The 109,961-nt window shown below is 43.1% G+C and overlaps 5 protein-coding genes across 10 annotated transcripts; 1 reads left to right on the top strand and 4 right to left on the bottom strand.

Moving 5' to 3' along the window:
• The first annotated feature begins 21,906 nt into the window (after nucleotides 1-21,906).
• Nucleotides 21,907-32,896, top strand: LOC124042062 (ras-related protein Rab-6B-like). The gene is made up of 8 exons (XM_046360378.1): nucleotides 21,907-22,106; nucleotides 25,858-25,916; nucleotides 26,295-26,348; nucleotides 26,673-26,778; nucleotides 27,018-27,129; nucleotides 29,698-29,791; nucleotides 30,470-30,536; nucleotides 31,919-32,896. The coding sequence occupies exons 1-8, from the start codon at nucleotides 22,037-22,039 to the stop codon at nucleotides 31,981-31,983; spliced, it is 627 nt and encodes a 208-aa protein (XP_046216334.1). The 5' UTR covers nucleotides 21,907-22,036; the 3' UTR covers nucleotides 31,984-32,896.
• LOC124042061 (CMRF35-like molecule 5) lies at nucleotides 32,876-43,276 on the bottom strand. 4 transcript variants are annotated; one of them, XM_046360373.1, is made up of 7 exons: nucleotides 43,204-43,276; nucleotides 42,952-43,047; nucleotides 42,333-42,674; nucleotides 37,481-37,600; nucleotides 36,764-36,862; nucleotides 34,808-34,851; nucleotides 32,876-33,857 (listed from the first exon to the last, which is right to left on the bottom strand). In XM_046360373.1, the coding sequence occupies exons 2-7, from the start codon at nucleotides 42,995-42,997 to the stop codon at nucleotides 33,738-33,740; spliced, it is 771 nt and encodes a 256-aa protein (XP_046216329.1). In that variant the 5' UTR covers nucleotides 42,998-43,047; nucleotides 43,204-43,276; the 3' UTR covers nucleotides 32,876-33,737. The 4 variants fall into 4 exon arrangements, with proteins under 4 accessions (XP_046216329.1, XP_046216330.1, XP_046216328.1 ...); XM_046360374.1 differs by having other exon boundaries at nucleotides 37,481-37,597; nucleotides 42,952-43,257; XM_046360372.1 differs by having other exon boundaries at nucleotides 42,952-43,256.
• Nucleotides 43,277-59,455: 16,179 nt separating this feature from the next.
• LOC124042063 (CMRF35-like molecule 8) lies at nucleotides 59,456-65,309 on the bottom strand. Its single transcript, XM_046360379.1, is given in 9 exon segments — nucleotides 59,456-60,116; nucleotides 60,420-60,469; nucleotides 60,926-61,030; nucleotides 61,590-61,712; nucleotides 62,656-62,932; nucleotides 62,935-62,972; nucleotides 64,489-64,789; nucleotides 64,825-64,871; nucleotides 65,170-65,309. Coding segments are annotated over 9 exon segments (1,308 nt in total). The 5' UTR covers nucleotides 65,216-65,309; the 3' UTR covers nucleotides 59,456-59,795.
• Nucleotides 65,310-73,076: 7,767 nt separating this feature from the next.
• On the bottom strand, nucleotides 73,077-79,507 carry LOC124042064 (polymeric immunoglobulin receptor-like). 2 transcript variants are annotated; one of them, XM_046360381.1, is made up of 5 exons: nucleotides 78,717-79,507; nucleotides 78,198-78,539; nucleotides 77,545-77,883; nucleotides 74,510-74,559; nucleotides 73,077-74,223 (listed from the first exon to the last, which is right to left on the bottom strand). In XM_046360381.1, the coding sequence occupies exons 1-5, from the start codon at nucleotides 78,760-78,762 to the stop codon at nucleotides 73,930-73,932; spliced, it is 1,071 nt and encodes a 356-aa protein (XP_046216337.1). In that variant the 5' UTR covers nucleotides 78,763-79,507; the 3' UTR covers nucleotides 73,077-73,929. The 2 variants fall into 2 exon arrangements, with proteins under 2 accessions (XP_046216337.1, XP_046216336.1); XM_046360380.1 differs by lacking the exon at nucleotides 74,510-74,559 and adding an exon at nucleotides 74,761-74,810 and having other exon boundaries at nucleotides 78,717-79,506.
• A 3,042-nt stretch (nucleotides 79,508-82,549) lies between these two features.
• On the bottom strand, nucleotides 82,550-96,259 carry LOC124040999 (CMRF35-like molecule 7). Of its 2 annotated transcripts, XM_046358147.1 has the most exons (7): nucleotides 96,134-96,259; nucleotides 95,664-95,993; nucleotides 94,888-95,208; nucleotides 86,552-86,668; nucleotides 85,959-86,063; nucleotides 85,668-85,717; nucleotides 82,552-83,477 (listed from the first exon to the last, which is right to left on the bottom strand). In XM_046358147.1, exons 1-7 carry the CDS (start codon nucleotides 96,177-96,179, stop codon nucleotides 83,151-83,153), a joined length of 1,296 nt encoding a protein of 431 aa, XP_046214103.1. In that variant the 5' UTR covers nucleotides 96,180-96,259; the 3' UTR covers nucleotides 82,552-83,150. The 2 variants fall into 2 exon arrangements, with proteins under 2 accessions (XP_046214104.1, XP_046214103.1); XM_046358148.1 differs by lacking the exon at nucleotides 94,888-95,208 and having other exon boundaries at nucleotides 82,550-83,477.
• Between the last annotated feature and the right edge of the window lie 13,702 nt (nucleotides 96,260-109,961).

The raw sequence follows: 109,961 nt of genomic DNA on the forward strand, positions 1-109,961 counted from the left end.
GTTCACAATGACGCCCACACAACGCCATACACGTAGGTCTGGGGTTGTGAGTCCGGTTGGACATACTGCCAAATTCTCTAAAACGACGTTGGACGATGTTGGAGGCAGCTTATGGTAGAGAAATTAATATTACATTCTCTGTCAACAGCTCTGGTAAACATTTCCTGCAGTCAGTATGCCAATTGCACGCTCCCTCAAAACTTGAGACATCTGTGGCATTGTGTTTTGTGACAAAACTGCATATTTTCGAGTGACCTTTTATTATCCCCAGCACAAGATGCACCTTTTGTAAATATCATGCTGTTTAATCAGATTCTTGATATGCCACACCTGCCAGGTGGATGGATTATCTTGACAAAGGAGAAATGCTCACTAACAAGGATGTAAAGAAATGTGCTCACAAAATTTGAGGGAAATAAGCCTTCTGTGCGTTTGGAACATTTCTGGGATCTTTTATTTTAGCTCAAGAAACATGGGACCAACACTTTACATGTTGCGTTTATATTTTTGTTCTGTGTACTTAACGATTAGTTGTTTGGTTGACCGCTGCGACAGTGTGACCCTAAAGATACAGCCCAATTCAGGGACTAAAGGGCCTTTGTAATGTGTGACATATTGGGGAAGATGGCCTGTTTATATGTGGAATTATTATTATTGTTATTATTGTATTGTGTGTGTGTTTGGCTTTAGTGCTATGCCTTTTCACACATGTTCTCCCTATAGACTCACTTATTCTGTTTTGGCCCCATCACTGCAAAGCCAAATCTCTATCAATCAACAGCTTGATGCCAATGAATGCCTACTATGCTATAACAGAATGATGAACCAGTCAGCCAATAAATGTCTCCGATGCTCCAACATAAAGGCTACCCAATGAGCCAAGAAGTATTCAATGCCTTTGTTCTGGTTGGTCTGACAGGCCTTCCATTGTTGTAGGTCATTTCTTTCCCCTGCCCAAGTATTTGGTTCTCTCACAGACATACATCCATAGCTATAGAACACTGCTTTATATCTATGCATACATGTTACATCTGCCCCTGCCACGCCCACTACTTCTCATCCTGTGTCTCCCTATACTGCCGCCACTCTCCCAGTGCTCGCTCTCTCCCAGTGCTCGCTCTCTCTCTCTCTCTCCCAGTGCTCGCTCTCTCTCTCTCTCTCCCAGTGCTCGCTCTCTCTCTCTCTCTCTCTCTCCCAGTGCTCGCTCTCTCTCTCTCTCTCGCTCCCAGTGCTCGCTCTCTCTCTCGCTCGCTCGCTCCCAGTGCTCGCTCTCTCTCTCGCTCGCTCGCTCCCAGTGCTCGCTCTCTCTCTCGCTCGCTCGCTCCCAGTGCTCGCTCTCTCTCTCGCTCGCTCGCTCCCAGTGCTCGCTCTCTCTCTCGCTCGCTCGCTCGCTCCCAGTGCTCGCTCTCTCTCTCCCAGTGCTCGCTCTCTCGCTCCCAGTGCTCTCTCTCTCGCTCCCAGTGCTCTCTCTCTCTGTGGGTGTATCTGATTGTGTGAGTGGAGACAGGCGTGCTGGAGTCAGAGCAGATCCCCACCAGCTGCAACCTGTTCCATAATCAAGACCTCTACAAATACTCAGCCCTGCCACTTCCGTGCTGCCAGATCGTAGCCTCTGCTCAGTCTGCATTTCTAGCTGTTTGCGCCTGCATAGAGCTTGTTATCCTGTGGTGCCTGTTTTCCTTAGCCTGATGCTGCTTTTCTCTCCGCTACAGTTTTGTCCACTCTGACTCTGGTCCCTGGTCTCGTCAGTCCGGACCTGCTTACCCTGCCCCTACTTCTCTTGCTCCAGTGTCAGTTCCTGGTTCCCTGCTACCCGCCTGAGCTCCCCCTGGCTTGCACCCCCCCCCCTCCACACACACTTTTCAATAAATACCTTGGTAACCTTGTCCCAGTCTCCTCATCTCCTCCTCATCATCCACCCTGCGTAACAATATAGTTGAAGTTGACATTCAATTAGGTTGGAGTCATTCAACCACTCCACAAATTTCTTGTTAACAAATTATAATTTTGGCAAGTCGGTTAGGACATCTACTTTGCATGACACAAATAATTGTTCCAACAATTGTTTAGACAGATTTATTTCACTGTATCACAATTCCAGTGGGTCAGAAGTTTACATACACTAAGTTGCCGTTAAACAGCTTGGAAAATTTCAGAAAATGATGTCACGACTTTAGGACAACAAAGTCAAGGTATTGGATTGACCATCACAAAGCCCTGACCTCAACCCTATAGAAAATTTGTGGGCAGAACTGAAAAAGCGTGTGCGAGCAAGGAGGCCTACAAACCTGACTCAGTTACACCATCTCTGTCAGGAGGAATGGGCCAAAATTCACCCAACTTATTGTGGGAAGCTTGTGGAAGGCTACCCGAAACGTTTGACCCAAGTTAAAACAATTTAAAGGCAATGCTACCAAATACTAATTCAGTGACCCACTGAATGTGATGAAAGAAATAGAATTTGAAATAAATAATTCTCTCTACTATTATTCTGACATTTCACATTCTTAAAATAAAGTGGTGATCCTAACTGACCTAAGGCAGGGAATTTGTACTAGGATTAAATGTCAGGATTTGTGAAAACTGAGTTTAAATGTATTTGGCTAAGGTGTATGTAAACTTCCGATTTCAACTGTACATCCACATAGCCATTGGTCTACTCAGCAGAGGCTGGTGGGAGGGGCTATAAGAGGATTGGCTCCTTATGGCTGAAATGGAACAGAGTCAAACATGGTTTACATATATTTATTTACCATTACAACGTGCCCATCCTCCTATTGCTCCTCCCACCAGCCTCCTTTGATTTACTGTACTTCCTCATCCCTGGACATCCAATCCCACCATTGAATAATTAACACTCAGAAGGTGCCCTATCTGAGTTGTGATTATGGGCTGCTATTGCTGTTGTTTCTCTTTGTTTATTTGAGCTGTTCTTGCCATAATATGGACATGGTCTTTTACCAAATAGGGCTATCTTCTGTATACCTCCCCTACCTTGTCACAACACAACTGATTGGCTCAAACGCATTAAGAAGGAAAGAAATTCCAGAAATTAATTTTTAAGAAGGCACACCTGTTAATTGGAATGCATTCCAGGTGACTACCTCATGACGCTAGTTGTGAGAATGCCAAGATTGTGCAAAGCTGTCATCAAGGCAGAAGGTGGCTACTTTGAAGAATATTTTTGGGTTACTACATAATTGAGAGAATAGTCTGAGTGGAGAGGGACAAATTTGAAATCGCTGTTATTGGCAGAGGTTTGGAATTGGTCTACTAACCAATTTACCTTATGGTGATGTCACCATGGAAAGCCCATGCAAGCCTGCTGATTAGAAAGTCCTTTCTAGATTGTATTTTCAACCTGGGACTATCAGCACCCCCCTTTGCCCTCAGAACAAACTCAATTGGTCTGAGCATGGAATCTGCAAGGTGTCGAACGCTTTCTCCAGGGATGCTGGCCTGTGTTGACTCCAATGCTTCCCACAGTTGTGTCAAGTCGGCTGGATGTCCTTTGGGTGGTGGTACTTTCTTTATACATTCGGGAAACTGTTGAGGGTTAAAAAAACAGCAGCGTTGCAGTTCTTGACATACTCAAACCAGTGTGTCTGGCACCTACTACCATATCCTGTTCAAAGGCACTTATATACTGTATTTTGTCTTGCCCTTTCACCCTCTGATTGGCACACATACACAATCCACAATCTATCTCATGGAAAGTCTGTTTTACATCAATAGTTTTATGTGTTTTAAAATCAGCAATAACATAAGCCCCTATAACATAACCTGATGTCTGCCCAAGTACAAATTACAAACTGTTTTTGCATTGACTCATTACAACAGTGACACTGACCCAACTCCAGCCATTTTAATAATGGGAATTGATGGGAAATGATGTAAATATATCACTAGCCACTTTAAACAATGCTACCTTATATAATGTTACTTACCCTACATTATTCATCTCATATACATATGTATATACTGTACTCTACAACATCGACTGCATCCTTATGTAACACATGTATCACTAGCCACTTTAACTATGCCACTTTGTTTACTTTGTCTACATACTCATCTCATATGTATATACTGTACTCGATACCATCTACTGTATGCTGCTCTGTACCATCACTCATTCATATATCCTTATGTACATGTTCCTTATCCCCTTACACTGTGTATAAGACAGTAGTTTTGGAATTGTTAGTTAGATTACTTGTTGGTTATCACTGCATTGTCGGAACTAGAAGCACAAGCATTTCGCTACACTCGCATTAACATCTGCTAACCATGTGTATGTGACAAATAAAATTTGATTTTGATTTTGCCTAATGTTATACTGAACAAAAATATAAATGCAACATGCAACAATTTCAAAGATTTTACTGAGTTACAGTTGTCGTGTCTTTGGCTATGCCGAATTAAGTGATATGACACGCTATTCTATAAAATAATTTATCCGTAATTAATATCACCTGATTGAGCTAATCATGTAAATGTAATTAACTAGAGAGTCGGGCACCACAAAATAATATTTATAGAGCTGTTATCTTCCGAATAAACTCTTAAAGACCTGGTAATATTTTACATCAATAGCAGTCAATGTCAATCGTCATCTTAATTCAGTCTCATCTGAAAGTTGTACATTCTTGGTTATCTGCACGAACCCTGGCTAACAATTTGAATCAGCAATACAAAATTGGGTTTAATTATTTATTTACTAAATACCTAACTAATCACACAGAATTACACATACACATAATTAAATCATAACTTGATTACAAATTACGTCATACAGGAAAACGTCCCTAGCGGGCGGAACCGATATGACAGCTTGTTACAAAGGAAAAGGGCTTGGTTTGAGTGAACGAGCGGGAAGACTGAGGGACACAGGGAGAAGCTGTGCTATCGTAAATACAGTATCTGATGCATTCTAAATGACCGCCCATTTGGAAAAGGAAAATGCAATAAATATGTACTCTGAGCTGCGCTTCGGTAGGTTGGTGGTAGATGGAAGGCCGTGTTGCCAAACCGAGTCCTTTGAAGAATGTCTCTGGTTGTCAATTGGATACATTGTAGTAACGTCGTTGGGTGATAGACGGGATACTCTGTCTGTTTCTTCCTAACCCTCGTAGCATCTGCTGTTGCTAACTCAACGGCTAGGAGGTATCACTTCTGTAGTGAATAAGATTTCAAAGTTCATACCATTCGCAACCAAAGCTCACGCTGATGTTGGCTTCGTTCTGTAGTTATTTTCTGAACCATTCTGACATCGGACCGTCGTCCTACATCCTCGGAACAGGATGTTATATTGTCGTCAAGGGCTTATATAGGAAGGGAGAGGAGGGCGTGTTTGAAAAGTTTTATAGCCCATGTCCCTTCACAGGGGCAGGCCACTGATTGAGCAGAGCCCTGTCTTATGAAAATCCAAATCTCACATTTTAGAAGCTAAAATCACGTTTTATCCCATCATGAATAATTTCATATTCAAGCATTTAAATTGAACAACAATTCCATGTGAATCTGATAACTCTGATGTGTAGACTTTCCACTGTAGAGTTTATGTCATCTTATCATTGATGAGAATGTCTCAGATGACAACTGAACTGACATCATATTCATTAAGTACCACCGCATATGTTCAATTGTTCGGATTACCAGAATATAGTTCATTTCCCCCCACCTACTGATGTTCCCAGAATCTCTATGTTAACCAAGGGTTTTGCAAATGTAACCTCAGTAGGGTAGAGAGAGGAAGAAGGGGGGGAAGAGGTATTTATGACTGTCATTAACCTACCCCCCCAGGCCAACGTCATGACACAGTTCATATAAAGAAATCAGTCACTTTCTGGTCTGAGTCTAGACTTCTTCAGTTCCACGTGTTGCACGGACTGCAAAATGTCTATATTCATGCTCAAAGTAAAGATCAAAAACAGTTTGCCCTCATTCTGTAGCCACAGCAAATGTAGACAAATGTCTACCAGAGATAAAACGGCCAAGAATCTTCTTCTCTCTTCATCTCTCTTTCTCTCTCTCTGTCTCTCTCTCTCTTCGCCTCTCTCTCCCTCTCTCTTCGTCTCTCTTTCTCTCCCTCTGTCTCTCTCTCTCTTTGCCTCTCTTTCTCTCTCTCTGCCTCTCTCTTCGTCTCTCTTTCTTTCTTTCTCTGTCTCTCTCTCTTCATCTCTCTTTGTTTCTCTCTCTGTCTCTCTGTCTCTCTTTGTCTCTCTCTCTGTCTCTCTCTTCGCCTCTCTTTCTCTCTCTGTCTTGCTCGTTGTCTCTCTTTCTGTCTCTGTCTCTGTCTTTCTTTCTGTCTCTCTCTCTTAGTTTCTCTCTTCATCTCTCTGTCTCTGTCTCTCTCTTTTTGTCTCTCTTAGTTTCTCTCTTCGTCTCTCTTTCTGTCTCTCTCTGTTTGTCTCTGTTTCTGTCTCTCTCTTTCTCTCTCTCTTCCTGTCTCTCTCTCTTCGTCTCTCTTTCTGCATGTCTCCTTTCTTCTTTATCTCTCTACCCCCTCTCTACACCCCTCTCTCCATTCTCTTCCTCCCTCACTGTCCCCCCAAGCTATTTGTGCTGTGTCACAGTTAGCTCCAGCTCATCTAGCTGCTGCAAAGTGCCTACGTCAAGAGCTGCATCACCACCATAGAGCACCCCTCCGGTTTCAACAGCACATCTACAGTATGGGCACCATCTCCTCCCTGCATGAGGTACAGCACCTCTTCTGTTCTCAACTGGGATAGCACAAAGTAATATGGAACTGCAAAATCTCTCCAGCACTAGCTGAAGGGAATGTTATGAATATTTGTCATAATTTCATAATTAATACACTTTTTTTAAACAGCTGAAAAGACTGTGTATCTATGACGATCATTTTTGTTATATTTCAGTCTTTATGGATGTACAGAGCATTTGGAAAGTATTCAGGCCGCTTGACTTTTTCCACATTTGGATACAGCCTTTTTCTAAAAATGGATTAAATATTTTTTTTCCCCCTCATCAAGTTGCACACAATACCCAATAATGTCAAAGCAAAAACAGTTTTAATAAACTTTAACAAATATATAAAAAATATTAAAACAGAATTATCACATTTACACAAGTATTCAGACCCTTTACTCAGTACATTGTTGAAGCATCTTTGGCAGCGATTACAGCCTCGAGTCTTCTTGGGTATGACACTACAAGCTTGGCACAACTGTATTTGGGGAGTTTCCACCATTCTTCTCTGCAGATCCCCTAAAGCTCTGTCAGGTTGAATGGAGAGTGTCACTACACAGCTATTTTCAGGTCTCTCCAGAGATGTTTGATCGGGTTCAAGTTTGGGCTCTGGCTGGGCCACTCAAGGACATTCAGAGACTTGTTCCGAAGCCACTCCTGCATTGTCTTGGCTGTGTGCTTAGAGTTGTTGTTCTGTTGGAAGGAGAACCTTTGGCCCAGTCTGAGGTCCTGACCGCCCTGGAGTAGGTTTTCATCAAGGATCTCTCTGCACTTTGCTCCGTTCATCTTTTTCTCAATCTTGACTCATCTCCCAGTCCCTGCCGCTGAAAAACATGCTTCACCGTAGGGATGGTGCCAGGTTTCCTCAAGATGTGACACTTGGCATTTCGGCCAAAGAGTTCAATCTTGGTTTCATTAGACAAGAGAATCTTGTTTCTCATGGTCAGAGTCCTTTATGTGCCTTTTGACAAACTGCAAGCGGGCTGTCGTGCCTTTTACTGCGGAGTGGCTTCCGTCTGGTCCCTCTACCATTAATGCCTGATTGGTGGAGTGCTGCAGAGATGGTTGTCCTTCTGAAAGGTTCTCCCATCTCCACAGACGAACTCTGGAGCTCTGCCAGAGTGACCATTGGGTTCTTTGTTGCCTCCCTGACCAAGGCCATTCTCCCCCGATTGTTGAATTTGGCCAGGTGGCCAGCTCTAGGAAGAGTCTTGGTGGTTCCAAACTTGTTCCATTTAAGAGTGATGGAGGCCACTGTGTTCTTGGGGACCTTCAATGCTGCAGAAATGTTTTGGTACCCTTCCCCAGATCTGTGCCTCGACACAATCCTGTCTCGGAGCTCTACAAACAATTTGTTCGACCTAAAAAAACAACATCCCGTTTTTGCTTTGTCATTATGGGTGTGTACATTGATGAGGAAAAACTCGTATTTAACCCATTTTAGAATAAGGCTGTAACTTAACAAAATGTGGAAAAAGTCAAGGGATCTGAATACTTTCCGAATGCACTGCATATTTGAATTGTAATATTGGGATGCAAACTCTTTCAAATCTATATCTGACATGGTATAGGTGTTATTTTCTGTAAGCCCATAACCATACGTGTGAGGTGTATACTTTTGTTTCAAAGTAGATGTGTTTTAAGATGACTAAGAAACACTCTAATTTAGCCCACTGTAGTAAGCCCACTGAGCTGTGACTGCATGTGTGTGTCCTGCAGATGGGGAACATGGTGCTAGTGGTGTTTGTCAGTCACTTTAGGAGCCGGGTCCAACAGCCTCGTTTCAATGGCCTGGGAGGGCTGTTCATGTCCTGTGCTGCTGCCACCCTGATCTTACCTCACTTCCTGTCCAAGCCCTACCAGTACCACTCTATGTTAGCTGGTAAGAAGACAAACCCAAATATTTTACTCAATATATTACAGTGCATTTTTGCCAAAATTCAAAGCATTACAGTGCAGGAAGTCCATGACACTAGTTTAGTTATATTTCAACAGGTTATCAAGCGATTATTTTGTAAATCCTCAGTCACTGAATACAGTATATACAGTGCCTTGTGAAAGTATTCGGCCCCCTTGAACTTTGCGACCTTTTGCCACATTTCATGCTTCAAACATAAAGATATAAAACTGTATTTTTTTGTGAAGAATCAACAACAAGTGGGACACAATCATGAAGTGGAACGACATTTATTGGATATTTCAAACTCTTTTAACAAATCAACAACTGACAAATTGGGCGTGCAAAATTATTCAGCCCCTTTACTTTCAGTGCAGCAAACTCTCAGAGGTCCGTTAAAAGTGCAGAGAGCATCATGAAGAACAAGGAACACACCAAGCAGATCCGAGATAATGTTGTGAAGAAGTTTAAAGCTGGATTTGGATACAAAAAGATTTCCCAAGCTTTAAAAATCCCAAGGAGCACTGTGCAAGCGATAATATTGAAATGGAAGGAGTATCAGACTACTGCAAATCTACCAAGACCTGGCCGTCCCTCTAAACTTTCAGCTCATACAAGGAGAAGACTGATCAGAGATGCAGCCAAGAGGCCCATGATCACTCTGGATGAACTGCAGAGATCTACAGCTGAGGTGGGAGACTCTGTCCATAGTACAACAATCAGTCGTATATTGCATAAATCTGGCCTTTATGGTAGTGGCAAGAAGAAAGCCATTTCTTAAAGATATCCATAAAAAGTGTCATTTAAAGTTTGCCACAAGCCACCTGGGAGACACACCAAACATGTGGAAGAAGGTGCTCTGGTCAGATGAAACCAAAATTGAACTTTTTGGCAACAATGCAAAACGTTATGTTTGGCGTAAAAGCAACACAGCTCATCACCCTGAACATACCATCCCCACTGTCAAACATGGTGGTGGCAGCATCATGGTTTGGGCCTGCTTTTCTTCAGCATGGACAGGGAAGATGGTTAAAATTGATGGGAAGATGGATGGAGCCAAATACAGGACCATTCTGGAAGAAAACCTGATGGAGTCTGCAAAAGACCTGAGACTGGGATGGAGATTTGTCTTCCAACAAGAAAATGATCCAAAACATAAAGCAAAATCTACAATGGAATGGTTCAAAAATAAACATATCCAGGTGTTAGAATGGCCAAGTCAAAGTCCAGACCTGAATCCAATCGAGAATCTGTGGAAAGAACTGAAAACTGCTGTTCACAAATGCTCTCCATCCAACCTCATTGAGCTCGAGCTGTTTTGCAAGGAGAATGGGGAAACATTTCAGTCTCTCGATGTGCAAAACTGATAGAGACATAACCCAAGCGACTTACAGCTGTAATCGCAGCAAAAGGTGGCGCTACAAAGTATTAACTTAAGGGGGCTGAATAATTTGACACGCCCAATTTTTCTGTTTTTGATTTGTTAAAAAGTTTGAAATATCCAATAAATGTCGTTCCACTTGTTGATTGTGTCCCACTTGTTGTTGATTCTTCACAAAAAAATACAGTTTTATATCTTTATGTTTGAAGCCTGAAATGTGGCAAAAGGTCGCAAAGTTCAAGGGGGCCGAATACTTTCGCAAGGCACTTGTCACGTGCGCCAAATACAACAGGTGTAGACCTTACAGTGCAATGCTTACTTACAGGCTCTAACCAATAGCGTGGAGAAAAAAACACACAAAAAACAAGTATGTGTGTGTGTGTGTGTGTGTAGGTAAGTAAAGAAATAAAGTAAAGAAATAAAACAACAGTAAAAAGACATTTGAAAAAGAGTAGCAAGGCTATATACAGACACCTGTTAGTCAGGCTTATTGAGGTAGTATGTACATGTGGGTATGGTTAAAGTGACTATACATATATGATGAACAGAGTGTAGCAGTAGCGTAAAAAGAGGGGTTGGCGGGTGGTGGGACACAATGCAGATAGCCCGGTTAGCCAGTGTGCGGGAGCACTGGTTGGTCGGGCCAATTGATGTAGTGTGTACATGAATGTATAGCTAAAGTGACTATGCATATAAGATAAAGAGAGAGTAGCAGCAGCGTAAAAGAGGGGTTGGGGGGGGCACACAATGCAAATAGTCCGGGTAACCATTTTGTTACCTGTTCAGGAGTCTATGGCTTGGGGGTAAAAACTGTTGAGAAGCCTTTTTGTCCTAGACTTGGCACTCCGGTACCACTTGCCATGCGGTAGTAGAGAGAACAGTCTATGACTGGGGGTGGCTGGGGTCTTTGACAATTTTTAGGGCCTTTCTCTGACACCGCCTGGTGTAGAGGTCCTGGATGGCAGGGCTGGACGCACTACCCTCTGAAGTTCCTTGCGGTCGGAGGCCAAGCAATTGCTGTACCAGGCAGTGATGCAACCGGTCAGGATGCTCTCGATGTTGCAACTGCAGATGCTTTTGGGGATCTCAGGACCCATGCCAAATCTTTTTAGTTTCCTGAGGGGGATTAGGCTTTGTCGTGCCCTCTTCACGACTGTCTTGGTGTGTTTGGACCATTCTAGTTTGTTGTTGATGTGGACACCAAGGAATTTGAAGCTCTCAACTAGAGGTCGACCGATGAATCGGAATGGCCGATTAATTAGGGCCGATTTCAAGTTTTCATAACAATCGTAAATCGGTATTTTTGAACACAGATTTGGCCGATATTTTTTTATATCTTTAACAAAAAACGTTACACTTTTATTTAACTAGGCAAGTCAGTTAAGAATGTTCTTATTTTCAATGACGGCCTAGGAACGGTGGGTTATCTGCCTTGTTCAGGGGCAGAGCGACAGATTTTTAGCTTGTCAGCTCGGGGATTCAATCTTGCAACCTTTCAGTTAACTAGTCCAACTCTCTAACCGCTTGCCTCACGAGGAGCCTGCCTGTTACTCGAATGCAGTAAGAAGCCAAGGTAAGTTGCTCGATAGCATTAAACTTATCTTATAAAAAACAATCAATCAATAAATCAATCATAATCACAAGTTAACTACACATGGTTGATGATAATTACTAGTTTATCTAGCGTGTCCTGCGTTGCATATAATCGATGCAGTGCGCATTCGCGGAAAAAGGACTGTCGTTGCTCCAACGTGTACCTAACCATAAACATCAATGCCTTTCTTAAAATCAATACACAGAAGTATGTATTTTTAAACCTGCATATTTAGCTAAAAGAAATCCAGGTTAGCAGGCAATATTAACCAGGTGTAATTGTGTCACCTCTTTTGCGTTCATTGCACGCAGAGTCACGGAATATGCGATAATAAACATTTTGTTCTCGAAATGATAGTTTCCGGATTTGACCATATTAATGACCTAAGGCTCGTATTTCTGTGTGTTATTATGTTATAATTAAGTCTATGATTTGATATTTTGGTCCTTCTGTAGCTCAGTTGGTAGAGCATGGCGCTTGTAACGCCAGGGTAGTGGGTTCGATCCCCGGGACCACCCATACGTAGAATGTATGCACACATGACTGTAAGTCGCTTTGGATAAAAGCGTCTGCTAAATGGCATATATTATTATTATTATTATAGAGCAGCCTGGCTGAGCGATGGTAGGCGGCAGCAGGCTCGTAAGCATTCATTCAAACAGCACTTTAGTGCGTTTTGCCAGCAGCTCTTCACTGTGCTTCAAGCATTGCGCTGTTTATGACTTCAAGCATATCAACTCCCGAAATGAGGCTTGGTGTAACCGAAGTGAAATGGCTAGCTAGTTAGCGCGCGCTAATAGTGTTTCAAACATCACTCGCTCTGAGACTTGGAGTAGTTGTTCCCCTTGCTCTGCATGGGTAACGCTGCTTCGAGGGTGGCTGTTGTCGATGTGTTCCTGGTTTGAGCCCAGGTTGGAGCGAGGATAGGGACGGAATCTATACTGTTACATTGGCAATACTAAAGTGTCTATAAGAACATCCAATAGTCAAAGGTATATGGAATACAAATGGTATAGAGAGAAATAGTCCTACAAATACTATATTAACTACAACCTAAATCCTCTTACCTTGGAATATTGAAGTCTCATGTTAAAAGCAACCACCAGCTTTCATATGTTCTCATGTTCTAAGCAAGGAACTTAAACATTAGCTTTTTTACATGGCACATATTGCACTTTTACTTTCTTCTCCAACACTTTGTTTTTGCATTATTTAAACCAAATTGAACATGTTTCATTATTTATTTGAGGCTAAATTGATTTTATTGATGTATTATATTAAGTTAAAATAAGTGTTCATTCAGTATTGTTGTAATTGTCATTATTACAAATAAAAAATATAAAAAATTGTCCAATTAATCGGTATCGGCTTTTTTGGTCCCCCTAAAATCGGTATCGGCGTCGAAAAATCATAGTCGGTCGACCTCTACTCTCAACCTGCTCCACTACAGCACCGTCGATGAGAATGGGGACGTGCTCGGTGCTCCTTTTCCTGTAGTCCACAATCATTTCTTTAGTCTTGGTTACGTTGAGGGATAGGTTGTTATTCTGGCACCACCCGGCCAGGTCTCTGACCTCCCTATAGGCTGTCTCGTCATTGTTGGTAATCAGGCCTACTACTGTTGTGTCGTCAGCAAACTTAATGATGGTGTTGGAGTCGTGCCTGGCCATGCAGTCGTGGGTGAACAGGGAGTACAGGAGGGGACTGAGCACGCACCCCTGTGGAGCTCCAGTGTCTTCATCGGAAGAATCCCGGAACATGTTCCAGTCTGTGATAGCAAAACAGCCCTGTAGTTTAGCATCTGCTTCATCTGATCATTTTTTTATAGACCGAATCACTGGTGCTTCCTGCTTTAATTTTTGCTCGTAATCAGGAATCAGGAGGATAGAGTTGTGGTCGGATTTACCAAATAGAGGGTGAGGGAGAGCTCTGTATGCATTTCTGTGTGTGGAGTACAGATGATCTAGACATATTTTCCCTCAGGTTGCACATTTAACATGTTGATAGAGATTTGGTAGAACTGATTTAAGTTTCCCTGCAATAAAGTCTGCTGCCACTAGGAGCGCCGCCCCTGGGTAAGTGGTTTCCTGTTTGCTTATTTCCTTATACAGCGTATACTAAAACCGGTCAAAGGTCTTAGAACACCTACTGTACTCATTCAAGGGTTTTTCTTAGTTTTACTATTTTCTACATTGTAGAATAATAGTGAAGACATGAAAACTATGAATCAAAACATATGGAATTATGTAGTAACCAAAAAAGTGTTAAACAAATCAGAATATATTTTATAATTGAGTTTCTTCAAATAGCCACCTTGATGACATGCACTATTGACATTCTCTCAACCAGCTTCATGAGGTAGTCATCTGGAATGCAGTTAAATTAGCAGGTGTTCATCTCTTAAAAGTGAATTTGTGGAATTTCTTTCCTTCTTGATGCATTTGAGCCAATCAGTTGTGTTGTGACAAGGTTGTGGGGGTATACAGAAGATAGCCCTATATGGTAAAAGACCAATTCCATAATATGGCAAGAACAGCTTGCCATAATAAGCAAAGAGAAACGACAGTCCATCATTACTTTAAGACATGAAGGGCAGTCAATCAAGAAAATTTAAAGAACTTTGATCGTTTCTTCAAGTGCAGTCGCAAAAACCATCAAGAATTTAACGATTGTTGTCCTCTTCGGATGAGGAATAGGAAGGATCAGACCAAAACGCAGCGTGGTAAGTGTCCAAGTTAATTTTAATAAATAAACTGAACACTGCAATAACCAAAAAACAACATAGAGAGAGAGTGAACGAAACTAAACAGTTCTGTAAGGTGAAAACACACAAAACAGAAAACAACTACCCACAAACACAGGTGGGAACAGGCTACCTAAGTATTGTTCTCAATCAGAGACAACAATAGACAGCTGCCTCTGATTGGGAACCATACCAGGCCAAACACAGAATTACAAAACATATAACGAAAACATAGAATGCCCACCCCAACTCACGCCCTGACCAAACCAAAAATAGAGACATAAAAAATAACTAAGGTCAGGACGTGACAAAGTGGTATGATGAAACTGGCTCTCATGAGGACCGCCACAGGAATAGAAGACCCAGAGTTACCTCTGCGGCAGAGGATAAGTTCATTAGAGTTACAAGCCTCAGAAAGTGCAACCCAAATAAATGCTTCACAGAGTTAAAGTAACAGACACATCTAAACATCAACTGATCAGAGGAGACTGTGTGAATTAGTCCTTCATGGTCGAGTTGCTGTAAAGAAACCACTAATAAAATGCACCAATAAGAAGAATAGACTTGGCAATGGACATTTGACCGGTGGAAATTTGTCCTTTGGTCTGGAGTCGAAATTGGAGATTTTTGGTTCCAACCGCCATGTCTTTGTGAGACGTGGTGTGGGTGAAAGAATGATCTCCACATGTGTATTTCCCTCCGTAAAGCATGGAGGAGGAGGTGTTATGGTGTGGGGTGCTTTGTTGTTGACACTGTCTGTGATTTATTTAGAATTCAAGGCACACTTAACCAGCATGGCTACCACAGCATTCTGCAGCGATACGCCATCTCATCTGGTTTGTGCTTAGTGGGACTATAATTTGTTTTTCAACAGGACAATGACCCAACACACCTCCAGGCTGTGTAAGGGCTATTTGACCAAGAAGGAGAGTGATGGAGTGCTGTGTCAGATGACCTGGCCTCCACAATCCCCTGACCTCAACCAAATTGAGATGGTTTGGGATGAGTCGGACCGCAGAGTGAAGGAAAAGCAGCCAACAAGTGCTCAGCTGATGTGGGAACTCTTGGTAAAGCATTCCAGGTGAAGCTGGTTGAGAGAATGCCAAGAGTGTGCAAAGCTGTCATCAAGACAAAGGGTGGCTATTTGACAAATCTCAAATATATAAAATATATTTTGATTTCTTTAAAACTTTTTTGGTTACTACATGATTCCATATGTTCTATTTCATAGTTTTGATGTCTTCACTACTATTCTACAATGTAGATAAAATAAAGAAAAACCCTTGAATGAGTAGGTTTTCTAAAATTTTTGTGTAGTGTAAATACATATATATTTAAATGTTTTCGTACTTCCTGTGATTGGGTTGGCACAAACAATAATAACGCTCACTGCATGTTTCTCAAAAATACTGAACAGATTATAGAGAAATATATGCATGTGTTGTTGTTTTTAGCCGAAGGGTTGTGGGACGTGTGTGTTCCCAGGGAGAACTCTTCTGCCCCTGAGGTGTGCAGACAGGGGGGCAGCGGACACCCCTCTGAGGAGCGGACACAGTGGCTGACCCTAGCTGCTTCCCAGGTGCTGTTTGGCATCTCCTATGTGGAGGTTGGTAAGCCACTGCAACAGTACTGCCTGAATCTAAAATGAAGTTTCTAATAGGAGAACCAGACAAAATGTTCATTGACACATTCTTTAGTTAAAAAAATAATAATTGTCACATGCTTCGTAAAACAACAGGAGTAGACTAACAGTGAAATGTTTTGTTGTAAAATGTTTTGTTGAGGATATCGATTTGATCTGAGCGTTTTATCAATTAAATCATTTCTAGGGGTTCATTGAATCTGGCCCTGGTGATGAGTTATATTTTAAGTATCACCTGGTTGATATTTGATTCACAATTCATTTATTGTGTCTTCCAGCCACCCCACTCGCCATCTCTGTTTTTGGGCCAGCCTTCTGGTACCTCCTGGGTTTCATGATGCTCTGAATCTATGTAGACATGGACAAGATAGGTTTAAGTATGTCACTGCTCCACTGTTAGTAATAAGAAGAGCACATACAGCCAGAAAAATATGAAGCAATGACTTTCAAATTCAATGGAATTTTCCCCTACCATTCTCTCTCTGCTCCTGTCCCGATAACCCCCTTATTCTCCCCCATCCTCTCCATCCATTAATCTTCTTCCCTACCCTTCTTCCCCATCCCCTCTTACCTCTACTCCTCAATCCCTCTCTCCCCCATCCCTCTTCCTCCATCCCTCTCTCCCCCATCCCTATTCCTCCCTCCCTCTCTCCCCATTCCTCTTCCTCCCTCCCTCTCCCCCATCCCTATTCCTCCATCCCTCTCTCCCCCATCCCTCTTCCTCCATCCCTCTCTCCCCATCCCTTCCTCCATCCCCTCTCCCCCATCCCTCTTCCTCCATCCCTCTCTCCCCATCCCTCTTCCTCCATCCCTCTCTCCCCATCCCTCTTCCCCATCTTCCTCCATCCCTCTCTCCCCATCCCTCTTCCCCTCCATCCCTCTCTCCCCATCCCTCTTCCTCCATCCCTCTCTCCCCATCCCTCTTTCTCCATCCCTCTCTCCCCATCCCTCTTCCTCCATCCCTCTACCCCATCCCTCTCTCCCCATCCCTCTTCCTCCATCCCTCTCCCCCATCCCTCTCTCCCCCATCCCTCCCTCTTCCTCCATCCCTCTCTCCCCATCCCTCTTCCTCCATCCCTCTCTCCCCCATCCCTCTCTCCCCATCCCTCTCTCCCCATCCCTCTTCCCCATCCCTCCCCCCATCCCTCTCCCCCATCCCTCTTGCCCATCCCTCCCTCTCTCCCCATCCCTCTTCCTCCATCCCTCTCTCCCCATCCCTCTTCCTCCCTCCCCCATCCCTCTTGCTCCATCCCTCTCTCCCCATCCCTCTTCCTCCATCCCTCTCTCCTCCATCCCTCTCTCCCCATCCCTCTTCCCCATCCCTCTCTCCCCCATCCCTCTCTCCCCATCCCTCTCTCCCCATCCCTCTCTCCCCATCCCTCTCTCCCCATCCCTCTCTCCCCATCCCTCTCTCCCCATCCCTCTCTCCCCATCCCTCTCTCCCCATCCCTCTCTCCCCATCTCTCTTCCTCCATCCCTCTCTCCCCATCCCTCTTCCTCCCTCCCCCATCCCTCTTGCTCCATCCCTATCTCCCCATCCCTCTTCCTCCATCCCTCTCTCCCCATCCCTCTTCCTCCATCCCTCCCCCATCCCTCTTCCTCCCTCCCCCATCCCTCTCTCCCATCCCTCTTCCTCCATCCCTCTCTCCCCATCCCTCTCCTCCCCATCCCTCTTCCTCCCTCCCTCTCTCCCCATCCCTCCCTTCCCCATCCCTCTCTCCTCCATCCCTCTTCCTCCATCCCTCTTCCTCCATCCCTCTTCCTCCCTCCCTCTTTCCCCCATCCCTCTTCCTCCATCCCTCTCTCCCCATCCCTCTCTCTCCATCCCTCTCTCCCCATCCCTCTCTCCCCATCCCTCTCTCCCCATCCCTCTCTCCCCATCCATCTTCCTCCATCCCTCTCTCCCCATCCCTCTCTCCCCATCCCTCTCTCCCTCCTCCTCCTTTGCTGGCCTCACCACCTTCTTCAGCTAGTTCCTGGAGCACCAGTATGGCACCACCGCCGCCTACGGCAGCTTGCTCATGGATGATGTGCTACGTACGCTACACACTTACTGTACACACACAAACATAAACATATACGCACTCCAAAACGCACACATATACGCACACACATACACAAACTCTAAATGTATAATTTGAAACATTTAATTATTTTGACCCTAAACCCAACTGTGACCTCCACCCTGTTGGTTCTCTCCAGGGGCATCAACCTGCCCACTGTTGCTGTAGGGCTGCTGCTGGGCGGGGTGGTGATGAAGCTGTGTTTCTCTCTATCCTGCTCTGTGTACCTCTCGTCTTCATGGGCTGTTCCACTCAGAGAGTGGCAGGGGTCAACGTGGGCTACAGTGACACACTGGCCCAGTGGACTGTATGAAAATACCCCTCATTACTGTGTGGCACTTTACTGTTTGACATTTGTTTCCTTTGGCGGTACAAATCCTAACTCAATTATTAATGTTCAGTCTCCCTATGCTGTCTCTACGTCACTCACTTTATATAGACCACTGACTGCATTGTGTACTCAACATGTTGCACCGTTGTAGCCAAAGCAACCATCACTGATAGGTTGGCAAATATTCTAGTCTGTTCTATTCTGTTATTATTTTACCAGGTTTCTCCCTCTCTGTAACTCCAACTGTTCCTGTCTGAATTATGTCTTTAACCCTGTGTGTGGAGTGAACAGCACAGAGTACATCTCTCTCTGTCACACTGGCTGCACTAATGTCACTACCGACCCACTAAACTCTCACAGAGTCCAGGTACTGAATAGTTCATCCTTGAGTTATATCACTATATCAAATTCCATGTCAAATACTGTATATCAAATCAATATATCAAATTCCCTGTCAAATCTTCATTGTTCCACCTCCACATGATTTCCAAAGTCAGATTCTCCCTCTCCAGTCCTGCCGTTGAAACCCTCAGACATGCATCAATCTCCTACTCTACCGGCATCAACGCAAGCTCCCTCTATAAGCTCCAGATGGTTCAGAACTCTGTAGCCCGACTCCTCCAGCCCAAAGTCCTGGCAGCACATCACCCCCATCCTCCATAAACTCCACTGGCTCCCTGTCTCTCAACGCATTAACTACAAGATCCTCCTTCTGACGTACAAAGCTCTTCTCCACACTGCCCCCCCCACCCTTACCTCTCCAACCTTCTTCTCCCTTACCAACCCACATGCTCACTCTGTTCCACCACAGCAGGCCACCTTGCCGTTCCCAAGTCCAAGCTCCATGGCTCTGGAACTCCCTCCCTCCAGCCATCTGTGACTCTAAGCCCATCACCATCGTTCAGTCCCTCCTAAAGCTTTTCCCTGCTTAAACACCTCCCCCTTCTCTTTGTTTCATGTTTCTGTTTCTCCCTGCTGCTAGTCTGGTGTTGCCTTGTTTGATCTGTTAAGTTTCTACAATTATAAAGCGATTTTGGGTCCTTGAAAAGTGCTACAAAAGTCCCATGGATTATTATTATTAGAGATTATTATTATTAGAGATTATTATTATTAGAGATTATTACTATTAGAGATTATTATTATTAGAGATTATTATTATTAGAGATTATTATTATTAGAGATTATTATTATAAGATATTATTATATTAGATATTATTACTATTAGAGATTATTATTATTAGAGATTATTATTATTATTATTAGATATTATTATTAGAGATTATTGTTGTATATTATTATTAGAGATTGTTATTATTATTATAGATTATTATTATAGATTATTATTATTATAGATTGTTATTATAGATTATTGTTATTATGATAGATTATTATTAGAGATGGTTATTACTGTATATTATTATTATATATTATTAATATATATTATTATTTTAGATTATTATTATATATTATTATTATTATTATTATTATAGGTAATTTTTTATTATTATAGATTATTATTAGAGATGATTTTTTATAGATTATTATTAGAGAATATTATTATTATTATTATATATTATAATATAATGACAGCATCCCCATATAATGCTGTCATGGGTATGGGCACTGCCCAACCAGGTTCCTCTGCCACACAACCCCATCTACAACAGAACAAAAATATAAACAAAACATGTCAAGTGTTGGTCCCATGTTTCATGAGCTGAGAAAAAAATCCCAGATTACCATAACGCACAATGCGCAAAAATATTCCTAAAATATTTAACCCTCCACACATTAACAAGTAAAAATTAAATGAAAGATAAGTTGTTTATCTATATTTTTGTCAAACCACCACCGCAGACATAGCTTTAGCATATATGCAACCCCCATCTCCTGCCCTCCATGATCCTCATGGTCTTCACTGGATTCATCCCACAACCCCATCTACACAGAACAAAAATATAAACAAAACATGTCAAGTGTTGGTCCCATGTTTCATGAGCTGAGAAAAAAAAATCCCAGAAATGTTCCATACATTATTTCTCTCAAATGTTGTTCACACATTTGTTTAGATCCCTGTTAATGAGCATTTCTTCTTTGCCAAGATGATCCATCCACCTGACAGGTGGGGAGTATTTCCGTCTGTAATAAAGCCTTTTTGTGGGGAAAGAATCATTAGATTTGGCTGGACCTGGCTCCCAAGTGGGTGGACCTATGCCCTCCAAGGCCCACCCATTGCTGCACCCCTGCCCAGTCATGTGAAAACCATAGATTAGGGCATAATGAATTGATTTTAAATTGACCCATTTCCTTATATTAACTGTAACTTTGTAAAATCTTTGAAATTGTTGCATGTTGCATTTATATTTTTGTTCAGTATAGATTCCAAATATGTTTCAACCCATACATTTCATATATACTTCAGCCTGGCTGCCAGCCCTTGCTGTGTTTAAGCTGGCCATTGACTACTCCTGTGTCTGGTGGAAGCAGGCCTGTGGGAATAAACTGAGCGCCTGCGGTTACTACTACAACAAACAACATCCTTCGGATCAGGTGCAGATGCACTTGATGTGCTTGTAAATTAGTGGTCACCACGAACAAAGTCTTGTTGTCCTTGTTTTTTGTGAACGTTTTATTTACACATTTTAGCAATTTAGCAGATGCTCGTATCCAGAGCAATTTACAGGAGCGGTTCGGGTTAAGTGCCTTGTTAAAGGTCCCATCGGCAGATGTTTATCATAGTCAGTTTTGGGGATTCGAACCAGCAACCTTTCGGGTTATTGGGCTACAGGTGGGTTATAAGTGCCTTGGGTCAGTGCTCTTATTCCTGGCTGGCTGGAGATTACAGCCATCACAGGCCTGGCCTGAGTATTGAGAAGGAGCCTGGGAGGCCGGAGTAAGAGGAAGGCACTGAACCTGAGAGGGTCAAGGCCATTGGTTCCTTCAGCTCAAGTTAGATCACAATACTGAAAACACTATGGTTGCAGGTTCAATTCCCGCATTGGCCAATTAAGCTGAATATGTGCCACTGTCAATGGCAGCTCTGTTAGTCACTTTGGATAAAAGTGCCTGCTAAATGACCATATTATTTATTATATTACGTAGTATCAACATTGAATATTTTATTTTGAACTATAACACAAATGAACATAGCAGTTTCTTCCATTTTGAAGGGACTTTTGATAACTTCATATGGTTTTGATAAAGGGATGTTTTCGGTTTGTTTATCATGAAAAACGGTATATGCTACGGGTTTATTGTACGGTATTCTCATGTTTTTAATTTTATGAGGATTTGTATCAATGACACTATTTGTGAATGAATGTGAATGTCATATTACTATAACAAATGTTTTATAACACAATGTGTTTGGAAATAAAAACTAACCCGAAAACACAGCTATTGCATTACGTTACTTGCTTTTCTGAAAATGCATACACTGTGTAAATGTAAGGAATAACGGTAGAAAATGCCATAATATTTCAGAAGGTGAGAGAACGAATAAGGTGAGGTCGCGCACAGGCGCACACGCATCCTAAATTGACAGGACGATGCTAAGCTGCATTCCCATCATCATATGAGCAGAGGAGGATCCCAGCACACCGATAGTGAAAGAAACAACGCCTCTGGATCAGAAAACCTGTATTATAATCCGATAGAGCTTTATCGCTGTAACCATGTCCGCCGGAGGAGACTTGGGGAACCCTCTGAGGAAATTTAAACTCGTCTTTTTAGGAGAACAGAGCGGTGAGTCGAGCATTTTGGAGAGCCTTGGCTTGGAGGCTTGCTTGGTTATCAGTTGCCAAACACGCTAATGCATCCTGAAGGCCATAACTGTGTTATTTGGTCTATTTGAAAGTTTTCACTGTTTTGTAAATGTTTTGAGAGGTTGTGTAATATGTTAGCTCAATCAACCAATTCACTGGTTCCTGTCACGATTTTGTTTTTGTAGAAAATTTGATTAGTCATCCATTGTGATCTAAAACGTCATGAAATAAATATGTCTTCCAGGTTTTCCATATGTTCATTTTAATTTAAACCAATTTCTCTATTTAAACATGTTTTATTTTAATGTATCATTGGTATTAGAGAAAGAATACAGTAGACGACGTGAAATACGAATGTGGATGTTTTGATGTGGTGCAGTGACCGGCAGAAAGATTCGTTCTGTTCCAAGATTATAATAACATGTTATCACAGTTCCATCGTTGATTATAGGCGTAAATGTAACATTAAAATATATAACATGACAAGCTATAATTTTTTGTTAGGTTTAAAAGGGATAAATAGATAAACAGTTCCCATGTGTCAGTTCGGGACACACCCAGGTTGGCGATGTCTGTAGAATGTATAAACCTCGCAGTCACTGTCTCCAATCTCCATCACTTGACTCACAGTTCCGTAACATAATGATAGTCACGAATGGTTTTTCCGTTTCGTAACATGATGCTGTATTCAATAATTCAATCATTTAGGGAACAATGACTGTTTACGTGGTTGATATGGCACAGATTCAAGAGTCTAGATCGATCATGGTTTAGCGCTATAAACCTCTTGGAATATGTGGTCACTGGTCAGACATCATACAGTCGGAATGGCTATACACATTTCGGTACAATCATGGAAGTGAAAAATACTAGTGGTTCATTTGTAATAGAATGGGTGCTGTGTGTGTGTGCGTGTGTATACTGTGTGTGTGTATGTACTGTGTGTGTGTGTGTGCGTGTGCGTGTGTACTGTATGTACGTGTACGTGTGTGTGTGTGTGTGTGTGTGTGTGTGTGTGTGTGTGTGTGTGTGTGTGTGTGTGTGTGTGTGTGTGTGTGTGTGTGTGTGTGTGTGTGTGTGTGTGTGTGTGTGTGTGTGTGTGTGTGTGTGTGTGTGTGTGCATGTGCGTGTGTATGTACTGTGTGTGTGTGTGCGTGCGTGTGCGTGTGTACGTGTGTGTGTGTGTGTGTTTGTGTTATTGCATTTGTATTTAGCTAACACCCTAATGGTTTTCTGTAAGGTATGTTGTAATGTAGCGGTGTGGTGCTGATTTCAAGCCTGTAATGGCCACTGCCCATAGCCTTCTGTAGGTCACTAACTGTGATGTACTTAGCTACAAGGAGCCTAAGACACCTAGACAAAGCGAGTGCAACATTGTCCATAGGCTAGTTATTGATTTTGTAACATTGTTTATTTACTGTATTTACTGTATTTACTGTATGTATGTATGTATGTATGTATGTATGTATGTATGTATGTATGTATGTATGTATGTATGTATGTATGTATGTATGTATGTATGTATGTATGTATGTATGTATGTATGTATGTATGTATGTGTAGACAATGTGGACAATGTATGTCCTGCACGGTATGTACAGGTAACTGCCAAAATAAAGGAAACATTAACATAACATGTGTTAATAGGGTGTGTCAGAACAGCTTCAATGCACCCTGGTATAGATTCCACAAGTGTCTGGAACTCTATTGGAGGGATGCGATGATTTGGAAAGGCACGCACCTGTTCATATAAGGTCCCACAGTTGACAGTGCATTTCAGAGCAAAAACCAAGCCATGAGGTCAAAGGAATTTTCTGTATAGCTCCGAGACAGGATTGTGTCAAGGCACAGATCTGGGGAAGTGTAGCAAAACATTTCTGCAGCATTGAAGGTCCACAAGAACACAGTGGCCTCCATCATTCTTAAATGGAAGAAGTTTGAAACCATACTCTTCCTAGAGCTGGCCGCCCGGCCAAACTGAGCAATCGGGGGAGAAGGGCCTTGGTCAGGGAGGTGACCAAGAACCCAATGGTCACTCTGACTGAGCTCCAGAGTTCGTCTGTGGAGATGGGAGAATCTTCCAGAAGGACAACCATCTCTGCAGCACTCCACCAATCAGGCCTTTATCGTAGAGTGTCCAGACGGAAGCCACTCATCAGTAAAAGGCACATGACAGTCCGCTTGGAATTTGCCAAAAGGCACCTAAAGGACTCTCAGACCATGAGAAACAAGATTCTCTGGTCTGATGAAACCAAGATTGAATGAACTCTTTGTTCTGAATGCCAAGTGTCACGTCTGGAAGAAACTGGTACCATCCCTTAGGGGAAGCATGGAGGTGGCAGCATCATGCTGTGGGGATTTTTTTCAACGGCAGGGACTGGGAGAAGAGTCAGGATCGAGAGAAAGATGAACGGAGCAAAGTACAGAGAGCTCCTTGATGAAAACCTGCTCCAGTGCGCTTCAGTTTTTTATCTTGTATACATTTGCAAAAATGTATAAACCTGTTTTTGCTTTGTCGTTATGGGGTATTGTGTGTAGATTGATGAGAAAATCCCCCCAATTTAATACGTTTAAAAATGAGTCCGTAACATAACAAAATGTGGAAAAAGTCCATGAGTATGAATACTTTCTGAATGCACTGTATGTATGTATGTATGTATGTATGTATGTATGTATGTATGTATGTATGTATGTATGTATGTATGTATGTATGTATGTGTGTGTGTGTGTGTGTGTGTGTGTGTGTGTGTGTGTGTGTGTGTGTGTGTGTGTGTGTGTGTGTGTGTGTGTGTGTGTGTGTGTGTATGTATGTATGTATGTATGTATGTATGTATGTATGTATGTATGTATGTATGTATGTATGTATGTATGTATGTATGTATGTATCTACTGTATGTACTGTAACTATGTATGTATGTATGTATGTATGTATGTATGTATCTATGTATGTATGTATGTATCTACTGTATGTATGTATGTATGTATGTATGTATGTATGTATGCATGTATGTATGTATGTATGTATGTATGTATGTATGTATGTATGTATGTATGTATGTATGTATGTATGTATGTATGTATGTATCTACTGTATCTACTGTATATACTGTATCTAATGTATGTATGTATGCATGTATCTACTGTATCTACTGTATCTACTGTATGTATCTACTGTATGTATGTATGTATGTATGTATGTATGTATGTATGTATGTATGTATGTATGTATGTATGTATGTATGTATGTATGTATGTATGTATGTATGTACATACTGTATCTATGTATGTATGTATGCATGCATGTATGTATGTATATACTGTATCTACTGTATGTATGTATCTACTGTATGTACTGTAACTACTGTATGTATGTATGTATGAATGTATGTATGTATGTATGTATGTATGTATGTATGTATGTATGTATGTATGTATGTATGTATGTATGTATGTATGTATGTATGTATGTATGTATGTATGTATGTATGTATGTATGTATGTATGTATGTATGTATGTATGTATGTATGTATGTATGTATGTATGTATGTATGTATGTATGTATGTATGTATGTATCTACTGTATGTATGTATGTATGTATGTATGTATGTATGTATGTATGTATGTATGTATGTATGTATGTATGTATGTATGTATGTATGTATGTATGTATGTATGTATGTATGTATGTATCTACTGTATGTTCACCCTTGTGTTCTGTTCATCTTCCAGTGGGGAAAACATCACTGATCACCAGGTTCATGTACGACAGCTTCGACAACACATATCAGGTAAAACTTGTCTCCTTTATTTAATGTTCAGGTACAAACAAATTACAGGACATAAATTACAAACAAATTACAGGATATCAATTAGAGTACAAAGTACAAAGGGCAATACAAATCTAATTACCATAGATTTGATTAGATGTCAGTGCTTGGCCTACACACTGAATAGCTTTTTATGTTTCCTATCTATCACAATACATATTTTCTTTTGTGAATAACAAACTATAGAGGGTGAAACACTGTACCCTGTGGGATACACATGACTGTAAGTCGCTTTGGATAAAAGCGTCTGCTAAATGGCATATATTATTATTATTATTATTCTACATTTTTATTGTTCTATTATTGCTAATATCACTTTCCTGTTGTTTTCTTTGACAGGCAACCATTGGGATTGACTTCTTATCAAAGACCATGTACCTGGAGGACCGAACAGTAAGAAACGTTGTCAGTTTCCTGAAAGGAACACACAGATCAACACAGACTACATGATTTCTACACTTTTAGTGGCCTGGCACGCTAACTAGTACAATAGCATTCCAGCCATTACAATGAGCCCATCCTCCTACAGCTCCTTCCACCAGCCTCCACTGAACTATACATACTTGTACATACTACATACTAATTACATCGACGAGGCATTCCTAAATGAGAATGTATTCTCATTTAACTTACCTGGTGAAATGAACTGAAGTAAATGTCTTAATACAGAGTTGTTATTTAGCCAGTACTGTATCTCTGTGTATGCTATCTATCTAGGTGAGGCTGCAGCTGTGGGATACAGCTGGCCAGGAGCGCTTCAGGAGTCTGATTCCTAGCTACATACGGGACTCTACTGTCGCTGTGGTGGTATATGACATCACAAGTGAGCATTACAACTCACACACACACACACACACACACACACACACACACACACACACACACACACACACACACACACACACACACACACACACACACACACACACACACACACACACACACACACACACACACACACACACACACACACACACACACACACTGTGTACTATAGGGGCTTGTCATTTTGGTGTACACAGTAAAATACAGTAAAAAGGTTGTAAATAATGTATTCTACAGACATGAACTCGTTCCAGCAGACCTGTAAGTGGATTGATGACGTTCGAACAGAGAGGGGCAGTGATGTCATCATCATGTTAGTGGGCAACAAGACAGACCTGGAGGAGAAGAGGTAGGTCTAGTTCAGGGTTCCCCAACTGGCAGCCTGCAGGCCGAATTTGGCCCACGGGTGGTAATATTTGGCCCCCCAAGTTGTTGGACATAATTTTTATTCATTTAATCTTTATTTAACTAGGCGAGTCAGTTAAGAACAAATTCTTATTTACAATGACGTCCTAGGAACAGTGGGTTAACTGCCTTGTTCAGGGGCAGAACAACATATTTTTACCTTGTCAGCTCAGGGATTCAATCTAGCAACATTTTGGTTACTGGCCTAATGTTCTAATCACTTGGCCACCTGCCACCCTAGGACTGTACGACTGTAAAAACCCTAGGAAATCAGCTCCAAGTTATTTTCATGTAAGAAATCTGTTCCCAAGTGTTCCCATGCATACTAGAAAGAGACATGATTGTATACAAATGTAAGCAAGGTTTGTAATGATTATGTTTTAGTCAAACATTATATCTGTGTGGGCTTCTTGCGGTCAATTTGTACAAATTTGAGTAATTATGTTCCGGCCCCCCGACCATCCTCAAAAAAAATGTGTTTCGTGGCTGAAACTAGTTGATGATCCCTGTCTGAAACTAGTTGATGATCCCTGTCTGAAACTAGTTGATTATCCCTGTCTGAAAGTAGTTGATGATCCCTGTCTGAAACTAGTTGATGATCCATGTCTGAAACTAGTTGATGATCCCTGTCTGAAAGTAGTTGATGATCCCTGTCTGAAAGTAGTTGATTATCCCTGTCTGAAACTAGTTGATGATCCCTGTCTGAAACTAGTTGATGATCCCTGTCTGAAACTAGTTGATGATCCCTGTCTGAAACTAGTTGATGATCCCTGTCTGAAACTAGTTGATGATCCATGTCTGAAACTAGTTGATGATCCCTGTCTGAAACTAGTTGATTATCCCTGTCTGAAACTAGTTGATGATCCCTGTCTGAAACTAGTTGATGATCCCTGTCTGAAACTAGTTGATGATCCATGTCTGAAACTAGTTGATGATCCATGTCTGAAACTAGTTGATGATCCCCGTCTGAAACTAGTTGATGATCCCTGTCTGAAACTAGTTGATGATCCATGTCTGAAACTAGTTGATGATCCCTGTCTGAAACTAGTTGATGATCCCTGTATGAAACTAGTTGATGATCCCTGTATGAAACTAGTTGATGATCCCTGTATGAAACTAGTTGATGATCCCTGTCTGAAACTAGTTGATGATCCATGTCTGAAACTAGTTGATGATCTTTGACTGAAACTAGTTGATGATCCCTGTCTGAAACTAGTTGATGATCCCTGTCTGAAACTAGTTGATGATCCCTGTCTGAAACTAGTTGATGATCCCTGTCTGAAACTAGTTGATGATCCCTGTCTGAAACTAGTTGATGATCCGTGTCTGAAACTAGTTGATGATCTTTGACTGAAACTAGTTGATTATCCCTGTCTGAAACTAGTTGATGATCCCTGTCTGAAACTAGTTGATGATCTTTGGCTGAAACTAGTTGATGATCCCTGTCTGAAACTAGTTGATGATCCCTGTCTGAAACTAGTTGATGATCTGTGGCTGAAACTAGTTGATGATCCATGTCTGAAACTAGTTGATGATCCCTGTCGGAAACTAGTTGATGATCTTTGTCTGAAACTAGTTGATGATCCCTGTCGGAAACTAGTTGATGATCCCTGTCGGAAACTAGTTGATGATCTTTGTCTGAAACTAGTTGATGATCCCTGTCGGAAACTAGTTGATGATCTTTGTCTGAAACTAGTTGATGATCCCTGTCTGAAACGAGTTGATGATATTTTGCTGAAACTAGTTGATGATCCCTGTCTGAAACTAGTTGATGATCCCTGTCTGAAACTAGTTGATGATCCCTGTCTGAAACTAGTTGATGATCCCTACGCTAGTTTATATCTGATAAATGTATTACATTTACACTGACTGTACAAAACATTAGGAACCCATGCTCTTAGGATGACATAGACCGACCAGGTGAATCCAGATGAAAGCAATGATCCTTTATTTATATCACTTTCTAAATCCTCTTCAATCAGTGTAGATGAAGGGAGGGAGACAGGTTAAATGATGATTTTAATTCCTCGAGACAATTGACACATGGATTGTGTAAGCGTGCAATTCAGAGGGTGAATGGGCAAGATAAAATATTTAAGTGCCTTTGAATGTTGTATGGTAGTAGGTGACAAACACACCTGTTTTATGTGTCAATAACTGCAACGGTGCTGGGTTTTTCGCGTTCAACAGTTTCCTTTGTGTATCAAGAATGGTCCACCACCCAAAGGACTTTCAGCCAATTTGACACAAGTGTAGGAAGCATTGGAGTCAACACGGGCCAGCATCCCTGTATAAGCTTTCCGGAGGGGTAGTTTGTCTGCCTTAATGCTACTTTTTCAATCCCTTTAAATTGATTATATATTCATTTACAGCGTGAACATGAGTCACCTGATTTGATTCAATTATGCATCAATTGTTCAACGTCATTGGTTCTACATAAACCGTTTAAGATGTCTAACAAGTATTTCCCTTGAAACATTTGAATGCATGCTATGGTCTGATTCTCCCACAGGCAAATCACTATTGAGGCGGGAGAGCAGAGAGCCAAAGAACTGAACGTGATGTTCATCGAAACTAGTGCCAAGACAGGCACCAATGTCAAACAGGTGATTCTTGCTATATAAATTTAGCATTTCTTAATTATGTCAATCATGTCACTCACTCAAACATAAGATTTAGATTGTGGAAATTCTTTCTAGTATGTCGTTTTATTATGTTAGTTTGATTCTATTCTTTCAAACTATTTCCCCTCCTCTCTCGCTCTCTCTCTTCCTCCCTCTCTCTTTCACTTCCTCCCTCTTCCTCCCTCCCTCCCTCCCTCTCTCTCTCTCTCTCTCTCTCTCTCTCTCTCTCTCTCTCTCTCTCTCTCTCTCTCTCTCTCTCTCTCTCTCTTTCTCTCACTCTTTCTTTCTTTATTTTCCTCTCTCCCTCCCTCCCTCTCTCTCTCTTTCTCTCTCTCTCTTTCTTTCTTTATTTTCTTTATTTCTTTTCCTCCCTCCCTCCCTCCCCCTCCCTCCCCCTCCCTCCCTCCCTCTCCCTCCCTCTCTCCCTCCCTCCCTCTCCCTCTCTCTCTCTCTCTCTCTCTCTCTCTCTCTCTCTCTCTCTTTCTCTCACTCTTTCTTTATTTCTTTTCCTCCCTCCCTCCCTCCCTCCCTCCCTCCCTCCCTCCCTCCCTCCCTCCCTCCCTCCCTCCCTCCCTCCCTCCCTCCCTCCCTCCCTCCCTCCCTCCCTCCCTCCCTCCTCTCTCTCTCTCTCTCTCTCTCTCTCTCTCCCTCCCTCTCCAGCTGTTTCGGCGTGTTGCAGCAACCTTACCTGGGATGGAGAGTTTGGACGATGTGAACCCTGAAGGCAGTATCCTTTAGAACAGAGAGTGAGTGACTCAACACCGTTAATCAAGGCTCAGAACAACGAAGAGAAACTCAGTAGAGGGAACAAATTCTTTAACTCATCGTGGTTGCTGGCAGAAATCGGCTGCCATCTCCATTGCAGTGAACCAGTAATACGATCGGTTTGTATGGAATCTATACTGCCCTACAAAGTTCACTAACTACGTTATGGTACTTCATGATGTATTTTGATCGATTGGCTTGTTCTTGTTTCAGGTAACTAAATACCACATTAATCAGATAACATATCTGGCCTTTACAAGAGATGAAAGGTTTTGTAGGGCAGTATAGGACAAGGGGAAAGGATCCCCCCTAATGATGCTATAGCAGGATAGCAGCCTAGTGACGGTATAGTAGGGTAGGCCCCTGTACCTAGGGAGTAGAGCCCTGCACAGGCATGACATTTCTAATACCCACAACATTCAGGCCCTACCGTTCCCTGGCCCGTACAGTTAGCTGCTCCTCACTGTCTGTCCCCCGCTCCATCCCTGCACTGCTGCGTCTATCTGCTCCAATACGCTCTCTACATGTGTGAGTATCCATAACAATGGCTCCGCTTGGCTGCTCACCAGACGAGAGGGACTGACAGAGTTGGCTGCTCACCAGACGAGAGAGGGACTGACTGAGTTAGCTGCTCACCAGACGAGAGAGGGACTGACTGAGTTGGCTGCTCACCAGACGAGAGAGGGACTGACTGAGTTGGCTGCTCACCAGACGAGAGAGGGACTGACTGAGTTGGCTGCTCACCAGACGAGAGAGGGACTGACTGAGTTGGCTGCTCACCAGACGAGAGAGGGACTGACTGAGTTGTTAAGTAGCTTCTTTAGATCACTCTAAACTCTGTCAAAAGTGTGAAATAATCTCTCCAGTTGAAGCACTTCTGACACCGTGTTATAGTGTTAAGAGATGATTGTACAGAGACACTGTGAATAAGAGCAGGAGGGTGTGAATGGCTCAGCTTCAAAATGTTATTGATCAATTGAATAATTCTTGAAAATGATACCCAAGCCTGGCCAATACCCTAGTTATTGATTTAAAAAACAGTCCCTTCCTAACTCAATGTATAATGTCGGGGCCCTTAGGGCTCGAGTTGTGTAGCAGAGCTGTACTAGGAAGACATGATGAATACACTATTGTGGTTGGAAGGAGGGCGTACTGTAGTTCCATATAGTGTGGAATTGTGTGATCGTGAGTGTGAGAGAGAAAGAAAGAGTGTCTATTATATTGCATTAAAGTCATTTTTGTTGATGTTATGTTACAGTTTTGTTACTTAGAATGGAATATGCAGATAATGTTTAACCATTTTCTATGTATTCCCCAAGGTTTCCTTAATTGTACACTTTCCAGTGATTGACATAAAGCTGGACAAACCAGCAGAACCCACTGTCCCAGAGGGCGGATGCTCGTGTTAATGCAGAGCTGTCAGATATCTTTCTTCACACCATAGGCTTGTTGTGTTGCTTCCTACTGGTTAGCTTCCAGTTGGCTTTTCTGATTGGATATGGGCCTTACACCATATATATCCGATTAGACGAATCAAGTGTTATTTCAGTCTTCAGTTGTAAAATATTGTATACTTTGTCAATATGTAGCTAAGTGCCGGACAAGAAAAAAACAAAAAACAAAAAAACAAAAGGGAAAATGGAATGAAACTTGAATTATTTTCGCCGTTATGTTTTGTATTTTTTTATATAAAAGGGAAAGCACCAAAAATGAGGCTTAAATGGGGAGAAGTGGGCCAGTCCATTTTCAAGATGGCTGCCCTGTCTGAATGTCTGCAGCACGCATGCACGCTGATCTCATGCCTCTCCTCTGGCTCTCGAACCCCGGAGCTGCTCGACTAACTTAGAATGTTTTATAGCGTAATAATAGCATACTCATATCAACAATGTGTCCCAATTCATATTCCCCACAGGAGTTGCTTTACCCTAGATTCACCCTAGTTTCACCATAGTTACTGTAGCTGTGAAAATGTGTAACTCAATGGGCAACTTTTATAGAACAACTGTGCTGTGGTACAAGAAGAAGAAACCAATGGAATTTCACATTCCCTCCCCGTTCCCCCGGCAACACATAACGATCCACTGTATATAATAATGTAATATGTATGTCGTGAACGTCCCTTAGTAAAAGTGGTCATTGTTCACCGGTATGAATAATCTAACAATGTTTAATGATTAATAAATAAAAGATTAAAAGGGCTTCACTCTAACCATCCACACTTACCCATTTCACAAGTGTCTCTTCTGCTTTACTCGTCGTTATATTTATAATCCTTTCAAATACACTGTATATCAGACTAAGTCAGAATGTAACATGTTTTAATTCTACATAACATGATCCTCTCATTTACAGTTCAAATCAACTTGTATTTGTCACATGCTCTGAATACAACAGGTGTAGTAGACCTTATCATGAAATGCTTACTTTAAATCCTTTAACCAACAATGCAGTTCAAAAATAGTAAAATAAAAAAATAACGAGGCTATATACAGGGGTACCGGTATCAAATCAATAACTATTAAATGATGTTGGGCATAGTGGGCACATGGTCTGGGGGGGGGGGGGGGGGGGGCGAGTGTTATAGCAGAAAGTGTTATAGCTGTGGTATAAGCGGAATAGTCAACTCAGGGCTCTATGCGTTTCCTGGTAAATAATGCAACTCCGTGGAAGGTTAGTGCCACGGCGCTGTGCGTGGTGGCACAACTTCCAAATCGTGCATTATTTTCCACAGAAAGCATAGTCCTTCATTGATTATCCCTTAATTATGTGTTAAAAACCATTAGACAATTATAATGCATATAGTGAGCCAATATTTACTTAGATATTAACATGCAAATTAGGCCTAAGTGACCTAAACATTAAGACAAGGTGAGCAGAGACATGAGTCCCAAGTCAAAGTAGCACATCTGATTGAGGACATGAAGCAGATTATGCAGATGTTTGCTCAAATTAAATCTCAACGCTCAAGAGGTGGCACACATAGTTAATAACAGGTCACTGTGACTGGTTGCCAGTGTGTGTATGTCCCTTCTGATTGGTTGACAGTGACTCAGGTGTTTCTGGGTTTGCTGACTGGAGTAGATGGGAGGAGTAGGCAGGGTTGAGACCAACGTTGACAGTGGCATCACCAGAAGAAGTGCCCTCTTAAATGACAGCACTGGCTTCATTGGGGCAGCTGGGGTCCTTGTGGAAGTTGAGATTCAGAGGGGCACGTGGGTAAGTTGGCGTAGATGTTGGAATGTAGGGGTTGGTCATTTATTTCCTCATAGTCACCATCACAACCCTGGAAAGGAGGAAAACGAGGAGAGGGATGGGAGGACTTACGAGAGGGAAGAACATACACTTAACAAAAACACATGTCAAGTGTTGGTCCCATGTTTCATGAGCTGAAATGAAAGACCCCAGAAATGTTCCGTACGCACAAAACTCTACATTTTGTACACAAATTTGTTTACATCTGTTAGTGAGCATTTCTACTTGGCCAAAATAATCCATCCACCTGACAGGTGATTAAGCTGATTAAACAGCATGATCTCACACTCAATGACTGCTACATTAGGCAGATATTTTGTAGGAAACAATCAAAATTGTCAAATTTACTTTAGACAGATGCCAATGTTGTCATTAGCTAGCAAAGTTTGTCAAATCCCTAGCAATGCTAATTAGATAGAATTCGGTGTGCTCCCCTCACTCTTATCTAGCTAGCTAACATTATACTAGATGTTTGTAAATTCCCTCTGGGCATTCGTAAATTCAGAACGTTGTCAGATTGTCATAGTAAATTCAGAGCATTTCACTCCTGGAACGTTCAGAGAGAACACTGGACGCTCTGGCCGAGGAGTAGGGTTGATCCGAGCATTCTGATTTCACAACAGCAGTCAAGCACCCAAGCGAACTGGCTAAAGTTGGCTAGCTTGCTAGATACTTCTGACAAATGAGGGAACTTCTCACTGTCAAGGCACAGGAGAAGACCCAGATGCAGACAGTTTCAAAGCAACAAAAATGTTTATGGGCTGAAATAAGATCCCAGAAATGTTCCATATGAACAAAAGTTTCTCTAATTTTGTATATCCGTTAGTGAGCATTTAAACTTTGCCAAAAAAAGCCATCTACCTGACAGGTGTGGCATATCAAGAAGCTACACTGTTATACATAGCTCAGTATTGGGTATCCAGTAATCTGTTCAGGTGGGTTTGAGAGCTGCATTTCCACCAACAGGGCACACACACTGACCTCTCTGTTGATCCCAGTGTTCACCGTCGATGCAGAGGAGACAGCTGTAGAACAGACAAAACACAGCTCACTATTTGGCTCCAGCATTCTGTTCAGGTGGATTTGAGAGCTGCATTTCCAAGAACAGGGAGCCGAGGGCACACTGTTCACAATGAGACCTCTATTGTTCAATCAGGGCCAAAGGATGATTTGTACCTCTGTCACTCAGCTGTGATATGCCATGTTCATCAACATTCTCATGACGCTCAGCCATACTGATGTCCACAATTCAAGTGGTGCCCAGTCATTCTTAAGAGGGGCTATGAGTGTTGTCTAAATTACACTATAGTAGCTTGGAAATGAATGACAATGCCATTATGCAGTTATTTTGTAGGAAACAATTGTCATCAATATGTAATTTACTTTAGACAGATGGAAATGTCATCATTAGCTAGCAAAGTTCTTCAAAACTATCTAGCAATGCTCATGTTAATTAGCTATAATTCAGTGTGCTCCCCTCCCTCTTATCTAGCTAGCTAACATGATACTACGGGGGTGTTCGTAAATTCACTCTGGAGTGTCAGAGTGCGCTCAGTGTTTTCTGGGCGTTTGTAAATTCAGAACATTGTCAGATTGTCATAGTAAATTTAGAGCGTTTCTCTCTCAGAGTTCAGAGAGAAGACTGGATCCTCTGCCCGAGGAGTAGGGTTGATCCAAGCATTCTGATTTCACAACAGCAGTCAAGCGGCCAAGCTAACTGGCCAACTTGCTAGATACTGCCGACACAAATGAGAGAATTTCTCACTCTGTCAAGGCTCAGGAGAAGACCCAGATGCAGACAGTTTCAAAGTAACAAAAGTTTCACAAAAACAGGGGGGCAGGTAGAGGACAGTAATCCAGAGCAGAGTCTGAAAGGTACAGAACGATAGGCAGGCTCAGGCAGGTAGAGGACAGTAATCCAGAACAGAGTCTGAAAGGTACAGAACGATAGGCAGGCTCAGGCAGGTAGAGGACAGTAATCCAGAACAGAGTCTGAAAGGTACAGAACGATAGGCAGGGTCAGGCAGGTAGAGGACAGTAATCCAGAGCAGAGTCTGAAAGGTACAGAACGATAGGCAGGCTCAGGCAGGTAGAGGACAGTAATCCAGAGCAGAGTCTGAAAGGTACAGAACGATAGGCAGGCTCAGGCAGGTAGAGGACAGTAATCCAGAACAGAGTCTGAAAGGTACAGAAGGATAGGCAGGCTCAGGCAGGTAGAGGACAGTAATCCAGAGCAGAGTCTGAAAGGTACAGAACGATAGGCAGGCTCAGGCAGGTAGAGGACAGTAATCCAGAACAGAGTCTGAAAGGTACAGAACGATAGGCAGGCTCAGACAGGTAGAGGACAGTAATCCAGAACAGAGTCTGAAAGGTACAGAACGATAGGCAGGCTCAGGCAGGTAGAGGACAGTAATCCAGGGTGGTGTGACAAGGTACAGAAGAGTTAGGCTCTTTATGTTATCTAGAGCTTTGGATACTATAACTGCTGCCTGCAACAATTTAATGGAGTTTCTTTGCCAACATTTACTGACACCGGTCATATTCAACAGGTGTTGCAGTTCGTAAATTCAGTTATTCTGCACTCCTGTCACAGAAGAGTGCTCTAAAATCAGAGTAGATGGCCAGAGTGAATTTACTAACGCTCTTAGCTAGCTATCGTTATACTACACCTAAAGTCAATTGGATGACATCACAATGATAACAGAAGGTTCTCCACCTAATTATTTGTTTCCAAATCACTATAACGCACTTTAGACTAAATCTTAATCAGTTCTAGTTGAGAATGCACTAGTCAGTTGAGAATGCACTAGTCAGTGTTCAAGAGAACACTCAAAACAATAGTGACGAAATGTGCTATCATGAATATGTTAATTATTTATTTGAAATTAAGTGTGAAAAGGAGCATTTACATGTTTTGACAGCTTGTGCATTTCTCACCTGTTTCCTTGTTGCATTTCCATCTGTAGACTATAAGCAGACCGACTACAAGCAGCAATGTAACCAGACTCATAGATACTATGATGATCACTGATGCTCCTGGAACACAGACACACAAGTAGTGCCAATACTTCACAATCAGCTATTTAACTTACACAAGGCCTTTTTACACTAATATGTAATACAAGATCTGCCTCTGATAAAATGTTACATTTTATGTGCATCTTTTTCTGTTTACATCCTATTCTTACATTAGCCTTGGATGTGGTGGCCAACAGCAGCTATTAGCATACACCATAGTATATAGACTACCAAAAGGCTAGCTGTTCAACTATACAGGAGCTCCTCATCTAAACCATAATGCAAACTTAAGTAATGCATCAAATCACAGGTGTGGACATTTTCCCCCAGTTGGTTGAGGCAGCCCAATTCTGATCTTTTTTTCACTAATATTTTGACCAATCAGATCAGCTCTGAAAAATATCTAATGGGTTGTCCGAGAGTGGGTTGTCTTGATTTGGCTCCAAATCAGTAACTTAGACTACAAAAGTATGTGTTGTGAAACCAGTTTCAAAAAGAAACCAGCATACAGTAGTGTTAAGGCTCATAGGCTGTGTTCACGCAACTTTTAAACAATCACAGATATTTTCAAATAATCTTTTTCAGAGCTTATCTGATTGAATTAGTAAAAAAACACAGCCATAAGAGCTTATTTACCAGATCCATTGTGTGTTGATGAGATGGATGATGGTGAGATGGCTAAGGATGATGAAGTTGGTGAACCAGGGTTTGATGCGGTTGTAGTAGGTTCTGTTTTGGTGGTGATTGTTGGTGCTGCTAAAAAGGACCACAAAACAAAGTGACAATTATCCACTCGGCTTTTCCATTTTCTGCTTGGCTAACAACAAAAATGCTGTCTACTGGTATTAAAGTAGTTCTTGCAGGGGGATGTTGTAGAAAAGGATTGGAAACAGGAATACGTAATAGGGGGTTTTAACTCCACCTAAAAATACAACATGCCATGTAAAGGCACAGGGACGAAGTCCAAAACAAACACATGTACAAAAACACAGGGATGTAACCCAAACAAGAGGTTAAACCTCTAATAAACACCACACCACATGAACAAAAACACAGGGATGTAACCCAAACAAGAGGTTAAACCTCTAATAAACACCACACCACGTGTACAAAAACACAGGGATTTAACCCAAACAAGAGGTTAAACCTCTAATAAATACCCAGGACGAGACCCATAATAACGAGGACACAATACACCACCGCACATGTACTCACAAGATCAACGGTCATGGGACCAATAACCAACCACACAATGGTGAGCAGAGGGCACATATATACAATTACTAATCAGAGGGAATGGGAACCAGGTGTGCGTAATAGGACAGTTCAGTGCCGCCTAGAGGCCGGTGACGTAGACCCCCGGAACTGGTGCACGGAGTGAGCAGGAGTACGGGGAATCGGTGACAGAAGTGTTGTCAGGGAGAGACATTGTTTGTACACTATACCACTCAGAGGCGGGAATCAGATTTGACACCAGATCTGTCTCTTTACAGTACAAAAATATGTTTACAAACTAGCGTGGTGTAAAAAGGATCCATTGTGTGTTGATAGTGTTATGATATGGAGGGAAGGTTAGAGTTAGGACATTGACAAACAACACACTACCATGATACACTTTCACACTACATCCTCAGGTGGCAGCACCAACCGAGTCTAGATGCGGAGCCAAGTTTCTAGTTGCACACAGGTGCTGCCAATTAAGGTGTGTCCCAGCTGGCAGAGCCATGAGGCTGCTGGTTTTTGTTTGGCCATGATGCCTTTCCTTTGTTTGTGAGTCTTTAGTTTGGGCATGCTTTTTTTCTACTTTTCATTTTTTTATATATTTATTTTTCCGTCACCATCTGAACAAAATAATAATCCACTTGGACTGGCTGACCAAGAGGTCAAGAAGGAGCTGGCCCTGGACCTAAGATAAGTTGGCTGGGTTCACACACTCAAACACATAGATCCCCTGAACGCAGCTCACTCTCCAGATCCCAATCACCTGAATTCTGATCACCTGTTGACACCTGTATGTCATTATCACACACTATTTAGTTCAGTTCTTTGCACCCCATCATTGTGAGGTATTGTTTGTTTTGTGACACACTTCTATTCGGTGCTCTGTTTTTCCCGTAATTTAATCCTCCTGTGTATGATAGGCTATTGAGGTAGGCAAAAACGGATTTCCTGTTATCAACCTATTGCCTGATCTCCCGGGCGACATTACTAGCCTTTCCCTTCCTGTACTGTTATCTTGTTGTCCCCCTTTGTATGACCTTCTGCCTGCCCCTGGACCCAGCTACCTGCCTCCTCCTATGGTCCTTTACAATAAAGTTGGAACCAGGTGATAATTGGAACCAGGTGTGATGGAAGACAAGACAAAACCAATGGAAAATGAAAAGTGGATCGGCGATGGCTAGAAGGCCAGTGACGTCGATCGCCGAACGCCGCCCGAACAAGGAGAGGGACCGATTTCGGCGGAAGTCGTGACAGTACCCCCCCCCCCCGAGACACCGGCCTCGGGGATGACCCGGAGGGCAAGTCGCAGGGCGATCCAGACGAAGACGGTGGAACTCCTGCAGCATAGAAGGGTCCAACACATCCTCGGCTGGAACGCAGCACCTCTACTCTGGACCGTACCCCTCCCACTCCACAAGATACTGAAGGCCCCTCGCCGATGCCTCGAATCCAGTATGGAGCAAACGGAGTAGGCCGGGGCCCCCCCGATGTCCAAAGGGGGCAGAGGAACCTCTCGCACCTCAGACTCTTGGAGTGGGCCAGCCACCACTGGCCTGAGGTGAGACACATGGAACGAGGGGTTAATACAGTAATTGGGTGGAAGCTGTAACCTATAACAAACCTTGTTCACACTCCTCAGGACTTTAAATGGCCCCACAAACCGCGGGCCCAGCTTCCGGCAGGGCAGGCGGAGGGCAGGTTTCGGGTCGAGAGCCAGACCCGGTCCCCTGGTGCGAACACCGTGGTCTCACTGCGCGTCACTGGGGTCTCACTGCGCGTCACGGCCTGCTGAAGGGAGACACAAACAGCTTCCCATGTCTCCTCCGCGTGCATAAACAAGTCCTCCACCGCAGGAACCTCGGTCTGACCCTGATGCCAAGGTGCCAGAACCGGCTGGTACTCCAGTATGCATTGGAAGGGAGAGAGGTTAGTGGAAGAGTGGCGGAGTGAGTTCTGTGTCATCTCGGCCCAGGGCACGTACGCCGCCCACTCCCCGGCCGTGCCTGGCAATAGGACTGCAGAAACCTACCAACATCCTGGTTCACTCTCTCCACCTGCCCATTAATCTTGGGGTGAAAACCTGAAGTAAGGCTGATCGAGACCCCCAGACGCTCCATGAATGCCTTCCAGACCCTAGACGTGAACTGGGGACCCCGATCAGACACTGTATCTTCAGGCACCCCGTAGTGCCGGAAGACGTGTGTAAACAGGTCTTCCACAGTCTGTAGTGCCGTCGGGAGACCGAGCAGAGGAATGAGACGACAGGACTTAGAGAAACGATCCACAACAACCAGGATCGTGTTACCCTGTGAGAGTGGAAGATCAGTTAGAAAATCCACCGACAGGTGCGACCAAGGCCGCTGTGGAATGGATAAGGGGTGTAACTTACCTCTGGACAGGTGCCTAGGAGCCTTACACTGGGCGCACACCGAGCAGGAGGAAGCATAAACCCTCACGTCCTTAGACAAGGTAGGCCACCAGTACCTCCCACTCAAACAGCGCACTCTCTGACCGATCCCAGAATGACCAGAAGAGAGTGACGTGTGGGCCCAATCGATCAACAGGTCAGGAACAGCAGACGGGACATACAGATGTCCAGCGACACACTGGACGGGAGCAGGCTCTGCACGTAACGCCTGCTCAATGTCCGTGTCCAGCTCCCACACTACCGACGCCACCAGGCAGGAGGTGGGGATCCATGGGCTTCCCCTCTGTGTCATACAGCTGGGACAATGCGTCTGCCTTCACATTCTGGGAGCCTGGTCTGTAGGACAGGGTAAACCCAAAACTGGTGAAAACATGGCCCACCTTGCCTGGCGAGGGTTCAGTCTCCTCGCTGCCCAGATGTACTCCAGATTGCGGTGGTCAGTCCAGATGAGAAAAGGGTGTCTAGCCCCCTCAAGCCAGTGTCTCCAAGCCTTCAAGGCCTTGATGACAGCCAACAGCTCCCAGTCCCCCACTTAATAGTTTCGCTCCGCCGGGATGAGCTTCTTCGAGAAGAAGGCACAGGGGCGGAGCTTCGGTGGGCATACCCGAGCGCTGAGAGAGCATGGCTCCTATCCCAGCCTCGGACGCGTCCACCTCCACTATGAATGCCAAAGAGAGATCCGGATGGACCTGACCAAAACCTTGGATAAACCTCCGGTAGTAGATGGCAAACCCTAAGAACCGCTGCATCTCCTTTAACTTGGTGGGAGTCAGCCAATTACGCACGGCTGAAAAAGAGAAACAACAGTCATCATTACTTTAAGACATGAATCCGGAAAATGTTAAGAATGATGAAAGTTTCTTCAAGTGCAGTCGCAAAAAACCATCAATGATGAAGACTACCACAAGAAAATAAGACCCAGAGTTACCTCTGCTGCAGAGGATCACTTCCATCTACCCCAGGTGTACTGGAAATGCGATATCCACGGAAGGAGATGGATTGCTAGATAATAGTCCAAATTTGAGATTTTGGGTTCCAACCTTTGTGTCTTTGTGAGACGCTGAGTAGGTGAACGGATGATCGCCGCATTTGTAGTTCCAACCGTGAAGCATGGAGGAGGAGGGGTGATGGTGTGGGGGTGCTTTACTGGTGACACTGTCAGTGATTTATTTAGAATTCAAGCCACACTTAACCAGCATGGCTACCACAGCATTCTACAAATAGGGCTATCTTGTGTATACCACCCCTACCTTGTCACAACACAACTGATTGGCTCAACTGCATTAAGAAGGAAAGAAACACCTGTTAATTGAAATGCATTCCAGGTGACTACCTCATGAAGCTGGTTGAGAGAATGCCAAGAGTGTGCAAAGCTGTCATCAAGGAAAAAGGTGGCTACTTGGAAGAATCTCAAATCTCAAATATATCTTGATTTGTTTAACAGTTTTTTGGTTACTACATGATTCAATATGTGTTATTTAATAGTGTTGATGTCTTCACTATTATTTTACAATGTAGAAAATAGTAAAAATAAAGAAAAACCCTTGATTAAGTGTAAGTGTGTCCAAACTTTTGACTGGTACTTTATGTAGCAATTGCAGATTGCCCCTGCAATTGTTACATGTGCATAACAGAACAATACACCTGCATTGCTTGCTGTTTGGGGTTTTAGGCTGGGTTTCTGTACAGCACTTTGAGATATCAGCTGATGTACGAAGGGCTATATAAATAAATTTGATTTGATTTGAACAATGCATTCATAAGCTTGATTAGGAATGTATGTTATAATATGTTTAGTTTGGAAGTGACAAAGTTTTGAGGATCCAATGTTTACACTACCTTCAGAGACTTCAAGGTTCACTTTAATGTAGTTATCTTGTCCCCATGTGTCCACTCCACACCAGTATCTCCCAGCATCATTTAACGTCAGGTTGGTGATGGTCACAATGAAGACACTTTCCTCTCTGTTGTCCTTCAGCGAGTATCTCCCGTTAGAAGCACTGTTTTCCCCTGCCTCAGTCTTAATAACTTTGTCTTTATTAAAAACAGGACAATCCCCTTTACAGAGGTACTTCTGGTGGCTCCTCCACTCCTCTCTATAGGGGCATCTGATCTCTGCCTTGCCCCCCTCATATCCTTCCACTGTGATCAACTCTGCTGAACACACACTCCACACAGCAGCTGCAGGACACACCAACAGTCTCATTACAAACAGTACAAACACCCCAGCTTCCATTTCACATACTGTAAGAGGGGATTCTGGTCTGGTACACAACTGGTGATCACCATCACATCCATCAGTACATACTGGACCTTGTGTTCCTCAGTGTCCCCTCCCCTTTATCTAACAGCATTATCAGTGAGTGAATGGAGTTACACTGTAAAATGTTACAACCAAATGTATCCACCTATAGAGAGGAGTCACTGGACATGTGTTCATTCAGACTGATGTACTCACCTAAGAGGAGGACAACCTTCAGTGTGAGGACCAGCAGGATAACCATGATGACTTGTGGCTCCCAGCTAGTTCAAGTCTCTTTAGACCCTGTACACCCTGTTTACTCCAGTTAAATCAAATCAAATCAAATTGTATTAGTCTCATGCGCCGAGTACAACAAGTGTAGACCTTACAGTGAAATACTTACTTACGGGCCCCTAACCGACAGTGCAGTTTAACAAAAAATATGGATAAGAGACGCAGGGTAGTCACCTCAGACCTCTACGTCCAGTTACTCTCCCAGTACAGGAAGGTCTGCTCCTGCAGTGTGTATGAGAACCCCTCTGAGAGTGAGTGTGTGTGTGTGTCTACGCTGAGCCACAGAAGTCCTGCTGTTTCACTAAGTACTTCCTGAAACCATTTCACTTCTCAGTAACACTTTATAATAACGTCTGGCAATAAACAATTTGTAAGACATTTACAGTGCCTTGCGAAAGTATTCGGCCCCCTTGAACTTTGCGACCTTTTGCCACATTTCAGGCTTCAAACATAAAGATATAAAACTGTATTTTTTTGTGAAGAATCAACAACAAGTGGGACACAATCATGAAGTGGAACGACATTTATTGGATGTTTCAAACTTTTTAACATATCAAAAACTGAAAAATTGGGCGTGCAAAATTATTCAGCCCCTTTACATTCAATGCAGCAAACTCTCTCCAGAAGTTCAGTGAGGATCTCTGAATGATCCAATGTTGACCTAAATGACTAATGATGATAAATACAATCCACCTGTGTGTAATCAAGTCTCCGTATAAATTCACCTGCACTGTGATAGTCTCAGAGGTCCGTTAAAAGCGCAGAGAGCATCATGAAGAACAAGGAACACACCAGGCAGGTCCGAGATACTGTTGTGAAGAAGTTTAAAGCCGGATTTGGATACAAAAAGATTTCCCAAGCTTTAAACATCCCAAGGAGCACTGTGCAAGCAATAATATTGAATAATATTGAAATGGAAGGAGTATCAGACCACTGCAAATCACCATATTAATAATTTATTCCTACAATAAATATTAAATAAAAACATATACTGTATATAGACAGATTTTCAAACAACTTTTAAATGATTTGTTAATGATTTACTAGTTAGGATGGCAGGTAACCTATGGGCCAGTAACCGAAAGGATGCTGGTTTGAATCCCCGAGCTGACTAGGGCGTTCTCGTTGACAAGGCACTTAACCCTAAATGCTCCTGTAAATCCCTCTGGATAAGACCATCTGCTACAGTGCCTTCAGAAAGTATTCACACCCGTAGATTTTTTCCCACGTCTCATTGTGTTACAAAATGGAATTAAAATTCATTGTCAATTTATAATTAAAACAATATAATTACAAATGTGGAAGCAAACAGGAAGCAGTAAAAAGGATGAATAAAATAACATAAAACACAGAGGATGTCTAAAAAAGTCACTGATTGAAGGCCAAGCTAAAAGATACATTGTTAACTGTGATTTTAAAAACCTCAGTGGTTTTTGCTCCTTTTACCTGAGAGGGCAAGCTGTTCCATAACTGAGGGTCTTTGATAGAGAACATAGATTAGAACATTTTACACACACACACACACACACACACACACACACACACACACACACACACACACACACACACACACACACACACACACACACACACACACACACACACACACACACACACACACACACACACACACACACACACACACACACACACACACACACACACACACACACACACACACACACACACGCACGCACACACAGCCCTGTTCACAATGAGAACTCTATTTCTCAGGGCCAAAGGATGATTGTATGTGCAAATAGTTTCTTGGAATTGAAAACTGGATGTGAAAAGAGTAATTTCCCTTATTTGACACAGTGTGTGTGTGAGGGAGTGTTTCTCACCTGTTTCCTTATTGAATTCACATCTATAGACTATGAGCAGCCTGACCACAAGCACCAATAGCAGCATAACCACATTCCCAGATACTATGATGACCACTGATGTATCTGAACACAGAAACAAACAGTACCATTAGAACACATACTTACAATCAGCACTTCTGTTCAACACTCTAATGTACTTGTCCTCTTGCTCAGTTGTGCACCGGGGCCTCCCACTCCTCTTTCTATGCTGGTTAGAGCCAATTTGTGCTGTTCTGTGAAGAGAGTAGTACACAACGTTGAAAGAGATCTTCAGTTTCTTGGCAGTTTCTCGCATGAAATAGCCCTCATTTCTCAGAACAAGAATAGACTGATGAGTTTCAGAAGAAAGGACTTTGTTTTTAGATATTTTGAGCCTGTAATCGAACCCACAAATGCCGATGATCTAAATACTCAATTAGTGTAAAGAAGGCCAGTTTAATTGCTTCTTTAATTGGAAAACAGTTTTCAGCTGTGCTAACATAATTGCAAATTGATCAATTAGCCTATTAAAATGATACACTTGGATTAGCTAACACAACATGCCGTTGGAGCACAGGAGTGATGGTTGCTGATAATGGGCCTCTGTACACCTATGTAGATATTCCGTAAAGAATCTGTCGTTTCCAGCTACAGTAGTCATTTACATCATTAACAATGTCTACACTGTATTCTGATCAATTTGATGTTAATTTAATGGACCAAAAATGTGCTTTTGTTTCAAAAACAAGAACATTTCTAAAGACCCCAAACTTTTAAATGGTAGTGTAAATATTTACACCCGTATGTCGTTGTCTTCTCTGTTGGAATCCGGTCCATCTGCTGGAGAGTCAACCGACAGAAAGTCTCTGGTTATGTAAATTATGGATACGCCAGGCATACACATGGATGTTTTATAGAATAGATGTTTCGGCGGTTGTCGGTATTCTTGTCCTAGACTTACGTAATTTCCAGCTGCAGACTAGTAATTATACGTCTAGGATTTGCTCATATTCTGTAGTGATCGATAGTCTCAGAGTTGAACCATTTCCAGCCGTGTAGCCAAAACTATATCTGTATGGTCTCCGTGGCCTATAGAGTTGTCACGTTCTGACCTTAGTTCCTTTGTTATGTCTTTGTTTTAGTTTGGTCAGGGCGTGAGTTGGGGTGGGTAGTCTATGTTCTTTTTTCTATGTTGTGTTTATGTGTTTGGCCTGGTATGGTTCTCAATCAGAGGCAGGTGTCGTTCGTTGTCTCTGATTGAGAATCATACTTAGGTAGCCTTTTCCCACCTGTGTTTTGTGGGTGATTATTTTTCCGTGTCAGTGTTTGTTACACACGGGACTGTGTCGGTTTTCATTTATTTCTCTTGTTCTTTTTTGTTTTCTGTGTCCAGTAATATTTAATTAAAATATATCATGAACACATACCATGCTGCGCCTTGGTCCTCCTCTCATTCCACCGAAGACAATCGTTACAGGAGTTGTAGTTCTTAACCATTTCAACATGTAGCGTCAGCTCCATATTTTGGTCTATAGAATTGCAGCAGTTCCAACGTGGGGACTCCGTAATGTACATTTCTTAGGAAGTGGTTTCATTCTCTGTGGAAAAAGGGGCAGTTCTATGACACCTGATGTAATGTCTGGCCTCATGGGGGCGTGGCCACTGACTAGTTAAACTTTATAGGAACATCCATACTCTTATTTAGAAGGTTAACGTCACATTACATCTTTTCACAAATAGTTTCATGTTTAATCACATACGTTTCACAATATTTAGATGTAAACCTGACAGCTGGGAAATGTACACTTTAACCTTTTCACATGTACCAACACAATGGTGTGATCATTCTACAGTGGTGCCTGTAGCATACGATCAAACTGGTGTGATTAGAATGCTTATTTAGAACGGCCAGTTTCGAATGATGCAACAATCAGCATTTGAGCTGGCTACACTTTTTTTCAGAAACATTTTGCACAAACACAGTCCTTACAAAGTTATGTCCAGAATGTGAGCAGTTTATTTTTGGATGCAATGTTCAGACATTCACAGAAATATCTACAGCATAACACAATCATCCAAATTGGAAAAATGTAGGCTACATTTGTCTTAGCGCTAACTGAGGAAAGATTGACATAACACACGCGGTCAAATTTGTATAACTCTCGCTGAGCAAATACAATATGAATTAGCTAATATAAATTACTATGTATAATGAATCACATCCCGGGTGAGCTCACCATTGATCAAAATAAATTGAGTAAAACACTCTCTAGAAATCAAAAGAAATCCGACGTTGGGTAGTTTCTGCTTGCTGCCATGCTTTTTTCCGCTCAAAACCAAAGATAATAAGAGGAGACAAGATGAGTTTGGTCTGTTTATAGTATGCATGTTCAAAGGGGGGTGTCATCCACCATGGTTCACATCCCACCATTCATTTCCAGAAGTTCTCAAGAAATGAGTGAACCCTTACGCCCCTCATTTTGCTATAACATTTTCGGTCCAACAGACGATTACGTGAAACCCAGTAGGCATAGTATGTCAACAAACATGGCTCCCCACATATAGCTGGAATTAGCTTAGCTCATCATAATCAGTACAACCTTCAAAAAAGTATTTTACACACATAATATGTGCATATTACAATCTATGCAAGAATTGGAATGCATGATTCATCCCCGGTACTTAAACGTGAATAAAACAGTAAATATATCAATTTGATACAAATGGTGCGTGCAGGCAGTCAATCACGTAACCTCTCACTCCCACTCTGAACCATTCAGTGTTGTTGTTTATGTATGTTGCTAGTGAGCTAAGCTGTAGTATTAGCAATGTCTTTCAAAAGGAGACAACTCACAAATGCGGAAATTCTGGAGATTTTTAAAAATTCTAACAATGAGCCTGAAAGTCAGTAATCAGATTCTGGCAGTGACAGTGAGGAGCTGCCCCCCAACCATTGAAAACCCTTAATCTGAGGACCCCTTGTCCACGGACAAAGTCCCAGTTCCCTTTGAAGATGCTGGTGGGGATAGAGGCAGACTGACAATGGATGAAGTACAGGAGTTCTGTGGTAGCTGGAAGGCTGCCAGCCACACATAGCCAGCTAGGTAACATAGCATCCCTCTCTGTTTCAACCAGGTGTTTGAGTAGGCTAAACTAGATAGCTGCATTTGCTAGCTAAGTAATGAAAGTAAAAGTAAATAAATATACACTACGAAACATAGATAGTTCTCTCGCTCTCGCTCTTAGTGCTAAACACGGCTGCTAGATTCATGACTAGAACCCCAAAATTTGACCATATTACTCCAGTGCTAGCCTCTCTACACTGGCTTCCTGTAAAGGCTAGGGCTGATTTCAAGGTTTTACTGCTCACCTACAAAGCATTACATGGGCTTGCTCCTACCTATCTCTCTGTCTTTGTCCTGCCGTACATACCTACACATACGCTACGGTCACATGACGCAGGCCTCCTTATTGTCCCTAGAATTTCTAAGCAAACAGCTGGACGCAGGGCTTTCTCCTATAGAGCAACAATTTTATGGAATGGTCTGACACAGACTTGGTCTCAACCTGTAAGTCTTTATTGAAGACTCATGTCTTCAGTAGATCCTATGATTGAGTGTAGTTTGGCCCAGGGATGTGAAGGTGACCAGAAAGGCCCTGGAGCAACGAACCACCCTTGCTGTCTTTGCCTGACTGGTTCCTCTCTCCACCGGGATTCTCTGCTTTTAACCCCATTACGGGAGCTCTCCTGTCTCAGCCTCCGGTATTTACGCTGCAATAGTTTGTGTAGCGGGGCTAGGGTCAGTCTGTTATGTATGGAGTATTTCTCATGTCTTATCCGGTGTCCTGTGTGAATTTAAGTATGCTCCCTCTAATTCCCTCTCGCTCACTTGAGCCCTGGGACCATGTCTCAGGAATACCTGGCCTGATGACTCCTTGCTGTCCCCAGTCCACCTGGTCATGCTGCTGCTCCAGTTTCAACTGTTCAGCCTGCGGCTATGGAGCCCTCACCTGTTCACTGGATGTGCTACCTTGTTCCGGACCTGCTGTTTTTGACTCTCTCTCTCTGCCTCACCTGCTGTCTCTAACTCTGAATGCTCGGCTATGAAAAGCCAACTGACATTTATTCCTGAGGTGCTGACCTGTTGCACCCTCTACAACCCCTGTGATTATTATTATTATTATTTGACCATGCTGGTCATCTATGAACGTTTGAACATCTTGGCCCTGTACTGTCATAATCTCAACCCGGCACAGCTAGAAGAGGACTGGCCACTCCTTAGAGCCTGGTTCCTCTCTAGGTCCCTTCCTAGATTCCATCCTTTCTAGGGAGTTTTTCCTAGCCACTGTGCTTCTACATCTGCATTGCTTGCTGTTTGGGGTTTTAAGATAGGTTTCTGTATAGCACCTTGTGACATCGGCTGATGTAAAAGGGCAAACCACCAGCTTTATAAATAAATTTGATTGACATTTGATTGATTGATAGGTTGGAGGATGTCATCCCGGAAGTCTATCAAAGGGGGTGAGAACTATGAGCCTCCTACTGTAGGTTTTGAATTGTTCAATGTACCCAGAGGAGGACAGAAGGTAGCTGTCCTCCAGCTACACCATGGTGCAACGCTAAAGAGTGCTGCTGAGGCTACTGTATACCTTCATTGAAAAACAGTGTGTTTCAATCAATTATTTGGTGACATGAATTTACATATTTAGTATAGTTTTATCTAAAAAGGATAATTTTTTATGTTTAACTTTTTCATTTTTCTGAAATTCATTGAGTAGGATGGTGTGGTGGAAATGATAATGGAAATGATGAAATAAGGATCTGCTGGAGTCCAAGTCAAACCAAGATTCTTTATTTCTGAGCTCAGAGAGAATAACAGAGTTACACAGCGCAGGGTAGACAGTCTGAATTCTGAAGCATTGGGTGACAAGCACATATCTTCATAGTTCCTGTTCTTGGGCAGGACTCTCAGTTCCCTTTTTATCGATACAAGGACACAGGAGCAAACTGGTTTGCAACACAGGATTATACTCCCAAGAACAGGAGATTATAACAGGAGGATGGTTGGAGTGGCGTTGGCTTCATGGCCTGCCACTGGATTTAGTATTGACATCAGGGGAAGCAGTGCAGCATAGGGTAGTGTGGAAACAGGAGGTGGATGGGGTGATACGTCTGGATAAACTCAACAGGTCATTTTGGTGACCAGTCATTTGGGAGGCTTAGGGTCTCGGCGGGGGTGGTCCTGAGGTGTAGGAACTCAGTGTGTATGGTGGTCAGAGGTGTTTCTTTTTCTTCTATGTCTTCCTCAGATTCTCCGCCGTCTGCCTCCACAGCCCACACTCCTGCTGCTGGAGGTCCTGGTTGTGGAGGTGGTAGCTGTTGTTGAGGTGGGGGGAGTGTAGTGTGGTAGATGATGTTGATACAGTTCATCTTTACGTCTGTTCCTACTCGCTTTGCCTTTCTTTTCTTCAGCTTTCATCATTACCTCTGCACTTATCCTCTCTCACTCTGTCCTTGTCTCTGCTTCAACTTCCCACTTTATAAAATGATCCCATCCTATATTCTTTTTCTTGCCTTTCCCTACTTTCTCTAACCGTTCTGACTAATTTCAACTTAACGACATTGAGGGTGCCTTCTTTGGGAAAATCTCAATTTGTTAAACTGTGCCATTGTGACACGTCCTCGCAACAATCGGTCCCCATTTGCTTACCATTACTTTCAATGGCCTTGTGTAGCATGTGGTGGCTGGAAAACACTTTTTGCTCGAGGATGATCTCATCTTGAGTTCCTATCTCTTTTACACTCACACACAACATAGAGGAGTGATCAGTTCCTGCAACCTAAACCATGCAATTGCATGACTGCTAAAATATTGCCCAATTTGTCGTTGAACCACTGGAGAACTCGTCCAAATGGATATCGTACCTACATAAACACAGTTGTTATTATACTTAGTTTCAAATGTATGAGAAACAGTTCTTCCTGTCCACTGGTTAGTAAGTCCTTCCCTAACCTGATATTCTAGTCTAACAGGACATCCTAACCGATCTACCCACATCGCACTATGCGGTAGAGCATGCTCCTCTATCCCTTAGCGCAAACTCCCGTGGACCTCAAGTTCCCTCGTCTGGCGAGGAGGAATTTACCCTAGAGTCACAGCTCAGTGAGCCTCTGCCGGCAGTTTACCCTTGGAGCCACAGGTCAACGATACGTCAGCCAAATTGTGGTGGATATTATAAAATAAGGATCTGCTGGAGTTACACAGAGCAGTGTGGACAGTCTGAAATCTGAAGCATTGGGTGATAAGCACATATCTTTATAGTTCCTGTTCTTGGGTGGGACTCTCAGTTCCCTTTTCATCTATACAAGGACACAGGAGCAAACTGGTTTGAAACACAGGATTATACTCCCAAGAACAGGAGATTATAACAGGGCAGTTTCACACAGTTTCACAAGGTTAGTCACATACTCAGTTATGTGGACACATACAATTAAAATGTTACATTACAATGGCCCTCCCCTTCCTCTGAGGAGAAGATTCCACTGCAATATGTACATACAGTGGGGAGAACAAGTATTTGATACACTGCCGATTTTCCAGGTTTTCCTACTTACAAAGCATGTAGAGGTCTGTAATATTTATCATAGGTACACTTCAACTGTGAGAGACGTAATCTAAAACAAAAATCACATTGTATGATTTTTAAGTAATTAATTAGCATTTTATTGCATGACATAAGTATTTGATCACCTACCAACCAGTAAGAATTCCGGCTCTCACAGACCTGTTAGTTTTTCTTTAAGAGGCCCTCCTGTTCTCCACTCATTACCTGTATTAACTGCACCTATTTGAACTCGTTACCTGTATAAAAGACACCTGTCCACACTCTCAATCAAACAGACTCCAACCTCTCCAAAATGGCAAAGACCAGAGAGCTGTGTAAGGACATCAGGGATAAAATTGTAGACCTGCACAAGGCTGGGATGGGCTACAGGACAATAGGCAAGCAGCTTGGTGAGAAGGCAACAACTGTTGGCGCAATTATTAGAAAATAGAAGAAGTTCAAGAAGACGGTCAATCACCCTCGGTCTGGGGCTCCATGCAAGATCTCACCTCGTGGGGCATCAATGATCATGAGGAAGGTGAGGGATCAGCCCAGAACTACAAGGCAGGACCTGGTCAATGACCTGAAGAGAGATAGGACCACAGTCTCAAAGAAAACCATTAGTGACACACTACGCCGTCATGGATTAAAATCCTGCAGCGCACGCAAGGTCCCCCTGCTCAAGCCAGCGCATGTCCAGGCCCATCTGAAGTTTGCCAATGACCATCTGGATGATCCAGAGGAGGAATGGGAGAAGGTCATGTGGTCTGATGAGACAAAAATAGAGCTTTTTGGTCTAAACTCCACTCGCCGTGTTTGGAGGAAGAAGAAGGATGAGTACAACCCCAAGAACACCATCCCAACCGTGAAGCATGGAGGTGGAAACATCATTCTTTGGGGATGCTTTTCTGCAAAGGGGACAGGACGACTGCACCGTATTGAGGGGAGGATGGATGGGGCCATGTATCGCGAGATCTTGGCCAACAACCTCCTTCCCTCAGTAAGAGCATTGAAGATGGGTCGTGGCTGGGTCTTCCAGCATGACAATGACCTGAAATACACAGCCAGGGCAACTAAGGAGTGACTCCGTAAGAAGCATCTCAAGGTCCTGGAGTGGCCTAGCCAGTCTCCAGACCTGAACCCAATAGAAAATCTTTGGAGGGAGCTGAAAGTCCGTATTGCCCAGCGACAGCCCCGAAACCTGAAGGATCTGGAGAAGGTCTGAATGGAGGAGTGGGCCAAAATCCCTGCTGCAGTGCAAACCTGGTCAAGAACTACAGGAAACGTATGATCTCTGTTATTGCAAACAAAGGTTTCTGTACCAAATATTAAGGTCTGACTGGGAGACCCATGGGGTGGCACACAATTGGCCCAGTGTCGTCCGGTTTAGGCGAGGTTTTGGCCGGCAGGGATGTCCTTGTCCCATTGCACACTAGCAACTCCTGTGGCGGGCCGGGTGCAGCACACGCTGACACGGGTGCCAGGAGTATGGTGTTTCCTCTGACACATTGGTGTGGCTGGCTTCCGGGTTAAGTGGGCATTGTGTCAAGAAGCAGTGCGGCTCGGTTGGGTTGTGTTTCGAGTCCGTTGCAGCGATGAGTTGCAGTGATGAGACAAGACTGTAACTACCAATTGGATACCACAAAAAAGGGGTTAAAAAAGGGGTTAAAAAACATGATATATATATATTTTTTAATTACTATCCATTTTAGAACAAGGCTGTAACGTAACAAAATGTGGAATAAGTCAAGAGGTCTGAATACTTTCTGAAGGCGCTTTATATAGCCAAGTTATCATTAATCATTGTGTATTTATTATGTTACTTTTTTCTATTTGTACTATTTCTCTTTTTTCTCTATCTGCATTGTTGGGAAGATCCGTAAGTAAGCATTTCACTGTTAGTCTACACCTGTTGTTTACGAAGTAAATTGAATTTAATCCATCGAGGTCCTACACGTCTCCAGGTCAAGTAATCATAAAGGAACAGTTTGTGACCCATATCACTTAACTTCCTGCCTAGTAATAAAAATGCAATGTTTAGAGAGAAGGGGGAGACTCCACCCAAAATGAGGTATAATACAGTTGAAGTCGGAAGTTTACATACACCTTAGCCAAATACATTTAAACTCAGTTTTCACATTTAATCCTAGTACAAATTCCCTGTCTTAGGTCAGTTAGGATCAGCACTTTGTTTTAAGAATGTGAAATGTCAGAATAATAGTACAGAGAATGATTTATTTCAGATTTGATTTCTTTCATCACATTCCCAGTGGGTCAGAAGTTGACATACACTCAATTAGTATTTGTTAGCATTGCCTTTAAATTGTTTAACTTGGGTCAAATGCTTCAGGTAACCTTCCACAAGCTTCCCACAATACGTTGGGTGAATTTTGGCCCATCCCCCTGACAGAGCTGGTGTAACTGAGTCAGGTTTGTAGGCATCCTTGCTCGCACACGCCTTTTCAGTTATACCAACAAATTTTTCTATAGGATTGAGGTCAGGCCTTTTTCATGGCCACTCCAATACCTTGACCGTTGTCCTTAAGCCATTTTTCCACAACTTTGGAAGTATGCTTGGGGTCATTGTCCATTTGGAAGACCCATTTGCAACCAAGCTTTAACTTCCTGACTGATGTCTTGAGATGTTGCTTTAATATATCCACATCATTTTCCTCCCTCATGAAGCCATCTATTTTGTGAAGTGCACCAATCCCTCCTGCAGCAAAGCACCCCACAACATGATGCTGCCACCCCCGTGCTTCATGGTTGGGATGGTGTTCTTCAGCTTGCAAGCCTCCCTTTTTTCCTCCAAACATAATGATGGTCATTATGGCCAAACAGTTCTATTTTTGTTTCATCAGACCAGAGGACATTTCTCCAAAAAGTACGATCTTTGTCCCCAAGTGCAGTTGCAAATCGTAGTCTGGATTTTTCATGGCGGTTTTGGAGCAGTGGCTTCTTCCTTGCTGAGCGACCTTTAAGGTTATGTGGATATAGGACTCGTTTTACTGTGGATATAGATACTTTTGTGCCTGTTTCCTCCAGCATCTTCACAGGGTCCTTTGCTGTTGTTCTGGGATTGATTTGCACTTTTCGCACCAAAGTATGTTCACCTCTAGGAGACAGAAAGCGTCTCCTTCCTGAGCGGTATGACAGCTGCATGGTCCCATGGTGTTTATAATTGCGTACTATTGTTTGTACAGATGAACGTAGTACCTTCAGGTGTTTGGAAATTGCTCCCAAGGATGAACCAGACTTGTGGAGGTCTTTTTCTGAGGTCTTGGATGATTTCTGTTGATTTCCCCATGCTGTCAAGCAAAGAGGCACTGAGTTTGAAGGTGGCCTTGAAATGCATCCACAGGTACACCTCCAATTGACTGAAATGATGTCAATTAGCCTATCAGAAGCTTCTAAAGCCATGACATAATTTTCTAGAATTTTCCAAGCTGTTTAAAGGCACACTCAACTTAGTGTATGTAAACTTCTGACCCACTGGAATTGTGATACAGTGAATTATAAGTGAAATAATCTGTCTATAAACAATTGTTGTAAACTTTCTATGTCATGCACAAAGTAGACGTCCTAACCGACTTGCCAAAACTATAGTTTGTTAACAGGAAATTTGTGGAGTGGTAGAAAAATGGGTTTTAATGACTCCAACCTAAGTGTATGTAAACTTCCGACTTCAACTGTATACTACCACTGGTGGAAATATGTCTTTGTATTATTCAGCTGTGTAACCCAATGGGTGAATAAATTTGGTTTAATCTTTACTAATCGTAATTTAAAACCAAACAGTTGGCACTGTGAGCAGGGTTCACCATGATTTACAGTCAAACTAGAAATTCTGAATCAGTGAACAGGAGCCAGCACCAGAAACAAGGTTAGGCACAGTTCCTACACCTGTTATCACTCATTCTGAAATCTTGAGGAGACGAGAGTCGTGAAACATTTTCCGTCACCAAACTGTTCCTGGATGGTTGGGAGAAGTTGCCCTTGGAGGATGTGTTGGTACCATTCTTTATGCATGGCTGTGTTCTTAGGCAAAATCATGAGTGAGCCCACTCCCTTGGCTGAGAAGCAACCCCACAAATGAATGGTCTCAGGATGCTGTACTGTTGGCATGACACAGGACTGATGGTAGCGCTCACCTTCCAGATGCCCCAAACAATGGGAAAGGGGATTCATCAGAGAAAATGACTTTACCCCAGTCCTCAGCAGTCCAATCCCTGTACCTTTTGCAGAATATCAGTCTGTCCCTGATGTTTTTCCCGGAGAGAAGTGGCTTCTTTGCTGCCCTTCTTGACACCAGGCCATCCTCCAAAAGTCTTTGCCTCACTGTGCGTGCAGATGCACTCACACCTGCCTGCTGCCATTCCTGAGCAGCTCTGTACTGGTGGTGCCACGATCACGCAGCTGAATGTGGAAATAGGAAGAATGTGTATTTCGTGGTTTATGAAAGTGTTGAAAACAAAGTGTTGACAGTGGCGAGTAAGAAGCTAAACACGAACTCACTCATAAAAACAGCAGTTCTACTTTTGACATTTTAGTCATTTAGCAGACGTTCTTATCCAGAACAACTTACAGTCAATGCATTCATCTTAAGACAGCTAGGTGGGACAGCCACATATCACAGCCATGTGTTGTATTCGTTGACAGCCTCTTTCTAGTTATGGTTTTAAATGCTTTGAAATCTCACACTATCAATTTTTCTGTAGCTTTCTCTTATGCCTGCTAGATTACTGCAGACACTGTATTCTGAGCCATCCGATTGGCTAGCAGTAGAGATATTTAGTGCACTTGATTTGCTCTCTGGGCCCACCGGGAAGGCAGAGTTTGAACATGAAATGGTTCCACCTGGCAACAATTCTACCACCAACAGCCCAAGATGAATAACAGCCCAAGATGAATAACAGCCCAAGATGAATAACAGCCCAAGATGAATAACAGCCCAATATGAATAACAGCCCAAGATGAATAACAGCCCAAGATGAATAACAGCCCAAGATGAATAACAGCCCAATATGAATAACAGCCCAAGATGAATAACAGCCCAAGATGAATAACAGCCCAAGATGAATAACAGCCCGAGACAATAGAAAAATAGGAACACATGGCTTTATCGTTGGGCTTTGTACACAAATGCTTAGAGATCGACCAGTCGATTGCGATCCACCGGTTGGTGACTACTGCTCTAGAAAGTTGAGTAAAGTTCAATCTCGTGCTACTCTCCGTGGGCTGATATTTCTTCTTCATGGCAGTCTCGGGGTACTGCTCGCCAGCGCGCAGTGCAGTTTAGAGGCAACATTGATGGTGAGTATTACTCCTCTGTCCCATTGGATGACCTGACTGCAGGACACAAGTCAAAGAATGCAAATATCATAGACCACCACTAGATGGAGACCAACACCAGGGTTACAGACGTACAGGAAGAGACTGTTATATATCAGTTCACCACATGGCCACCAATCAAAGTAATTTTCTCAGGCAAATTACAAATAATTTTGAGAGGCAGTGTGTTTATGTATCTAGTTGACAGGGACAACACACATTCATAAACATTTCAATTTTCACGTTGATGTATTTAGTAGTATTTACTATTTATTAGGATCCCCTTTAGTTGTTGCTGAAGCTACTACTCTTCCTGGGGTAGTCGTGGAAATATTTGGTCAATCATATTTCACAAATCCCGGAGCATGTGAGTTGAAATAGACTTTTTATTACTTCATAGTAAAAGCCGAGCTGGAATCATGAAAACAACTGCCTTCCAGCCTTTGCACAGAATACTTCTACATTTGTCCTTCTTACATCATTCTCATAGTAACTCCTCTTAATGGCTTATCACTTCTGGCATTTAGCCACCATTATCATGTTGTCTTCAAATTAGGACATGCAACCTGTAGAGTCACAAAAATAGTTTCATGTAGGACCATAGCAACAGACCTTGGCACTCTACAGGATTAACCAATACATGACATCCTGCTGAATCCTCTGAAAGGGGAACCCCTGTTCTGGAAAAGATCCAAGAGGTGTAACCATAGTTGGCTATAACAGTTACAAGAATAACCACGTGCATGTCTAATGGTGTCCAATGACCTAGAGCACAAGGAGTGCACAAGTTTTGCTGGCTCCTTCTGAAATAAATAATTTGCACATATGTACTGAAAAAAGCACAATGGGGACCAAACATTAAACAAAATAACAAATAAAGTACATAATATACAGAAATATACAGCACTACATTTACATTGCAATTGAGCCATTCAGCAGACACTCCCATCCACAGCGACCCACAGCCAGTGGATTCATCTTAAGACGAGACAACCACACATCAAAGTAATATCCTAACCACGTATCACATACATAATACAACACATAATACACCCATACGTAGAATGTATGTATGCACACGTAGAATGTATGCACACATGACTGTAAGTCGCTTTGGATAAAAGCGTCTGCTAAATGGCATATATTATTATTATTATTATACATAATACAATGCAGAAAACAATACAACATGCATAAACATGTCTGTGCCTCTTCACAGTCTCCATCCTACAATAAGGTGGTCTTTTATCTGTTAGCTTGAGTTACCTGGGGTGGCAGAGAGTTCCATGTAGTCAAGGCTCTATTTAATACTGTGTTTCCCAGCCTCTGTTCTGGCCCTGGGGACTGTAAAGAGACCTCTGGTTGTCTTGTCTGGTACCAATGAGTGTCCGAACTGTGAACCAACTGCCTAAACAGACAGTTCGGTAGCTTCAACATCAACATCTCGCACAAAGACCAATAGTGATGCAGTCAATGTTTCCTCAACTTTGAGTCAGGAGAGACTGACATGCATGTAGTTGACATTTGCCCTCTGTGTACATCTAAGTGCAATATGTGCTGCTCTGTTTTGTATCAACTGTAACATACTGTATGTGAAAATATCAAATCAAACTTAAGGCCCCCATGCAGTTATTTCAATGTCATTTTCATATAGTTACTGTGTGTGTTTATTTGATAAAAATAAGTCAAATGTATATTTTTTTATAATGTATTTCCCTGAGCCTCTTTTGTTAGGAAACAAACCCAGCCCTGATTGGCTGATAGGATGGCCTAGAGCCCACCCACTTACCTGTATGACCCGTCATTGGTCCCTTACAATCAGATCAGATTGTGGCTTCATGAACATGCTGAAATTCCAGGCATTCTTTTAAAACAGCTCTCACACAGAAAGGTAATTATCATAAATTTCACAATTTCCCCGTGTTATTTCCACCTATCATAAAAAAACAGGGAAGTCAAGTTTTTAACTGCACTTCCCCTTTAATTTAAATTGCATTTACAATCACAACACAATTCACAATAAAACAATCAAATGAAAAAGTAAAAGCAAACAGGAAGCAGTAAAAATGATAAATGAAAGAACATAAAACACAGAGGACGTCAAAAACAATCACTGGTTAAAGGCCAAGCTAAAAGGCACCCTTTATCAGGAGTTTATCATTACATCATTAATGCTTATTTAATAATTTACAAATGTGTAAAAAAAAACAGTTAATAGACAGTTATAATGCCTTGGTCAAAAGCTGTGATACCTTTTTAAGTGCTTGCCAAATAGTAAGACAATATTTATCTGCAGATATGACCATGCAATTAAATGACATGAAGACAAGTTGAAGAGAGACATCAGGGAAGCACATCTGATGGAAGAGAGAAGTCAGGGAAACACATCTGATGGAAGAGAGAAGTCAGGGAAACACATCTGATGGAAGAGAGAAGTCAGGGAAACACATCTGATGGAAGAGAGAAGTCAGGGAAACACATCTGATGGAAGAGAAACACATCTGATGGAAGTCAGGGAAACACATCTGATGGAAGAGAGAAGTCAGGGAAACACATCTGATGGAAGAGAAGTCAAAACACATCTGATGGAAGAAACACATCTGATGGAAGAGAGAAGTCAGGGAAACACATCTGATGGAAGAGAAACACATCTGATGGAAGAGAGAAGTCAGGGAAACACATCTGATGGAAGAGAGAAGTCAGGGAAACACATCTGATGGAAGAGAGAAGTCAGGGAAACACATCTGATGGAAGAGAGAAGTCAGGGAAACACATCTGATGGAAGAGAGAAGTCAGGGAAACACATCTGGTGGAAGAGAGAAGTCAGGGAAACACATTGTGGGGACATGAAGCACATTATGCAGCTGCCAGCTAAAAACAGAACTCAATGTTCAAGAGGCTGTTAGTGGCAAACGTAGTTCATGACATGTTTCTTGTGATTGGTTGCCAGTGTGTGTATGTCCCTTGTGATTGGTTGTCAGTGACTCAGGTGTCTCTGGATTTGCTCACTGTGGAGTAGATGGGAGGAGCCTCAGAGGAGCTGTGTGGATGATTGACAGTAGAGTAGGCAGGGTTTTGAATTATGTTGGCATAGTCACCAGAAAAAGTGCCCTTTTTAGCGATGGCGACAGTGGCCTCATTGGGGCAGCTGGGGTTCTTGTGGAAGTTGACACTGGCATAGTTGAGAGAGTCAGAGGGGTTTGTGGGTAAGTTGGCAATGGCGTAGATGGTGGGGGTCTCACTACCTGAACTGGACTGTAGGGGGCGGTCCTTTATTTCCTCATAGTCACCATCACCATGACAACCCTGGAGAGGAGGAAAAGGAGGAGAGGGACAGGAGGACATGATGAAAGAACATAGATTAGAACATGCATATATATATAGAGACGCAATTTTATTTATTTTATTTTACTAGGCAAGTCAGTTAAGAACAAATTCTTATTTTCAATGACGGGTTAACTGCCTATTCAAGCTTGTCAGCTTGGGGGTTTGAACTTGCAACCTTCCGGTTACTAGTCCTAACCACCCTGCCGCCCGCTCTAACCACTAGGCTACCCTGCCGCCCGAAATGACGCTCACAGGCAGGCGCTTTCACACACACACACTGACCTCTATGTTGAGCCGAGTGTCTGTGTTCACCCTGGGTGCTGAGGAGACAGCTGTGGAACACCACACACACACACACACACACACACACACACACACACACACACACACACACACACACACACACACACACACACACACACACACACACACACACACACACACACACACACACACACACACACACACACACACACACACACACACACACACACACACACACACACACACACATGTCAATATTGGGCTGCAGCAGTCTGTTCAGGAGGTTTTCAGAGCCCTGTTCTCAATGAGACCTCTATTTCTCAACCAGGGTCAAAGGAAGATTGTATATGCAAGTTTCTTGCAATTTAAGACTGGGTGTGAGTAACTTCCCCTTGTGTGTGTGTGTGTGTGTGTGTGTGTGTGTGTGTGTGTGTGTGTGTGTGTGTGTGTGTGTGTGTGTGTGTGTGTGTGTGTGTGTGTGTGTGTGTGTGTGTGTGTGTGTGTGTTGTGAGACTGTTTCTCACCTGTTTCCTTGTTGAATTTCCATCTATAGACTATGAGCAGGCTGACCACAAGCACCAATAGCAGCATGACCAGAGTCACAGATACTATGATGACCACTGATGTATCTGAACACAGAAACAAACAGTACCATTAGAACACATACTTTACAATCAGCACTTCTGTTCAACTTACTTAGGGCCTTTTACACTGTGAAGTAAGATCTGCCTCTCTTCCACATCAGATGTGTAACTTTTCTGTTTACTTCCTGTCCTGACAGGATGTGGTGGCCAACAATGTGTAAACGCAGCCTCATACAACAAAAATGCTGTCGACTGGTATTAAAGTAATTATTGCAGGGGCATGTGGAATCGGAGAGACATGATCTTTTCACTACCACTCTAAACCAGGAATCTGGTATAGAAGTGTCCCAGATTACCTCAAGTCAGAATTGACGCCAGATCAGTCTCTTTACATCACAAAATGATGTGTTGAGAAACTGGTTTTAAACTGGTGCAGCGTAAAAAGGCTCATAGGCTGCATTGACACAGCTTTTTTCCACTAATTTGTCTTTTGAACAAAGATATCAGATATTTTCACATCCTATCTTTTTCAGGGCAGATCTGATTGGTCATATTTTTGGGCTGTTTAGATGTCTGTTTAAAAGCAGCCATAAAGTTTATTTACCAAATCCATTTTGTGTTGATGATGAGATGGATGATGGTGTTGAGATGGATGATAGATGAGAGATGGATGATGATAATGAGATGGATGATGGTGGTGAGATGGATGATGATGAGATGGAGGTGGCTAAGGATGATAGCGTTGGTGAACCTGGGTTTGATGCTGTTGTTTTTGTAGCAGGTTTTCTTGTGGTGGTGGTTATTGTTGGTGTCGCTAAAAAACAAAGGACCACAAAACACAGTTGTTGTGACAATGTGTGGACATTTTTCACTTGGCTAACACAACAAAAATGTTGTCTACTGGTATGTCTACAAGCGGGCGGCAGCGTAGCCTAGTGGTTAGAGCGTTGGACTAGTAACCGGAAGGTTGCGAGTTCAAACCCCCGAGCTGACAAGGTACAAATCTGTCGTTCTGCCCCTGAACAGGCAGTTAACCCACTGTTCCCAGGCTGTCATTGAAAATAAGAATGTGTTCTTAACTGACTTGCCTGGTTAAATAAAGGTAAAATAAAATTAAAGTAGTTATTGCACAGAGATGTGTTGTCAGAGCACCATGTCTTTACACTACACCACCAAGAGAGGGAATCTGATTCCAAAGTCAGATTTGACGCCAGATCCGTCTATGTACAATACACACATATGTTTATGTGATAGAATGAAATGTGCCTTAATAATAACTAAATAATAACACAGCATCATAATGTGTACCAGGAAGTAATATGCTCTTCATTTATCTGAATGGTGATAATATGATCTGTGTGCTCTAGTGATGTCTGGACCACAAACACAACAGTGAATTCAGCTCACTGCAGTGGCCTGCCCAGTCACCGGATCTCAATCCAATTGATTATCTGTGGGATGAGATTGAATGAGCTATTTGGAGTAGAAATCCACTACCAGCCAACTTGATTCAAATGTGGGAAGCATTGTCAACATGGGCCAGCATCCCTGTGGAACGCTTTGGACACCTTGTAAAGTTCATGCCCTGACGAATTGAGGCTGTTCTGAGGGTAAAAGGGGGTGCAGCTCAATATTAGAAAAGTGTTCCTAATGTTTTGTCCTCTCAGTCTATAGTCTGACTGCTGACATGGTATCGATGTTGTGGTTGTTCTGTACGCCACATAGATATCCCCCAGCATCCTCTTGGGTTAGCCTGGTGATGGTCACGGTGAAAACTCTGTCTGTCTTGTTGCAGAACAGTGAGAACCTCCCATTCTGGCTTTTGGTTGTTATCACTTTAACATCACCTAGACAATTCGATCGTGTCTTTTCTTTGCAGAAGTATTTCTGATTGTCTTCATACTTTTCATCATAAACACAGTGGATGGAGACTGACCGTTCTTCATACTGTAGCCAGTCACTGCAGTGCGATTCTCGCAGCACCAATCTGTCATTTTAAACAAACATGTAGGCCTAATGCCCAGAAAGAAGTTCAGCCGATGTATTATCAAATAAATATATAACAGAACAAGAAAGGTTTGGAAACTCCAATGACAAAAAATTGTACACCATGAAACTTCCTTGTCTCATGTCCAGACGCTGTCCTGTCCTGTTCCTTGTCTCATGTCCAGACGCTGTCCTGTCCTGTTCCTTGTCTCATGTCCAGACGCTGTCCTGTCCTGTTCCTTGTCTCATGTCCAGACGTTGTCCTGTCCTGTCAGACGCTGTCCTGTCCTGTTCCTTGTCTCATGTCCAGACGCTGTCCTGTCCTGTTCCTTGTCTCATGTCCAGACGCTGTCCTGTCCTGTTCCTTGTCTCATGTCCAGACGCTGTCCTGTCCTGTTCCTTGTCTCATGTCATGTCCTGTCCTGTTCCTTGTCTCATGTCCAGACGCTGTCCTGTCCTGTTCCTTGTCTCATGTCCAGACGCTGTCCTGTCCTGTTCCTTGTCTCATGTCCAGACGCTGTCCTGTCCTGTTCCTTGTCTCATGTCCAGACGCTGTCCTGTCCTGTTCCTTGTCTCATGTCCAGACGCTGTCCTGTCCTGTTCCTTGTCTCATGTCCAGACGCTGTCCTGTCCTGTTCCTTGTCTCATGTCCAGACGCTGTCCTGTCCTGTTCCTTGTCTCATGTCCAGACGCTGTCCTGTCCTGTTCCTTGTCTCATGTCCAGACGCTGTCCTGTCCTGTTCCTTGTCTCATGTCCAGACGCTGTCCTGTCCTGTTCCTTGTCTCATGTCCAGACGCTGTCCTGTCCTGTTCCTTGTCTCATGTCCAGACGCTGTCCTGTCCTGTTCCTTGTCTCATGTCCAGACGCTGTCCTGTCCTGTTCCTTGTCTCATGTCCAGACGCTGTCCTGTCCTGTTCCTTGTCTCATGTCCAGACGCTGTCCTGTCCTGTTCCTTGTCTCATGTCCAGACGCTGTCCTGTCCTGTTCCTTGTCTCATGTCCAGACGCTGTCCTGTCCTGTTCCTTGTCTCATGTCCAGACGTTGTCCTGTCCTGTTCCTTGTCCGTTGCTCAATAAATGTTCTCCCTGTACCTGCTTTTCGTCTACCAGCGTCGATCCTTACACTCACATTTAAAGACAGAGCTATAGATGCAAGGACTGACCATCCACGAGATCAATATTGTAGTTTTAACCATGGTTTGAGTCTTTACAGTGTTTTTGTTAACAATTACATAATTTACAAACAATGGAGCAAAGAAAGCAAATATTTTGAATTTAGTGTGGTATTGAATTGAGCTCATGAGGCATTAATAAGTTATATATTTCAAGAATAAATGGGTAAATATCATTCATTCTAAAGTACAAAAGTTTGCAAAAGTGAATGTATAATATGGAATGAAGTGGAAGCATCTCAGGTTAGGATTCGGGGTCAATAGCAGAAGCTTGATTAGGAATGTATATTATAATATGTTTAGTTTGGAAGTGACAAAGTTTTGAGGATCCAATGTTTACACTACCTTCAGAGACTTCAAGGTTCACTTTAATGTAGTTATCTTGTCCCCATGTGTCCACTCCACACCAGTATCTCCCAGCATCATTTAACGTCAGGTTGGTGATGGTCACAATGAAGACACTTTCCTCTCTGTTGTCCTTCAGCGAGTATCTCCCGTTAGAAGCACTGTTTTCCCCTGCCTCAGTCTTAATAACTTTGTCTTTATTAAAAACAGGACAATCCCCTTTACAGAGGTACTTCTGGTGGCTCCTCCACTCCTCTCTATAGGGGCATCTGATCTCTGCCTTGCCCCCCTCATATCCTTCCTTGTAGGAAGACTAGATGACGAGGGGGTGACCACAGGAAGCACTGTGATCAACTCTGCTGAACACACACTCCACACAGCAGCTGCAGGACACACCAACAGTCTCATTACAAACAGTACAAACACCCCAGCTTCCATTTCACATACTGTAAGAGGGGATTCTGCTCTGGTATCATATTATTATTATTATTATTACAACTGGTGTTCCACATCACATCCATCAGTACATACTGGACCTTGTGTTCCTCAGTGTCCCCTCCCCTTTATCTAACAACATTATCAGTGAGTGAATGGAGTTACACTGTAAAATGTTACAACCAAATGTATCCAACTATAGAGAGGGGTCACTGGACATGTGTTCATTCAGACTGATGTACTCACCTAAGAGGAGGACAACCTTCAGTGTGAGGACCAGCAGGATAACCATGATGACTTGTGGCTCCCAGCTAGTTCAAGTCTCTTTAGACCCTGTACACCCTGTTTACTCCAGTCCCCTCAATACTTCTACGTTCAGTTACCACCCCAGTACAGGAAGGTCTGCTCCTGCAGTGTGTATGAGAACCACTCCGAGTGTGTGTGCGTGCGTGTGTGTGTGTGTCTACTCTGAGCCACGGAAGTCCTTCTGTTTAACTAAGTACTTCCTGAAACCATTTCACTTCTCAGGAACACTTTAATGTCCGTCAATAAACCATTTCTAAGACATTTATAAAGAGTTTGCTCACCATTTATTAATAATTTATTCCTACATTTACATTACATTTAAGTCATTTAGCAGACGCTCTTATCCAGAGCGACTTACAAATTGGTGCATTCACCTTAAGACATCCAGTGGGACAGTCACTTAACAATAGTGCATCTAAAACTTAGGGGGGGTGGGGTGAGAGAGATTACTTAACCTATCCTAGGTTCCTCCAATATATGTTAAATAAAAACAAAGTCATGCTTTAAATGAAGTGCATCTTATAAAGCCTTTATAAAGCATTGTTAACCACTACATGAATGTGTTACAAATCCTGTTTTATAAAGGGTTCATAAATTTGTCTTAAATGTGTGACATAACCACCATAAGCTGTAGACCACACTGTTTACCAAGATATATTGTTAGCTGTCTATTCACCACCACAAACGATGCTGGCACTAAGACTGCACTCAACGAGCTGTATAAGGCCAAAATCAAATAAGAAAATCCTCATTCAGAGGCGGCGCTCCTAGGGAGGCAGCAAGACTGGAATAATCCGTTATGGACCGTTCACCTTGGCATATAGGAAGCCAGGGCCCTAGAAGCCTCCACCAAAAACTGAACGGTCAAAACCGAATCATCTCCTCTTTAAAGTTCTGGAATCTGTTAGAGCAATCAGCCCTTGCCTCAGAGTAAGGAGTGAAATGACGTAAGGCCAGTCACTTTGAAGCAGTCCTAGACAGATTACCAGGACATGTACTCAGAGCATGCTCTTACCAACTAGTAAGTGTCTTCACTTATTATATTTTCAACCTGTCCCTGACCGAGTCTGTAATACCTACATGTTTCAAGTAGACCACCTTCCCTGTTCCTGTGCCCCAGAACGCCAAGGTAACCTGCCTAAATAACTATCAACCCGTAGCACTCACATCTGTAGCCATGAAGTGCTTTGAAAGGCTGGTCTACCTAAATTACCTCGTACACTTGCACATCGACTCGGTACTGGTACCCCGTGTACATAGCCAAGTTACTCATTGTGTATTTATTCCTTGTGTTATTATTTTTCAATTTTTGTATTATTTCTCTATTTTCCATCTCTGCGTTGTTGGAAAGGGTCCGTAAACAAGCATTTCACTGTTAGTCGACACCTGTTGTTTATGAAGCATGTGACAAAAGCAACTAGATTTGATTCCATCGAGGTCCTTTACGACTCCAGGGCAAGGAAGCTTACAGGAAAGATCAGCTGTATAGCCACTATACATTTACATATCTGCTCATTCTCTTATAGCTCTATCCTCACTCTACCTAGCTGTATATACTGTATGTAATTTCCGTTGTGTGTATTCTGTCTCTAAATGTTATCTATCACTATCATTAGCATGGTGTCTATCACTAGCATGTTGTCTACCATTAGCATGTTGTAAATCACTATCATGTTGTCTATCATTAGCATGTTGTCTACCATTAGCATGTTGTCTATCACTAGCATGATGTCTGTCATTAGAATGTTATCTATCACTAGCATGTTGTCTATCACTAGCATGTTTTATATCACTAGCATGTTGTCTATCACTAGCATGTTGTCTATCACTAGCATGTTTTATATAACTAGCATGCTGTCTACCACTAACATGTTGTCTATTATTAGCATGTTGTCTATCACTAGCATGTTATCTATCAGTGCCATTTTGTATATCACTAGCATGTTGTCTATCACTAGCATGTTTTATATCACTAGCATGTTGTCTATCATAAGCATGTTGTCTATCACTGGCATGTTGTCTATCATTAGCATGTTGTTTATCACTGGCATGTTGTCTATCACTAGCATGTTGTCTATCACTGGCATGTTATCTATCGCTAGCATGTTGTCTATCACTAGCATGTTGTCTATCACTAGCATGTTGTCTATCACTAGCATTTTTTATATCACTAACATGTTGTCTATCACTAGCATGTTGTCTATCACTAGCATGTTTTATATCACTAACATGCTGTCTATCATTAGCATGTTGTCTATCACTGGCATGTTTTATATCACTAGCATGTTGTCTATCATTAGCATGTTTTATATCACTAGCATGTTGTCTATCATTAGCATGTTGTCTATCACTGGTATGTTGTCTATCACTAGTATGTTGTCTATCACTAGCATGTTGTATATCACTAGCATGTTGTCTATCATTAGCATGTTGTATATCACTAGTATGTTGTCTATGACTAGCATGTTGTATATCACTAGCATGTTGTCTATCATTAGCATGTTGTCTATCACTAGCATGTTGCCTATTGTTAGCCAGTCCCTCCAGGATTTCGCGATTCTGCGATCGCATAATTCAATGCAAAATCAACTACTCAGCGCATATTATGTGAGAGCTCACAATTTTGAACAATCCCCGCACTTTTAGCTCAATAAAGGGTCCAATCAAAAGTGGGTTTGTAATTCTGACCAATTACTGCACTGTTACTGTTATGCAGGTGAATGAGGACCCAAAAGCGACTTGGCGAAAACAGAGTCTTTAATCCAGTAAAGTAAAATACAATCAAAAAACACAATTTCCACTCGTAATGACGAGAACAGACTGGAGACTCGATCTTGAACTGCAGGTTGCCTCGGGAAGGCACTTGAACTTAGCAGACTCAGACACCTGCTCACCACGCAGCATCTGAGGGAAACACAACACGACAGGGCGATACACAAACACAGCACGGTGAACAATAGACAAGGATCCGACCGGGCAGAAACGGAAAACAAGGGGAGAAATAGGGACTCTAATCAGGGGGAAAGATAGGGAACAGGTGTGGGAAGACTAAATGATTGATTAGGGGAATAGGAACAGCTGGGAGCAGGAACGGAACGATAGAGAGAAGAGAGAGAGGAAGGGAGAGAGAAAAAGGGGAACGAACCTAAAAAGACCAGCAGGGGGAAAACGAACAGAAGGAAAAGCAAAATGACAAGACAATCTAAGACAAAACATGACAGTACCCCCCCACTCACCGAGCGCCTCCTGGCGCTCTCGAGGAGGAACACTGGCGGCAACGGAGGAAATCATAGATCACAAACGGTCCAGCACGTCCCGAGAAAGAACCCAACTCCTCTCCTCAGGACCGTAACGGAAAAACGAAAAAAAGGGAAACTAGGGTACTACTCTAAAAAAAAAATGAGACACGGGTAGAGAACTGAAAGCTTTAGAGCAAACAGGACCAAACAGGCCAGGAGAGTAACAACTAGGGACAGACTGAGACACAGCAAGGGCAGGAACAAGAACAGGAGAGATGCGATGGCAGGGAACAGACTGAGACCCAGCAAGACCAGGAGCAGAAGCAGAAAAAAAAATACCAGACTTCTTCTGCGCGCAGTCTGAACACGCAGCCACGAAACGGCGCGTGTCACGCTCCTGAGTAGGCCACCAAAACCGCTGGCGAATAGAAGCAAGCGTACACCGAACGCCGGGATGGCCAGCTAACTTGGCAGAGTGAGCCCACTGAAGAACAGCCAGACGAGTAGAAACAGGAACGAAAAGAAGGTTACTAGGACAAGCGCGCGCGGCGACGCAGTGTGCGTGAGTGCTTGCTTAACCTGTCTCTCAATTCCCCAGACAGTCAACCCGACAACACGCCCAACAGGAAGGATCCCCTCGGGATCGGTAGAAGCCACAGAAGAACTAAAGAGACGGGATAAAGCATGAGGCTTGGTGTTCTTAGTACCCGGGCAATAAGAAATAACGAATTCGAAACGAGCGAAAAACAACGCCCAACGAGCATGACGCGCATTCAGTCGTTTGGCAGAACAGATGTACTCAAGGTTCTCTTGGTCAGTCCAAACGACAAAAGGAACGGTCGCCCCCTCCAACCACTGTCGCCATTTGCCTAGGGCTAAACGGATGGCGAGCAGTTCGCGGTTAGCCACATCATAGTTACGTTCCGACGGTGACAGGCGATGAGAAAAATACGCACAAGGGTGGACCCCATCGTCAGTATCGGAGCGCTGGGACAGAATGGCTCCCACGCCCACCCCCGACGCGTCAACCTCAACAATAAACGGTTTAGTGACGTCAGGTGCTACAAGGATAGGAGCGGATGCAAAACGCTTCTTGAAGAGATCAGGACAACAATCATACGACCGGTGAGGAGGAAGGGAGTTGGTTCTGGACCGACTGAAGACCGTGCGCAGACCATGATATTCCTCCGGCACTCCTGTCAAATCACCAGGTTCCTCCTGAGAAGAGGGGACAGAACAAACAGGAGAAATAGCAGACATTAAACACTTCACATGACAAGAAACGTTCCAGGAAAGGATAGAATTACTAGACCAATCAAAAGAAGGATTATGACACACTAGCCAGGGATGACCCAAAACAACAGGTGTAAAAGGTGAACAAAAAATCAAAAAAGAAATGGTCTCACTATGGTTACCAGATACAGTGAGGGTTAAAGGTAGTGTTTCATATAATATACTGGGGAGAGGACTACCATCCAAGGCAAACATGACCGTGGGCTCCCTAACTGTCTGAGAGGAATGTCATGTTCCCGAGCCCAGGCTTCGTCCATAAAACAGCCCTCCGCCCCAGAGTCTATTAATGCACTGCAGGAAGCTGCCGATCCGGTCCAGCGTAGATGGACCAGTAAAGTAGTACAGGTACTTGACGGAGAGGACCGTCTAGTAGCGCTTATCAGTCGCCCTCCGCTTACTGATGAGCTCTGGCCTTTAACTGGACATGAAATGACAAAATGACCAGCGGAACCGCAATAGAGACAGAGGCGGTTGGTGATTCTCCGTTCCCTCTCCTTAGTCGAAATGCGAATACCCCCAGCTGCATGGGCTCAACACCAGAGTCAGTGGGGAAAGATGGTAGTGTCGGAGAGAGGGGAGACACAGTTAACGCGAGCTCTCTTCTATGAGCTCGGTGACGAAGATCTACCCGTCGTTCAATGCGAATAGCGAGTTCAATCAAAGAATCCACGCTGGATGGAACCTCCCGAGAGAGAATCTCATCCTTAACCTTAGCGTGGAGTCCCTCCAGAAAACGAGCGAGCAACGCCTGCTCGTTCCAGTTACTGGAGGCAGCAAGAGTGCGAAACTCTATAGAGTAATCCGTTATGGATCGATTACCTTGACATAGGGAAGACAGGGACCAGGAAGCTTCTTTCCCAAAAACTGAGCGATCAAAAACCCTTATCATCTCCTCTTTAAAGTTCAGATAATTGTTAGTACACTCAGCGCTTGCCTCCCAGATAGCTGTGCCCCACTGCCGAGCCCGACCAGTAAGGAGTGATATGACGTAGGCAATCCGAGCTCTCTCTCTGAGTATGTGTTGGGTTGGAGAGAGAACACTATATCACACTGGGTGAGAAAGGAGCGGCACTCAGTGGGCTGCCCAGAATAACATGGTGGGTTATTAACCCTAGGTTCCGGAGGCTCGGAAGAACCGGAAGTAGCTGGTGACACGAGACGAAGACTCTGATACTGTCCTGAGAGGTCGGAAACCTGAGCGGCCAGGGTCTCAACGGCATGCCGAGCAGCAGACAATTCCTGCTCGTGTCTGCCGAGCATCGCTCCCTGGAACTCGAGAGTAGAGTAGAGAGAATCCATAGTCGCTGGGTCCATTCTTGGTCGGATCCTTCTGTTATGCAGGTGAATGAGGACCCAAAAGCGACTTGGCGAAAACAGAGTCTTTAATCCAGTAAAGTAAAATACAATCAAAAAACACAATTTCCACTCGTAATGACGAGAACAGACTGGAGACTCGATCTTGAACTGCAGGTTGCCTCGGGAAGGCACTTGAACTTAGCAGACTCAGACACCTGCTCACCACGCAGCATCTGAGGGAAACACGACACGACAGGGCGATACACAAACACAGCACGGTGAACAATAGACAAGGATCCGACCGGGCAGAAACGGAAAACAAGGGGAGAAATAGGGACTCTAATCAGGGGGAAAGATAGGGAACAGGTGTGGGAAGACTAAATGATTGATTAGGGGAATAGGAACAGCTGGGAGCAGGAACGGAACGATAGAGAGAAGAGAGAGAGGAAGGGAGAGAGAAAAAGGGGAACGAACCTAAAAAGACCAGCAGGGGGAAAACGAACAGAAGGAAAAGCAAAATGACAAGACAATCTAAGACAAAACATGACAGTTACAGTGGAAAATGACCCAATCCAACCACACAACAACGTATTTTCTCCCAGGTTGTCAGCGTATTCACATGCAAAGATGATGGGTGATTGTTGGTGGCTAACATGCAGTACAATGAACAGCAATCAATCTCATTTGCCAACAAAATAACAGCTAAAGACTGTGCAGCAAAGCGTATGAGAATGTCAGAACAGTTCCCACAGCAGAGGCAGATCACCATGACTGAAGTGGTAGCAGGGAAGACGGTGGCAAGGTGAGTGGTGTTCTACTCAAACTATTACTCTGCTAACTTTGGCTTTAGTAGGGTGATCGGCACTCTGCTCTCCCCAGTCTAACCTTGGCTTTAGTAGGGTGGTCAGCACTCTGCTCTCCCCAGTCTAACCTTGGCTTTAGTAGGGTGGTCGGCACTCTGCTCTCCCCGTTGTGTGTATCTTTGGCTTTAGTAGGGTGGCTTTAGTAGGGTGATCGGCACTCTGCTCTCCCCAGTCTATCTTTGGCTTTAGTAGGGTGGTCGGCACTCTGCTCTCCCCAGTCTAACCTTGGCTTTAGTAGGGTGGTCAGCACTCTGCTCTCCCCAGTCTATCTTTGGCTTTAGTAGGGTGGTCGGCACTCTGCTCTCCCCAGTCTAACCTTGGCTTTAGTAGGGTGGTCGCCACTCTGCTCTCCCCAGTCTAACCTTGGCTTTAGTAGGGTGATCGGCACTCTGCTCTCCCCAGTCTAACCTTGGCTTTAGTAGGGTGGTCAGCACTCTGCTCTCCCCAGTCTATCTTTGGCTTTAGTAGGGTGGTCGGCACTCTGCTCTCCCCAGTCTAACCTTGGCTTTAGTAGGGTGGTCGGCACTCTGCTCTCCCCAGTCTAACCTTGGCTTTAGTAGGGTGGTCGCCACTCTGCTCTCCCCAGTCTAACCTTGGCTTTAGTAGGGTGGTCAGCACTCTGCTCTCCCCAGTCTAACCTTGGCTTTAGTAAGGTGGTCAGCACTCTGCTCTCCCCAGTCTGTCTATGGAGAGCGCTGCTCAAAGCACGGAGTGTAATTTGTCCTCTGTCATTTTAAACTCTCTGCAAAACTTCATACGGGTCAAGAAAGCACAATCTTTCACGATTTAAAAAAATAGTAATACTGTTTTAAAAGTACATATCAACCACAATACTCTGTTTCTATGTTTTCTGCTCTTTATCTCCCTTACGACCCTTTCAGAAAAAAAGTCACAATCTCAAGGATTTTGAAAACAGTCTATGCAAAATATCTATCCTCAAATTGAAAGCGATTGATCAGCTTTGAATCTATATGTTGTTTTTGAGAGACAGAGAGCGGGAGAGAGAGGGTGTGAGAGTGGGAATGGGAGGTGTATCTCATGTTGATAGCAAGCCCCAAGCCAAATGAAGAGGAGAGGTGTGTGAGTGAATGTGAGAGGATTATGACAGAGCTGTTTGTTCAGGACAATAAACAAAATTGCTAAAATCTTCATAAAACTGAGCACATAACTTTTTATTGCTTTATATGAAATTAACATTTAAAAAAATTCAGAATTTCAGATTTTTGGAAATCACTTTAAAAAAGTTTTTATCCTGGAGGGGCTGATTAGCATGTTGTATATCACTAGCATGTTGTCTATCACTAGCATGTTGTATATCACTAGCATGTTGTATATCACTAGCATGTTGTCTATCACTAGCAGTTTACAATTGGCTCATTAATCCCCCTCCTCTCCCCTGTAACTATTCCCCAGGTCGTTGATGCAAATGAGAACGTGTTCTCAGTCAACTTACCTGGTAAAATAACGGATGAATAAAAAAAAATAAAAAATGTTGTATATCACTAGCATGTTGTATATCACTAGCATGCTGTATATCACTTGCATGTTGTCTATCACTAGCATGTTGTATATCACTAGCGTGTTGTATATCACTAGCATGTTGTATATCGCTAGCATGTTGTATATCACTTGCATGTTGTCTATCACTAGCATGTTGTATATCACTAGCATGTTGTATATCACTAGCATGTTCAATATCACTAGCAGCACCATTACACCAAGCAATGTTCTGAGTATGTGTAAATGTTCTTCAATGAATCACTTCGCGAATGTTCTCCCTGTTTGGTGTTTTAGAAAACGCAAGATACATATTCGGCCGTTGTAAGAACTATGCATTGTTAAAACACTTGTAAGCCTAAGTTCCATCGCTATCGGGAACTCAGGCCCTGATCTTGTAGCTGTTTTCTAAAAATTGTCGGTGGAACATATAGTTCTAACTATTATAATAACATGTCACTTATGATTTGTTGCCCGTGTGTATATGTCCCTTGTGATTGGTTGTCAGTGACTCAGGCATCTCTGGGTTTGCTGACTGTATAATAGATGGGAGGAGCCTCAGAGGTGCTGTGTGGATGATTGACAGTGGCATAGTAACCAGGAGAAGTGCCCTCTTTAGCGATGGCGACAGTGGCCTCTTTGGGGCAGCTGGGGACCTTGTGGAAGTTGACGTTGGCGTAGTTGAGAGAGTCAGAGGTGCTTGTGGGTAAGTTGGCGGTGGCATAGATGGTGGTGGTCTCACCACCTGAACTGAACTGTAGGGGGCAGTCCTCTATCTCCTCATAGTTACCATCACCATGACAACCCTGGAGAGGAAAAGGAGGAGAGGGACATGAGGACATGATGAGAGAGGGAAGAATATTGATTAGAACATGCTCTCTCTCTTTCTCTCTCTCGCTCTCTCTTTCTCTCGCTGTCACACACACACACACACACACACACACACACACACACACACACACACACACACACACACACACACACACACACACACACACACACACACACACACACACACACACACACACACACACACACACACACACACACACACAGTCAGTTAAACAGACAGGCCCGCGCACACACACTGACCTCTCTGTTGATCCCAGTGTCTGTGTTCACCCTGGGTGCTGAGGAGTCAGCTGTGGAACACACACACACACACACACACACACACACACACACACACACACACACACACACACACACACACACACACACACACACACACACACACACACACACACACACACACACACACACACACACACACACACACACACACACACACACACACACACACACAGTCAGTTAAACAGACAGGCCCGCGCACACACACTGACCTCTCTGTTGATCCCAGTGTCTGTGTTCACCCTGGGTGCTGAGGAGTCAGCTGTGGAACACACACACACACAAACACACACACACACACACACACACACACACACACACACACACACACACACACACACACACACACACACACACACACACACACACACACACACACACACACACACACACACACACACACACACACACACACACACACACACACACACACACACACACACACACACACACAGTGTCATACAATTCACACATGTCACCATTGGGCTGAAGCAGTCTGTTCAGGAGGTTTTCCGAGCCCTGTTCACAATGAGACCTCTATTTCTCAACCAGGGTCAATGGAGGATTGTATATGCAAATTGGCAATAGGTGGTGATGATAAAGTTGGTGAAACTGGGTTTGAGAGGGAGAGAAAGTGAGAGCGTGTCTCATACATTACAGTATGTGTGTGTAACAGATGAAATGACTCAAATACTACCAGGGTCGGGGTCAATCCCATTTAAATTACAGTCAATTCAGAAAGTAAACCAATTTTTAATTCCAAAATTAGTTGTCATTAGCTAGGTTTCCATCCAAGTAGCGACATATTTTCATGCAAATATGATCAAATCTGCATAAAGTAAAATATGCGACATTTCCAATCCACTAAACAAACTTGTTGCGGATCGTGTTGACGTAGTTCACACAAAATGTACTTTTTTTTACTTAAGTTTTAATTTACCGAATAAAAACAGAAAGTTCCATGTGTTTCCATCGCATTTTCAACTCAACCGATAGTTTTGACAAAAACTGTTACGTTAAATAGCAAATGAGCCTACGCTGGACTTGGCATGTGTGCTCTAGCCAACAACCCATAGATACAGTAGACTGTGAGGGTACTGGGTAGGCTAGTCTACATTATGAGATTATTATGGATAAGCACAAGAATATTTATATTTGTCAAACGGCAGTCAAACATCAATCAATTTGTCACCAGAATAAGACCCTCGATAGTCATTGGAAAGGACCATCAAGCTCATCACCATGTACTTTCACCACCCTGTGAACTTCATCACAAGTTATTTCATCTGAGCTTAATAAACTGCAAAGTTTACTTTGATATGATGGTTATTATATAAATATTTGTGTATAAAGGTGTTTCCACAACTATATCTCGCAAAATTAATTTTACCGACACAAGAAGGCCCCACCATCTCAAAAGAACAAATTCTCTCTCAGCATATCTATACAATTGTACCGAAACAAGCTGAATCCATCACAGCTGTTGTGAATTTTTTTATCTTCATAAAAACTGTGGATGAAAGTGTGGTAATGAAGGCATTGAAGAGAAGCTACATTTCAGTGTACTTCCTGAAATGTTTGAAATGTAAATGTACCCTGACCACGAGACTATATACACGACTCCAACACCATCATTAAGTTTGCCGATGACACAACAGTGGTAGGCCTGATCACCGTCAACGATGAGATGGCCTGTAGGGAGGTCAGAGACCTGGCCGTATGGTACCAGGACAACATCCTCTCCCTCAACGTTATCAAGACTAAGGAGATGATTGTGGACTACAGGAAAAAGAGGACCGAGCACACCCCCATTCTTATCGACAGGGCTGTAGAAGAGCAGGTGGGAGCTTCAAGTTCCTTGGCGTCCACGTCGACAACAAACTAGAATGGTCCAAACACACCAAGACAGTCGTGAAGAGGGCATGACAAAGCCTATTCCAGATCAGGAGACTGAAAAGATTTGGCATGGGTCCTGAGATCCTCAAAAGGTTCTACAGCTGCACCATCGAGAGCATCCTGACTGGTTGCATCACTGCCTGGTATGTGAACTGCTTGGCCTCCGACCGCAAGGCACTACAGAGGGTACAGTAGTGTGTACGGCCCAGTACATCACAGGGGCTAAACTGCCTGCCATCCAGTACCTCTATACCAGGCGGTGTCAGAGGAAGGCCCTAAAAATTGTCAGACTCCAGCCACCCTAGTCATTCACTGTACTCTCTGCTACCGCACGGCAAGTGGCAACGAGCACCAAGTCTAGGTCCAAGAGGCTTCTAAACAGCTTCTACCCCCAAGCCATAAGACTCCTGAACATCTAATCAAATAGCTACCCAGAATATTTGCATTGCCCCCTTCCCCCCTTTTACACCGCTGCTACTCTCTGTTGTTATGATCTATGCATGGTCACTTTAATAACGCTACCTACATGTACATATTACCTGAATTACCTGGACTAACCGGTGCATTGACCCTGTACCGGTACCCCCCTGTCTATAATCTGGCTATTGTTTTTTTACCACTGCTCTTTAATTACTTGTTACTTTTATTTCTTATTCTTATCTTTTTAAACTGCATTGTTGGTTAGGAGCTCATAAGTAAGCATTTCACTGTAAGGTCTACACTTGTTGTATTAGGCACATGTGACTAATACAATTTGATTTGATACTCACTGACAGGCGTAAAGAAGGAAGTGTGATTTCTGCTCTTCCTGTTGAGATATTTCTGTTGTCATTCGTGCCTCTCTCTCTCTCTCTCTCTCTCTCTCTCTCTCTCTCTCTCTCTCTCTCTCTCTCTCTCTCTCTCTCTCTCTCTCTCTCTCTCTCTCTCTCTCTCTCTCTCTCTCTCTCTCTCTCTCAGGTGCAAATACCCTAAATACATACGTACATCATTAAGTAAGTACATTTAATCACACATGAAGTTAAGCTGTGGTCACTGACACAGCTGTGTCCTGATCAATATGTCTCACAATGCAGAACAGGCAAATTAAAGAAATGTCTTACTCTTGATAACAAGCTGAACTGCTGACAGGGTATTGGTTGTGTGGTTGTTCTGTACACCACAGAGATATCTCCCAGCATCCTCTTGGGTTAGTCTGGTGATGGTCACGGTGAATGCTCCGGCTGTCCTGTTGTCGAACAGTGAGAACCTCCCGTTCTGGCTTTTGGTTGTTGTCACTTTTACATCAACTAGACACTTAGATAGTGTATTCGCTTTGCAGAAGTATTTCTCATTGTCTTCATTTTTTTCATTATACATACAATGGATGGAGACTGACTGTTCTTCATAGCCTGTCACTTCTTCAGAGCCTGTCACTTCAGCTGGGTTTTCACAACACCAATCTGTAATTTTAAACAAACATGTAGGAGCACAGAATGAAATGCGTTCCCTTTTGTCGAGGATCGCATAATTTATGCAGTGAGTCTAGAGGTCGACCGATTATTAATTTTCAATGCCGATACCGATACTGATTATTGGAGGGCCAAAATGCCGATACCGAATAAATGGGACGATTTTTTATTTTTTTATTTGTAATAATGACAATTACAACAATACTGAATGAACACTTATTTTAACTTAATATAATACATCAATAAAATCAATTTAGCCTCAAATAAATAATGAAACAGTTTTGAGGATCCAATGTTTACACTACCTTCAGAGACTTCAAGGTTCACTTTAATGTAGTTATCTTGTCCCCATGTGTCCACTCCACACCAGTATTTCCCAGCATCATTAAACGTCAGGTTGGTGATGGTCACAATGAAGACACTTTCCTCTCTGTTGTCCTTCAGCGAGTATCTCCCGTTAGAAGCACTGTTTTCCCCTGCCTCAGTCTTAATAACTTTGTCTTTATTAAAAACAGGACAATCCCCTTTACAGAGGTACTTCTGGTGGCTCCTCCACTCCTCTCTATAGGGGCATCTGATCTCTGCCTTGCCCCCCTCATATCCTTCCACTGTGATCAACTCTGCTGAACACACACTCCACATAGCAGCTGTAGGACACACCAACAGTCTCATTACAAACAGTACAAACACCCCAGCTTCCATTTCACATACTGTAAGAGGGGTTTCTACTCTGAACGAGTTACACTGTAAAATGTTACAACCAAACGTATCCAACTATAGAGAGGAGTCACTGGACATGTGTTCATTCAGACTGATGTACTCACCTAAGAGGAGGACAACCTTCAGTGTGAGGACCAGCAGGATAACCATGATGACTTGTGGCTCCCAGCTAGTTCAAGTCTCTTTAGACCCTGTACACCCTGTTTACTCCAGTCCCCTCAATACTTCTATGTCCAGTTACCACCCCAGTACAGGAAGATCTGCTCCTGCAGTGTGTATGAGAACCACTCTGAGTGTGTGTTAGTGTGTGTAGTGCAGGAAGTTGTTTGACTATTTACTTCCTGAAATAATTTCACTACTCTGTAAAACTTTTTAACATCATCCAGAAATAATCCGTAAATGAGTCATTTATAAATAGCTTTCTCGTCATTCATTAATCATAATATATATGGACAATTATTCAAACAACTTTTAAAATATGTTTTAACAGTTATTAATTAGGGTGGCAGGTAGCCCAGCAGTTAGGAGCATTGGGCCAGCTTGCTGGTTCAAATCCTCAAGCAGACTAAATGAAAAATATGCCTGTGCCCTTGAGCAAGGCAATTAACCTTAATTGTTCCTGTAAGTTGCTCCGGATAAGAGCGTCTGTGAAATGACAAAAATGTAAATAATTAACAAGATATAGATCCTTATATTATAAACTTACATATGGAATTATTTTAAGATGGTCATGCCATGGCTCATGCCATGGCTCATTTAGGTATCTGATTTTTAAGTTAATTGGGGATAGGGCTGTCTACTGCCCCCACTGGAGTAATTGCGTGCCCATAGTAAACATAATTTTTTTGTTGTCAAAAGTTGCTAATATATGCAAATAAAAAATATTATTGAATAGAAAACACTCTAAAGCTTCTAAAACCATTTAAATTATGTCTGTATGTAAAGCAGAACTCTCAGGGCAGTCATTCTCCCAAACTCTCTCTTGTCATCATAAAAGTTGGCCCAACTTTGACGTCATCGCCCCCACCCTTCCCAAGCAGTTACAGGTCTGGGAACAGTCTCTCTGTCTTCAGCGCGATCTCAGCGTTCAATGGGGCTTCTCATTGTGAGAATCGCGTGCTCACGAGAGTTTTGGCGGGCCGAAACCTTTCGGTCACACGAAAAAATAGGTCACTTTTATGCGCGCTCTGCTGAGGTCCTGTCTTTTTTCCAAGATCGATTATACAATGCATGCGTTTCTGTTCATCCTCACGATTGCTGTACACCTTTGTAACATGTTAAAGCTTGATTATGAAGTTAGTTTGACAAGTTTAATCGACATATAATATGTAAGTTCAACGTTTTGGTGCGCATCCACTTGACTTTTGGCTACATTTCAACCAAAATATGTCGTGTTTGAGACACAGACTGCAAAACTAAACGCTGTTTTTGGTAAGTATAATTCCTTCCAGGTCTTCTGATGGAAGAACAGCAAAGGTAAGGGAATATTTATGTGGTAAATTTGGGTTTATGTGGACTCCAAGATAGAGGAGCCATAATGCTACTTTTTGTAACGTTAAAAATAAATGTAACACAGCGATTGCATTCAGAAGAAGTGTATCTAACTATATATATGTAGAACATGCATATTTAGTCAAAGTTTATGATGTGTATTCCTTGTTAGCTGACGTTATCTGCCGGAGCTATCGTCATTTCTCAGGACATTTGAGTAGCATTTTTTGAACGATGCATCATTGTAAACAGAGATTTATGGATATATATATATATATAGCATATTATTGAAAAAAACATACATGTACTGTGTAACATGTTATATTACTGTCATCTGATGAAGATTTCAAAAGGTGCATTATTAGTGCATTATTTTTCTTTTAATCCTGCGTTTGTTGATTGCATATTTTTTTCAACTTGGCTATGCAAATTAGCCGTGTCTTCAGTGGTGGTTTGACATAAATATGTGCTATGTTTTCGCCGTAAAACATTTTAGAAATCTGACTTGCTGGGTAGATAAACAAGGTGTTTATCTTTCATTTGAGCCATTGAACTTGTTAATGTGTGGAGGTTAAATATTTTTAGGAATATTTTTGCGTTCCATGCGCCACCTTCCAGCTGAACGTGGGGGTCCTTCTGGTTAAGGACCCTTTTAGGTATAAAAAAGGTTATATTTAAAAATTAGGTTATAAAATATTGAATCTGTCCATAGACACGCATTGATTAACACATTCATAAATGTCAAAAAAGACAGTCAAGAAATGAGTCATAAGGAATGAGTTTTTGAAGTGTCTGTCTTATAACTAGGAGATATAAGAAAGCTTGACACATATTTAACCCCTTATTGCCTCCATACTTCCACTCATTTATATGAGTTACCTTCAGACGAATTACGTGAACACCCTCGTGTTTGTGACAGTCTACACTTTCTACAGTGGGGTCATATTCGTTTGTAGCCCAAATGGTTCGGATGCTACAGACAAAAGACTCCCGACAAATCCCGTGGCACTTGTGGGGGGTCGTAGAGCATAACCAAACTGTTCGGATAACCAAACTGTTTTTGACATGTCTCCTATCTGACAAACAGCACTGTAGCTCTGTGGCATAGGTGGATGTGGTGGATTGAGATGCAGCACATGCAAAAAACATATCTCTAGCTTTAACTCAAGTATTAATAAACACCTTACTGTCATGACGTTGCCCTGTTGGGTGAGGTTTATGACCCCACCCTCCCATAAATACCTTTCCCCCTTTTCTCTCCACTCTACAGAATGGACTCTTGGAAAGCCCTTCGCTAACTTAGAGAGAGTATGGTAACATCAAAAGGTTGGGAAATGGAACAATATTTCCCTTTCTCAACCAGTTGAAAGTGTCCATTGGTACATCAAGAATATGATGTCAGATCAGTTGGTGTCTGGGACATTATATCTGATGATAGGATGACAAATTGTTGTTGTGCAATTTAAATGTTTAAATATGAAACTATTTGTGAAAAGATTAACTGTAAATTTAGCTTCTAAATGAGAGAATTGTTATTATAAGTAAACTATGCTCACTCAGTGACCACAACCAAGTGAACAGACATTGGTTGAGAACTATGAAACACACCCTTCACACAACAAACTGGAATGGTCCAAACACACCAAGACAGTTGTGAAGAGGGCACGACAAACATTTTTTCCCCGCAGGAAACTTATAAGATTTGGCATGGGTCCTGAGATCCCCAAAAGGTTCTACAGCTGCAACATCGAGAGCATCCTGACCGGTTGCATCACTGCCTGATACGGCAATTGCTCGGCCTCTGATCGCAAGGCACTACAGAGGGTAGTACGTATTGCCCAGTACATCACTGGGGCTAAGCTGCCTGCCATCCAGGACCTCTACACCAGGCGGTGTCAGAGGAAGGCCCTAAAAATGGTCAAAGACCCCAGCCACCCCAGTCATAGACTGTTCTCTCTACTACATCATGGCATTTGATACTTTGAGTGCCAAGTCTAGGACAAAAAGGCTTCTCAACAGTTTTTACACCCAAGCCATAAGATTCCTGAACAGGTCATCAAATGGCTACCTGGACTGTTTGCATTGAGTGCCCCCCCAACCATTCTTTTTATGCTGCTGCTACTCTCTGTTTATCATATATGCATAGTCACTTTAACTATACATTCAATTGGGCCGACCAACCACTGCTCCCGCACATTGGCTAACCGGGCTATCTGCATTGTGTCCCGCCACCCACCACCCGCCAACCCCTCTTTTACGCTACTGCTACTCTCTGTTCATCATATATGCATAGTCACTTTAACCATATCTACATGTACATACTACCTCAACCAGCCTGACCAACCGGTGTCTGTATGTAGCCTCGCTAATGTATATAGCCTCGCTACTGTATATAGCCTGTCTTTTTACTGTTGTTTTATTTCTTTACTTACCTATTGTTCACCTAACACCTTTTTTGCAATATTGGTTAGAGCCTGTAGTAAGCATTTCACTGTAAGGTCTACCTACAACTGTTGTATTCGGCGCACGTGACAAATTAACTTGATTTGATGGCTGCTCCCCTGCACAGTCATGTTAAATCCATAGATTAGGAAATGTATTTCAATTGACTTATAACTCTATATGAACTGTAAGTCAACAACATCTTTGAAATTGTTGCATGTTGCGTTTATGTCTTTGTTCAGTATATCTCTCTAGGAGCTGAACACTCATCAATATTGTCCAGTAATTGTAATGCCAAGGTAAGATTTGAATGGAGAAAGTGACACTGCTTTGCTTTACATCCTATCAGTATCGACACATGTTCCAATGAATCACTTAGCGAATGTTCTCGCTGTTTGGTGTTTTAGAAAACGCAAGTTACATCTTTGGCCATTGTAGGAACTATGCATCGTTAAAACACTTGTAAGTTCCATCGCTATCGAGAACTCAGGCCCTGATCTTGCAGCTGTTTTCGGTGGAACATATAGTTATAACTATTATAATAACATGTAACTTGTGATTTGTTGCCAGTGTGAATATGTCCCTTGTGATTGGTTGTCAGTGACTCAGGGGTCTCTGGGTTTGCTGACTGTATAGTAAATGGGAGGAGCCTCAGAGGTGCTGTGTGGATGATTGACAGTAGAGTAGGCGGGGCTTTGACCAATGTTGACGGTGGCATAGTAACCAGGAGAAGTGCCCTCTTTAGCGATGACGACAGTGGCCTCATTGGGGCAGCTGGGGTCCTTGTGGAAGTTGACGTTGGTGTAGTTGAGAGAGTCAGAGGGGCTTGTGGGTAAGTTGGCAGTGGCGTAGATGGTGGTGGTCACACTACCTGAACTGGACTGTAGGGGGCGGTCCTTTATCTCCTCATAGTCACCATCACCATGACAACCCTGGAGAGGAGGAAAAGGAGGAGAGGGATGGGAGGACATAATGAGAGAGGGGAGAATTAAGCGATAAGGCCTGAGGAGGTGTGGTATATTGCCAATATACCACGGCTAAGGGCTGTTCTTATGCACGACAATGTCACAGTATTTCTGTTTTCTATATATTTTGGTTTGGTCAGGGTGTGACTAGGGTGGGTACCCTCGTGTTGTATGTCTAGGTTTTTTGTATGTCTAGGGTTGTTGTAGGTCTAGGGGTTTTGTATGTCTATGTTGGCCTGATATAGTTCCTAATCAGAGACAGCTGTTTTTTGTTGTCTCTGATTGGGGATCATATTTAGGCAGCCCTTTTTCCCCACTTTCTGGTGTAGGATCTTGTCTACAGCCTGTGTGCACACTAGTAGCTTCACTGTTTGTTCGTTCGTTCGTTCGTTCGTTCGTTCGGTTGGTTGGTTTGTTGTTTTGTTTTGGTGAGTTCATTTCATTAAACATTCATGGAACTCTATTCACGCTGCGCCTTGGTCTCATCATTACCACGATCGTGACAGAAGATCCCATCACAAAAGGACCAAGTTGTCACGTTCTCACCTTAGTTATTTTGTTAAGTCTTTGTTTGAGTATGGTCAGGGTGTGAGTTGGGTGGGTTGTCTGTTAGTTTTTCTATGATTTGCTATTTCTGTGTTTGGCCTGGTATGGTTCTCAATCAGAGGCAGCTGTCAATCGTTGTCCCTGATTGAGAACCATATTTAAGTAGCCTGTTTTCTATTGTGTTTCGTGGGTGTTTTCTGTTGTCTGCACCAGCCAGAACTGTTTTCGGTTGTTTCTCTTTGTTATTTTTATTATTTCCGTGTTCATTTGAATAAATATGGACGCACACCATGCTACACCATGCTACACCTTGGTCCTCCTCTTCTCCTTCATACGACGACACAAGTTGCGTGTTCAGGAGGAATGGACCTGGGAGGAGATCCCTGATGGAGCAGGACCCAGGACCCAGGCTGGGGAGTATCGCCGTCCGAGGGAGGAAAAAGCGGAACGGCGACCTTACGAGGAGTATTAACAATGATGCAAGCACCAGAGGCAGCCCCAAAATATTTTTTTATGAGCGGGGCACACGGGGAGATTGGCGGAGGTAGGGTTCAGACCTGAGCCAACTCCTTGTGCTTACCATGGGGAGCGTGTGACTGGTCAGGCACCGTGTTATGCAGTGATGCCTCGCTAGAGTGGGCATCCAGCCAGGACGGGTTGTGCCGGGTCTGTGCTCCTGGTCTCCAGTACACCTCTTCGGACTAGGATATCCTGCCCGGCTCTACGTACTGTATCGCCAGTACGCCTTCACAGCCCAGTGCGTCCTGTGCCAGCGCCCCGCATGTATCGACCTAAAGTGAGCATCCAGCCAGGACGCATTGTGCCAGCTTTACGCTCCAAGTCTCCAGTGCGTCTCCACAGTCCAGTACTTCCTGTGCCTCCTCTCCACACTCGCCCTGAGATGCGTGTCATCAGCCCGGTGCCACCTGTACCGGTCCCACGCATCAGACCTCCAGTGCGCCTCCCCAGTCCAGAGCTTCCGGCGACGTTTCACAGTCCGGAACCTCCAGCGATGGTCCCAGTCCGGAACCTCCAGCGACGGTCCCTAGTCCGGAACCTCCACTTTCTGGTGTGGGATCTTGTCTACAGTTAGGTGCCTGTGTGCACACTAGTAGCTTCACGGTTGGTTTGGTTGTTTTTTTCAGTGAGTTTCAGTTTGTTGGTTATTTGTTGTTTTGTTTTGGTGAGTTCAGTTCAGTTCATTAAAAATACGTGGAACTCTATTCACGCTGCGCCTTGGTCTCATCATTACGTCAATCGTGGCAGACAAAACGCTCTTAGCCGTGGTATATTGACCATATACCTCAACCCCCACGAAGTCACTTATTGATATTTTAAACTGGTACCCAATGTAAATAGAACAGTAAAAATACATGTTTAGTCATACCCCTGGTATACCACGGCTGTCAGCCAATCAGCATTCAGGGCTCGAACCACTCAGATTACAACACACACACACACACACACACACACACACACACACACACACACACACACACACACACACACACACACACACACACACACACACACACACACACACACACACACACACACACACACACACACACACACACACACACACACACACACACACACACACACACTGGCCTCACTGTTGGTCCCGGTGTCTGTGTTCACCCTGGAAGCTGAAGAGTCAACTGTGGAACACAACACAGTGTCATACACTTCACACATGCCACTATTGGGCTGCAGCAGTTTGTTCAGGAGGTTTTCAGAGCCCTGTTCACAATGAGACCTCTATTTCTCAACCAGGGTCAAAGGAAATGTTTTCTTTGAAAGAAAACTGGGTGTGAAAACCGTAATTTCCCATTATTTGACACAGTGTGTGTGTGTGAGTATGTTTGTGTGTGTTTGTTTATGAGAGTGAGTGTTGCTCACCTGTTTCCTTGTTGCATTTCCATCTATAGACTATGAACAGGCTGACCACAAGCACCAATAGCAGCATGACCAGAGTCACAGATACTATGATGACCACTGATGTATCTGAACACAGAAACAAACAGTACCATTAGAACACTTACTTGACAATCAGCACTTCTGTTCAACTTACATAGGGCCTTTTACACTGTGAAGTAAGATCTGCCTCTCTTCCACATCAGTTGTGTAACTTTTCTGTTTACTTCCTGTCCTGACAGGATGTGGGGGCCAACATTCATGCTTCATGTCTGGGTGCAGCTATTAGCATACTGTATACACTATAGTATATAGACTAAAAGAAGGCTAGCTGTTCAAACTGTTCAAACAATTCACAAATGCTGAGTACTGGTATTAAAGTTATTCTTGCAGGGGCATGTGTTGTCAGAGAGACACTGTTTTTATACTATACCTCTCAGAGTGGGCAATCTGGTGTAGTATCCCACACTACCTGCGGATGTGGCTTGGGAATCTGATTCCAAAGTCAAATTTGATGCAAGATACATCTCTTTACACTACAAAAATATGTTTACAAACTAGGCTCAATGTTTATTTACCAGAACTGTTGTGTGTTGATGGTAAGATGGATGATGGTGATGACACGGATGATGGTGAGATGGAGTTGGCAGTAGGTTGGGAGGTGGCGTTAGGTGGGGAGAATAGAGTTGGTGAAACTGGGTTTGAGAGGGAGAGAAAGAGAGAATGTGTCTCATACCTACAGTATGCTTGTGTGTCTGACAGATGAACTCACCCAACTTCTATCAGAGTTGGGGTCAATTCCATTTAAATTAAAGTCATTCGAAAAGCAAACCAAATTCCAATTCCAAAGATATTTCTATTTAGATAGGTTTCCATCCAATTGGTGACAGAATTTCATGGAAATATTCGTAAAACAGCAACTACAAAAACATCATTTTTTCCCACCAATGGTGTTTCCACTAAACAAATTTGTTGCGATTTGTGATGACATACTTTTCCGCTTAAATTTTCATGTACTGAATAAAATGACATATGAAATGAAGTATTGCTTAAGCAAGACATGGGACAATAATAGAGCAACAGTGACAGTTACAACAGTAAGAGTTCCTCGTCAGTGTTCCCAGTCAGTCTCTGTCAAGACGGTCCAGAGACGGACCCCGAATCTTGAGAAATCTGTTGGAGAAGTAAGTTCTGAAAAAACTAATATTTTCCAAGGAAATATTATCAATAATTTCTACTAGCCATCTATGGAAGCAAAGGGGGTTGGGTGACTTCCATTCTATGAGGATACATTTTTTTGCAGTCACCCATCCTCATCGGATGATCTTAGAACAGACTCAAGGAGAGCAAGTTCAATGGGCCCTCTCATATACCTTTGAGTACCAATCAAATATTATTAAGTAGGGGGCAGAGCCAAAAAAGATGACTCAATGAACCTCTGAGGCTTTACATGTGTCACACAGTGGGGAGACCTGAGGAGAAATTATATGTAATTCGGAGTAATAGTCTATGCATGACTTTGTATTGTATCAATTTATATCTGCCAATGATGGAACAGGAGTGATTCTAGACAGGGCTTCTTCCCATAAATCATCTGAGGTCTCAATATTTAACTCTTTACCGCAGGTCTCCTTGAGATGACTAGTAGAGGCAGTGCCCCATGGTGTAATGAATACGATGGGAGACAGAGTGCTGGTTTTAAGTGCAGGGCGCAGCAGGTGTTTATTTGTAAAAGACCACAGGAGGAGGCAGGTAGCTGGGTCCAGAGGCAGGCAGGAGGTCATACACAGGGACTCCAGAAAGGTAATGGTACAGGCAGGGTACTGGCTAATAAAAGGCTAATAACGTAGTCCGGGAGATCAGGCAAGAGGTTGACGACAGGAAATCTGATAGGAAAAAGTACAGGCAGGGAGGAGGCAAAAAGGCGTCGTTAGTGAGGATGGCCAAAAATCTACAATACACAGGAGGACTAATACGGAAATGAACAGCGCTCCGACTAGAATGTGTATCAAAACAAACAACACCTCACAATGATGGGGTGCAAAGAACTGAACTAAATAGTGTGTGTGAATGACATACAGGTGTGGGAACAGGTTATCAGAATTCAGGTGGTTGGGATCTGGAGAGTGGTTGGGATCAGGGGATCTATGTGTTTGAGAGTTTGAGCTGGAAAGCGGGCTGGAAAGTGAGCTGCGTTCAGGGGATCTATGAGTTTGAGAGTGTAAGTTGGAAGCAGATGTTACACATAGATCATCTGTGGTTCTTGAGATGACCAGTAGAGGCCTCTGTGTAGTTGGAGAAAAAGGGGACAAACTGTGATGAAGTGTTTTGAGAGAAACCCTCCCTCCCCACTGTCTCCCCAGAGAAACCCTCCCTCACCACTGTTTCTCCAGAGAAACCCTCCCTCCCCACTACCTCCCCAGAGAAACCCTCCCTCCCCACTGCTTCCCCAGAGGAACCCTCCCTCCCCACTGTCTCCCCAGAGAAACCCTCCCTCCCCACTACCTCCCCAGAGAAACCCCCCCGCACTGTTTCTCCAGAGAAACCCTCCCTCCCCACTGTTTCTCCAGAGAAACCCTCCCTCCCCACTGTTTCTCCAGAGAAACCCTCCCTCCCCACTGCTTCCCCAGAGGAACCCTCCCTCCCCACTGTCTCCCCAGAGAAACCCTCCCTCCCCACTGTCTCCCCAGAGAAACCCTCCCTCCCCACTGTTTCTCCAGAGAAACCCTCCCTCCCCACTACCTCCCCAGAGAAACCCTCCCTCCCCACTACCTCCCCAGAGAAACCCTACCTCCCCAGAGGAACCCTCCCTCCTCACTGCTTCTCCAGAGAAACCCTCCCTCCCCACTGTTTCTCCAGAGAAACCCTCCCTCCCCACTGTTTCTCCAGAGAAACCCTCCCTCCCCACTGTCTCCCCAGAGAAACCCTCCCTCCCCACTGCTTCCCCAGAGAAACCCTCCCTCCCCACTGCTTCCCCAGAGAAACCCTCCCTCCCCACTGTCTCCCCAGAGAAACCCTCCCTCCCCACTGTCTCCCCAGAGAAACCCTCCCTCCCCACTGTCTCCCCAGAGGAACCCTCCCTCCTCACTGCTTCTCCAGAGAAACCCTCCCTCCCCACTGTTTCTCCAGAGAAACCCTCCCTCCCCACTGTTCCTCCAGAGAAACCCTCCCTCCCCACTGTCTCCCCAGAGAAACCCTCCCTCCCCACTACCTCCCCAGAGAAACCCTCCCTCCTCACTGCTTCCCCAAAATAAGTACCCTTCTCTACATCTCACGTAAATGAGGACCGCCGGGCATGATGGCTTGAACAAACCCAATACTACGCTAGTTAGCTAGCAGCAGTCAGACTTAACTAACAGCCCTCTCTGTGGTTCTAGTTAGCTAGCAGCAGTCAGACTTAACTAACAGCCCTCTCTGTGGTTCTAGTTAGCTAGCAGCAGTCAGACTTAACTAACAGCCCTCTCTGTGGTTCTAGTTAGCTAGCAGCAGTCAGACTTAACTAACAGCCCTCTCTGTGGTTCTAGTTAACTAGCAGCAGTCAGACTTAACTAACAGCCCTCTCTGCGGTTCTAGTTAGCTAGCAGCAGTCAGACTTAACTAACAGCCCTCTCTGCGGTTCTAGTTAGCTAGCAGCAGTCAGACTTAACTAACAGCCCTCTCTGCGGTTCTAGTTAGCTAGCAGCAGTCAGACTTAACTAACAGCCCTCTCTGCGGTTCTAGTTAGCTAGCAGCAGTCAGACTTAACTAACAGCCCTCTCTGCGGTTCTAGTTAGCTAGCAGCAGTCAGACTTAACTAACAGCCCTCTCTGCGGTTCTAGTTAGCTAGCAGCAGTCAGACTTAACTAACAGCCCTCTCTGCGGTTCTAGTTAGCTAGCAGCAGTCAGACTTAACTAACAGCCCTCTCTGCGGTTCTAGTTAGCTAGCAGCAGTCAGACTTAACTAACAGCCCTCTCTGCGGTTCTAGTTAGCTAGCAGCAGTCAGACTTAACTAACAGCCCTCTCTGTGGTTCTAGTTAGCTAGCAGCAGTCAGACTTAACTAACAGCCCTCTCTGTGGTTCTAGTTAGCTAGCAGCAGTCAGACTTAACTAACAGCCCTCTCTGTGGTTCTAGTTAGCTAGCAGCAGTCAGACTTAACTAACAGCCCTCTCTGTGGTTCTAGTTAGCTAGCAGCAGTCAGACTTAACTAACAGCCCTCTCTGTGGTTCTAGTTAGCTAGCAGCAGTCAGACTTAACTAACAGCCCTCTCTGTGGTTCTTGGAAAACAAATTAATATGCTACCGTTTATGAATAAACATCAAATCCACTGTTTGCTCAGTCAAAGTGCTGCCAATGACTGGAACGAACTACAAAAATCTCTGAAACTGGAAATGCTTATCTCCCTCACTAGCTTTAAGCACCAGCTGTCAGACCAGCTCACAGATGACTGCACCTGTACATAGCCCATCTATAATTCAGGCCAAACTGTATTTTTCCCCCTACTGTATTTATGTATTTATTATGCTCCTTTGCACCCCATTATTTCTATCTTTACTTTGCACATTGTTCTACTGCAAATCCACTATTCCAGTGTTTTACTTGCTATATTGTATTTAATTCGCCACCATGACCTTTTTTTGTTGCCTTCACCTCCCTTATCTCACCTCATTTGCTCACATCGTATATAGACTTATTTTTCTACTGTATTATTGACTGTATGTTTGTTTTACTCCATGTGTAACTCTGTGTTGTTGTATGTGTCGAACTGCTTTGCTTTATCTTGGCCAGGTCGCAATTGTAAATGAGAACTTGTTCTCAACTTGCCTAAATAAATATCCCAAAAATGTGTGGCGAGTGATTTCACCCTTTCAGGGGTTTGCTGTAGTTTTTATACGTAACTTGGTGAAGACTCCATGCAAATGTGATGAACATGTACCTTGGCTGGAAAACACAGGCTGTATTTCACTTCTGCCTCTCTCATGGTCTGCATCATTGCTCCATCACCTCCATGGTGTAGTCGGGGAAGATGAGAACCTTTTGGTCTTTGTATTCCATAGATTGCTGTCGTCCAAGTCGTAGAATGAGCTCCTTTTCCTGAAAGTGATGTACCCTTGCGATTATGGTGCGTGGCTTGGCACCTGGTGAGGGCTTTGCCTGTAGATAGCGGTGTGTACGGTCAACGAGGAGCGGCTTTGGGAAGTTGTCATTGCCCAGCAGCTTGGGAATGAGCTTGGAAACAAACTCTGTGGGTTTCCCTTGTTCATCATCCTCCAAAATCCCCACAAGTTTGATGCTCAGCTTGCGACTCCTGTCTTCTCAATTGAGAACCTTGGCTTGGAGAGCCTCATTCTTCTTTTTAAGCAGCGCACTTGTGGTTTACAGACATCCAATCTGGGTGTCATGATCAGACAGGGCCTCATCAGCCTCAGCCTTCAGTTCGGCCTGTGATGTCTTTAGACACTCTAACTTTGTTTCAAGCCTGTCAAAACGATCATTGATAGTTTTTATTACAGCCTCTTTCATTTTTTGACACATTGCTGTGGCAGTATCTTGTTGCTGCGCATCTGGAGAGTTGTCATCACCAGACTCAAAATGGCGCTAGCTGCTGCTTGCTGGGGCCTTTGCGTTAGCTGTTTGATTGTTTTTTGTCGCCATGTTTCACTGCTAGTTAGTGCATGGGGAATAAAATAAACAACGTGTATATTTTTGGGAAATAAAATAAAGATTCAAAAATCTGCAGAGAGGAGATCTGAAGGAACACTTCTACCCCATTCGCAGAATCACTAGTGCCACTGTCACGCCCTGACCTTAGAAATCCTTTTAATGCTCTATTTGGTTAGGTCAGGGTGTGACTAGGGTGGACAATCTATGTTTTCTATTTCTTTGTTGGCCTGGTATGGTTCCCAATCAGAGGCAGCTGTCTATCATTGTCTCTGATTGGGGGTCATATTTAGGCAGCCCTTTCCCACCTGGTGTTTGTGGGATCTTGTTTTTGTGTAGCTGCCTGTGAGCAGCCTAGAACGTCATGTTTCATTTTCTTCTATATTATTTTTGGTGAGTTTCATATTTATTAAACATGTGGAACTCTAAGTACGCTGCACCTTGGTCCATTCATTTAGATGAGCATGACAGCCGCCGAATAAAAACAATTCTAAGCATGCATCCTGTTTGCAATGAGGCGCTAATGTAAAACTGCAAAGAAAGGGTCACAGAAATTAACTTTATGTCCTGAATAGAAAGCATTATGTTTGTGGCAATTTCGACACAACACAACACTCTTCATTTTCAAGCATGGTGGCTGCATCACGTTATCAGCAAACACGGATAAAAATAAATGGAATAGAGCTAAGCACAGGCAAACTCCTAGATGAAAACCTGGTTCAGTCTGCCTTCCAAAAGACACTGGGAGACAAATTCACCTTTTAGTAGGACAATAACCTAAAACACAAGGCCAAATATACACTGGAGTTGGACATTGAATGCTCCTGAGTGGTTACACTTAAATCAGCTTGAAAATATATGGCAAGACTTAAACATGGCTATCTAGCAATGATCATCAACCAACTTGACAGATCTTTTTAAAGAATGATGTCCAAATATTGTACAATCCAGGTATGCATCTCCCGAAAGAGAGTCGGACCAAAATGCAGCGTGGTTAGTTCGCTCTTAGAGACTTACCCAGAAAGACTCGCAGCTGTAATCACTGCCAAATGTGATTCTAACATGTATTGACTCAGGGATTTGAATAGTTATGTAAATTCGATTTTTCTGTATTTAATTTTCAATACATTTGCTAAAAATATTGTGTGCCAATTTCTTCAATTTTGAAGTCAAACTGTATTGCAACAAAATGTGTAATAAGTCAAGGTGTATGAATACTTTCTGAATGCACTGTAAATGTACCCTGATCGCTGCAATCGCTGACAGGCGTATAGAAGGAAGTGTGGTTTCTGCTCTTCCTGTTCAGATATTTTAGTTGTCATTTAGCCAACTACATGTATCTCTCTCTCTCTCTCATACACAGGTGCTAGGTGGAGGTTGCTAAGGATGATTGAGTTGGTGAAGCTGGGTTTGTTACTGTTCTTGTAGTAGTTTCTGTTGTGGTTACTGTTGGGGCTGCTAAAAAACTAAGTATTTTTGTTGTCATATCTCTCTCTCTCAGATATGGGAGTTTATCAATATTGGATCTGTTTTAAAATTCTTTGTGGGTCTGTGTATTTTGAGGGAAATGTGTGTTTCTAATATGGTCGTACATTTGACAGGAGGTGAGGAAGTGCAGCTCAGTTTCCACCTCATTCAGCAGTCAGTGTGCACATAGCTTGTCATCTCTTGAGAGCCAGGCCTGGCTTCGGCAGCCTCTGTCAATAGCAAGGCTATGCTCACTGAGTCTGCACATAGTCAAAGCTTTCCTTAAATTTGGGTCAGTCACAGGGGTCAAGTATTCTGCCACTGTGTACTCTATGTTTATGGCCAAATAGCATTCTAGTTTGCTCAGATTTGTTGTTAATTCTTTCTAATGTGTCAAGTAATTATCTTTTAGTTTTCTCATGATTTAGTTGGGTGTAATTGTGTTGCTGTCCTGGGGCTCTGTAGGGCCTGTTTTTGTTTGTGAAAAGAGCCCCAGGACCAGCTTGCTTAGGGGACTCTTCTCCGGGTTAAACTCTCTGTAGGTGATGGCTTTGTTACGGAAGGTTTAGGAATCACTTCATTTTAGGTGGTTCTAGAATGTAACGGCTCTTTTCTTGATTTTTATCAATTGCTGGTATCGGCCTAATTCTGCTCTGCATGCATTATTAGGTGTTTTACATTGTACTCAGAGGATATTTTTTCTGAAATATGCATGCAGTATCAAATTTGGTGTTTTTCCTATTTTGTGAATTCTTGGTTGGTGAGCAGACCCCAGACCTCACAACCACCATTCCTTTTGATGGCGTAGAAGGCCCTTCTTGTCTTGTCTCTCAGAACTACACAGCTTTGTGGAAGTTACCTGTGGCACTGATGTTTAGGTCAAGGTATGTCTAGTATTTTTGTCTGCTCTAGGGCAACGGTGTCTAGATTAAATTTGTATTTGTGGTCCTGGCAACTGAATTATTTTTGGAACACCATTATTTTTGTCTTACTGAGATTTACTTTCTGGGGTCTCTTTATCTCTCTCTCACTTTCTCGTTTGCTCTCTCTCTCGCTCCCCCCCCTCTCTCTCTGTCTCTTTTTATCTCTCTCTCCTAAATTTAACACAGTTAAAGTTGGTTGAGTAATACTGTATGAGCTATGCCAAACAAATGTTCTTTTATATTCTTGATAACATCTAAACTGCCATGACAGGTTTCCGAGACAGATGTAGAAACATTTAATAGATTACATAGGAAGTTAAGATGTGTTCCAGTTGTTTTTAACGCCTCAACTCACACAGGCACACCCAGTCCTCTTCCTGTCACGCCCTGATCTGCCTCACCTGTCCTTGTGCTTGTCTCCACCCCTCTCCAGGTGTAGCCCATCTTCCCCATTATCCCCTGGGAATTTATACCTGTGTTTTCTGTCTGTATGTGCCAGTTCGTCTTGTTTGCCAAGTCAACCAGTGGTTTTCTCTCAGCTCCTGGTTTTTCCTAGTCTCTCTTTTTCTCATCCTCCTGGTTTTTGACCCTTGCCTGTCCTGACTCTGAGCCCGCCTGCCTGACCACTCTGCCTGCCCCTGACCTCGAGCCTGCCTGCCGCCCTGTACCGTTTTGGACTCTGCCCTGGCTATGAACCTGCCTTTTGTCTATCCCTTGGATTATAATAAATACCAGAGCTCCAACCATCTGCCTCCAGTGACTGCGTCTGGGTCTCGCCTTGTGTCGTTATAATTCCATCTAAGCTTCTCACTTCACTGACATACAACTGTGTCCTGATCAATCTGTCTCACAATGCAAAACAGGCAAATTAAAAAACAGTCTTACTCTTGATATCAAGCTGGACTGCTGACAGGGTATCGAGAGCTTGGTTGTTCTGTACACCACAGAGATATCGCCCAGCATCCTCTTGGGTTAGTCTGGTGATGGTCACGGTGAATGCTCCGGCTGTCCTGTTGTCGAACAGTGAGAACCTCCCGTTCTGGCTTTTCGTTGTTGTCACTTTTACATCATCTATGCACCTCGACTGCGTCGTCACTTTGCAGAAGTATTTCTCATTGTCTTCAGTTTTTTCATCATACATACAATGAATGGAGACTGTCTGTTCTTCATAGCCAGTCACTGCAGTGTGATTCTCACAGCACCGATCTGTCATTTTAAACACACATGCAGGCTTAGAGCTCAGAAATAAGTTCAGCCGATTTATTATAAATACATATCATAAGAAGTAAGGTTTGGAAACTCCAATGACAAAGAATTATACACCATGAAACCTCCTTGTCTAATGTGTTAGTTATCTGTCCTCCAATACATGCAGAATACATGTGTGTTTGATCCCACTATTCACGGAAGTTGAATGAACGGATTATTTTAGGGCATTCCAACTTGAGATTGATTCCTTTATGTTGATGATCATGTAAATCATACATTGAGGTTGAGTCAATTAAAAACACAGTATGCATGAACTGTTAAGCAATCGATGTGTAGGGATCTCAAGTTGGGAGTCGGGCTAATAGCAGAGACCTCATTAGGAATGTTTAATGTAAAATGTTGAGTATGAAAGTGGTAATGTTTTGAGAATGAGAATCAGAGGTTTACAGTACCTCCATGCACTTCAGGGTCCAGTCCAAATCGTTCCACTCCACACCAGTATGTTCCAGCACCATCTGACATCAGGTTGGTGATGGTCACAATGAAGACTCTGACCCCTTTGTCGTCATATAGGGAGTATCTCCATTTAGAGCTTCGTTCTTCATCCTCAGTCTCAATATCATTGTCTCCCAAAAATGTTATACACTCCATTTTGCTGCCTTTGCATATGTACTTCTGGTGGCTCCTCCACTCCTCTCTATAGGGGCATCTGATCTCTGCCTTGCCTCCCTTATATCTTTCCACTGTGATCAACTCTGCTGAACACACACTCCACATAGCAGCTGTAGGACACACCAACAGTCTCATTACAAACAGTACAAACACCCCAGCTTCCATTTCACATACTGTAAGAGGGGTTTCTACTCTGAATGAGTTACACTGTAAAATGTGGACATGTGTTCATTCAGACTGATGTACTCACCTAAGAGGAGGACAACCTTCAGTGTGAGGACCAGCAGGATAACCATGATGACTTGTGGCTCCCAGCTAGTTCAAGTCTCTTTAGACCCTGTACACCCTGTTTACTCCAGTCCCCTCAATACTTCTACGTCCAGTTACCACCCCAGTACAGGAAGATCTGCTCCTGCAGTGTGTATGAGAACCACTCTGAGTGTGTGTTAGTGTGTGTAGTGCAGGAAGTTGTTTGACTATTTACTTCCTGAAATAATTTCACTACTCTGTAAAACTTTTTAACATCATCCAGAAATAATCCGTAAATGAGTCATTTATAAATAGATTTCTCGTCATTCATTAATCATAATATATATGGACAATTATTCAAACAACTTTTAAAATATGTATTAACAGTTATTAATTAGGGTGGCAGGTAGCCCAGCAGTTAGGAGCATTGGGCCAACTTGCTGGTTCAAATCCCCAAGCAGACGAAATGAAAAATATGCCTGTGCCCTTGAGCAAGGCAATTAACCTTAATTGTTCCTGTAAGTTGCTCCGGATAAGAGCGTCTGTGAAATGACAAAAATGTAAATAATTAACAAGATATAGATCCTTATATTATAAACTTACATATGGAATTATTTTAAGATGGTCATGCCATGGCTCAGGTATCTGATTTTTAATTTAAGGACCCTTTTAGGTATAAAAAAGGTTCTATTTAAAAATGATGTTATAAAATATTGAATCTGTCCATAGACACGCATTGATTAACACATTCATAAATGTCAAAAAAGACAGTCAAAAAATGAATCATAAGGAATGAGTTTTTGAAGTGTCTGTCTTATAACTAGGATATATAAGAAAGCTTGACACATATTTAACCCCTTATTTTTGTTGGCACAAAACTGCCTCCATACTTCCATTCATTTATATGAGTTACCTTCAGACGAATTACGTGAACACCCTCGTGTTTGTGACAGTCTACACTTTCTACAGTGGGGTCATATTAGTTTGTAGCCCAAATGGTTCGGATGCTACAGACAAAAGACTCCCGACAAATCCTGTGGCACTTGTGGAGGGTCGTAGAGCATAACCAAACTGTTCGGATTACCAAACTGTTTTTGACATGTCTCCTATCTGACAAACAGCACTGTAGCTCTGTGGCATAGATGGATGTGGTGGATTGAGATGCAGCACATGCAAAAAACATATCTCTAGCTTTAACTCAAGTATTAATAAACACCTTACTGTCATGACGTTGCCCTGTTGGGTGAGGTTTATGACCCCACCCCCCCATAAATACCTTTCCCCCTTTTCTCTCCACTCTACAGAATGGACTCTTGGAAAGCCCTTCGCTAACTTAGAGTATGGTAACATCAAAAGGTTGGGAAATGGAACAATATTTCCCTTTCTCAATTAGTTGAAAGTGTCCATTGGTACATAAAGAATATGATGTCAGATCAGTTGGTGTCTGGGACATTATATCTGATGATAGGATGACATAAATTGCATCTTGGAAAGTCTACATATTCTAGTTATCAGAATCACATGGAATTGTTGTGCAATTTAAATGTTTAAAAATGAAACTATTTGTGAAAAGATTAACTGTAATTTTAGCTTCTAAATGAGAGAATTGTTTTCATAAGTAAACTATGCTCACTCAGTGGCCACAACCAAGTGAGCAGACATCGGTTGAGAACTATGAAACACACCCTACTCTCCCCCAATACAAAAGCCTGTTGACTGAAGTCAAACTCAGTTCCCGATGACGTTCCCGATACATGTACATTTAAAAGGGCTAATTTCATCTACAACCTAACGAAATTAACATTTAATTCCAGGAATGTTAGGAATGCTGTCCTAACGTTTAAAAGGGTGAATTTCAAAGTGGAGGTGACGATCACCACACTGGAATGGTGAATTTCAAAGTGGAGGTGACGATCACCACACTGGAATTGTGAATTTCGACTTGACCAGCCAGAATACAGTGCGAGCTGATTATGGCAACTTGGTATGAACTTTGAACGATTATTCATTAACCTCTTGGAACACTAGGGGCAGTATTTCATTTTTGGATGAAAAAACATTCCCGTTTTAAACAAGATATTTTGTCACGAAAAGATGCTCGACTATGCATATAATTGACAGCTTTGAAAAGAAAACACTCTGACGTTTCCAAAACTGCAAAGATATTATCTGTGAGTGCCACAGAACTGATGCTACAGGTGAAACCAAGATGAAACTTCAAACAGGAAATTGGCAAAAATGTTGAGGCGCTGTTTTCCATTGTCTCCTTATATGGCTGTGAATGCACCCTGAACGAGCCTACACGTTCTGCCGTTTACCCAAGGTGTCTGCAGCATTGTGACGTGTTTGTAGGCATATCATTGGAAGATTGGCCATAAGAGACCTTATTTACCAGGTGTCCACCCGGTGTCCTTTGTCGAAATTGGTGCGTAATCTCCAGCTGCAAGCATTCTTCCATGTGATTCAGAGGAGAGAGGAGACTTCCACGAATGATATATCATCGAAGAGATATGTGAAAAACACCTTGAGGATTGATTCTAAACAACGTTTACCATGTTTCAGTCGATATTATGGAGTTAATTTGGAAAAAAGTTCGGCGTTTTGATGACTGAATTTTCGTTTTTTTTTTTTTGGTAGCCAAACGTGACGAAAAAAACTGAGCGATTTCTCCTACACAAAGAATCTTTCAGGAAAAACTGAACATTTGCTATCTAACTGAGAGTCTCCTCATTGAAAACATCCGTAGTTCTTCAAAGGTAAATTATTTTATTTGAATGCTTTTCTTGTTTTTGTGAAAATGTTGCCCGCTGAATGCTACGCTAAATGCTACGCTAAATGCTATGCTAAATGCTACGCTAGCTATCAATAATCTTACACAAATTCTTGTTTTGCTTTGCTATGTTATGCTAATGAGCTTGCGGGATAATTACACTCCTGGATACAGGTTTTTTTCGTAGCTAAACGTGATGAACAAAACGGAGCGAGTTGTCCTAAACAAATAATATTTTGGGAAAAACTGAACATTTGCTATCTAACTGAGAGTCTCCTCATTGAAAACATCTGAAGTTCTTCAAATGTAAATTATTTTATTTGAATGCTTTTCTTGTTTTTGTGAAAATGTTGCATGCTGAATGCTACGCTAAATGCTACGCTAGCTATCAATAATCTTACACAAATGCTTGTTTTGCTATGGTTGAAAAGCATATTTTGAAAATCTGAGATGACAGTGTTGTTAACAAAAGGCTAAGCTTGAGAGCTAGCATATTTATTTAATTTCATTTGCGATTTTCATGAATAGTTAACGTTGCGTTATGGTAATGAGCTTGAGGCTGTATTCACGATCCCGGATCCGGGATGGCTAGAATCAAGAGGTTAAAGAAGAAGTGATACATCCTAGACGTCTAGTTATCAGCTGCAGCTGTATACTTACGTGGCCTAGGAAAGGACAGACAATCTCCTAATAACGCCAGGGTACTTTAATGTATCTGCTCTACAACACTAAGAAATATTATTCAAAGGACAATGGCGATCTCTGCTGGGTAAACCAGTCTTCCATCTTCAACCCATCTATCGAAGCGCAGCTCAGAGTAAATATATATATCTTGCATTTTCCTTTTCAGAACGGGCGGTTATTAGAATGCATAAGATTCTGTAGTTACGGTAGCATAGTTTCTCAAGTACCGATAGAGACCCAATCTCTTTGTCCCTCAGTCTTCCCGCTCTTTCATTCAAATCCAACCCCTTCCTTTGTGTAACCAGCCGTCATATCGGGTTAGCCCACTATGGGTGTTTCATGACATTATTAGTAATCAATGTGTGATCTATCCTGTGTGTATATATATATATATATGCTAGCGTAGCATTTAGCGTAGCATATATATATATATGTAATTCTGTGTGATTATTTAGGTATTTAGTAAATAAATAATTAACTCAATATGTCAAATCAAATTTATTTATATAGCCCTTCGTACATCAGCTGATATCTCAAAGTGCTGTACAGAAACCCAGCCTAAAACCCCAAACAGCAAACAATGCAGGTGTAAAAGCACGGTGGCTAGGAAAAACTCCCTAGAAAGGCCAAAACCTAGGAAGAAACCTAGAGAGGAACCGGGCTATGTGGGGTGGCCAGTCCTCTTCTGGCTGTGCCGGGTAGAGATTATAACAGAACATGACCAAGATGTTCAAATGTTCATAAATGACCAGCATGGTCAAATAATAATAAGGCAGAACAGTTGAAACTGGAGCAGCAGCACAGTCAGGTGGACTGGGGACAGCAAGGAGCCATCATGTCAGGTAGTCCTGGGGCACGGTCCTAGGGCTCAGGTCCTCCGAGAGAGAGAAAGAAAGAGAGAATTAGAGAGAGCATATGTGGGGTGGCCAGTCCTCTTCTGGCTGTGCCGGGTGGAGATTATAACAGAACGTGGCCAAGATGTTCAAATGTTCATAAATGACCAGCATGGTTGAATAATAGTAAGGCAGAACAGTTGAAACTGGAGCAGGAGCATGGCCAGGTGGACTGGGGACAGCAAGGAGTCCTCATGTCAGGTAGTCCTGGGACATGGTCCTAGGGCCCAGGCCAGTTGAAACTGGAGCAGCAGCATGGCCAGGTGGACTGGGGACAGCAAGGAGTCATCATGTCAGGTAGTCCTGGGGAGGAAGCGAGTTGTGAGCGTATTCTGCCCAGGGGAGCTGTTCTGCCCAAGACGCAGGGTTTCTGAAAGAAAGGCTGCGTAGTATGCGACCAATCGTCTGATTGGCCCTCTCTGCTTGACCGTTAGACTGGGGATGAAACCCGGAAGAGAGACTGACGGACGCACCAATCAAACGACAGAACTCCCTCCAAAACTGTGACGTGAATTGCGGGCCTCTGTCTGAAACGGCGTCTAACGGGAGGCCATGAATTCTGAACACATTCTCGATAATGATTTGTGCCGTCTCCTTAGCGGAAGGAAGTTTAGCGAGGGGAATGAAATGTGCCGCCTTAGAGAACCTATCGACAACCGTAAGAATCACAGTCTTCCCCGCAGACAAAGGCAGACCGGTAATGAAGTCTAGGGCGATGTGAGACCATGGTCGAGAAGGAATGGGGAGCGGTCTGAGACGACCGGCAGGAGGAGAGTTACCCGACTTAGTCTGCGCGCAGTCCGAACAAGCAGCCACGAAACGGCGCGTGTCACGCTCCTGAGTCGGCCACCAAAAGCGCTGGCGAATAGACGCAAGACTGCCTCGAACACCGGGATGACCAGCTAACTTGGCAGAGTGAGCCCACTGAAGAACAGCCAGACGAGTGGAAACAGGAACGAAAAGGAGGTTACTAGGACAAGCGCGCGGCGACGCAGTGTGCGTGAGTGCTTGCTTAACCTGTCTTTCAATTCCCCAGACTGTCAACCCGACAACACGCCCATAAGGAAGAATCCCCTCGGGATCAGTAGAAGCCACAGAAGAACTAAACAGACGGGATAAGGCATCAGGCTTGGTGTTTTTGCTACCCGGACGGTAAGAAATCACAAACTCGAAACGAGCGAAAAACAACGCCCAACGAGCTTGACGGGCATTAAGTCGTTTGGCAGAACGGATGTACTCAAGGTTCTTATGGTCTGTCCAAACGACAAAAGGAACGGTCGCCCCCTCCAACCACTGTCGCCATTCGCCTAGGGCTAAGCGGATGGCGAGCAGTTCAGGGTTACCCACATCATAGTTGCGCTCAGATGGCGACAGGCGATGAGAAAAATAAGCGCAAGGATGAACCTTATCGTCAGACTGGAAGCGCTGGGATAGAATGGCTCCCACGCCTACCTCTGAAGCGTCAACCTCGACAATGAATTGTCTAGTGACGTCAGGAGTAACGAGGATAGGAGCGGACGTAAAACGTTCTTTTAGAAGATCAAAAGCTCCCTGGGCGGAACCGGACCACTTAAAACACGTCTTGACAGAAGTAAGAGCTGTGAGAGGGGCAGCAACTTGACCGAAATTACGAATGAAACGCCGATAGAAATTAGCGAAACCTAAAAGCGCTGCAACTCGACACGTGACCTTGGAACGGGCCAATCACTGACAGCTTGGACCTTAGCGGAATCCATCTGAATGCCTTCAGCGGAAATAACGGAACCGAGAAAAGTAACGGAGGAGACATGAAAAGAGCACTTCTCAGCCTTTACGTAGAGACAATTCTCTAAAAGGCGCTGTAGAACACGTCGAACGTGCTGAACATGAATCTCGAGTGACGGTGAAAAAAATCAGGATATCGTCAAGATAGACAAAAACAAAGATGTTCAGCATGTCTCTCAGAACATCATTAACTAATGCCTGAAAAACAGCTGGCGCATTGGCGAGACCAAACGGCAGAACCCGGTACTCAAAATGCCCTAACGGAGTGTTAAACGCCGTTTTCCACTCGTCCCCCCTCTCTGATGCGCACGAGATGGTAAGCGTTACGAAGGTCCAACTTAGTAAAGCACCTGGCTCCCTGCAGAATCTCGAAGGCTGATGACATAAGGGGAAGCGGATAACGATTCTTAACCGTTATGTCATTCAGCCCTCGATAATCCACGCAGGGGCGCAGAGTACCGTCCTTCTTCTTAACAAAAAGAACCCCGCCCCGGCCGGAGAGGAAGAAGGCACTATGGTACCGGCGTCAAGAGACACAGATAAATAATCCTCGAGAGCCTTACGTTCGGGAGCCGACAGAGAGTATAGTCTACCCCGAGGAGGAGTGGTCCCCGGAAGGAGATCAATACTACAATCATACGACCGGTGAGGAGGAAGGGAGTTGGCTCGGGACCGACTGAAGACCGTGCGCAGATCATGATATTCCTCCGGCACTCCTGTCAAATCGCCAGGTTCCTCCTGAGAAGTGGGGACAGAAGAAATGGGAGGGATGGCAAACATTAAACACTTCACATGACAAGAAACGTTCCAGGATAGGATAGAATTACTAGACCAATTAATAGAAGGATTATGACATACTAGCCAGGGATGACCCAAAACAACAGGTGTAAAAGGTGAACGAAAAATCAAAAAAGAAATAGTCTCACTGTGGTTACCAGATACTGTGAGAGTTAAAGGTAGTGTCTCAAATCTGATACTGGGAAGATGACTACCATCTAAGGCAAACATGGGCGTAGGCTTGTCTAACTGTCTGAAAGGAATGTCATGTTTCCGAGCCCATGCTTCGTCCATGAAACAACCCTCAGCCCCAGAGTCAATCAAGGCACTGCATGTAGCACCCGAACCGGTCCAGCGTAGATGGACCGACATAGTAGTACAGGATCTAGATGAAGAGACCTGAGTAGTAGCGCTCACCAGTAGCCCTCCGCTTACTGATGAGCTCTGGCCTTTTACTGGACATGAATTGACAAAATGTCCATCAAATCCGCAATAGAGGCACAGGCGGTTGGTGATCCTCCGTTCCCTCTCCTTGGTCGAGATGCGAATACCTCCCAGCTGCATGGGCTCAGTCTCTGAGCCAGAGGAGGGAGATGGTTGCGATGCGGAGCAGGAAACACCGTTGACGCGAGCTCTCTTCCACGAGCTTGGTGGCGAAGATCTACCCGTCGTTCTATGCGGATGGCGAGAGCAATCAAAGAGTCCACACTGGAAGGAACCTCCCGAGAGAGAATCTCATCTTTGACCACTGCGTGAGTCCCTCCAGAAAACGAGCGAGCAGCGCCGGCTCGTTCCAGTCACTAGAGGCAGCAAGAGTGCGAAACTCTATAGAGTAATCCGTTATGGATCGATCACCTTGGCATAGGGAAGCCAGGGCCCTAGAAGCCTCCCTACCAAAAACTGAACGGTCAAAAACCCGAATCATCTCCTCTTTAAAGTTCTGGTAATTGTTAGAACAATCAGCCCTTGCCTCCCAGATAGCTGTGCCCCACTCTCGAGCCCGGCCAGTAAGGAGTGAAATGACGTAAGCAACCCGAGCTCTCTCGCTAGAGTATGTGTTGGGTTGGAGAGAGAATACAATATCACACTGGGTGAGAAAGGAGCGGCACTCCGTGGGCTGCCCGGAGTAGCAAGGTGGGTTATTAACCCTAGGTTCCGGAGGCTCGGCAGGCCAGGAAGTAACAGGTGGCACGAGACGAAGACTCTGGAACTGTCCAGAGAGGTCGGAAACCTGAGCGGCCAGGTTCTCCACGGCATGGCGAGCAGCAGACAATTCCTGCTCGTGTCTGCCGAGCATGGCTCCTTGGATCTCGACGGCAGTGTTACGAGCATCTGTAGTCGCTGGGTCCATTCCTTGGTCGGATCCTTCTGTTATGCAGGTGAATGAGGACCCAAAAGCGACTTGGCGAAAACAGAGTTTTTAATCCAGTAAAGTTACTTTACAAACAAAAGGCATAATACTACTCGTAATGACGAGAACAGACTGGAGACTTGATCAAGAACTGCAGGTTGCCTCGGGAAGGCACTTGAACGTAGCAGACTCAGACACCTGCTCACCACGCAGCATCTGAGGGAAACACGACACGACAGCACGGTGAATAATAGACAAGGATCCGACAGGGCAGGAACGGAAAACAAGGAGAGAAATAGGGACTCTAATCAGGGAAAAGGATCGGGAACAGGTGTGGGAAGACTAAATGATTGATTAGGGGAATAGGAACAGCTGGGAGCAGGAACGGAACGATAGAGAGAAGAGAGAGCGAGAGAGTGAGAGAGGGAGGGGGAGAGAGAGGGATAGAAAGAGGGAAAGAACCTAATAAGACCAGCAGAGGGAAACGAATAGAAGGGGAAGCACAGGGACAAGACATGATAATCAATGACAAAACATGACACTTAAAGGTTGAGACCGAGTTTGCGTCTCTGACATGGGTAGGCAGACCGTTCCATAAAAATGGAGCTCTATAGGAGAAAGCCCTGCCTCCAGCTGTTTGCTTAGAAATTCTAGGGACAATTAGGAGGCCTGCGTCTTGTGACCGTAGCGTACGTGTAGGTATGTACGGCAGGACCAAATCAGAGAGGTAGGTAGGAGCAAGCCCATGTAATGCTTTGTAGGTTAGCAGTAAAACCTTGAAATCAGCCCTTGCTTTGACAGGAAGCCAGTGTAGAGAGGCTAGCACTGGAGTAATATGATCAAATTTTTTGGTTCTAGTCAGGATTCTAGCAGCCGTATTTAGCACTAACTGAAGTTTATTTAGTGCTTTATCCGGGTAGCCGGAAAATAGAGCATTGCAGTAGTCTAACCTAGAAGTGACAAAAGCATGGATTAATTTTTCTGCATCATTTTTGGACAGAAAGTTTCTGATTTTTGCAATGTTACGTAGATGGAAAAAAGCTGTCCTCGAAATGGTCTTGATATGTTCTTCAAAAGAGAGATCAGGGTCCAGAGTAACGCCGAGGTCCTTCACAGTTTTATTTGAGACGACTGTACAACCATTAAGATTAATTGTCAGATTCAACAGAAGATCTCTTTGTTTCTTGGGACCTAGAACAATCATCTCTGTTTTGTCCGAGTTTAATAGTAGAAAGTTTGCAGCCATCCACTTCCTTATGTCTGAAACACATGCTTCTAGCGAGGGCAATTTTGGGGCTTCACCATGTTTCATTGAAATGTACAGCTGTGTGTCATCCGCATAGCAGTGAAAGTTTACATTATGTTTTCGAATAACATCCCCAAGAGGTAAAATATATAGTGAAAACAATAGTGGTCCTAAAACAGAACCTTGAGGAACACCGAAATGTACATGTGTGTATATGTGTATTTCGGATTCAACTTGTTAGCTAGGGTTAGTGCTGATAACCAAGTACTTACGACAAGCAGAATGAGACTGATCGAGGTGACGATTAATAATTGACGGCTATTGATATAAAAGATCTTCAGATCTTTAAGAGAGTGGATTCAGGAGATAGCCGCTCGATTTAAATTAATGCTTCCGTGGTGCCCCAGGTTATTAATGGTTTAATTGTTGCATGGTTTAATTCAATCACGTAATCAATTAAATGTTAGGTAATCGATTTGATAAAATAGCATGTTATATAATTTAATCAGTCAGAGACATGACATTGCTGTTTATACTAACTGTGAGCCATGTCCAGAGTCGAAGCTTCTGGGATTCTGAATCACGTTCACAGGTCAAGAAATTCTGCACAGACATCTCAATGGCAACCGATTGGTTAGTGGACCGATTGGATTCTGGGTGCAGAGATTACCTTGTAGATCATTAATATCTTATTCTTTATCAGTCTGTGTTTCACTGAACCATTTTCTACATGGAACATTGTAAGACTGATACATTTTTTTGCTATGACCATCCATAGGAGACCCTGGAGAGAGAAGGCAGGGAGGAGATCCACAAAGCCATGTAATCCCTGCTCTCCAGGCTCCTGGAGCAGAGTAGGACCACCATCCAGGCATTCTGGACCTACCTGGCATAGGACTGCAGACTGCAGACCAGCATACAACCAGTTAGGTTCCCACTTCTAAAGAAACCTTTATAAATCTGTAATTGATCTATCCACAGGAGATACTGTGTTATTACCATTTAGCAGGTGTCCAGGCATTGTCCACCTCAGTCCACACGGCGGTCACTCATCCAGATAGCGGCTGGTCAGCTCTGGGGCCACAGAGGAGATCCTCATCAAACAGGTGTTTGGATCTGGTGAGAAACGCTGGAACCACAACCCGAAACCTGATGACTGTAAACTGATGACTGTAAACTGATGACTGTAAACTGATGACTGTAAACTGATGACTGTAAAACTGATGACTCTGTAAACTGATGACTGTAAACTGATGACTGTAAACCTTGTATTGTAAGTTGATAGGAGTGCACTGTAAATTTGTATTGCACACTTTCACTGTAAATATGTAGCATATTGCATTTTCACTGTAAATCTGTATTGCACTTTCACTGTAAATCTGTATTGCACTTTCACTGTAAATATGTAGCCTCTTCCACTTTCACTGTAAATATGTAGCATATTGCATTTCACTGTGAATATGTAGCCTGTTGCATTTCACTGTCAATATGTAGCCCATTCCACTTTCACTGTAAATATGTAGCCTATTGCATTTCACTGTCAATATGTAGCCCATTCCACTTTCACTGTAAATATGTAGCCTATTGCATTTCACTGTCAATATGTAGCCCATTCCACTTTCACTGTCAATATGTAGCCTATTGCATTTCACTGTCAATATGTAGCCCATTCCACTTTCACTGTAAATATGTAGCCTATTGCATTTCACTGTCAATATGTAGCCCATTCCACTTTCACTGTAAATATGTAGCCTATTGCATTTCACTGTAAATATGTAGCCTATTGCACTTTCAAATACATTTTATTGTGTATTATTCTGTATTTTTATGTACTTTGTCTTTTTAACCACATGAGCAAATGAATTTTCCCCTGGTGAGATAATAAAGTTGATCTAATCTAGATATAATTTATCCGTCAGACAACGACTAGATAAGGTGAACTCGCAGAAACCATACAACACTATCTCACCATAACAGGAATTTAAATAATAACAACGTGGAGAGCAGGGCTAAAATGTGTTCTTTCTACAGGAAGTGCCAAAAAGTGCGATAAGGTGGGTGGTGAGTATTACTCCTCTGTCCCATTGGATGACCGGACTGCAGGACACAAGTCAAAGACCGAGAGACCAAGAGACTGAGAGACTGAGAAACGGAGACCAAGAGACTGAAAAACATCTTCTATCTCAAGGCCATCAGACTATTAAACAGCCATCACTGACATCGAGTGGCTGCTGCCAACATACAGACTCAATCTCTAGCCACTTTAATAATTAATAATTGGATGTAATAAATGTATCATTTGTCACTTAAACAATACCACTTTATATAATGTTTACATACCCTACATTACTCATCTCAGATGTATATACTCTACTCTATACCATCTACTGCATCTTGCCTATGCCATCCATGTATTTATATGTACACATTCTTAATCATTCCTCTTCGCTTGTGTATAAGGTAGTTGTGAAATTGTGAAATTACTTCTTAGATATTACTGCACGGTTGGAACTAGAAGCACAACAATTTCGATACACACGCATTAACATCTGCTAACCATGTGTATGTGACCAATAAAATTTGATTTGACTACAGAACAGGACACAAGTCAAAGTCTGCAGAACACAAGTTAGACTGCAAAGGCTAATGACTACCACTAGGGTGAGTCCAGCACCAGGGTAACAGACGTACAAGTAAGAGACTGTTATATCAGTTCACTATGACCACCAATCACTGTGTGATTTTCTCAGGCAAATGAGGAATTATTTGAACTTCATTAGCATACTGGTTATTGTTCAGAATTTTGGATGACTGACGTGCCCAGAATAAACTGCCTGTTACTCAGGCCCAGAAGCTAGGATATGCATATACTTGGTGGCATTGGATAGAAAACACTGAACTTCCTAAAACTGTTAAAATAATGTCTCAGTAAAACAGAACTGACATGGCACGCAAAAACCAGAGGAAAATCCATAAGGATTTTTTTTTTAGGTCACAGGGCCATTTCAATGTTAGCCTATGGGAAATACAAATAGATAGGACCCATATTGCAATTCCTATGGCTTTCACTAGATGTCAACAGTCTTTAGAAAGGGTTTCAGGCTTGTGTTTTGAAAAATTATTGAGTAGTTGTAGTTTTTCCAAGGTGTCTCTCATTAGAAATGTAGTCTTGTTGGAGCGTGAATGAGGTGCACGCTCTTCGTTATTTATCTTCCCTATTGAACATACTATTCTCCGTCTTAAATATTATTGTTTATTTAGATATTAGAGTACATGAGGATTAATTAGAAACATCGTTTGACTTGTTTGGACAAACTTTACCGGTAACTTTTTGGATTAGTTTGTATGCATGTTGAACGAGTGGATTACTGAGATCATTGGCGTCAACTAAACTGATTTGTTGGATATAAAGAAGGACTTTATCGGACAAAACGACCATTCATTGTGTTGCTGGGACCCTTGGAATTGCAAACAGAGGAATATCTTCAAAGGTAAGTGATTTATGTAATCGATATTTGTGATTTTGTGACGCCTGTCCTGGTTGAAAAAGTATTTTGACGTGGGGCGCTGTCCTCAGATAATCGCATGGTATGCTTTCGCCGTAAAGCCTTTTTGAAATCTGACAACGCCCCGCAAGAAGTTAAGCTTTTAAATGATGTATGACACTTGTATTTTCATGACTGTTTAATATTATGAATTTTGGATTTCGCGCTCTGCAATTTCCCGCTAGTGGTTCATGCGCCCAAACAGGTTTTAAGAGGGACTGTGTTCATGTATCTTGTTGACATTGCACATTCATTAACATTTGAAGAGTTTCATTCCAAAATGCTAGATATCCATTTTCAGAAATGTTGGTAAATGTGCTTTTATTGTTCTAAGAACTGATGAAAGATGTGTATTTTTATTTATTTTTATCTACTGTATCACTTGGTTTAATTTCAGAGCAACAAATAATCATGTTTTGTTGCAAAACACTATATAGCAGGCTCACTCTCAGAGTAATAAGTAGTATCGGTGTATCACGTCGGACAGGCTCCTGAACAGCTTCTATCCACAATCATAAGACTGCTAAATAGCTATCTGAGTTGACCCTTATATATATAATTTTTTTTTAAAGTGGAATTATGCTTTTAGAAATGTTTAATAAATTAATTAAAAATTCAAATCTGAAATGTATTGCGTCAATAAGTATTCAACCCTTTTGTTATGAACTAAATAAGTTCTTAATATGCTTAATATGTCACATAAGTTGCATGGACTCACTCTGTGTGCAATAATAGTGTTGAACGTGATTTTTGAATGACTACCTCATCTCTGTACCCTATAATTATCTGTAAGGTACCT

Source organism: Oncorhynchus gorbuscha, linkage group LG08, assembly GCF_021184085.1.
Source record: "Oncorhynchus gorbuscha isolate QuinsamMale2020 ecotype Even-year linkage group LG08, OgorEven_v1.0, whole genome shotgun sequence".
NCBI lineage: Eukaryota > Metazoa > Chordata > Actinopteri > Salmoniformes > Salmonidae > Oncorhynchus > Oncorhynchus gorbuscha.

Bases quoted from the DNA above. Each gene is read 5' to 3' on its own strand.
- LOC124042062 (XM_046360378.1), top strand. From the start codon at position 22,037: ATGTCCGCCGGAGGAGACTTGGGGAACCCTCTGAGGAAATTTAAACTC. The intron at 27,130-29,697 runs GTAGGTCTAGTT...ATTCTCCCACAG, and splicing joins ACAGACCTGGAGGAGAAGAG to GCAAATCACTATTGAGGCGG. The intron at 30,537-31,918 runs GTATCCTTTAGA...TACACTTTCCAG, and splicing joins CGATGTGAACCCTGAAGGCA to TGATTGACATAAAGCTGGAC.
- LOC124042061 (XM_046360373.1), bottom strand. From the start codon at position 42,997: ATGGTTATCCTGCTGGTCCTCACACTGAAGGTTGTCCTCCTCTTAG. The intron at 42,675-42,951 runs GTGAGTACATCA...TGTGTCCTGCAG, and splicing joins GAAGGTTGTCCTCCTCTTAG to CTGCTGTGTGGAGTGTGTGT. The intron at 33,858-34,807 runs GTCAGTGTGTGT...CCTCCTTTCCAG, and splicing joins ACACTGGGATCAACAGAGAG to GGTTGTGATGGTGACTATGA.
- LOC124042064 (XM_046360381.1), bottom strand. From the start codon at position 78,762: ATGGTTATCCTGCTGGTCCTCACACTGAAGGTTGTCCTCCTCTTAG. The intron at 78,540-78,716 runs GTGAGTACATCA...TGTGTCCTACAG, and splicing joins GAAGGTTGTCCTCCTCTTAG to CTGCTATGTGGAGTGTGTGT. The intron at 74,560-77,544 runs GTAAGACATTTC...TGTGTTCCACAG, and splicing joins AGTTCAGCTTGTTATCAAGA to CTGACTCCTCAGCACCCAGG.
- LOC124040999 (XM_046358147.1), bottom strand. From the start codon at position 96,179: ATGGTTATCCTGCTGGTCCTCACACTGAAGGTTGTCCTCCTCTTAG. The intron at 86,669-94,887 runs GTAAGACTGTTT...TCTCAAACCCAG, and splicing joins AGTCCAGCTTGATATCAAGA to TTTCACCAACTCTATTCTCC. The intron at 83,478-85,667 runs GCCAGTGTGTGT...CCTCCTCTCCAG, and splicing joins ACACCGGGACCAACAGTGAG to GGTTGTCATGGTGATGGTGA.